At 52.1% G+C, this 107441-nt stretch overlaps 17 protein-coding genes across 17 annotated transcripts; 6 read left to right on the top strand and 11 right to left on the bottom strand.

Moving 5' to 3' along the window:
- Positions 1-6981: 6981 nt before the first annotated feature.
- On the bottom strand, positions 6982-9616 carry LOC34622471. Its single transcript, XM_026336679.1, has 5 exons — positions 8621-9616; positions 8355-8399; positions 7715-7840; positions 7434-7463; positions 6982-7104 (listed from the first exon to the last, which is right to left on the bottom strand). Exons 1-5 carry the CDS (start codon positions 9614-9616, stop codon positions 6982-6984), a joined length of 1320 nt encoding a protein of 439 aa, XP_026192464.1.
- A 3636-nt stretch (positions 9617-13252) lies between these two features.
- On the bottom strand, positions 13253-16996 carry LOC34622470 (rhomboid-like protease 4). Its single transcript, XM_026336680.1, has 9 exons — positions 16909-16996; positions 16415-16678; positions 15788-16322; positions 15139-15553; positions 14858-15008; positions 14646-14704; positions 14113-14329; positions 13774-13946; positions 13253-13459 (listed from the first exon to the last, which is right to left on the bottom strand). Exons 1-9 carry the CDS (start codon positions 16994-16996, stop codon positions 13253-13255), a joined length of 2109 nt encoding a protein of 702 aa, XP_026192465.1.
- A 5280-nt stretch (positions 16997-22276) lies between these two features.
- Positions 22277-23296, top strand: LOC34622469. The gene has a single exon (XM_026336681.1). The coding sequence runs from the start codon at positions 22277-22279 to the stop codon at positions 23294-23296; it is 1020 nt and encodes a 339-aa protein (XP_026192466.1).
- Positions 23297-25165: 1869 nt separating this feature from the next.
- LOC34622468 lies at positions 25166-29840 on the bottom strand. Its single transcript, XM_026336682.1, has 5 exons — positions 29295-29840; positions 28569-29225; positions 27663-27977; positions 25619-27575; positions 25166-25494 (listed from the first exon to the last, which is right to left on the bottom strand). The coding sequence occupies exons 1-5, from the start codon at positions 29838-29840 to the stop codon at positions 25166-25168; spliced, it is 3804 nt and encodes a 1267-aa protein (XP_026192467.1).
- Positions 29841-37317: 7477 nt separating this feature from the next.
- LOC34622466 (mucin-19) lies at positions 37318-39193 on the bottom strand. Its single transcript, XM_026336683.1, has 4 exons — positions 38458-39193; positions 38119-38217; positions 37765-37877; positions 37318-37626 (listed from the first exon to the last, which is right to left on the bottom strand). The coding sequence occupies exons 1-4, from the start codon at positions 39191-39193 to the stop codon at positions 37318-37320; spliced, it is 1257 nt and encodes a 418-aa protein (XP_026192468.1).
- Positions 39194-39277: 84 nt separating this feature from the next.
- Positions 39278-41385, bottom strand: LOC34622465. The gene is made up of 7 exons (XM_026336684.1): positions 41154-41385; positions 40965-41020; positions 40776-40824; positions 40531-40605; positions 40297-40495; positions 39956-40190; positions 39278-39553 (listed from the first exon to the last, which is right to left on the bottom strand). The coding sequence occupies exons 1-7, from the start codon at positions 41383-41385 to the stop codon at positions 39278-39280; spliced, it is 1122 nt and encodes a 373-aa protein (XP_026192469.1).
- A 1-nt stretch (position 41386) lies between these two features.
- LOC113147151 lies at positions 41387-44849 on the top strand (the record flags this gene model as incomplete). The annotated part of the gene is made up of 5 exons (XM_026336685.1): positions 41387-41471; positions 41900-43698; positions 43839-44123; positions 44247-44356; positions 44462-44849. Coding segments are annotated over 5 exons (2667 nt in total), but the record flags the coding sequence as incomplete, so codon positions are not given.
- Positions 44850-45959: 1110 nt separating this feature from the next.
- LOC34622464 (probable protein phosphatase 2C 8) lies at positions 45960-49928 on the top strand. Its single transcript, XM_026336686.1, is given in 12 exon segments — positions 45960-46133; positions 46692-46861; positions 47044-47152; positions 47155-47205; positions 47270-47317; positions 47470-47533; positions 47669-47776; positions 48338-48470; positions 48992-49145; positions 49448-49510; positions 49726-49758; positions 49863-49928. Coding segments are annotated over 12 exon segments (1173 nt in total).
- Positions 49929-50531: 603 nt separating this feature from the next.
- LOC34622463 (retinitis pigmentosa 1-like 1 protein) lies at positions 50532-52139 on the bottom strand. The gene has a single exon (XM_026336689.1). It carries the CDS (start codon positions 52137-52139, stop codon positions 50532-50534), a length of 1608 nt encoding a protein of 535 aa, XP_026192474.1.
- Positions 52140-59785: 7646 nt separating this feature from the next.
- LOC34622462 lies at positions 59786-64062 on the top strand. The gene is made up of 5 exons (XM_026336690.1): positions 59786-60600; positions 61222-61532; positions 61833-62221; positions 63084-63434; positions 63715-64062. The coding sequence occupies exons 1-5, from the start codon at positions 59786-59788 to the stop codon at positions 64060-64062; spliced, it is 2214 nt and encodes a 737-aa protein (XP_026192475.1).
- A 1131-nt stretch (positions 64063-65193) lies between these two features.
- Positions 65194-66459, bottom strand: LOC34622461 (protein FAM221A). Its single transcript, XM_026336691.1, has 2 exons — positions 66361-66459; positions 65194-65829 (listed from the first exon to the last, which is right to left on the bottom strand). The coding sequence occupies exons 1-2, from the start codon at positions 66457-66459 to the stop codon at positions 65194-65196; spliced, it is 735 nt and encodes a 244-aa protein (XP_026192476.1).
- Positions 66460-70576: 4117 nt separating this feature from the next.
- Positions 70577-75098, bottom strand: LOC113147152 (AF4/FMR2 family member 4-like). The gene is made up of 6 exons (XM_026336692.1): positions 75024-75098; positions 74268-74693; positions 73752-73808; positions 72311-73207; positions 71540-72250; positions 70577-71047 (listed from the first exon to the last, which is right to left on the bottom strand). The coding sequence occupies exons 1-6, from the start codon at positions 75096-75098 to the stop codon at positions 70577-70579; spliced, it is 2637 nt and encodes an 878-aa protein (XP_026192477.1).
- An 897-nt stretch (positions 75099-75995) lies between these two features.
- Positions 75996-78257, top strand: LOC113147153. The gene has a single exon (XM_026336693.1). It carries the CDS (start codon positions 75996-75998, stop codon positions 78255-78257), a length of 2262 nt encoding a protein of 753 aa, XP_026192478.1.
- Positions 78258-78370: 113 nt separating this feature from the next.
- On the top strand, positions 78371-88316 carry LOC34622085. Its single transcript, XM_026336694.1, has 14 exons — positions 78371-78375; positions 78706-79405; positions 79760-79999; positions 80469-80652; positions 80858-82133; positions 82263-82845; positions 82891-83493; positions 83755-84204; positions 84380-85684; positions 86154-86287; positions 86550-86720; positions 87000-87129; positions 87567-87727; positions 87998-88316. Exons 1-14 carry the CDS (start codon positions 78371-78373, stop codon positions 88314-88316), a joined length of 6261 nt encoding a protein of 2086 aa, XP_026192479.1.
- Positions 88317-88988: 672 nt separating this feature from the next.
- Positions 88989-90572, bottom strand: LOC34622084. The gene is made up of 4 exons (XM_026336695.1): positions 90455-90572; positions 89897-90210; positions 89329-89490; positions 88989-89051 (listed from the first exon to the last, which is right to left on the bottom strand). The coding sequence occupies exons 1-4, from the start codon at positions 90570-90572 to the stop codon at positions 88989-88991; spliced, it is 657 nt and encodes a 218-aa protein (XP_026192480.1).
- A 1971-nt stretch (positions 90573-92543) lies between these two features.
- Positions 92544-95515, bottom strand: LOC34622083 (eukaryotic peptide chain release factor subunit 1). Its single transcript, XM_022735263.1, has 9 exons — positions 95442-95515; positions 95092-95246; positions 94734-94894; positions 94467-94630; positions 94168-94255; positions 93768-93934; positions 93354-93521; positions 92940-93131; positions 92544-92667 (listed from the first exon to the last, which is right to left on the bottom strand). Exons 1-9 carry the CDS (start codon positions 95513-95515, stop codon positions 92544-92546), a joined length of 1293 nt encoding a protein of 430 aa, XP_022592730.1.
- Positions 95516-100833: 5318 nt separating this feature from the next.
- Positions 100834-104236, bottom strand: LOC113147154. The gene is made up of 5 exons (XM_026336696.1): positions 103366-104236; positions 103195-103248; positions 102804-103023; positions 101885-102749; positions 100834-101064 (listed from the first exon to the last, which is right to left on the bottom strand). Exons 1-5 carry the CDS (start codon positions 104234-104236, stop codon positions 100834-100836), a joined length of 2241 nt encoding a protein of 746 aa, XP_026192481.1.
- Between the last annotated feature and the right edge of the window lie 3205 nt (positions 104237-107441).

A 107441-nucleotide genomic window follows, 5' to 3' on the forward strand; every position in this document is an offset into this window, starting at 1 on the left:
GGTTTACTAAGAGACGGCAGAATGCAACGATGGGCAGGGCTATGGCATTTGAGAGGCACTCCAAAATAAGATGTGATCTTATCTGCATGGTCTGTGTTTTCTAGATCATACTCATGCACGAGGACACTATCCTAGGCATGCCGTGGGTGACCCATTGGAAGTCGCGCATTGGGCCGCAGCTGTCAGCTGTGGAAATTTGTGAGCTTAGGGGCTTTGCGGTTCGTTTTAGACCGAGGTATTTGGCTGAATATCCGGTCGAGTAAATGCAGGGATGAGCGAATACAAAGGAGGACTTCGTGGATATTCTAAATAATGACGACTTGCCAGCAGGCTGGCCATCAGCTGGTCGTCCAGTGCACTGCGTTGAGCTAATCCCTGGGTTGGCTCCAAGCCACGTTCCACAATATTGAAAGCCTCTACATCATGAGGCGGAGATTAAGATGTGAGCCAGTGCGTTGAGGGGAAGGTAAAATGCAATAATCTACCCATGCTTTTGGGCATAACCCAAATTCGTGCCGAAAAGAAGGCCGGTGACGCTTTGTGTTCCCGTTAGGCCCGAAAAAGCATTACTGGGAAGCACCACTCCTTGATGCCTCGTAATAGCGGCTCACTTGAATTAATCACAAGGATTACAGTTGTTCTCATCATGTGACTTCACAGATGCTTTCTTTACATATCCCCTTCACCTCAACGGAAGGCACAAAGCAGCGCTCCACACGCGCACTTTCAAACCCGAGTATACCTGTATGCCGTTCATACTTAACAATGCCCCAGATACACTGCGATAGCAAGTCAATTGGGCTTTGTATTGAGCCCCTTGAAAGGGATGGATGTCTATCTTCATGGACGACATCTCAGTATTCAGCCACAAATTTAAAGAGCACCTACAGCATCTACGGCGTGCGTGCCAGCTGTTGAGGGAAAGTCAGTGGTGTGTTAAGGAGTGCACATGTTGGATTTTAATAAGAATAGTTGTTTCTGGGTCTCAATGTTTTGTCTACAAAAGTTGAGCCAGATCCGGCAAACGTTTAAGCAACCAAAACCTAGCCCTCACCTTTACGCAGCCACAGGAAGATCTAGACCTTTCTTGAACTCGTTTTGCATGACCAACATTCCATTCAATCCTAGACGTGGTCGGCTTTCTGCTGCTTTGAGTAATTGATTGAGAAGCTGCTGCTGTCTTCTAGCAATAGGAGATTACTGCTGCAGCTCGGACACTTCGCGCCCTAAAACATCTCCGGTACTCGTGATGTAAAATAATGACCCATTTCTTTCCTACAACCAACGCTAGTGACGCACACGTTGGTGTTAGCCTCCCCGAATAGTGAAGGACTTTTCCATATCGCCAAATTGCTGCTTGTTATTCTCATGCCCTCAACGAAACCAATTAGCGGTACCCACTCAGGAGGAAGGACATGCATCGTGATGGTGAGTGCAAAATGCCAAAAACATGTACCTGGGCATCATTTTACTATTTATCCGGATCATGAGACTTCATTGCATGCTACCAAAAACCGCTTGAGAAGCTTCTTCCTCCTGGAGTTCCTTGCTGGCTTGGGGATCTCGTGCAGTACATTTGTACTTGGAAGTTTTATCGGGGGTACCGCCAAAAGGGTCCCGGATGAGCTCCCGCGACGCCACAACGGTTGACGTGTGTGCAGCTCGATGGCTCTTCTCTGTGATGATTCATGAATCCTATCAAAATTGAAAACCTACAGGAGTCTTATGCTTGACACCCATGTATCTTCTAGTATTCTCAAAATCCAGAATGGCAAATGGCCCTTGTGTTCAAACAAGGCAGGGACGCGGTAGCTTACATATTCTGACTTTGTTCTTGCAGTGTTACTTTGCGCAAAGCGGATATGCACGATCTTTTCTGCAGCACAGTTGCTTTAAGGTTACACTGGAAAAGCTCCTACAGTCTTTCTGGTGGGCGGGGATGATTCCCCTCGCAGAGCAGTAGGCGGTGCCAGACCCCGTTCGTCAGAAGCTGAAGCCTCCTCACTTTCTAAAACCCCTCGAAATTTGCATAATGTGCTGGTTCGTGAAAGAGTCAAACTGATCTAGCTAGTTCGTTGTTGGATTGCCAGTGGTCAAGGGTCAGAATAGCATGAACTTCGTTGTTGGCAGACTTAGCAAAAGGTACCGGTTTCATTCCGCGCCCTAGTTTTTTCGCAGACAGTAACTTGAAGGCTTGTAAGTCCTTTTTGGTGTGCGTTGCTGACCTACCTGCACGTAGACTATAACATCACCACTGCAAACAACTCTCAGGCAGAGGGGCAGACGGAGCACACCACCTGCACTCTTCTGCAATGTTTGCAAACCTGTGCTCACACAGATTCAATCGTTTAGCATGAAATTTTCCCTTGCACTGCGTGGATTATAAATATAATAGTAGGTCCGCCTCATTTGTGGCCTATACAGACTTCCTCTCCAGACGCGCCCGGATCCGGTATTCGGGACTCAGCACCCACCCTTGGCAGATCACGGGTTATGAGGAACAGCTGACTAGTGCAGGCGACTCTATTCTTGGAGCGCAAAAGCAACACCACTCAATTATGCCGAGTGGTGGCCAGGTACGAGTATCGTACATGTAGATTGGGTGCTAGTGGATCCGTGGGGTCTTCAAGTTTGACCTGAAGGTGACCTGAAGAGGAAGTTTGCCGTCAGATGGGTAGGATCATTTGCGATGCTCTCCCAAATCGATAATTTCATTGACTTGGCCGAGAGCTGGAAATTCTACATCATTGACACACATTCAAGATCCTCAAATAATTTGCACTCTTGTCCGCATTGACAGGTGAGCCATGCGGGAGTGGAAGATTTACCGGGCCCTGCAAAAGTGTTTGAGTCTACGATTATTCAGCACTAGACATGCTTTTCAAGTAAACATGGTCACGTTCGGTGGCTGATGAAGTGGCAGGTGTGGGTCTAGGTGCTTGAGGGCGAATTCGCTGCTGTGTTTGGATCCCAACGCTATTCTTGGTAGATGCTACTCCTCGCCTGGCGTGAAAGTTGTCCTTTCTCATCACATGTTCTGCCTAAACTACTCACGTTTATTGAGAACTATTGCTGGAAATCTTCCCGATTTTAGTTGTTTAGACTTTCCTAGACTCGCATTTATGCGCAGACACGCTAGACTCGTTAGTCTGCATTCTTACGAGAGTGTAGGAAATCGAATTTCTTGCGTGCACCGATCGTACTGGCACCGAAACTACTTTGCGAGGCGTGAGTTAGTCCTGTAGTAGTAAATGTTTGGTTCTCCATGAACATTTGAGTCAGTCCCATAGTAGTGAATGTCTGGTTCTCCATAAACATTTTACTTGCTTTATTGTGTTCTGTAGCAGGAGACTCAGAAATGTCAGCACTCTATAGATAGTGAGGCATTCTGCCGCCGTCTTCATATCTGCTCGGTCCCGCATTCGTTTTTTCGCTAGTTTTCAAGGTTTTCTACTCTTTCTCCCTGCGCCTTCATGACCACTGTGCCTCTCTCACTCACACTGTCTACTCAGCTGATTGGACCCTCGGAGGAACTTCCGGCGCCGGGTTTGAGGATCTCCGCTAATGTACTTGGGCCCAGGCCTCTCCCATGACACAGCAACCAAACTTGCACGAATATCAATGGTGTCATGTGTGACTTAGCTCCCTCCATTCTTTTTAGATCCTATGTCGTCTGGCGTGAAATCTTGCACAGTCTACACTATACACTGTTGAATACCTCATGAGGAAATCATTTTGCAAGAACTCATTTATGCATGCAGTTTGCCAGATATCAAGAAATTACTACTGCTATGCCTCCAACTTGGGATTCCCAGATAGTGGCAGAGTAACACTGTGTTTAGCAGCACGAGGAAGGAGATCTTATTCATATATTAAGCGGTATTTTTTCCTAGCTTAAGCAGATCCAACAAGTATAGCATTATATACAATGCGCATGCAATTCGGTACGCTTAAAAGAAAGAACTATGCTAGAACACATGCTGCATCATGTTCACGAGACCCATAAAAGCTGTTTAAGCGTCCCCAAGATCCTCCAAAGCAGCACAACTTCGAAGCACATCGTCTGGATTCTGGCGAAGTCGTACGTGAAAGGCTTTAAAACAAGTCAACAATATGCTTTTTAGGAAGAATATTGATCCCTGAACAAGTGCGTGTCCAGAAGATGTGCCCCATCCTCGAATGCCAGAAGTAAGCTTTTTGGTCTGGCCGAGGCGGTAAATGACTTGACTCTTCTGGAGGATTTAAATTACTAGAAGCGTTTGCTCTGCGATCATTTATGAACACCTGCCAAAAGGCTGTTGAAGGCATATTGCCGATGCACACTTCCGGAATTGTGTCGAATCGACTTTCAGTTGTATATGGCACGACCTTTCACATTGATCACCATTAGAATGGGGGTTACTTGACGAATCGTTTCAATAAGAGAAGCAAATCACATCAGCGCTCTTCAAAATTGCAGATTCCACATCGTGAGGCTCTAAGGACAGCAGTTTTAGATTCATATCCGCCTTTTTATGAGCTCATGCGTGCCCTTCACAAAGCGACTATGGCGTCATCAATTTACAACCCTCCTTAATACTGTTGTGACAACAGGGTTTGCGATTAGTTAATTTTACACGATAGAGCGCTGGTGTACGTTAGCGAGGAGATATGTCCAGCACTGATCCTTGCACCTTAGCACATGAAACGTGCCCCTAAAATACACAATCCACCACATGATCCTAATGCATGAAAGAGAAGCCATTCCCTTCGCCATAAGCTAATAAGGCCTCTTGCAGCCTGTCGGAGCATCCAGAGTGTGGTGGCGGTTGCTGTTAAAGGGGTTTTACCCATATATTTCGTGCAGATGCAAGAAGAGAAAAGAGATGAAGACGAATAATTCATAGCCATTGTTAACCTTATGAGTATCGCCAGAAGTGGTAGTAAACTGGGCATTTGCATGCTTGCAAGGCAGACGCCTGCACGTTGCGTCGACGTATTCTGGGACATCAAGTGTTACTGCAGCTATTGCATTATTTCCATATAGAAGTTCAAGGGTGCTCTGTGTGTAAAATGCTCTTCGAAGAGGCAGTCCAATGAGTTAATCTTTGGCACGCTCGGTATTCTTCAGGAGATCCAATGAATGCGAATCGTTCCTCCTCGTACAAAGCTGTGTACCAGGAGACCCATGGAGTTCCACTGTGAGGAAATACCTCTCGCCTAGAACACGTCTGCCCAATGCCGCGGTACGCAGCGCATCCTGTCGTTGAGGCGTACGCTGGAGAGTTACACAGACCAATAGGTAATCTCGGTTTCGCCTTAGATGTTCTGATACCCACCCGAAGCTAAGGCCCTATCTTTGGCTGTTGATTTAGGTACTCGCATGCACCCACACCTGAGTTTCGAGCATATAATGCCTATCACACATAGAATCCATGGTTTGATTATATATTCAAATACATTAGAGGCATGGGGTACTAACTCACATTCACCTCACGGTGGTAGCTAGAAGACTGACTCGTCGTGTGGGATACGTCTGTCGAAGTCTTCCTTTACGACAGCCTTGGCCGTTCTGGTGAAAGTGTCTGTGGCTTCTTATCTCACCAAGTGCACATTCTCCAGCTTATCGAAAACGAGTATTAGCGAAAGGTGTGAAGCAACCACTTTCTATTTCCCACATTCCAACTGACATGACTCCCTAGACCAGCTTTTGCCTCTTTAGTTGTCTTTCCTCCGCAAGAGAAGACCCAATCCAAGAGCACCATCAAAATGAATAGATTCTGGTTAATTTTGAATATGGAAGGTTGATTGGAAGGGTATGCTCGGCGCAATTTCTACGTGCAGGAAATGGTCCTCGAAGCCATTTTGGTGCACAAGTTGGTATCCTCGTTGGGAGGGAATTAGACAAATTTGAGCACTATGGGGCTTTTACACCAATTAGAAGGGCTAGCGCCGAATTTTGCGAGATTAAAGGGTACAGCTATTTCGGATACACTCAAGAAAGACAATATCCACGCGTACCAAAAGTAGCAGCAAAGGAGGGATTCGCCCTCTCGCTTGATCGGTCGAAGTTGGGTGAAACGGAAGTGTGTGGCAATATTTACACGAGTCGGTGATTGAATGATACTCTAATCCACACGGCTCTGGGAACTATATCCTTGACTCCCTTCGCTCCACGCTGTGTACATGCTTGCTCAGTCGCAGCATTAGCGCACCGGCTTCTGGTGCATCGGCTTTTTCGATATACTCTTCAGGACATATTTGGCCTGAGTAGCACTTTTTAGAGCCAACTTGGTGTATCGGGAAAAATGATTTGCCACGAACCTAAACCATTCATGATGATAGGTGCAGCAAACAGACCGTAGTGAGTGAAAAGAAGGTAGGGAACTTGGGGAAACACGGTGCTACTCGCCCTTAATCCGCTTTTCCTGACACTCGGCTTCTAGTATGAAGGGTAAAGGTGGACAGACGAGGGTAGTTTCAGCATGTTAACGAGATAAGACGGAGAGACACAGGACGCGCAAGAAACCCACCACTTTGCTTCTTGAGAGCGAATCAGGCATGCGTGCTCTATTGTCACATTCAATACTACGGCCAGCGAACCTTTTGGAAACTTTTCCCTTCACTGAGGAGTAGGAAATCCCAACCGTATCTTTTGTTTTTAGAAAAATATCTAGGAGAGCATCTATCTTCATCTATGAGTACTCGGAGTTTAACTCCGTGAGTAGTGTTATTGGAGTAGGCCTGAGAGACGTGTCACTTCCGTAAATAATTTAATCTCAGGTGCAGTTCCTAGCTGAAAATTCTTCTAAGCCGGGGTGCCCTGACTTCCACAGGGTGTTTAGAGCCGCAGATGGACATGAATCTTTCAGCAAAAAATACGGTTATACATTTGCGAATCAAGTGCTCTAAGAAAAGAGTGATCGTTGTGCAGTTCAGCCTCTAACGTGAGCTCTTGCAATCGTGCCTCGACAAAAGTCAGCGAATAGGTGTGGCTGGAGTTCAGGGAATACAAGTGCCATCTGGGAGGATGAGAGGCTCCCTGAAGTTTTGGGGGAGAGCAAAATGATTGTTGTATACCGTTTCCAGTTGTTCGTCGCTCAGCATCGGAAGCTGATCACCGACCTGAGAATATGTGTGCGCCAGAAAAAACGCAGCACGATATTGGGTGCAACATCCCGAAATATGAACGGCAAATACGCAGCTGGCTAGATCGAGAAGTACACAAGGAGAGAAGTTACGGGACAGCCTTATCCAACAGCAGACAACAAAAAGAAAAGATGAGGGAAAATACCGAGAACCATACAAAGAATTTAAGCACACGCAAAATTACGAGTAGAATAGAGGTGAGAAAAGGACAACGGATAGAAAGAAATGTAAAGTCGATTGGCATAAGAATGCAAAGCCGCTTCATGGATAGCAGACATGAGAAGAAATTGAGCAATTATACTTACGGTTATACCAGCCTCCGCGACGTAACCAGCCTGTGGAAAGCAGGATGGAGCAACCAGACACCGAAAGACGGATGCACATCTACAACGAGATCAAACTTGGCACGCAGCGGTCGTGTTTTTGCTTTCAGAGATCTTCTGCTTTCACTTTCCGTGGTCATATGCTGCTGATCTACGTAGTAAAACGTGCCACCAAGGACAACATACATCAAGCGGAATCAAAGCAGAGAAGCTGCCGCCCTCCATCACACCTACGGGGCTGGCACAAGACTACTGTAACTCACAGGAGCTGTCACAACAAATCTATGAGGCGTCTGCTTTTTCCCTTGTTCCGTTCGAAGCTTAAACAGTTCCCACGTAGTCGCGCCTGACTCAGGCTCATCCTCGCCACCATAGGGAGCACTATTCTCCTGAGAAACGATAGTCAAGCAAAATCCACTAAAAATAGGAGAAAAATACAAGCTTATATAAACGGCGATAACAGTAAGTAAATTTACATACTTCGGGTTGCACAATGATCACAGCAGTCATTATGATTTGGTTTTGAGCAGTGCGTTAATTTCTATCGTTCGATATTTGACTCTGTATGGTATCGCATATTGCCGGCATTTGTATGCACGTCCACTAGTTATTTTACAGGCAATAAGAAATCAAGATGCATGATACTTGAGAATGCTTCACAATTTTCACAAAGAGAGGGGCGTCAGGGAAGTGTTCTAGTGGCTGAATGAGCTTTAGCAGGAACCACACATGAAAACAGACAGGTAACCGTTGCGTGCAGAAGATATGAAGGAAAGGCGCACAGCCTAACGAAGAGGCGGTTCCCAACAGAAAACTTGGAGTTTTCGGGGCATGGAAGCTTTAAATCAGTAGCATAAAAGTCTGGTTCCTACGAGGCAAATGCTGAAATCTAACGCTTCTCACTTGCACACGAAGAACCCGTCCTCTCTCATCACAGAAAAGCGTATCCTGAGCATCCAAAACAGCCGTACTGACCAAACTGCAGCAGAATCAGTCACTCCAATAACAACAGCACCCATCACAGACACCGTAACTGCAAAGCTACCGCTAGTAGGCTGTTCCACCAAAATTCATTGTAATGCGTCATTCTGCGTCAGTGAGAGGAGACTCATGGAGTCCCTTCTCACTAGCGAAGAACCGTCAACCCGTTATCGTAGCCCTAGTCTCACGCAAATCCATTCTTCGGGCACCGTCTCTTCCTCTTTACCATCTTCTCGCACTTGCGCGTTGTATTCTTTCGCCATCTGGATAATGGCATTGGGCCAAGGGGGAGAACCAAAGTGCAGGTGGTGCTTAAAGAGGGGGGCCTCCTCACCAAATGTCTTCTTCTCTGGGTGCCTATCCCCTCTTTCACACAGGCATTCAAATGTCAGAGGCTCTCCGTACACCGATTTTAGCTGACTCTGCTCTTCACGTGGTTGGTTTTGCTGCTGCTGTTGCTGCTCTGCGTCTTGGGGCCACCTGAGTCGGGTAAGGGGTAACCCTTGTGTCACCAAGGCCCCTCGGGCGTCGAGGCGGATGGGATCCGGAGAGAATAGCCTGGGAGGTCCCCGGGGAAGCTTTGCAAGACTTAGATCAGATGATGGGGTTACAGGGATCCTCACATGCTGCCCCACGTACACCTCGTTGGGAAGACTGCTGCTGTTTCTGGCTTTGCTGTTTCCAGAAAGCAAATGAAGCAGAGCGGCAGGAAAGGGAGAAGGAGAGGGAAGCACCGAAGGCCTCTTGCCGTTGATGCGATTAGAACGGGAGCCACACAAAGATGTATTGGCGCTGCTCCTGCTGCGAGCGCACCTACCTCGCAGGTCCCACTGTTGTAGCACGGTGGGACTCAAGAAGGTAGCGCTTGCTGCTCTCCTTATAGAAACACTACGGAATACATTTGTGCCTGCGGCAGCTTCTCTGTGACGAAGGGAGGGCTGCTGCGAGGAACATGCACACGTCTGTTTGCTGGGGGGAGCCAGCATGGTGAACATTCCCACGTGAGTCCCACTGTTCACCACAGCGGCTGCTTCTGCGAGAAGTGCCAGGAGGCACAGAAAAAGTAGTACAGCTCCCAAGCGCCATTGGTTTTTAAACGGAGCCGCTTGTTGGCCTTCGAAAGGAATAGCTGAGACGGTCCCCCGTTGGGCCCCGACCCTGTCATGAACCCAGGGGGGAAACATCAGCTGCTACTTGTTTCATTGGATAAGCGGTGGAGAAAGGATGTCATCTAAAAGACGCATATGGCTATTTTGAGTGTGCATTACACAGGAGAACAATCGATGGGATCACGGGACGCTGAAAAGAAAACTGGAAGCACTCTCCTCCTATCTTATTGCGTGTTTTGATCATAATATTCAGATTGCGGTAAATTTACTAGTTTTCTTCAACAAAAAATAACACAAGAATCAACGAATAGGTTTCACTCATACTTTTCGCATTAAACCCGATGTTTCCCTACTGGGGGGCCCCCTAGTAGGGGGACCTTTAGGAGACCACGTTAAAATAGCTTGCAGTTGGCGGGGTAGGGTTGACTGTTTTGTTGTAGCCGCAAGAAATATATTGTTTTCTACTGTTTATTCAGGCGCTAAAACAACATTTTGGCCGCTTGGCTTCCTGCGTTTTCCTTCCGTTAAACGTTGGGTGGGTAGCAGGATGGATTAAAATACCAACAAATGTATCTCCTTCCTCTCTTCTTTGTTTCTGTTTATCTTGCACTCCGGAGCATTGACATTAAATCTGTGCATAGCCGGCACTCTCCCTTCTTGGCTTTTATTCTGTCCTCCTGATCGCTCTCAGCCGTGCATAACTTCGCGGTTTCCCTCCAATTGTCATTTCGCATCTTCGTGCTTTTCTGTCCAATCATCTTCAACTCACGCCATGGATCCAGGGAATGGAATTGGACAGCTGTTCATTGTATGTCCATCGTCATATACAGGGTAACTGACCTTCAAAAATTCCACTGTTTAAAAATTTCAACAAAGTTCTCTACTTTGAATAATAATATGCTTACGCTGAGAGGCAATGAGCTTCGTCCAGAGCTGAAAGGTGCAGCACGGGAAGCTTGACGGTTAATAGCTGCAGCTGCACGTCCACAGGACTTGCATTTTTTTACTGGACCTAGTCATTCTGATGAATATATGCATGCCCCAACATCCACGGGGCAACGACTCATAAGTGCTTCCTGCTTTTCGCATGGTCTTCTCACATTCTTAAGATGAAAGCAGCTGCCCGCACACTTCAAGGACTATACTTTTGGGGGAAAACCCTCTGTTCCATCTCTGGCCGCTTTGCCTTTGCGTTCGGCGCTCTTCACGTTATTGAGAATTATGTCGGATCTACAAAACAGGTAAGGCGCTGCCTAAAAGCTTCTCAAAGAATGGTGGTCGCAGTTCAGCTCCTACTTTCATTTGTTCCTGTACGAGCCATAGTGGCTGATTGAAAGCCTGGCAGTGAATAGGAGTCCTGTCGTTGTTGCTTGTTGTTCAGTCTTTAGGTGTTTTTGCTGTTATAATCACGCTGTCACTTCTTGCAGACTGCTTTTTTTTGTCGTCTCCGTGGATTACACCAATGTTGACTCTTAATCACGTCCTTGCTGTTATCTGCTTCTAGGCCCGCGGTTTATCAATGAGCCCCACAATAAGGGATTCTGGAGATGTATTATTTTATGAGCGCCTGTCTCTTTTCTTATCCTCTTTTCTTGGTATCGCTGTCATACGAAGGGGTGATATAGTGGTTGCTCATTCTCCTGAAGACGGCTGCGTTGTTTGCAAGCGGGTGGTTGGGGTAGAAGGAGATGTGTTCTTTACTCACGCTCCGGCAGGAAAAGAGCACCAGATTTTTCTTAGTAACGAGGAAGACCGAAAAGTTGTGGAGGTGCCTGAGCATTCCGTTTGGTTACAAGGTGACAACCCAAGTAAGCACCTGTTTCTTTCCCCTAGTTACTTTCTTCTGCACTCACAGCTTTGATCTGCCTGTATGTTAAGCGCTACAGTCGTATTATTTTGTTGGAGCCGTATGAATTTGTCTTTTATCTCACACTGCGGGAATTCGAAATATGACAGCATCTGTTCCCCCTGTTGTTCTGAGTAAAAGTGCATATGCAGAACGGCTTGCATCTGCGATAAAGTGAATGGCATGGGTGGGGCAGGGGTAGAACTGTGTTTTCTGATGCGTTTAATCTGTCCATTCAAATGCTTATATGTACAAGAGGTGGAAAGTTTTGTTACTTGTTAGGTTGTGTTCCCTGAATACTGTTGGCTTTGCGAATGTATTCCACACTTCTCACCACTGACTTTCGTGTTATCCATTAAATAGCCCTCTATTATATTTCCACATGATTTTTTATATCGGAAGTGGAAGCAAGAATCGCTTGGACAATAGGTTGATATATGTTCGATGTCCGTTCAGGTATGTCTCATGATAGCCGAAACTACGGCTGCATCAGCAGTTCTATGGTCTGCGGGAGAGTGGTGTGCAAGGTGTGGCCTCCATCCTTTTCCCCTTTCCTTCCTCGTCTATTACCCCAAAAGATCATTTACAACTTTATTAAGCCTTCACCCCGAGCTGTCGAGGCTGAGCTTTCGTTCCAACAAAAGTGAATTGTTGACATATTATTCATCAAAGTCAGGGGAGAGTAAGGTGGATAGGTATACTGGTAGCTAGGTAGATAAATCGTGATGGACGACTTCATTCTATTACCGCAGCACGCTGCGGAGGGGAAAGTAGCCCAAGGAAGCATGTTCTCAGGACATGGAAACAGAAAAGGGCGCAGACACATCTAAGAAGAAGCGGGCAGAATGAGTTGATTGAAGCCATATTCTACGCACACTGGACAGCAAGAGTACATGCACTACTATGCGTAAACCTAGAAGCAGAAAGTCATAAATACAGACACGCGGGGGCAAGTGCCTTTACGCTTAACTCGCCGAACTTGCCGTGCAGAGCGTTGAGACAACTCAACTGCCATAAACTAAATAATTGAGTCGAAGCCAAGGTCGCAGCAAGAGGCAGCGCCACAGTCCCTCATTAAGACAGTAAAATGAAAAGGGATTCTTGGTTTTCTTTCAATAATCCTCTTGTTTTGCACAGATTATTCCTCATTTAAAAGCCAGCCACTGATGCTGAATCCTCTTTCTCCCCTGCCGCTCCACCATCAAGGCCCTTTCATGAGGCCAATTCAAAAGGTGTCCAACACGGTCACGCTGAAAGACAGGACCTCCTGATGGGGTTCCGCTGACAATCCCTCTTTACCGTTTCATTAGATGGACGAAATAGCCATCCACAAAGATCCGCGTCCCCTGGAATGATTGCCCAAGAACTTTCCTTTAAGAGGAGTTGGTGACTTGCTCAGCCCTAACAAGCGAAGGTAGGGCCTAAACCTCTCTTCGAAGCAAGGAAATTGCTACAGGGAGAATGAGCTTCACAAGAAGCAAATTGGTGCCAAGTAGTATGTTCATTATGGTTAAACAGATCGCTTATGAATTAGCGATACGACACAAAATAGTTATGGAGTTAAGAAAATGAAAATTCATGTTATATTTTCGTTTCGTTTCTCCCTTATCCTGTCCATTTCCTGTTTCTTCCGACTCGGCAACCTTTCTGGTTTATCACGTTATCCTACCAGAGCTTCAAAACTATACCCAACCTCTTTTCCCCTCTTCTCCTTGTCTTTCTTTCGCCTCTACACTTGTGTTCTTCCATTAATCATTATTCCTCCTCTCATCCTTTCCTTCGACTTCTTTCTTTCTTCCTTCCCTGAGATGCTCTTCGCGCTGTGTTGTCGATTGTTCATCCAACATCCTCCTCTTTCCTGCTACTCACGCGTTAAGATAGAAATTAGCATCCTGGTCGTTTCCGAAACACCAAAACATGCCTTTGTTCCACGTTGTCTGCCGTGCTTCATATTTAATAATGCCACACTTGCAGTAGAGCCAGCCTTCAAACTTCAGCTGCCCAGGTGGCTCATAATCCTTGTACACTGATTCGTTCAGCAGTGCCACGAAGAGAGCAGCCCAGTATGTTATCTGCAGAGGGCAGAGAACGAAACAGTCGGGGTGTAAGCGCGGCATCTGCGTTGTGGAGAGACTTTCCGCTAGCTGTTCGACCAACAAGAATAGCAGATTAGCAAGATACAAGAGTAACTGCGGCAAGAAAAAAGGTCTGTGAACGGAGGTCGTAAAGCGATTAGAGTAACACGCAGAGGCAAACTACAAATTTCTTTTTTTTAAATACGATATAAACAAATGACTATGTGAGTAGTGAAAAAGTAGAGAACGAATAGCTTCAAATATTGGGCAAAAAACACCAGACGCTGTACGAGAAGTATTTGTGAACTTACCAAGCCAGCAACGCACGCTATCCTGACGATCCATTCTCGGAGAGCCATTTTACAAGGAGGCCTGCCTTGTTCCTCAACTTGCATCTTGACTACCCTAATTGCTTTCCCCCTTGCGCCCCCTGCCTTTTTCTTTCTCATGGCCCCCGCTCTTCGCCGGTTCATCGCTTCAGTTTCTGTAAGTCAGGAACAGCCGACAACAGACACCAGATACTGAATGAAGAAAAAAATTTTCCCAAAACTATACAAGCAGCTCGATCGAACTGAAGAGCTTCTGGGATGAATATCTTTAGGGCAAACAAGACCCTTGCACTGTAGCCCATTCCTTCGTGCTCGACATACTCCTGGCCTCCGCCATTTGCAGCAACCTTTCTTGTGTATTCTTCGGCACGCAGTAGCTGAACGGCTTCGTCGTCGCCATTCTTTCACCCAACGTGCATTTATCACACGCAGCAACAGTTGTTATCGTCGCAAAACCGAAAAGAATGCCACCAACGCAGCCCCCAATGTGCGCGTAGTTGTCTGTGAATCCGGACATGCCTGTTAGGATTCCAATTAACTGACAAAAAACAAAGGGATAGCAGGGGATGACAATATACGGTAAGCTATCAGGCTCAACCAGATGCACTATGGAGAGGAGAATCTAGAGCAGAGCTAGGTGACGGCTACTGTCAGAAGGACAAAAATAACAGTCAGCTAGAGGAACCAGCGAGGACTGAAAGAGGCAGTAAGGAGAGAAAAAGTGGAAGGCACGGGGACAGCAAGAGAGATTAGCAGAGGAGATGCATGACAGGGGGCCAAGAAGCATGATGCCCAGGTGATAACAACAAGAATACGTGAGACGACTTCAGAATACTACTGCTTTGAAAGCCCACCAGAACTATAATGAAAAAGATTAAGATACAACAGGGTCTAGGAATGGTTTTCCAGTACTCTGAGAAAAACAACACACAAACTTCCCTGATGAGTAATGCAACACACAAGCCGCAAAGCAAAGAAAGTAAAAGAAGACCTCGGTGATGTACGAGCAAGAACATGACACAAATAAGCAAGAGACATGCAGATAGTGGCGAAGAATATGGCTCACCGACACAGTAAGGAATTAGGGCCCCCATGAGAGCATACATTGCACCAGACGAGCCAACAGTGATGTTGCAGGGATCGGCAACGGCGGATAGCAAATTCCCCGACACTCCTCCAACGAAAAACAGCAATGCTGTTCGCCAAAGGCCCCAATCCTGCAAAGCAAGTATGCAAGTGAGGCACGGGCAGAGCTCCCGGTTTATGAATGACGGTGTACGGTTTCACCGTCGAGGAATGTACGAGACACAAAGCTACAGTTCGAAAATTGGGAAAGAAAACGCATACCGGTTCCAGCATCCAAAGGCTTTGGATCTGACACAGCAGGTTGATGCAGATATGCAAAAACCCCCCATGCAGGTACATTGAAGTAAACACTCTCCACGATTCGCCATAGTTCCTCATTAAGTTGGTTTCCAGACCACCAAATGCCGACAAAATTCTGCCATTTGGAGAATCCCATGAGGCCGAATGAGAACCAGAAGAGCCGTTCTTCACTAAGTCCGTGGGCCAGCCCTTATCTCCTGCTGAATTCCCTACAGCCACTCTGGGGTACGCCAAGGAGCCCAAATTGTACTGGCAGGCCCCGTAGCCATAACGAATAACCATTGGAGCCCTATCTTCAACTTTATCAATCTTGTAGTCTGGGTACTGCACCTGACTCACACAACGGCCGTTGAAGCTGGTGTAGTTGTATAGGAGTCTGATGGAGCGCACAGAGAGCACACAAATCGTGATGTGGGCACAAATGCACATAAGCCTCGGGCCCACAAATCGTCAAAATCTGCAGTTTAGCACAACGAATATTTCAGTTTTTATCTTTCATACTGGTCAAAAGCTACTGCATTCTTTTAGGTGGTACAGATGTTCTCAAATAAAACATCTTAAGCGTCCTAACCTTTCCTCTAAGCCCTAGACTCTGACCCCTCTGGCTTACTCCCACAAAAACAGCCACACAAGAAGAGCTGTCGTGCTGATGCAGACAACGAGTCTTCCTCTGAGTGGGTTGTCCAGGAGTTTCGGATCCTTAACTTTTCTCCTTCTTTTCCTGTTTTTCCCTATTCCAAATTTAGCAAGTAGAGGAGAGTGGAAGGGATTGACGGGGGCGCGTCTCTGTACCTCTCCGGATGGTAATGTATGAAGTGCCGAGTCATCAATAGTTACAACACACAGAGGTGCGCCGTCAGTAGTGGCTCCATCAGCTAAGCCTACTGTGTCAGAAGGCTTTGGAAGTGTTTCGTCTGCTGGAGCAACAAGAATAGGCGATGCTGGTGCCCCTGGAACGGCACCTTCACCAGATGTTGCTCCTGCAGCCAGAGGCGTCGGGGTGGTGGAATTCGCCTGCGCATACGAGTGTATACAAAAGGAACGCCTTCGTGCTGTGCACAATTGTCGGAATTGTCTCCTTATATGATTAATCGCCCACGCCGGGAAGGTGGCGGGTGAGACCAGCAATTGTAACCAAGCACGCCCTATGTACACAGACCACAAAAACTGACGGTTACAGGGAGCTGGTCCTTCCTCTGGGGAGAAAAGAGGGTTCCCTCCTCTGTGAGAGCATCACGCTCCGATTTAGAAACAGCCATATTCGTTGATGGAAAGCGTCCGTCAGTTTGGGAAAGAGGCGGTGGGGACGCTCCCAACAACAACAGGGTCCTGCTCACACGCGAAGTGGGTGGGGGTGCGACAACAACACGCTGGCTAGGGCTTGGAGGGATTTCCCCCTCCCCTGAAGGTGTAGGCATTGATACATCCTCCTTATCAGCAGGATATGGAGGAGGGGAATCCCCGGTGTCCCCTGGAGGACCCGCCGAAGGTTGGTTGGCTACTGCGCATTCAACAAGTAGTCACAACAAAAACGGATACGTGCAATGGGGCGATGGGATAGACAGTAGGGGTGTAGGAACAGAATCGAACAAGCCAGGCTACTAGGTTAGTGTATCCTGGACAAAGCAAAATAAGGTAGCAGCGAGGAGGGAAGGAAAGGGCATGCCACCACACACTGTGGGATGCTGGTACAGGGTTTGATGAAAAAGAAAGGTTTGGAACTGAGGCTACCTGTTGGCATTTTTTGTTGGTTGGAATGTCGTTTACTATGGGGCCCCTTCGTTCCCAGAGGAACCGTTGGTCTAGATTCGTTCATCATAGTGATGTGTTGCGGATACGCTGAGCGTCCCTGCTGCTGCAGGCAATCAAGAGTAAACCCCTTTGCTTGTCCCGAGGGGTAACAGTCGAGGAATAAGCGCTTGCGTCATCAGGTGCGTAGCTCGGGATTTGCAGGATTTTTGGCTGTCGAGTGAGTCGTTCCTGCCTGCTCCGCCCACCTTCTACGTTTTGATAGTTACACTGCACGAGAAAAACTAAGTGGCCTAACCCCCAGCTTCTCGCGGATATTGGTGAGTGCATCAGTTTGTCTGCTGATTCCGTGGCTTGGCAGCGCTCACCGACGGTAGCTGGTTGGGTTAGCGTGACTTGGGGGGCTACCTTTCTTCCCCAATTACCAGAAAAACAACAGTCGTCCTGAAGCTTCAGTCAGAAGGAGACGGGAACGGGGGCAAACAGAGTGAATCGCCCAGAAATGTGGCTAAGGGGCTAGCGCTCTCATCAGGGCTGCGCGTGCACATTGAGAACTCAATCCTGGAGGGGAGTAAGCTACAAAAATTATAGTTATTCTGTCCGTTTCTGTTTACTTTTTGGTCCAAAGAGAAATTATACAGCATCAAATGTTAACAGGGACAAATGTAGCACCAGAAGTCCGATGTTTTTATGAAGGGTACTGAAGGACACAGAAACCGACAATCGATGGTTGATTAGTAACATGACGAACAGAAGTCGCGCGACAGAGCCCACATTCGTCCGTTTAAATCCATATAGCTAGCCAAAAATTTACGGTTCAAGCTTTTGGGTGTGTGGTTGATACTGCTAGAACACTATAAATGATGAATGTTGTTCAATGCATCTCAATCCGATACACAGCGAGATTCTGTGCAGAGGGCTGGACATTCTGGCTTCAGTTCCTTTAAAGAAGTACTATAGAGCCACGAAGGCAATCTCTGTTTATCAATATTTGCTACCGACCATCTGAGTCTATTTTTGCATTTCCCATGTCGTGGCAGCACTCTCCCCTCAAACAGTGGCTCTGGCGTGCCGAGCTAGGGACTTCGATAGTGCTGTGTGTAAATGCTCCTATTGAGTTCTTTATTAAAGTTCCCTCAACTGCAGAGCACAGCACAGTGTAACATACTACTAAATGTCCTTTTAAACGAATTTTGTTCATGCGCTGGTCTTGACTCCCTCAAGTTTCAGCCTGGGATGAGCAACTAACCACTGCACGACTGGAAGGCGCTTTACGCCTCCCAGCATTTGGGGTTGAGCGTATATGGTCTCTTCATCAACAGGTAGATAGTGTACATTTTCCAAATGGAGCCAGAACTTCCCTAAAGCAAATAGAAAAAAGCGTTGCACTCATCTAGGCATTCCACAATGAGACACTCACTGCTTTAAACCCACTACAAACACAGTAAAAAATTTTCGAGTGTTCCTCCTAAAGAAGGGTCCACTTTACAAGCACTCATACCCGAAGGTTTGGGTTCGAGGGGAAAAGGACGGCTAGGTTGTGCGCAGCTGCACTTTTACGGTTAGGTTGTGCGCAGCTGCACTTTCTGAAACTCAGAAACTTTAGAGCTAGTGGCGCATGGCATCTAGAGCACAAGCACGCAGCATCGATTCTCATTATATTCAGCGAAGACTACTGTGCAATAGATAAGCTATACGGACAAAAAGACGGAGCGCTCAACATTTCGTTACTAGCACTATGAAAATACAGGTAACGGGGTACCCGCGATACCTTCTCCCCGTAAGGCGTGAATATGCTCTCTCAGCCGCACAGGTCCACCGAGACCAAGGGCATGCAGGGGAACTAAAGAGTTCCAGCCCAATCACCACTTCCCATGAGGCGAGCATGCGAAAACAGTGCGAGTAGAAAAGGAAAAGTCGAGATTAACCGGAAAAGATGAAGTACAAGGGATGGAAGAGAGGCACACTAACCAGAAAAGAAGGCAGAAAGAAGCCGAAGCGAAGAAGACGGCTGCCTCGCCATTATCCGAATTTCGGCATGTGTGATCCCCTCGAGACGAGGCAACAAGAAACAAGAAAAATGCATTAAGCGAATTAAATCACACACTACTTCAGCAGTGCCTCCACACCTCATGAAGCATTTCCCTTTTTTGCCATGACAGCTGTTGCATGCAATATAGTTGATCTCAAGGCCTTAAAGAGGCTTAAGCAAAGATGTAGAAACAACGCTCCTATAGTGCCTCGCATATTTTTTAGCATAGAGACCACCTGAACTATGATAGCTGATTTTTTCTTAACGATGTCATTAGATAAGGGTAAATATTTCAGGCCGAAAACATGCACTGGGAAGACTGGCTACCAAGAAGCATGAGGAACACCGGGTATGGCAACTAGTGCTGAAAGCTAAGCAAAGCTGCAAAAGTTTGCTGCAGGCAACAAAATCCACAGCGGCTCCCCTGGTAACCAATAATGCGCATTCTTTACTCCATTTTAATGGAAAATCTAGTTAAGTGTGTCCTAGGCGCACATCAGTCCTAGAAAGTACTACCTCTACAGCACCCTGTGGATTTATACCTTTGAGCGGCCGTCGACTTGCCTGTGCGGCAAGCTCTGCGACTAATTCGGGAAGTTTTAAAACTGTTACAGAAAGCCAATATGGATAGCATTGTGGCACCTCAAATTCTAGGGAAATCTATAAAGTAGGAGCAGTGGTCTGTGAGAGAAACGTAAATGGTTCTAACCACCTGGCTGCAAACTTTTTTGGATAGTGACCTTGTAAACTCGTGGACCGTATTATCCCATCAGAACCCAAACTGCAAGCTCGAAATACAGCTAACATCCGCGCTTCAATTTATGTGATTATCGCCTTCTAGGTTTTAGCATAGATTCGCATGCATTATCTACCTATTGTTTGAATCACTTTGTTACTAAGGGTGGCTTCTGACCCCAGACCACAAGCTCCAGGTCTGGTTCGAGGCCAAGCTCCCAAGTGAAAACTAGGGAAGCAGAGTAACATCGTGTAAACGAGTGTACTGTTGTCTTAATAACAGAGCACAAGGAAGGAAGCACATGCCGGTCAATTCAATGTGTATGGGCATAGATTTACAAACACTGCCGAAGAGGGCGGTTGATGTCTTCTGTCTGTCCATTTGTCTTGGTGTGGCTGACAGTGGTCATATTAAGGTCGACTTGTATGCTGGTCTTAAGGGTAGGCAGAACTCACCAACGAATTTTGTATACCTAGTCTTAGCATCTCCCTAGAAAATCGTTGAAACTTCCAGAGCGCGTGTAGGAATAATTGAGTGAAGCCTTGGCAACGATAGATACGGAGAGAGGGATGCAACTGGCGTATCTGCTGAGTGTGTCGACGATGACGTAGATGACTTGCTGACCCCCGGCCTTTGGCAGCCGAAGAGCAAAATCCATAATCAGATCGGTATTTTGTCTTCAGAGATCATCTGTCGTTGCAAAACGCAGCCCTTACAAGGATTTGAATCGTTCCAACTATGGACATTATTGCTCGACCGGGGGAGGTCAAGGGTCGAGTTGGTGTGTACGTCGTTTTGGAGGCACGCATCAAAATGCCCATTTTATCCCTTGGGGCAGCTACGATGCGGTTAGTTACCTTGCACAATTATTTTTAGCTCATTCACCGAGGCTCTACAGATTGTATAGAAAAATAGTTGAGGATGGGAATTCGAAGTTCGTTAGTGCTTTGCCTGCCTTTACGTGTCTACAAATTGTAATAATTTGACCACTGCCAGCCACCCTGGGGCAGATGGGAGGATGGAATGCGCAAATCAAAACCTGCCACGATTTCTTCTTTCCTTTGCTCATATACTTTGAAGTTCGAAGCATGGTTTTCTTTTTTGTTCTAGTTGGGCTCCTAAGACAACACTGCAGTAGTCAACACACAGTTCCCCCGCATCTCTGGTTTACACTGAGGATCCCTTCTCCGATCCAGAAATGGATCCCTCTTTGTGCTGAAGCAATGGAGAGCTGAATCGTACCAGGCGGTGCTACTAATTGTAACGCTTCGTTGAATGTCCTTGCTAGAAGACACTTAACTCCAGATTCAACACAAACTTACTATAAAGTTATACTTCTCAACATAGCTCCTGCATTTCTCCCAGCACTCTTGTCATCTGGATATTGGGGGAGGGGCCATCGCGGGTAAGCGTAGCTGCACACTGGGAGCACTCGGAGCCTTAAGAGCCATTCGCACACAGCATCCAGTGCAAACGAACACAGCATTGCGTCTTCTTCTACATAACCATCAGTACTTTGCAATAAATGGCATGCGCCGGTAGACGATTCAATTGAATAGTTCTTAACAAAATCCTGGTTGAATAAAACTGGTGCAGTAGAAAGTATCAAGTGTAGCTTAGCCTGCTGCTACGAGCTACGCACTCAGCATTCACCATCAAATGATTGTAGTAGTCCTAACAAAAACTAGCGAAAGATATCTATGTTTGAGGTACACTCTTAGCACTAAACGAAATAACAAGTGTATCAGACATTTGTCAGACGTCGCTTGACCGCATTCAAGCTGTGTGCATTCTCCATGCAAAGGCATCATCTATAGTGTAACGACTACACGAAGAAGGTCATGCAGCCACAGCTCTGAAACATTATAATGCTTGTGAGACGGAGCCTACGGAGGGAAAGAAAAGAAGAGCTATACCCTACTCTGTAAACAGACACGTGCTATTGGTCCTAGCGCCTTGTACAGCTGAACAGGAAGTACACTTGAGTCCTCTTGCATTCTCTTTCGGCAAAACTCCTTCGCTAATGAAATGGGCTCTGGCAAATAAGTATCATCTAATCATGCCCCCCCAAGTATAGAGCATAATTATTACAGGCACATGCAGAGCCCCTGGTTTCACTACCGGGGCTGCAGTAGCTCACTGCGTACAAGAGAGGATCCTATATTTCATAGGGCTTCGACCTCCCTTCAAGGGCTCAACGGGGTGGGGTGTACCTTTCAAAGGGTTTTATCCCTCGTTAATTCCTACATTTCAGGATTGCTGCCGGGAAAGCAAAAAGTTGAGGGATTAACAAGAAAAGGCTGTCCCCCCGGACCGCATTGTTTTGAGCGACGGGGGCAAACTCACAGATGCCGAACACTTAGCCCTATTTTCTTTTTCTTTCTTCTTTGTCCTTCAAAACTAGGCTCGGTGTTATACTACCCCGAAGTGGCCTGGCCCTGTGATTTCTTTCGAGGATTTTCTCTTCTCCGTCTAGACAGTGCCCTCTGCTCTCGAATGCCCCTCAAGGTCTCGCTTTATCAAGGAATCCAGCAACTACTCTAGAAGGCTGTATCCACCGCCTACCTGGCTTGTTCAGGTCAATGAGAGTTGGGCCCTGTGGGCCTTGGGGGCCCCTGCCGCCTCCGCGCTGCTTCTTGCTCGTTCTGGCTCTGGCTGCAGTCACTGTATACGGGAACTTTACTGTGAGGGCACCCCCTGTAGGCCCCACTGAGGAGGCGGAGCCCTTTGTTGGCGACAGCCGTTGGGGAAAGGCCGTGAGGCACAGGTGGGAAGACGCTTCATATGGTGCGTACCTGAAGGAGCAGATACAGCGTGTGAATGACTTTGGTTATTGGGTGAAAGTCATTCGCAGCGGCTTGGAGCAGCGTCCAGAGAAGGAAAAGCGGAAACAGGAACAGAGCAGCAAGAAAATCCATGAACCGGCGAGAGTTGAGAAAGACGACAAAAACAAAGGCCGCCGCTCGCGCCCCACTACCAAACTCGCTGCACATGATGAGTGGCTTGTTGCGTATCAAGAGGACCCATTCAAGGGTCTTCCGAACCTGCCCCTTCAGGGGTACACTCCTGGCTCAGGACACACTGATGTAGAAACAAGGGAGGCAGTTTTCCTGCAGCAGCTTGAGGAAGAAAACGCATTCGGATCATTTAGGCTCCGATTTCAACACCTCAGGTCTTTAGCAGTGGCAGCGCATAAGCGAGTTTTCACGGCAGAGCTCCCCGGCGCATCTCAGGGGTCCCCCCAGGCAATAGGGGCAATTTCGGGGGGGCCAAGTCCAAGCGCACAGTGGGGGCTTGCTGGCGGTCTTCTTGAGAGCCCCCAGATGCCAGAAGTGAATCCCAAGGCTATGCGCATGGCATGGATGGAGGTCGCTCAGACCGTTTATCTTCCAGTGATTGAGAAGGGGCCAAGGGGAAGTGAGACGAGCCGTTTATTCATGGAAGAGCTGCAAGAGGCGTTCGAACTTCTAGACAGAGAGCTGGTTATGCGCACTGCCTCCGAGTCAAGCCAGCGGCTGGCCATGCAACAAAGCTCTGTCGCCGCCGCTGCAGCAGCATCTGCTGCAAATTTCTCCTCAGGTGCAGCGGCAGGCGCTACTTGATCACTCAGGGAGGGCCTTGCGCGGGCAGCTACGCCGACTGCTGGTGCTAGGCTGTCGCAGTCAGACGGCAGCAGCAACATCAGTGGCGTCAGCAGGAACAAGGCTTCGCTAACACAGCATAACGATGCAGCACAGAGATGAGGTTAATCCTCTTGCAGCAAAAGCCAGCGGCAGCTAGCACCTCAAGCACAGTCTGCGGTATGCATTAGGAATCGGCAGCGCCGAATTAGGGCCTATGCTATAAAGAAAGGGCTCAAGAGCCAGCTGCAAGCAACTAAGTGAGAGGAAGTGGACCTTCATCCTGTTTACCTGTAAAAGGGTCCCCATCGCTGTCAAATAACCACATACTGCTTGCAAGTAATTTGCTGTGGCAAGCTACCACTCTGCGTATGTGATGTTGGTCATGTGGTACCAGTAGAAACAGCAAATATGATGGTTTGTGCTCAAATTTGATGGCTTTATGCGTAGTGCTTATCTACTAGGACGTAGGATGTGTTTTAGGTTGCATCGGGAAGATTAGGAGATACGAATAACTACCGTGAGACACTGTAAGACAGCTTAGCAAACAAGAAATTGGTCATAAGACGTAGGAAGAGACAGAACCATATAGGACAACGGAACAGGGAGGAGAAGAGAACAGAGTTAGTATCTAGCTCGGAGAATTCAGGGATTAGACCGAGCGAACAGGAAGGAACAAGACGAATTGCAGGATCAGGCTATAGAAGCAGCATTGGGGTGAGTATGATGCGGTAATCTGTGAAAGCTGAACGGGATGGTGGCTACTGTATGCATGAAGACATGTAGCGGCAGAGCATGTACACAGAAGCAGGAGAAACATCGAGGAGGGAGGTGCATCTGAGAATGGAAAGAGTATCACAGGGATCAAAGCAAACATTGTGCAGAGAGAGTCACGCTAGGAAAGTACGGGGTGGAGGGAGTCCAGGAAAATAATCAAGACGGGGGAAACGGTGCACAGAGGCAGACTGGAGAGGCAATTACACGGAAACCCGATAAAAGTGTGCATGAACCGAAGATAGCGGCTTGGAAGATTCAGAAAAACCAAAGATTCTCTGGAAAGCATGTGTCCTTTGGTCTTTGCGCTCATACCGGAGTTGGTATGCCGTCGCGTCGCCCAGTTCACGTGCCCGTACCTATACATGCCTTTCGTCTCAAATAACTATCATACGTGGACGTTTCAGGGGCCTCTGTGTACCTTTGTATGGTAGGGGTGTATCGGGGTACTGGAACAGAGCATTACAGATGATGAATGCAACTGTGCGTAGCTACCACAAAATAGATCTGTAGAGGTTAAATATCTTACAGCTTGGCTGCAAAATGTCTCTCCTTGATGAAGAGCCCCAATGACACCAAATAAGAGACTGCGACAGCGCCTACGAGCAGGCCGCTTGGGAAGGTTAAAGCCTGAAGTATCTTTGGAGCTTTTGAAGCTGCGTCTAGGCTCGTTACCAGAGAAACCCAGTTTGTGACACACCTCTGAAGCCCTAGCAAACTAACCGGAACTGACCTTCTGCGTTACCCCGATGCTGCCAACTGGGACTCCAATGTAGGGACCTATGTGAGGCTTCGGTCGTCAATCCATGAATATAAAAGATACATGTCATGGACTGGCAGTCCTCAAGGACTAGCCTGTAGAGACTTCTTACAGCTGAGAGTATGTCAATCTGGTGGCAGGCGTTTCAATGCGAAAATCTAGCCAGTTCGATAAATACGTACTGGTCGTGCACCATCTCCCCAAAGATGGCAATGTGCTGCCTACTGAACAAGGAAAATCAGGAGATCACGAGTGAGCGAACCATTTTGTAAATGCGCTGGACAAGCAATATGTCTCCAGCGAGCTGAAAATAGGACCTACGATATCGGCTGACCCCAGTATGTTGGCGCGCTCTCGGCTACCCAAAAACACGGGTGCAAGTTGACAATGGGCAAAAAGTTCCCATAATAGAGTAACCGGACACTTCCGCCGGTTAATACTGTCATACACAAAACGTCAACGAGGGACCCTTGTGGCCCCCTCGTATCATCCACTGGAGGCATCGCACTTTCAGGAGATGCCTCCCTGGATCGAGGGTCCCCACAAATGGCTGGAAGGAAAAACTCAACAGCAGAAGCAGACACACGTACCACAGTCTCTTTCGGCGCATTTGCGGCAACTATGCGAGCCACTTCTTCCGGAGGTGCTTTTCAAGGAGAATGTATTCCTCCTTACATTAGCAATCCGAAGTTGGGGCAAGGTGTGTGGGATGTAAGAGACCTCTGCGTTCTCGGTGGGCAGTGCAGCAGAGAACTGGTCCTGTCCTTCACCTGTTACCGCTAGTGTCTCTGGTGGTATTGAGGTATCTGCTGCCTCTGTGCTGTACCAGCCCTGTTCCCGGAAGTCGTGCTGCCCCTGCAGCTTGCCCTGCTCCATTATCAACATTTTGTGCTGTAGGGGATCTGGTAAGAACAAAATTTGCGGTTGATGCACTGCTACTGGTTGATAGGGGATTGTCCATACTGGGGCTCCCACTGTTGTTGAAGCGGCGGCGGCAGCCGTGGCTGCCGCCGCTGCCGATTCCACTGCTTTGTCAGAAATATACAGAACTTGAGTGGGGGGAACAAACAGCTGGGGGGTATGAATCCCTTGCGGTGGGGATTGATGTGATTGTTGCTGTTGAAGGTGCTCCATAACTGCCTGCCTTACGAGCTCCTGATCCTCTGGGGAAAGGGCTTCCAGAGGTACCGCTTGTGTCTCTATTACTGGCGACTGAAGTTTTCCGACCTCGTAGGATCCGACAGAGTATCCGTACTCCCCTTCTACAGGGGCCCCTACAGGCTCATGTTCAAAGCCTCTCTCCAACTGCTGCAGGTGTCCTTCGGGGTGTCCTGACTCACTGCGTTCACTTTTGACTTCATATGTTTTCAAGGGAAGAGACCTGCTTGTGCTCTTGGGCGTTTCTTCCTGTAGCGTGCTGTGTCTGGAGGACTCCTTCCTGCCGTCTTCGCCCTCCTGAGCTTGATGCTCTTCCTGTTCATGCACTTCAAAGCTCCTTATCAAAAATTGTGGAGTTAGGGAAGCGGAAGAGGTCTGACTATGTGTGGACTCCAGTAGCTTCTCTGAAGACTCTACAGCAACAGGCTCACGCTGCTCCTGGGGCTCCACCGTTTCCTCTTGGTCATTTTGGGGGATGTTAGGAATGGAGGATGGCATACAAGAACCATTTATGGAGAGCCAACACTCTGCGTACTTCGCGGTATCAAGCGCTAATGGCCTCGCTTCATTACACGTCTCTTCGGGGATACAGCTTGTCTGCGGTAAAGAGCCACAGTTGCTGCGGATGCTCCAGTGTGGGGTTTGCCTCTGCATATTGCTTGACTCTGAGTACCTGGCGCTCTCTAATTGCAGCTCTTCTCTTTGGGTGGCACTTTCTTGCTCATCTGCTGCATTTTGCTTGGGAGACATAGGCTCCGATGCCTCAAGTACCCCTAAATGGAGAGCCAGTTGGCTCTGAGAACGGCTTGCTGGGGGGATGTTTCCTCGGTCCCCCCCACTAGTTTCTCGAGACGGTAGCTCTCCTGGATGGGACCTAATTTGCTCAGTAGTGGCAATCGCTGCTGCCGCTGCTCGCCTTGCTGCTACGCGAGCAGCCGCCCTTAGTGCAACCTGGAAGGCTGCCCCAGAAACTCCCCGCGAGGCAGCGAATTCCTCTGCATCACCCATAGATCTGTGAGAAAGTTTGGGCGTCACTAGGTTGGAGGAAAGGCCCTGAGAAAGCTTTTGCTGCTGCTGTGCTGGGGATTCTGCCCTCTTCTGCAACCTCTCCAACTGCATCTTCAGTTCTTTCTCTTGATGGTCCAGTTGCACTTGCCTCTCTTTTTGCTGCTTCTGCTGTTGCGTAAAATGATGCAGCAGCATCAGATGATGATCTTGCTCACGCCGCTGTTGATCAGCCGCGAGGTGCTGGAGCTCCTCAGTCTGATGTTGCGTCACGGCTAGTCCTTTTTCCCTATTCTGCTGCTTGACCAGTGAAGCCCGGTACTCGAAGCTCATGGTAATGGCGCTTTCCATCGAGCCTTGTGATGCATCTCTGGGCATGCAAATCCTTTCAAGCGCTGCTTCGCAGTTCGCCACTTCTTCTCCATAATCGAATATTCTTGTCAAGTGCCTCTGTCTGTTTTTCTGGGTACGCTCTTGAGAGTGCACTGCAGGTCGGAACGCCACCAGCCGTCTGCTCTCCCTGTCTCCCTTACTCTGTACCTGCACCAAAGCGAATCGCACCGGCTCCTCCCCCCATACGGAGGGTCCACCATATTTCGCTACACTTTCTTCACTAGAAGACAGGCGATCTGATAGCAGGCCTGGAGATACTGTTGAAGCTACAGGCAGAGGAGTAGGAAGCCCGATAGCTGCCGAAGGAGCCGTAAGTGGAGCAGTAAGAGCGGAGGCCTGCCTAGCCGCTTTGCGAGCTCTGATAACGCGAATCTTAACAGGAACATGACCAGTTTGTCTCCCAGGTAGAGGCATCTCCATCTTTGGCCTTAGGACTTCACAAGCAGGAACGATCCGGGTCACATTTTGATCCTCTGTCCCAGGCTGTCTCTCCAGCTCCGTGGACGGATTAATTGGGATATTAACTTCCTGTGCCTTTTTCCCGTCGATTTCCTGTGTTTCTTCCGCCGCTGGCTGAGAAGGGTAGAGCCATGCAGACATCCTGCTGAAAATCCCGTTGCAGCCTTCTACAGCATGTAGCTTTTGCTGCTCTTGATCTGCGACTCCGATTTGCTCTTGGTGCTCTTGCTGCCAAGGCACCTCTGTCTGCTGCTCCTCTTCCAGGTTTAAAGACTCGGAGACGTTCCGAGACCCGCATAATGCACACGCTATGAGGGCCCCCTTTTGAGAATCATCTAGGATATTTTCGAGCAACGCATCTCTGCCCTCACGGGAAGCTCCACAGCAGAAACAAAACACACGGGCGCAAGCTTTAGTGCTTTTCTGCAAGCCGTCTTCTTCGTCTTCCTGCTGCTGCCCATACTGATCGTGCTCGGCCTGCTGCTGCTGCTGCTGCTGCTCATCCCAGCCTTGCTGCTCATATCCAGAGTACCCGTAGTGCTGCTCAGCACCCAAATGCTGCTGCCGCTGAGTACCCCACTGGTTTTGGTTCTGTTGCCATTTCTTTGGCTTTCCTAGTGCCCAAGCTTCTTGCTCCAATGGCTGCGTGTGCGCATTTTCCTGCAGCAGCACCTCTGGTTGCTGCACGCCTTCCTGTTGCTCCGCTTCTTTCTCTGCATCGGCCGACACAGCTCGGGCAGCTGCGTCGTTGCACTCGCCTGCATTGAAGGCACTTTTGAGGATTTTTATCGCTGCTGCTCCCCAGCCTTCTTCCTTCTGTGTCTTGGGGTAAGCCTCCTCATGTGGGATGATTGGGGGTTGCCCTTCCTTCCAGCTGTAAGCTATGACTCTCCTGTGCTCTCTATCATCGCCATGCTGAACTTGATATAGCTGGAAATGGACGCATCCGTCTTCTGCTTGCTTAGGAGGCTCTACAATTTGCTCCAGCAGCCTTTTGGGGGCGCTCACACTGGGGTTCCTTAGCAGCCTCACCTTAACCGGGATGGCGGGCTTTTCCTTCAGCCTAGGATATGCACTATTGGGTAGGCGCTGTGGCAGGCGCCTCACAAAGGCCCCTGTTTCTGATGTGTGGATCCCGGCAATGCCTTTAAAGGAACCTTGATGCACTTTGATCCTGCTTGGCGGCTCGCCATGCAGGACCACTGGTGCTGCTGGTTCGAAAGGCTGCATCAGTTCGTAGCGACCAGAGGGCAGAAGCCGAATGCTCCGACCTTGAGAGTCTACCATAAGGGGAGCACTTTGTGTCTGGCTCTGCTCCTGGTTCGTCTTCTGCTGCTCGTGCTGCAGCGCCTGTTGCTGGGCTTGCTGTGTCAGGCCTGCCGTCGTTGCTGCTGCTGCTTCGCCTTTTGTAGAGGCATGCGACTCTGCTACGGTCTCTGCCTTTGCGCTCTGTTTAACTGCCGAATTCTTCTTTTCTTTCTTGCGTTTAAGCCCTGTCCTTTCGGCTGCCCTCTTCTTGTTACTCGCAGCTCCCACGGTTGCAGGGGTAATAGCCTTAGGAGACCCACGTGGTGCAGCTTCGGAGCTCGCCTGGGAAGCTGCCTTTGTGGCTTTTCGGGTACTTTTCGTTTTTTTGGGGGCGACTTCTCTGGATTTGGAACCCTGAGGTTTAGAAAAGGCAGCTGTTTCTTGTTGCTCTTCCCTCCTAGTCGAGGCTTTCGGCTGGCGGGAGGCGTCTGCTACCTCCGCTGCATTCGAATGTTGCTGGAAGTCTCTGTATGAAGGCAAGCGCTGGTCTCCCTGCTGCCATTCTGGAGGCACAAGGAGGAAGGCGTTTGACGTGCTGTGGCAGCACGATTCCTCCACTGGGAGATCCTCCACATCACTCCAGCTATCCCAATACTCAGCTACGCCCGCTCTAATGGGTGCATTCCAGAGTCGGGCCCCTTGGACAAATGGCGAGGTTTTTGGTGCCATACTTTAGTACACATACGCTGCTGTTTGTAAGTTCTCGTTCTTGCTGCCACAACTGCCGCTTTTGTGGCAGTTGCTGCTTCTGTTTCCTGTCTTCTGGTTGTTATTGCAATAGTTGCTGCTGTTTGTTCCTAGAGGATGTGGTTGCGACTGTTGCAGCGACTTTGGAGGAGACAGCCTGCCAGCCTCGAGGCTGGAGTTGCGGCTAGCTACCTGCTTTGAGTGGAGGTTAAAACCGTGCCTTCAAGGCAAAGCTAAGCCCTTAAAGGAAGGTTATTTTTTAAGGTAGAAGATGTTTACACTGAAGGAAGAAATGGTCAATAGCGAGAAAAACCGGCGGGGGCCCCTGGCACTCCGCTGCCTCTGGGCACTGTCGTTTGCGGCGCGGGGGCTATTGCTATGGCCATGCATACCATGGGGAAAAACAGAAAATTTTGAGTAACTTGGCGCACTACATGGAATGAATTTAGGAAGGACCAGAATAAACCAGGCAGGATGCACAAAGGACGATAAGAAAGCAGCTGGCGACCGCAGGAGATGTTCTCTGCCGACGGCTGTACCATCTTCAAACGGCGACAGCGTGCAACCAAAAGCGTTCAGGGCTTTATCTGCTCGCTGTTCATGCTATTTTGCCTCTTTTAAGTCAAGCTTTAGCAAAAGAGTGGATATTTTTATCATCGTTAATGCAAACAACACAGCAATACGGGAGAAAACTGCCTACCAGTCTGTGCCTGTCGATTTCATTAGAATTCGGGCGGCACCTGAGCCGAATGTACGCAGAGCTACAGTTGCTGTGTAGAAAAGCTGCCATTCATTATATCAGTAGCTTACGCACTTTATCAAATTAAACGTGTTTCAGCAAAAGGTAAAAGGGCAAAGCTTCAGTCCGTTCCTCAGTAACTTCTACCCCGTCAGCCGAGGGCCATACGGCGAAGCGACAAACCCGATCCAGAACTTGCTCATCACTTGATATCATTTTTCGTAAATTGTCCACACGTAAAGCTTAAATCTACCGGCCAAATCCGGCGGAACCTCTAAAAGCTAAGTATAGTCCTGCAGCGGGGAGCTCGTCACTATAGCGGTTTGAAAACTGCGTACTCAGGCCCCATTTCCCTCAGCTTCTCTCGAGCGGGGAGCCCTGGCAGAGCCTTGGGGTCCCTGAAATCCATTTCTACATAGTAAGATGATATTACAGACTAGAACCAGGGTTTCGAAAAATTTAGACAAAGGAGTGACAACAGTGGTTTCCCTCTGGCAGATCCGTAGCAGCAACAGACGGAATAGGACAAAGGGGGGGCCTTTTAAGGCGCAATGCCCTGAGGGCGCTGCTCGGGGGCCCCTGGCCTGTCTCGATTCCCCCTGCAACTCAACGGGAGGGCTCCCTAAAACTGAGAATAGGATGAAGGAGGGGGTCTTGAAGGAACCCCCTGTGCGAAGAAGTGGGGTAGGAAATACCAAGAAGATAGGTGGCAACCACTGTTAGACAGAAAAAAACATATGAACACTTGCACGCAGAATCAGCAAACCCCGATACCCAGACCTGGAACCCTGCATGCCAAAGTGCAGATGGCGAAACGGGGGGGCAAAGAGAACAAACGTAAGGTCTCCATCCGCGGGGCCCATGTTCAAACGATGCTGCTGTGGCTGTTGCTGCAGCTACTCATCCCGCCACTTCTGCAGATACTGTGGCCCCTACTGTAGCCATGTCTGTTGTTCCACCGTACTTGATGAAGGAGAAACAACAGCTGCTTAAACACTGGGTCTTCCTGCCACTTATTCTGCTGTTAGTGCAGGTGCAGCTGCCGCTTGAGCCGAGGCTACATGTGCATATACATGCACGTCTATACATATGAATACAGAGCCTTTGAACGCCTCACGTTAGTCAGTGCTCCTTGAAACAGAGGCCTGTCCTCCTTCCGAGGTAGGTATCGCCCTTCATTGTCGCTGGGGGAACACGAAAACCGCTGAATTACAGAAACACACACAGAACAGAGCAAGACATTTAGCAAAAGCAGCAGCAGACACCGTAAAAACAGCACGAAATGCTTTTGTTGCGCTAAGGGTGGTTGCTACTGATAGGTCTTGCATGCCCGCAGGTACTGCTAGCGCTGCCGCCGCTTCAACCAAATTGCCAAGAAGCCCCCCCCCCCGGCCCTCGGCTGTCCTCCATGTGAGGCAGCATCGCCACATCTGAGATTTCTAGCCCTACAGTTGTACTTGTTGCGCATGCCACTGTCGCTCTTGCTGCTCCAGATGTATGCACGGCGGCACCCAGGGGGCCTCCAGAGGCTCCACTGAGGCCCCTGGGGTGGCGAGCTGGAGTATCCAGCACGGCAGCATAAAGCAAGAGTTCGAGCGAAGGCACCATAGTCAGAAGCAACAGAGCCATGAGGGGGAAACGTGTGATGTTTACCGGTGGCCAGAAGGCAGACGACCGCGGCGCCCATCCCGAGAAAGATCGAGAGAATTTCTTCCCACATTTGCGGCTTGGCGGTAAAATCACCAAACGAATATAATAGGGTTTATTAAGACACAGCAAGCTCTTAAAGAGATAAATAGATAAACAGAATAAGAACAGGCAAACGGCGCAACCTGCCATGAACCCCCAGCTTTCCGAGACAGCAGCCAACGGCGGCAGTGGCTGCTCCTGCAGCTACAGCGGTAGCTGCCCCAACTTGTCTGTGTGTTTGAACAATCATATCTACCGAACTCTGTTGACAGTAGAAACTAGAGCAAAAAATTAAAGGCTCTCTGCCCTCGGGCGCATTTAATATCTAGAACCCAAAACAGGACCAGCTCCAAAAGGGCGCAGCCCACCCGCCAATGTCTAGTAAAGCTTTAAGTGTACATATAAATCACAATGCTCCCATCACTCTCTAAATTTTGGGATGCAAAAAATTGTTTGTGTTTGGTGCCTCCAATACAATAACTTTTAGACGCGAGTCATAAATCGTAGACCTCAGAGGTCTTCAAATTGTAAGACCGCAAGTTCAGACGCGTCAGCGCGTCCGCTAATCTGGCACAAATTTTTTGTCCTCTATTCTTCTTGATGATGCCCTAACTGCTTAGTCTTAAGGTCTTCGCTAGGGTCTAAAAAGAAATGTGCATGGGCGACTTAGCTAAGTAATTACAACCATGCTGATCTGGCTAGTTATTCGTTACTTTCGGAGGCACATAGTAATTTCCATGCGTCAGTTACCTAGTTTGCATTATACGTCCAGACACGAATGGCGTGAATTGTTGACGTTAAGTAGCAGGCATAGGGACGCTTGTTCAAAGCTTTTAGATCTCATGCTCACCCTGTAGCGCTCCTGGATCGCTTCACCTGAAGCCTCCGTCTGTGGACACTCCACGTCATACCAAATAGAAACTCAAGAGAAGGTGAGCAAGAAGCTCATGCTTTCTCTTTTCAGCACCCCCTGCTTAATCCCACCATCTGTGGATGACGTACAGCTATGCGAAGTGGAGATGCACCCTGAAGGCTCTCCGAGCATTCATCGCTAGTTGCACAAAGCATCTAGCGCACACAGGGCATGACATCACGATCTTTTGTATCGAGTTTAGGGTGCTCTGAATAAAGAGGCTACACGAACGCACAAGTCAAAATCTCAGTACTTTATTATTTTACAGATTAATGTTACTAGTGTAGTAGATACTTGTCTAGCAGCCCGCCATAGCTTAACACCGTGCCCGTTTCAGAACACTAGCCCTCATTTCCCATACTCATTCCAGACCAAATCCTTGCAGGACAGCGGAAGAGCTGGCGAATTAGACGATTGTTGGTTCGAGTCTTGTCTTCGTCACTTTAGTTCCTGCTTCGTCATTCCGCGAGTAAATTCATGTTCCTTTTCATCAGCCCGATCATGTGAAATTGTGGTCACGTAAGAACCAGACAAAGACTAGCCGACATCGAATCAGGAACTACACAACTACGACGGGTGTCCCGACGGCTCGCTGATACAGCGGGGTAAGCTCCTCTGAACGCTTTCTACGGTAGTGCTCATGCTTAACTAGGAAATAGTAAGGAATCGACTTCATGGTTTTTCTCTTTATATATATGCTGCTTATTGTAGAATGCTTTCAAATGGATAGTAGAAGAGGCAGTGGTGTGTCCGTGTGTGCTAGATACTATGTGCTACCAGCTGTGAATGCTCGGAGTGCTCCGAGAGTGCTGCTACGTGCACCCTGGCTGCCTCTCTTTCCTACTATCGTGAACTATGAGAGGCGCCGGAAGGCAATAGCAGGAACTGGAACTTGTTCAAGTAGTCATCGCATGATGCACGGGCCCAACATAAAAGTCTCCGATCAGGCTGATAGGATCCAATTCTGGAATGTAGTAGCATTCAACTGCCGTAACATTGTCAATTCTAGCCGTGTATGATGGTTTGGACTGCAATAATCCCTCCATTTAGGCAGCTGTCTGTACATGAATACACCATTTGGAGCTCTAAGTCATCCACCAAGGATGCCGCGAGCAGCACTCGCTTTTCTTGATATGGGGGTACCTAGGGAGGTATACCGCCAGTTGGCTGATAAAATTTTGAGGTAATTGCGCAGGCTTACGGCCGTCATACTTTGCTGCTCAAAATAACCATATTGTAGCATTCATGAACACTCTCTTAGCAAACAAATCGTGCAGTGCTACTACCTGTTGAGGCAGTGTGGTAATACAAGTTTGTAGCGCAGCTGTTTCTGCCTGAACACGAGTTGTTACATCATTAAACCATACCGCCTGAGTAGCCTTCCCAGCCTTTTGCCAAGCACAACAAAGTTAGTGAATTAAGAAATACCTTGACTGGTACAGGATATCACTATCTTGCATCCCATTGACTACACAGCCAGCGGATGATCGGGGAACGGCTGAATCAAACCGTAAATTGATGCCTTGTGCAACGCTCCATCTAGCCTGTCCGTAGAAGGACACCTACTTCCAGACTCAAGTGCAAACTCGAGAAAACGTTAGTGAATGAACCTCAAGAAATGCTGCCCGGGGTTCTCAGAGTAACGACTTCAAGGCATAAGGACAGCTTGAATAGGCGTAGCTGCGCTCTCTAAGTGCTCTACCCATCAACAACTAGCTACAAGTAGTTCCTAGCGTACATGCACACAAGACTACGTCTTCTTTCCAGCTGAATCTACCCTCAACCCAACACAATGGACGAGCAGGCACAAGCCAATTAGTCAATTCTTGGTCAAATCCTAGTTAAGTATAGCCGCTGTAGTAGACAGTGCATGAATTAGGCTAACTTGCTGTGCAGCCAGTGGCAGATGGCGACTAGGCGCAGCCTTTATTTATAAAGTATTGAGCTAAGTCTACATTGTAACCAATACTATACACGAACAGCCCTTGACCAATGAACGCTAAATATAACTAGTGTAGTATAAAGCCCTAAGATGTTTCTTAACCCGCTGCATTTGTCGTATGATGCTTTTGAAAAACTTTTGCGAGTGTCTATGGATGGCTGAATTTTACTACTTGTAGTCTGCTCCGCTGCTTCACTGTCTTATTGCATTTCGTTTTGTTTCAGCGTAGCTCCTAACTCACTCTATCAAGATTATTTACGGTGAGTTGTATGGCAAGATACACCTGATAAATCAATGGTTAAAATCAACAACAAATATTTAGTCAAGTGCTGTATGTAGGGTTTGGCAGTGGTTATAATCTTGATGCTATGGTGTAGGTTTAGCTCCATGCTACAAACATTAAAACTACTCGCCTGTGCTCTACCCGACTCTGCGCAGCTTTGTGCGAAAGCTCCGAATGTTTTAATGGTTCAGCGCGTGCATTCCGGCGGCCCCCTATCCTCCCGGACAGGAGTTCTATGTGATGAGGGCAATGAGATGCTTATATGGAACCGACACTAGGTGAAACAGAAGAAAATCAATTTTAAGCTTTCGGGGTATATGCCTCCCTATCTAGATTACATAGGGCATACTTAACGTAGTTTAGGATGCAAACGTGCCTTTGTACAGCTATCCTTGTTTGCCTCCGGTCCTCTCTACGAACATACCTCCACTTAGTCAAACATCTATTCAGGTGTGATTCTGTGCGTTTGTCCCTGTCTGTATCTACTTGTGCCTCTTTAATCTTTCCTTTATTTGAGCCTTTCAGCTTCCCTTACTCTGTACGTACTAAGCCCTTCAGTACCTCTGCTCGTGCTTAAGGCCAGTGCAGCTTTCCTCATTATCTGGGGGAGACTTCGAAAGGGGCCAATGATAGGAAAACACCAAAAGTCCAAATAGATCGACACATAGAGCTGCAGAAGCCGCCAAGTAACCGGATGCACGCGCTGACACATTGACTTCTGCTGCCAGGAATTACAGCATGGAAGCGACAACTACGAGAGCAGTCAGCATCAACATCATGACACAGGTGAAAGCTATAGCAAGCGAACAGCAGCAGCGTTCCTGCTGCTTGGTGCTGCAGCGCTTCCAACAGCAGTAACAGCAACAACTCCCAAGTCGTCCGAAAGTGGCAGCAGCATCCTGCCCCAAGGTAGTGTTCACATACAACTCCGGGTGCTGCTGCTGCACAATTAGTCGAGCCACAGCCAATCGTGCTTTTTTCTCGGTTGTAGACGAACCCCAACACTCCAACAGGTGCTCTATTTCCCGCCGCTTGTGCAGCTGCTGCGCCTGCTGTTGCTGCTCGGATGTAGCACAGAGGGAACCAGACACTGTATCGCTACAAATGCATTCCTGGGCTTCGACGTCGGTGCAGCAACGACGCCATTGTCTAAAATCTCCCTGGCTCTGCTGTTGCATCTGATGCAAACTCCAGCTGCGCTCCATCTCTGACGCTGGCAAAACAACTACCTCATGAAGTCGCCTGCTCCGGCTTCGTCTGCTCTCTGGGGTACTGCTGCTGCTAACGGGGCAGTCTATGATAACTTCCTCGCAGGCTGCGTGCTTCCTGCAGACGCAACCAAACATGGGCGCAAGGAAAGATGCCGCTGCTACGCATTTGTAATCGCTGTGAATGGTGCTACTGACAGTGCTTCTGCAATGGATCGGATGCGGTGGGTGCCCTCATTGGTACTGGAGTCTGTCGTACAGGAAGTGTGGCGAGTTCTGGGCTGGAGTGCACTTAGGGAGCTCCCTTGGCGGGGATCCAAAGGCCATGTCGGAGAGGCTCGCGCAACAGCTGCTGCCTCCCCGGCTGTTGCGTGCATGACTGCTGCGACAGCTGTTGCCAGGAATGCGGCTACTGAGGCTACTGCGGCTGCTGCGGCATGAGCGGTCCTGTCCGTGATCGTAAGTAAAATCCTGCTGTTGCTGGTGCTGCTGCAAGCAGTACTGCTCCTGCTGGCGCCGCTGCTTTTGTTGCTGTTGCTGGCTTTGACGCTGCTGTTGTGCAGCCCTCAAAAAACGGCTCTGTGGATCCGAGAGAGCAACAAGGCCGTTTATCTGCTCGCCACTTGCGCCCCCCCCGCCACAGCTGTAGCTTGCAGCAGCGGGAGGCGCATCATTCGGTGTCTCCTTATTTGGCCGTCGAGGTGCCGAAGCCGATCGACGACGCTGCTCTTGGACTGCATGAGCCACACCCACTAAGTGGTGCTGTTGGCGGGGGTCTTGCCTTAGTTGCAGATGCTGGTGCCTCTGCCATTGCTGATGCATTTGAACTTGCGAAACGCCAGATTTGTGCGGTGTCTGCCGCTGCAGTACAAGCTCGTGCGGGGCCCAGGCAGTATGGTTTTGCAGGCGTTGCAACGTCTGTTGCTGTTGCCTTTCGGCCTTCAGGTGTACGCGCTTGTGCTGCTGTAGGCAGGAAACTGTCGAAGCGGCGCCACTGCCCTGTGTGCTCCTGCACTGCCACGCGGCGATATCCATGTCATGCGCTGAGGGGGCCCTCGACGACCCTGCATGCGGCATTTTGTGTGTCGGAGTCGCCCCTCTAGTGCTTTTAAAGGAGGATGAAGAAGAGAACCTGCTCATTTGCTGCTTCTGAGGCGTCGATGAGTCTTTTGGGAATACAGATGCGCCTTGCTGAGTCGCATGAGACTCCGACTGCAGCATCAAAGAGCTCCTTCGTTGCTTCGGCTTGAAAGGAGAAGAACCTGGGGAAGCACGCCGATAAAAGCACTGCAGCGGAAGCGCATGATTTGCTGCAGGCAGCACAGCCTGCACCAGCAGAAACGTATGCCTCATAAGCAGTGGGGGCACAGAGTACTAGCCGTAGTACCTATGGGTGCAGTTATACGTGCCGGCAGCGACAACTGCAATTCAAACAGTGCCCGTGCGGTATTGATCAGCACAATGCTTCACTCCACCAATTTTTTGCGGCTATTTGCCTCACTGCTTGTCTTGCCGTCGTCGTATCTGAAAGTGCTTGTGGCACTGTAGGTGCTTTTGCTACGAGATCCAGGCGTCCCTTTGTCATCTGCAAGGCCTTTGAAAGGGCTGAGGGCCCTTCGGGGTGCTCCGAAGGGGGCCCCCGCCTGCATGGCCTCCATAACAGCAGCCAAGGGGCCCCTGCCTTCGGAGGCCCCTGCAGAAAGTCCTTTGAAGGTGCTGCTCCGGACGAGAGGGTGGATGGCAGAAGTGCTGCTGGCACTAACGTAGCTGCTGCTGCTGCTGCCCCTACTGGATTTCGTGTCTAGCAGGCGGAGGCGCTGCTCACGCACCAGCGATTCCCCTGCTTCACCAGCGGTTGCTGCGACGATGGAGGCACCATTCTCAAGAGCAGAGGCAACGCGAGGTGTTGCACTTGAGGAGTGTTGCCTGAGCCTCTCCAGTGCGGCTGTGAGGCCGGAGTGGGGTGACGCTGAGGCTGACGGCACTGCTGGGGGGCCGTTCCCTGCGCAAGGTGCTCCGTTGTGTTCACTAGCCTCAGAAGCTCCTACACAAGAGACACAGCTGAAGGAGGAGGTGGAGGCATTCCTCTTGAGAACCTGACGAGCACCAAACCAAGGGCGGGAACGGGAGTCCAAAACGGACTGCAGTGGCAAGACACCCTCTTCAGGCGCTTCTCGAGGCTCTCCACTCCCTGCGGAGGAAGACGCATGGAAGAAAGAAGAAAAAGGCGGGGGTTGCCTCGATATCCATCGCTCGTTTCGAAGCCTCTGCGGAGAGCCAGCCTCCTTGCCGCTGTCACAGAGAGACGCAGCCCAAGGGGCCGCGTGCGTAAGGGCCCTTCGAGGCGCATTCCTGGCGGCAGAAGTCGAAAAGGAGGCAGTGGAGGACGAGAGGTCGGCAGTAGCCGAGACGGCTGCAGGGGCCCCTAAGGACGCTGGAGACCCCGTGGTGCCACCAGCAGCGGAGAGCGACACAGGGGCCTCCTCTGAGGATGTATTGCCCCTTAGATAGAGGCGAAAATAGGCAGAGGATGGAAGGGAAGGCTGCACATTGGGAACCATTTTCACAGCTACAATTCTACACTCTGTCCTCGTCGGCAGGCCCCCCAGGCGGCATCAGGATGACCACATCCCAGTGCTCAAGCCTTAAATCTCAGATGCCAAGTTCGCAGCTGGACTCCTAGAAGGGAACTGAGCAAATGTCGACGAGTGTTTCAGGAGGCTCCCATGGTCGGGGTCACTTTGAGGGGCGTGGTGCACGGCAGTCGTCGTGGCGTTGAAGGCGCCTTTTCCAGCCTTCTTTAGGTCTCTTGAAGAGGAACATATGCTTTTAATTCCTACACAAGCTGGGAAAAAATTCAAATGAGCGAAATTCAATCTAAGATGACCTGAGCCCCAGCCCCTACCCAGCGGTCGCTCCACCTAGGCCGGTGGACACCCCAGAGAGAAAGTAGTGGTAGGGGGTAATGGCTTTGAAACACACACTTCAGTATTGTTTTTCGCGTAATACTGCAGTAACTGAAAGTTATTTTGTGAAGGTCGGCACTAAAGCCATCTGGAATGGGTTCACGCCCCATACGCACAGGCAGCAGCCAGTGCCGCTACGAAAATCCATGCAAGATTCGTAGCCGTGAGTCCACTACCAATAAGTGCAATCGCACAAAGGGATTGCAGAAACCTGTGGTTATGTAGCCTGGTGCTCCCTGTTCGCTCATGAAACATGTGTGCGCAAGCGGTAGATCCAAACCCTAAACTCCACAGCTGCATCCATAGAGGTCACGCGTCTTCCTGTTGGCCGGTTCACTGCATTGCTCAAAAGAATACTTTCCCCTTTGCAAAGCCTTTGGCTGCATTGTAAAATACTGCTGTCGCTGCTTCAGATAAGTGTTGTTCTCGTGCTGATTCAAGTGACACAGCGCCACCTACGCATCGGGCAGTTCCTGCTCCAGAGTCTTTTCCAACGTCGTCGACCAGGGAGCAGGCGGCCCCAGGATACATGTACACAAGGTATCTACGGGAAGCGCTGGTGTCAACAGCATCTGTAGCTGCAGGCTGGTGCCTTTATTATGGCGCCTGTTTCACCTTGCCAAGATGCGTACCACGCCCCTAAACAGTTCCTTTCTTGCCTTTCTTCCTTTGACGCTGCTTCTTATGATTGCTGTTGCTTCCGTTGCTGCAAATCTCCGGCGTCCCCTGTGTGTGCTTCTTTAAAGCTCCATGCGCTTCGCGGTTCTCTCCAGACTCCGGAGTCGCTTGAGCTGGTGCAGACACATTTTGACTGACGTCGCCCCTCCCAGGTGTGCCGACGCTCCCTGAGGCGCCCTTGGGCTTTCGGCGCTTCTTGGGGGGTGCCTCTGGGGTCCTCTCGTTAAGATCTCGACTGTCTTGAATACTCTCGCGCTTAGAGTTTGCGGTGTGGAAGGCGATCATCCGTCCAGCAGCGGCGACATCTACTTGTTGTGTTCTCTTCTCGCCTGCACACAGCACGAACCTGGATCTTCGACGCTGAACGCTAGAGCGTAGGCCTCTATGTTCAGCCGTCCATTTCGAAGACATGTAGCGGGAGATGCGTGAATGGTTTACACGGACGCACGACTAAATGAGAGGGCAGAATTACGGAGTTGTGCGCCGAGAGTGAACATACCTTCTTGTATGGCCCTTGAAACCTTGTGCATGTACTGCTGTACTCGAGCCTGAACCACGCAGCACACAGTCGAAGGCCTTCCTCCCATGAAGCCTAGAGAAACGTATTTTTAGCAAGAATCTAAAGAGCCTGCAATGAGGGGGGTGTCATAAGACAGGTCGAAGGTTCGGGATTTCGAGCTCAACGGACGAGGTCCTTTGTTACTGGGTGGCATTGAGTACTTAGCCCCTGCGTCTTAAGGTAGACTGCATCAAACCAGCACACACATCGCTCCCTCCAAGGCCTAAGCAACACGTAGGAGCGACGCAAAAATGGCAAATGCCAAACAGCTGATACGCTTCAAACCGTGGCGAAGAGGCCAATCCCATCACATCTTACCGAACCAAAGGGTGCACGCCGCAAAGGCCGTGCAGACGTGCAGCTGCGCAGCTTCTAAGGGGGGCAGTTCTATCACGGCTTCTTGGGTGCTATTGGCTGCTGAAGCTTCTTGAGGAGCCGTAGGTGTGGTTTCTGAAAGGGCCTGGAGGGCCTCCCTTATTTGCTTTAGGCGTCCCTCGAAAGCCTCAAGCCTGCAAGCATACGCTGTCAGAGTCTCTTCTAAAGACTCCATTGCTGCGTTTTCCTTGCTCTTGACATCGAAGGCTGCTGCTGCTGCTGCTGCTGCTGCAGGTGGGGCTGCTGAAATCCCTGTACTTCGCCAGCTGCTTTGGCAGTAGCCTCTATGGGGTCCAGCAGAGAGCTATTTTCCGTAACTTTTGCTACTGCTGCTGCCCTTTCGTGACTGCCGTTGCTGCAGCAGCAGCAACAGCCGCAAGGTGGGCTTTGCACAGCAGGCCCCTCACGTTCCTCAGGAAGGGGACCCTAGCCAAAGGCTTTCGAAATCCCGAGCTCTCATTACATAAGCCGAAAGCCAAGCCTCCAAGAGACGAAAGTGAGAGAGAACGCCTTCTGAGTTGGGCGAAGGGGCCCCCGATGCAGCTGTGGCTGGATGCGCGGCTCGGAGGGGGGCCCCCCATGGAGGCGGCGGGCTCGTCTTTGAGGATCCTTCCCATACGACTGTTGCACCTGAACCTGTTTGCACATTTTGTTAGCCATAAAAAGACGAGTGAATCTGGAGTTTCTAGGCCTTGCAGCACAGCCTTTTTCCCCAGAGAGCGGAGGAGTAGGTCTGGAGTTCAAGATCCTAAGACGTAGGAGCCTGAATTTTTATACCCGTGTCGGCTGCCCCGCAACCATGAAACACGAGGAGCTATCTGGAAGGAGTGCAGCAGCAGGTCGTCCAGCAGCATCGCCAGCAAGCAAAACAGCTCCGAACTCAGACTGGCTGAAGCTGGAAGGGCGCTCGCAACCGCGGGGTGCTCCGCCAGGCCGGAGCGACAAACTAGCCATCCTCGCTGCGCTCAAGCACGAGCGCAGCAGCGACTGCAATGGAAGCGTCGCTGGCAGCAGAGGCAGCAGCAAAGGCGCAGCTGTCGGCAAGAAGACAGACAGAAGCCTCAAGCGAAAACGGCGTAAGCGCCGAGTCAGCGCCAAGCGGAGAGCAGCAGGGGTCGCTGCCTGCCGGCTGCCAGTCCGACTGTCAGTGTCGTTGCAGCGCCTAATGCAGCTGCCGCCTGTCAGCAACAGAGTGGAAGTTGTTAGGGCCGTCTGGGCGTATGCGAAGCAGAAGCAGCTGCAGCAGCCGGGGGATCCTCACACCGTGCAGTGCGACTGCGTGCTGAAGCGGCTGTTTGGAGGTCTGGAAAGCGTGAATCTCTTTGCGGATCTGAACCGCTTGCTGCTGCCGCATCTCATCTACACTGATGCGGAGGACGGGCCTGCTGCCTCCGCTGCTGCTAGGCAGGAGAAGAAACCACCAAAAGATCTACTGGCAAGCATTTCTCCACAGCCACATGCTTCAGTTCCGGCTGAGGCGGATGCTGCACATCTAGCAACACGGAGGCGTAAAGCCACACGGAAGACAAGCAGCAGCAGCAGCGGAAGCAGCAGCAGCAGCGGAAGCAGGAGCAGTGAGAGCGAATCCAGCGACGAGGACGGCAATAATGGAGATATCAGAAAAAAAGGCAGCCAAGAAGACAATGGCGCCTCTACTTACGGGGGTCCTGGGAAGGGCACTCGCAGCAGCAGGAGCGCAAGCGAGAGGGGTGTCTATGCATGTGTTTTTCCGAAGAAATTCAAAGCAGAAGGTGGCAGCAGCAGCAGCAGCAGCAGTAGCAGTACAAGCAGCCCTACCGGCACTCCTGTAAGAGAAGGCCGTCTGCAGACAACTACCAGCGCCACTCCAACACCATCGGGGTCCTCTTCAACAGGTGCTTCAGGAGCCTCTAGGAAGCATCTCCGACGCCTTTTGCCTTCCTCAAGTGATGAAGAGTCGGGAGGAGCCAGCGTATCTTTGTCGACGTCCATGACGTCTACGGCATCAGCAGCCAGAGCAGCACCAGCTGCAGCTGCTTCTGCAAACAGCCTGCAAGAGCTCCACTTTGCGTGTGGCCGTCGTATGCTCTCAGCTGGAGGCGAGACGAAACAAGAGCCGCATGAAGGACGGGCAGACGCCCCCAGTGGTCTGACAGCAGCAGCATCACCAGCAGCAGCAGTTACACTGTCAGCTGCTCGAGCCTCAACCGCGGAGGCTGAAGCGCCTTGGGGCCAGTGGCTGCTGGAGAGTCAAGATCCCCTCTCACAGCTCTTGGACAGAGCTGTCGAGCCTGCCAGTAAGACAGCCACAGATAGACACAGCTGGGCAGCAAGGCAGATAGCCGGGAAGCTGGTGCTTTGGAGCGTTGGCAGCGCACAAGCAACGGGTCAGACGGGCCCTTGCCGACTAGGGGAAAAAACACAGAAAAATCCGTTCGCGGAGACACAGGCACAGGAAGATAGACACAGTAGAAGGCTTACAAAGAGAAGGAACGAGACAGGTAGATACGTATCTATGTATCCATACATATTTACTTACATGTATTTGTACAGGTGTATCTCTACAGATGAACGGGTAAATGGAAAGCTCGGGTGTATCCTGAGCACGACACACACAGAGACAGACAGAACACGCTTGCAGTTTTTTAGTGGATCATTTGGTTTGCTGCTGCAGGTCAAGAGCAAAAGCCTCAGACGACCCAAGATCTGCAGCCGCAGCTACGATTGAAGCTCAGCGATATGAGGGCTCAGTCGGTGATGGTCTCTTTTACGTGCTGCATCTGTCGCCGCGTAGGGACCGCCTTCTGCGAAGGCCGCCTCACCTTTCGCATGCTTCAGGAGGCGCTTGGCGCAGAAGAAACTGCAGATGATGCCGTTGCGCAGAGTACAGCGCACGCGAAGATCGCCACGAGTATCCCATCCTCGAACGTCTATGTAAACTTCTGTACCTTGACACCCCTTCTGAACCGATGGCCGTTTCCGAAACCCGAAGCCAAGTGCCTCCTGCTCTTTGTTTTTTTCGCAATGACACGAGGCTGCGCTGACGCCTTCCTTCAGGCCTTCCCTGTACGCATGCATCGGGGTCCCCAAGATGACTTCAGGCTAGCAGGAGCTTTCTGCATCAACGACCTCAACCCCGCCACTTCCTATCGCTTCACCCTTCAGGCGCAGCTGCAGCAGCCGTCAGAGGAGGCACAGGCGCATGCGGAAGAGCAGCAGCAGCGAGTCGCCAACCCCTCGGCAGCGGGAAAGTCTGTCCTCCGCCCCTCCAGCAAGCAAGAACAGGCCGGAGGCTCGACGCCAACGGCATCAACAACGCTAGGATCGGTAGAATACGAGCAGCGGAAACGTGTAGACTTGTGGTCCCCTAGGGCCTGCCAGATCTTCGCCCAAGGCCTCGATCTGCCGCCTTTAAGCCCAGCATTTGAGGCTTGGGGAGTGCGAGGATCCGAGCTGCTTCAGATAGGAGCCTCCGAACTCTCCACATTTGGAATACCCGTGAATCCTACACCCCAGCCCTTCATGGCGAAATCCCTAACTAAATGCCTAGTCCCTGCCAAGATGTGTGTGTGTGTGTTTTTTTTTTTTTTAGAGTCCTTACGTTTGAGTGACCCCGCAGCGTCTGAGGCATACTTACATGCATGCACGTGTGAATTGTGAGCTCCGTTCGGAGCCTCGGCAGCCAGGCTCTTCAGGGCGTGTCGTGTAGGCGTGTGGCGTGGCGTGTTTCCGCAGGAGGCCGTATTCCATCGTCGCTTTTTTAAGGCCCGCGAAGCTCTTTTCTCGCGCGATTAAGCGCAGTCGCAGTGAAAGCAGCGAGGCGACTGGCAGGCTTTCGCCGCATTGCCTTTTGAAAGCTACTGAACGAGGCAAGCTTCTTCTATGGAGCTGCTGACTGGCTCGTGGGTGATACGGCCCTAGGTATCGCATCGTCCCTGTTCCTAGTAACGCTTGGCCAGAACCGTAGGCCTCGCTAATCCACCAGGCATTCACGATATGCAGCCAGGACGGCAGTGTCGATACACGCGAAAGATGCTGCACTCTCTTCTGCTACGATTTGGAGCTCTTGGAACAAGTGCTTGGTGCGGGTTTAGGGTTCAAGGGCAAAGAACTCTGCAGAGTGCAGTCCTTCCTAGATCCCTTTTTATTCTCTCAGGCCGAGTTCCTCGAGGCCAAATATCGAAAGCCCATTCTGCTTATTGACGGGGCGGTAATGCCCTTTAGAGTGTGCAAGTGGGCACGGAACGGCTACTAGGCAAGCTGGTCCGTTAGTGGAGGGGTCGCTGCAGAGTTTACGGCGAGAGGTGCAGAGCTGTCAAGTTGCAGAGGAGACCGTTAGTCATTCTGCCCCGGAATCGCACGCGGGTGAATTAAGCTCCGCACTTCAGCACTCAAGCTCACGTCCCTAAAGCTAAAGCGACGGCTGTAGCGCTCGGGATGCACAGAGGTTACTTGAGGGGGTCCAGAGTTGCTGCGCAACATAGCTCTCCGCAACCGCAAAAGACAGAGAAGCTCGTGACTTTTGACTTAGAGTGTGAAGGTCGAGATTTCTCGGGGTAGCTGCAGGGCCCCCCTTCAAAGACCTCTGCCGCAGCACGGAGGGGGCCCCCCGGAGAGGGCCCCCTCAGATGGCACAAGGAGTGGAGTTGGGGAATACGGCTTCTGAACGGGGGGTCGTTCTTGCTTGCTGTGTATTTTCTCGCGCTTTTAGTTTTATTTGTCGTCTTCGTGCTCGATGCTGTGGGCACGGCCGTCGCGAACTTCTCACTGATGCGCCCAAGGGCATACAGCCCCCCTTTTGCCGGAGTCATTCGCATCCTAACCACGACAGCAGAAGAGGCCTCTGGTTCCCCCTCCCCCTCCCCTGCAAGTATTAAGCGTAGAGCTGCAGTTGGAGCTGCGCCTTCAGGGCGCTCTGCGGCATCCGTGCGTCCAGGGGAACGCGTAGGAGCCTGAGATTTCGGGGAAGCCGCGGTGTATCTCCACCGAGCAAGGCTTTTCGCGTCTTCCGTCTGCGTTTTGGACCGCTGTGCAAGGGCTCGTGAGCGTGCCCTCTTGCCTACCAGCGGGAACTTTCGGGGTGTTACCGTTTAGGGGTCCCACGCGATGAGCATCACCAAGCGGATTGCCGCTACCTCGCCGTCTTCAGTGAGCGGTGCGTCCAGCGGCGGGGGGCACCTGCAGCGTCGCGATCGGGCCGACACTGCATGCAGTTGGTTGCTTTGAGAGGGCTAGAGGGGCACGTTTGGAGATGTAGGGGCCTTTGCTGCGTTTCGTGCAGACGCTGGAGGCAAGCGCCGCTGCATCGATGGAGGCACCACCCGCATTTCGTTCCGTAAATCCCGAGCTTCCCTCCCTTTTCGTCCTCCCTGCTGCCCTGCTCCTTTCCCACAAGCCCCTCCTCTCCATACCCCTCCTTAAACCTGTCCCCCTATCCCCCATGCGTGAACACTGCAGACACACAAGAGCCTTGCCAGTATTCCCCAGAACTGCTGATCCAAGGAACCGAACAGTCTAGGGGTCTTGTGCGGTCTGTGCGACTCAGCGGGGTTCTATGTGGATGCCGCCGTCTACGGTGACAAGGGTGTGAGGCGCCAGATGGAAGATGAGCGTCTCGTGCTGCCCTCTTTGGCCACTCTTGAGCCCTCCTTGAAGCCCCAAAGGGATTTCGCGTAAGCTCTCTGGCTTCCCCGTGGCGTCTGCCTCGCTTCTAGCTTCTTTCCCGTCATTCCCAGCAGCCGAACCGCTGCACTCGCCAGAAACACCCCTTTCCCCCGGTGCCTTTACCGCGCGCAGGCCCTCTGCCTGCCTCGTACTGCTTAGAGCGCTGTGTGTGCTGCGCCTTCTGCGCCAGCGTTTTTGCGATTCTGGATGGTCATGGCGGTCGCCAGTCGGCTTCCTTCGTGAAAGCCACGCTGCCTCTGGAGATCGCAACGCAGCTCAAGCTGTATGCGGAGCAGCAGCACCAGAAAGCGGAGCAGGAAGATCCCTCACGGCAGCAAAAGCAGCAGCAGCAGCTGCAGACGATCAAGGGCGAGGTCGATGCAGCAGTGGTCAAGGGTAGCAGCACTCGCGACAAGAGCAATGAACTTTCGACGGGAGGGGTCTCAGATCATGAGATGAAGCACGTAAGTTTTTCCTTCCTGGCGCGATGCAGGCTGCCAGCTGGTGAAGGGCTGGGAAGGCTCTTGCAGAACGGGAGCTGGCGGGGGTTGAGAACGGGCGCGCTATGCTCTGCATTGCGTCTTGCGAAATGCGGCTGCTCGTGGCGCTGCTCCAGGTGCTGTACGCCGCATTTCGCAAGATCGACTCCCGCATCGCCACAGAAATCCCTGCCTGCAGAGGTATGTACACCCCAGAGGGCTCCGCGTTTCGCTGCGGAGTCTGCGGCGTCCTCGGTATGTGCGCTGACTTCGTTCTAGAGGCTTTGGAGTTCAAACTCTACGAAGGCTCGTTTTGCGGCTTGGCCATGCATGCAGATGGCTGCACAGCGGTATTTCTGCTGATGTTGGCGCGTCAAGCCTTTATTGCGGGCCTGGGAGACAGCGCGGCTTATCTAGCCAGAAAGCACGAGACAGGCTATCATGGTGCGATTCACTGCTTAAGCCTTACGCTTGCGACTTTCAGCAAGAAAAGAGAGCTGCTTGCCAGCTCCCGACAAGGCCTCTCTCCCCATGCGACGCTTCCCAAGGGCCTACGGCCTCAAGTGTCAGGTGTCTGTGCATGCGAGTGCACACATGTAGGTGTCTCTGTGTACATGGTGTGTATTTGTGCGTGTATATGCTGTGTAGGTGTGTGTTTGTATGTGTGTGTGTGTGTGTGTGTGTGTGTGTGTGTGTGTGTGTGCGTGTGTGTGTGTGTGTGCTTGTATGTATATTTGTACATGGTGTGTGTGTGTGTGTGTGCTTGTATGTATATTTGTACATGATGTCTGTGTATGTGTGTGTGCTTGTATGTATATGTGTTCATGGTGTCTGTGTGTCTGTGTGTGTGTGCTTGTATGTATATTTGTACATGATGTCTGTGTGTCTGTGTGTGCTTGTATGTATATGTGTACATGGTGTCTGTGTGTCTGTGTGTGTATCCTTGTATGTATATGTGTACATGGTGTCTGTGTCTGTGTGTGTGTTTTTGTATGGGGCTTGCAGCGATTCCGCTGACTGAGACGCACCGACCCTATCTGCTGGCTGAAAAGGAACGCATTCTGAGGATGGGCGGCTCGATTGAGGGAGGCCGCGTCAATGGACAGTTGGAGCTCACACGATCGTTTGGAGATATACCGTGAGCTGCTTTCACATGCGAAAAGACAGGCTGTGCAGGCAGGAGGCCGTAAACTTTGCGTCTCCTGCATGCGGCTGCTGGGTCCAGGCAGGAGCCACACGAGCTGTTCTCTCTGTCAGCCTTTGTGACTGCCTCCTGCCTCAAAGAAGCTTTGCGCTGCCTTGCTGCTCACGTTTCTACTCGTTTGTTTGTTTGTTTCTCTTTTGACTCTTCGCATTCTCTTTTCGAACTTTCGAGAGGCATCCACAATTGCCAATACCCTTAGGAGGCTCACTCTTTCTCCGCAGCTTCCACGCCACGCGTCCGTCTATGTAGATGCTGCTCGCTCGCATTTTCTTGTTGCCTCCTATCGTTTCTTCTAGCGCTCAGTCCAGATACTCGCCACTGCGTGTGTGCATGGATACTGTCGCGCTCTTATATAGGGGTTTTCGCACCTCTCTTTTTGGGAAAAAATTTCTCTGAAGCTGTGATCAGATCTGCTGCTTTCGGCTTGTGTTGCTGCTGGGGCGATTATGCTTCAGGCTCAAGCGCTACGGTGTCTCTTGTGTTCCCACAATCCGCAAGACTTCTCTGTGCCCTTCGCAAGATGAGTTTCTGCTGGTCGCGTGTGACGGCTTTTGGGGGGCCTGGGGTGCATCTGAAGCCATCAATAAAACGGCAGAGTTCATTCAAAAGGCAAGTCATTCATCGCAGCTGCATTCTCTTGCGATCAGTCCTGCCCTTGCTACTGCTGCCTTTCGCGATGAAGTGATGCATTTGCGGGGGTTCAGGGTTGGTGCCGCTCATTAGGACGATGGCATTGTTGCCTGTCTGCAGCGAAAAGCGGCAAACGCGGCCTGGTTCAATGCGTCATTTTTTGTAATCCTTGGGTAGGGGAGAAAGGGAGGGCCTTGTCGGTGTCTGCTACTTCCACTTTGTCTCTTGGGAACAGCCTTTTTTGCTGATTCTGCCGCTTCTGCTGCCGGGTGCGCCTTCAGGAGAAACGGTCTGCAAAGGTGAACTCGAGGCCTTTTGACCCCTCGGCAGTTTGCCGCCAACTTGTGAGCCTTAGAGGATGCTGCTGGTTTCGTAATTACTGCTGACGCTTTTGCCCTAATGCTACTGCTTGGGCCAGACTCCCCTCAAGGAGGGGGCGTCAGCAGGTACATCTAGTGTTTTGCAGATGAAGGTGTTCATGAGACGTAGCAGCTAGAGGGGTCGTTTTTGCTCCGAAAGACTTGCCCTGCTTCCCCTTGCGGCTGTGTGTGTGGCGTAGGTGGATTACGTTTTAGTCGACCGAAAGGCACAGGTACATGTTTGCTGGCGTTGCAGCTCCTGTTGTTGCTGCCGTTGTGTCTGCGTGATGTTGCATTTGAAAATTGCCTGCCTCTAGAACGTGTGGCGTTTGCGCAGGACAATGTGAGCGTGCTGCTTATTCTAATAAATGAGGGAGAGGCTCCGGCGAAGAGTGAGGCCTGATATCACTTGAATCCGTCTGCTGCCCGTGTGCCCCGATCCTCTCATGGCGGTGCATGCGAATGCCAGAGAAGGCAGCTACCGCAGTTGCTGGTGCTGCTGCGGAGGCAGCTGTAGCTGCAGTTCACTGTGCTGGCTGGCACAAGCAAGTGCGGAAAGGTGCAGCGACTCTAGCTTGTAGGCAGTCTCTCCCTCTGCCACAGTTCCATCCATGTCGAACAGTGGCAAGGGGTAAGTTTTCTGCCTGCCATGAGGGCTAGTGTTGTTACTGCCTTGGGTATTGCTACACTGTTAGTGGCGTTGCGAGCGTGGCAACTTTCAGCCGTTGCTGCTGTCAGTTTTGCTAGCTACTTCAGTTTACACTGGCAGTTCTGCTCGGCAGCGCCATCGCAGTGGCCCCTAGTGCTGCTTTTGCCGTCGCTGCCGCTACTGCTGCACTTCTAGCGGCTGCGCAAGAGCTGCCCGAACGAGTATCACTTTTAATACCTCGAAGTTTGTCGGGGAAACGTGAACCTCTTGCTTTACCTGCTTATTGCGCAGTGCGCCCCACATATTTTAACACTCTTCCTTTTGCCTCTCATTTGCAACTACTACGGTACACAGAGCCTAGGGATAGTAGATGTATGGGTAGGTGGTGAAGGGAGGGGTGGCCGCTTGCTCCTCTGCACTTGGACTCAATACTGGCGTTACGTCCGTTGAAATGCCATAGGCTGCTGCCTTGCTGCCAATGGCTGTTATCTTGACCTGCTGGATGTTAGCCATCACTAGCCATTTCTTCAAGACTTTCTCTCGCTCAATCATCGTCCAGGTAGGCCCTTGACGCTGTGCAGCCTCTTCCACGGCTGCCAGCTCTGCTGTCACTGCTGCATTTTCTTCCGCAAACTCTTCTCCAAGCTCCTCTAGCTCTTTGAGCATAGTGGCAGCAGCCTGAGGAGCCCTAAAGGACCCTCGGGAGCCGGAAACAATTGCCGCCTTCAGAGTTTCGTACAGTGACTTGTAGGCATTCTCGATACGGTTCAGGGTGTCCAGTACGATGGTAGAAAGCTGGGAAGCGTGGTCGTCTGCAGGAGTCGCTTCTGTTGAAGCCTCAGGTTCTGCTACTACTAGAAGCGCTCCGTGTGCCTCCGGTTCGGCTTGCTGGGGGGAAGCCGCCACTGCTTGCACACCCTCCTGCACATTTTCTGTCCCGACTTCTGGTACAGCTTCCTGCACGGTTTCTTCCACAGCTTCTGGCACGGTTTCTTCCACAGCTTCTGGCACAGTTTCTGGTACAGCTTCTGGCGCAGTTTCTGGTACAGCTTCTTGCACGGTTTCTTGCCCAGCTTCTGCCTCCGATGTGATTCCAACCTCAGGCTCAGAAACCTCATCTTCCTGTCTTTCCACTGTTTCGGCCATCTCCTGCTGCACCTGTGTCGCTTCTTCTCGGGTCGGCGTTGCCGCCTCCTCCGCAATTTCCGACCGTTGCTCCTCCTGTTGTTCCTTCTGCGGAGTATCCGATGTTACTTCCTGGTCAGCCTTTGCAACCTCCGAGGATGGGCTTTCGGTAGTGACGGGGGTCAAGCCTTCCTTCTGCGGCTGTTGCTCCTCTTGGTTCAGCAGCTGTGCCTTTTCCTGCAAAACCTTAGTGTACACGGCCTCAAGGAGTGCATGCATTTCTTCCAGAATGGCGCCAATTTGGGGGATAGAGATAGGCGCTAGCTGACCTGCCTTCTGCTGGCTCTGCGTCCCCCCTGTCACAGGCAGAGGGACGGGGATTCCGGCTATGAGATTCTTCAACCAATCGAAAAATGAGGTCCAGATTTCATTAGCGTCTTTCAGGTCGGACTGAGTTGACTGTTTGGCGCGTTGGAAGCGGCGTTCCGCGGCTTCGGCTGTTGCCTTCCACAGCTCAACTAACTCTTCGTAAGACGCCTTGAGGTTGTCTTTTTGAGTCTCGTGCCAGACACGGATCTCCTCCTGGAAGGCCTGCAGTTTCTGCACAAAGTCGGTCGGCTTTTGCAAACCCAATGAACTGCCTCCAGACTCTTCCTCAGGCTTCAAGACAGCCTCAGCGGGAGGATTTTGGTCAATTAATGTCGGTTCTTCACCGAGCGCAACGCCTGCATACAACAACCAAACCCTACATTGAACACTTGATTCGCGGGCCCAACGAGAGAAAACCAAAGGCTCTTTTGAGTTAATATGTTCTGCATTCGGTACAAGGAACAGAATCATCTGCAGTTACATGTGGATTTGCTCTCGCTGCCCGGGGAAAAGTCAGCGGGCAGCAAAGCTGGTCTGGGAGTACTGAGTACCTGCAAGCAGCGCTGCCACGAAGGATGCGAGCTTCCAAGTCATTTTGCAAAGGATTCCTAGATCGTCCTTACGTAGTAGACCATAAACATAGAACCCGAGGCTCCTGAGATTAGGCTCGTTGCTAAAGAAACTGGCTGTCGAAAGAAAGTAGAAGAGAGAGGCGTTGAGTATCAAAGTCAGTGGGTTGCCTTCGCAACTGCCGAAGACCTGAGGCGCGATGAAAATTCGCAGCCTTCCATCCGAGAGAAATACCTGCTACACAATTTTGGTTATGGTGAACACCACCCCTTGGGCGTTAGAGGTAGCATCCTCCGCAGCCTGCATCTCAGCCTACGCGAAGCGTTGATCTATCCGCACGCGACACACGACGCCGGCAGGAACGCCTTGCTCGATCAAGCTTCTCTGCGCTAGCTTCATTGAAATATTTTTTACATACTTGAAAAATTAGAAATAAACGCAGGATAACGCCCCCAAATTACATGACACACGGAGTTCCATGGTTAAAATGAATCGAATTGCGCTACGCTTTCATGGGCATTGCAGGCACCTCGAGGATCGTCGGTATTAAATCTCATCTTGCCCAATCATAAGAAGACCAGTTTTTGTAGAGTCTCAAAGTACACTTTCTCAGTAGCATTTCCAGCAAAGCTCGGCAGTGTAATGTGAATTAGCCAACCTCTAGCGCACTTGACATAATCGCCATTCCTTGTTCAAGTGTGCAGCAGAGTGAATATAACCTATTAGGAAGGTGCAAGCCCCCAAAACAATGTGCACAAGTGTCTAGTTGATTGGTAACTGCCGCCAAGAGAGACGCCAATCAATAAGATAGAAGGTGTTTAGTGCACCGAGAATCTATTACATCCCTTCAGCAGTGGATCGCCATATATGGTGCGCTCAGTGATATAATGCCGGACCTGCAAAACACAGCTCGTGAGAGAAGACACTTTCTGTGGTGGTTTTTGTACGGCTGTGTGAGGCCTTCACACTTAAAAACGGCTCAGTGCGTGCAGGAAACCTCATTTACCGCTCCAACTGAGATCACTGCACAAGGACACTTACTTCCTTGAATAGACTGTTCAGAACTGTTTTCCAAAGAGCTATCGCATTCCGTGCCAATGACGGCTCCAATATGTGGGGAGAGGGGCGGCTACGACGGGCGTATCTGCACCCTTTGGGCACCCCAGGCATTTAGAACTAGTTGCACAGAGCATAAAACTCACACGCACGTACCAACGCGTCTTATTGTATTGACCTGACTTTACGTTGCACTGCAGCTTTTTCACAACAATAGTTGCATCCAGCTAGAAATTAGAATCGAATTCTCTAATCGGTATGATGTTTAGTAACCATATTTTTTGCCATGAGGGCTGCTGCAGACTGTGTATTCGAGCCCGAACCTTTGGCCGTTCGAAGTGGCCGGCTTTCCTAGCTGTTCAAGAAGGTGGGCAGACGATGCAGTGCGCGTCCAGGTGGCTAGGACCATTTGCCATCTCCTCACAAATATATGCTTGACAGTACGCTGTCGACTTCCCTAAAAGATGGAGTTGCACAGAACTATTAATGTTGGCTTCTCAGAGAAGTTTCAAAAATCCCTTAATTATTCGCAAACTTTGCTGCGCGGGCAAAAGTCCTGGGTGTAGACGGATGATCAAGAGAGCTGTAGAGGTGCTGGATGTTAGGACGCTTCAGCGCCGAGGACACACTAGACGGGAGTTCCTAGTGAGTTAAGGTGTTGAACGTCTGCCTCACTAGTTACGTGAGGAGCAGTAGCAAGCTTTGCTGCAAACGAGAAAATTCGCTGCTCCGTTTGGTTAAAAACGCTAGTTGCCATAAATACCCCGCTTGTTCCTTTAGTTGGCCTTCCCCGGGGTATGCTCTGCCCAATTGACCAAACTCCATACACGCTTATTGCTTGTAACATCCCCGGTTTGTATCTTTGTTTCCCGCTACATTCGGTTTTATGACGGGGTGCTCTCAACTATGCAGTCTCCACAGTCATCCTTTATGCCTCTTTGGGGCCTAAAATCACACGTTGCTACACGCATCGACTGTTTTCCATGCAAAGACTGTTCTGTAAGGCCCGAGAGCACTGCTGAGCCTAAGTACATTCTAATCTATATCCTTTTACACCAAGCTTTTTCGTAGCCGGAAGGTCAGAGTTCAACCGTCCGATGACACCGAGGCAAAAGAAGCATCGTGGATCTTGTTGGCTTGGTCGCTTGTTCGTTGGCCGCTAGTGTGTGTATTCTTCTCTGCGTCGACTGTATTTCAGTGGTAGGCGTACACATTTGCTGATAGGCTTTCCTGCCCGCCGGTGGAGTGGCGTCAGGAACAGCTCTTCGGACTTCCTGCAAGCAGATGGTCTCTCCATGCAAGTTCGGGACAAGGCGGGTTAATTTCGATAAATTCTATTTGGGAATGCGGGGGGAACTGTAGCGGGATCAGTTGAACTTATACGCTCTCTACTGCACTAGTCATATTTATAAAGTACTAGGAAGTCGAGAAACTCGTTTGTCATGCTTATCTTCTATAGTGCAAAGTACTGTTAGTTTGATAGAAGAAGAAGCAAAATTGTGCGTCTGCGCTATGTCATGCGTAACTCGCTGTGAATACTCGGTGTGCTTGAAAGGTGCAGTTGGGCGCCTCCTTGGTGTTGGTCTCCTTGTATGTCAAAAACTATGAAGGGCTCCTGCAGGAAAATGCAAAAGTTATTTTTGAGGAACACTCGGTAAATTTCTGTCAAGTTACTACTGAGTCTGGAGTTAAGTGTTTACCTATGGCGACCTTGGGTAGAGCGCTATTATAGTTAATGCCAAGTAAAAAATTACTAGTTTTGCATACCGTGCGAATACGTATTTCATCCCGCTACGTATTACCCCCGCTTTGTGAAAGTCAGTAAGTTGTGCTCCACACCCGGCCGACGAGGCCATCTGCATGCAAGGGAGCAGATGTGTTCCCTCGATCGCCAGTTTCGAGGCAGGTAGAAATGCGGAAAGCAGAGCAAGTAGTAGCAAGAACGTAGGCATAAGCTGACTAAGGGAAATAGAAGGAAGAAAGCCATGCAGTAAGCAACAACGCATGAATGACCAAGCCAACCGGATCTCAGCGGTCCCATTGGTCGTCATCATTAGAACGCCGATATGTTAGCGTTTCGGGTCTCTCATTTGGGTGCATGTGAACATTTAAGAAAGCGTCCATGAAATTGGACGTTGACTATACTTTTGGTCAGTATTCTTTGTGAAGTTAGTTGCTGGGTGGGGTTTTGTGCTAGCTCACATGCGCCATCTAACTTTCATTTCCTGCATACTCGCTGGATTTTGCGCAGAAGCACTTGTCGATCCATGCACTTTGACATTTTAGACAGATTATCCACCCGCCTCTAGCTTCCCTCTTCGTGCCATGGAAGGCTCCAATACTTCCGGACGTAGCTTGGGCCTGACCCGGGAAATTACTGAATACGATGCTCCAGATGATTCCCAGGTGGCCAGTTTGCTCACAGCTCGTCATTATTTAGCACCTCCGCGACGTATTACTTTATATTTGTTGATTTGTGTGATACCTCCATCAAAATTCAGATTGAATTTTCTAGTAAAGATCCAGCTGCAAGCCACTAAGACGGGAGGCCTGCTTATGATCATCTAGTCTTACTGCGCTGCAACGCCGCCCAAATGGAGAAGTTGACTAACTTTATCAAGGCACCAAGTCTACCACGCTCACCATAAACGAGTGTTATCGAGAAGACCAGGAGGTGCTTCCTCGTAGCATTTCGCGGCACACTAACCTTTACAGTGCGCAGCTGCGGCCGCACGCATTCCTTCCATTGATGGCATACCTAGTAATTAGTCATGATGCACGTGCTCAACAAACAAATTTCGAGCCATGTTAATAGAACCCAGTTCAAGTATAAAGTAGCATTTGATTGCCACGGCCTTGTCGTTCGTTGTATGCTGCCGGCCCTCAGCATACCTGATTCCTGGGGACTGCGCCAATAAGTGAAGCCGCAATTTGCAACTACGAATCATATACTCTGATAGCACATCCGTTTACAGTCTTATGTCAAGAAGCTCTGGCATTTTTTTACCTTTAGTGTGAATATGTGTAAGCGAAGGATTGAACCCTGGTGAGCCCGCAACTGAGGCTCGACCCTCTGTAGCCCCCTCTTCACTGCGATGTAGAGTGTATGAGGAGCTTTCCATTTTCTTGATGTGGTTCCGTTGCTCAACCAAGCAGCCTGCTTCTTTCGGACCCAACTTTGCTGATCAAATTCTTTTACTTATTACATGCGGTGGCAGCCCCGGATAATGTGATCGAAGTGTCAACAATTGATGCAGGTACTTTGTTGGGGAACTGCTTAGGCTTGTATTTTCCCTTTTTCTTTCTTCCTCCTTTCACCTTGGACTGTAGGCTAGGGCCCGTTAACACAGCTCCAACATCCATTGGTGCGAATCCCGATTTCGTTCTTCCCTTTTCCAAGCAGGAAGGAGCAAGAAATGCGCTCTTTTGCTCCTAAAGCCTCAAGCACTTGACTACTTGTGAAGAGGCTCCCGGCCAATTATTCAATCGCTGAGTCGCTTTTCATCTCGCGGACACCTGACATCACAGTGCGTGTAGACATGAAATTAGCTTCTAGTGAAGCAGGAGTTCATCTACTTCTTGGCTTGTGAGACCAATATTTGGCGATGTACCTACGTATTGGTAAACTAACCTGGTTAAGCTTCCCCAATTATCCCAAAGCTTGCTATTAAGCAGGACTCGACACATACCGATGCGTCAGGGGGTGTACTGAGGCTTGAACTATATCGGTGCTTGCCAACAAACAATAAGTCTACATCATGAAGCGCTTCATTTTCAGCTGACCATGGAATAAAGACCATTGGTTTATCTTCACGGGGAAAGCAGTGCAAGGTACAATTCCAACCGGGTGATAACTGGCATATTATACTCTTCCAGCTTCAGAGCTACAGCACACATTAGCTTGCGGACCGTCCTCTGCTGCCCCCACAGGCGTTGTGCTAGCGTCAACTTCTATCATAATAAATTTTTTCTCTTGGAGTGTTGCCGATGATTACAACCAGTGGATGATCAGGAAAGAACTCCATCAAAATAGGAGATGCCACTATAAAAAGAGGTCCATCAAATACCTTCGGTGGGAAACACTTGATAGAAAGTAAAAGCGTGCTTCTCAAAGGAATCCGCCCTTCACCTACCAGCTACTAAAATTCCAGACGCGAGAGGAGAGGACAATCACGGTGCGCATAGCTTCACCCACTGGCCTCCAAGCATTCGCAGCTAGCTGCACATAGCATCTGGTGCACACAGAGAACCACACGTGTTCTTCTGCTGACGCGACAGTAAGCTTCAATATAAAAGATATATGGACAGGCAAAGTAATGAGTCGATCCATTTCTAGTTCATTATTTAAATACACCCAATGTGGTAGAAGGTGTTGCAGTGCAGTATAGCCCGCCACACTCCTCGTCTATTAGCAGCGCATGCTCTCAACATCATTGATTAAGGGTTTCGCTTCCGTTGTCGTCATTCTTCTTCCTTGCAGGAAGATAAAATTACTAGCAGTTGGGCAATTTGAGCCGCTACACCGAGAGCCGTGAGTCTCGGGAAATGCGAAGCCATCAATTCTTTGGAAAGAAGAGGCTTAGTGCTTTCTACTCCTGTCAAATGCCTTGTTGCCACCCAGCTTATGAGCACCTGACTGGACAGTCGTCATGAGATGCTCAACGCGCAGGGGCCCGTCCCAGCACCTTCGCATTTGTGTATATAGAATGTATGGCACTACTGACTACTTATCCTGTACATTTCTATATATTGTTCATTGCAGACGACTGTGGAATCGATACCAAAAGGTGCAATGTTTTTATGCATGTGCGCCAGGTGTTCTGCCACTAGCTGCGAATGCTCAAAGTAATTACAAGATGCATCTAGGACACTATCCTTTACCCCTCATGTCAAGAACTCTGTTGGGTGAAGGCTGGGGAATGCAGAAGTTCTTTTGAGAAACACCAAGCAACCTTCTGCCCGGTGGTGTGTATTGAGATTAGAGTTCAAATTTCCCTATGGAGATCTCAGATGGAGGGTTGAACGCGATCTATTCTGTTTCTCACGAGTGTGAGGGCTGAGGCCTTAGGACGATGTGCAAATTGTGAATTCGATTCTCCACGACACACAGTCTATTGGTGCTCGGACCGTGATGATGCAGTCCACCAATGCGTGCAGCATCCCGCTGTGGCAAGTGCTGACTCGATACCCCGTTAATCACTGGGAGCCACAGGGTAAGCGTGGCCGTGATACTGCTCTCTAGGCCGCAGAGCCTTGTGTATGCGAGAGAAACAGGAGAAGGGGAGAGGAATAACAAATCAGGGCACCGAGAAGGGTACGGGGACATATTGGAGCATGTATGCAGCATCTATTTGCAGTGTCTGCCTGGATCGCGGCCCTAATAGAGTCGCTACATACAAATGCACACTGCAAGAAAAACGAGCGCAGAAAAAGTGCAGGGAGGGCAAAGAACGCCCACACCACCTGGGAGCGTCTACCAGCCCCCACCTAATATTACCCAAGGGGCCCCTCACAAAAGCAGATTATGAGTTGCGGTTCGCTGTTTTCTTATAAACAGACAAGTAATTATCAAATTTCAGAACTCTCTAAACTCCTTCTTTGGCGGGCAACGGTCGATCCACACGAAACTGCGTCAGCTGTACATCCAGTGCAGCCCCCACGGCTCCTGCGGCAGCGTCCACAGTGGCTGTGGCTGCGGCTTCTTCGCATCGATTGGTGGCTGCTTTTCGCGCATGAAGGTGTAGAATGGGGGAAGGGAATAGAGCAATTGATCTGTTGCGCGTTAAGCGGCATTGTGTGGCACCTCCTGCGTCCGTAGCTGCTGCTGCTGTTGCTGGTGCTCCTGCAGCCGTTGTTGCGGTTTCACTTGGACCTTGCGCTGTACCTTGCCTAACCTAAACACTTTCTGTCTTGTTAGATGCCACCTGAGGCTCAGTGCGCCTTAGGCCGCTATAAGGCCCCTTCCGGAGCCGTTGAAGACGCTCCTTGCCAGGGCCTGACTCGTGCTGCCCCACTCTACACCCTGAGAAGCGTTTGTCTTTGTTCGTAATCCAACCTGGATCCTGTGTAACCCACCCTTTTACCGAAATTGCAGCACTGCGCTGCGGCTGCGATCGCTGCCGTCCCCGCAGCAGCCGCAGCAAGCAAGGTGCCGTTCCCCAAACGAAGCTGAAGACTTGCCAAGCGCATCCCAGGGGATTTGGCCACTTGCGCTGTCTCGACAGTTGAAGCGGCCTTTAGCCCCTCAATGTCTGTGTTTCTGCGGCGACCTCTTACCCGTTGTATCACTGAGTCCTAGCGAGCCTGCCTGGCGTGTGTATCCGGTGTAACAGGACCCCTTTCCGCGTCTTGGAATCTGACTCCATCATCTTGTACCCGCGAGGCTGCTTTGGCGTGTGCTTCTCCGCATAGGGGGGATCTTCCTGCCTCCGTGACTGCCACACGACTCGTATCCAGGCCCTTTATTTTTTGTTCTCCAGCCAGCCACGTCAATGAGGGTCCGTCACTTGCACAGCTTCCTGCAGGAGCGGCAGCTGCTCAAAATTAGCAGCCTCGAGGAGCTCTCTGGTCGCCGCCTAGGCATTGATGCAGTGTATTGGCTACGAGGCCTCCCTTGCTACCCGGACGCCTTGCTGGGACCAACTGGTGAGGGGCGTGCAGCGCTCGTTGCCGCAATCCGAGAGGAGCTGCTGAAGCTGAAGGAGATCGGCATAACCCCCGTCTTCGTATTCAGAGGAATAGAGCCTCCTGGTCACCACTTGTTCAGCCAGCAGCAACCGCAAGTGGAGGCGTGGGAAGGATACTACGCCAATGGAAGGGAAGCGGCCTCCCCACAGTTTGCGGGGTGCTGCAGTCGCGTGCCTCCCGACGCGGAGAGGCTTGCCTTGCAGTTGCTGCAGCAACTCGGCTATGAGGCACTCCACGCGGCATACTTAACTCCCCCCCAGCTAGCGTATCTCCTGCAGACGGGCTTCATTCACGCTGCCTTGGCACCCCCCTCCGTCTTGCTCTTCGGCTTGTCGCGAATCATCACGCAGCTGGACGTGGAGGGCTCTTTCTTCACCTGGCTAGAAAAAAGCGAACTGCTTCAATCGCTGGGCGTGACTGAAGAACAGCTAGCGGACAGCTGTCTCCTAGCCGGCACAGACTACTGCCTAACCTTCCCTTACCTCAATCTGACACAGTTCCAGCCAGGTTCTTCCTGCTTTTCCTTTGGATCCGCCGTCGAATTCATCCGTCAGGCCCCTATCAGCAGCTACCTGCACCAGTTCCCAAGCGACCAAATGAAGTTTGAGCACGTAGACGGGTATATGGCCTCCCCACATCTCTTCCTTGCAGATAGCTTTCTCTATACACTGGCCCCGTGCTTTCTAAACCCCTGTCTCCGTGCAGATGAATATAAATATTTATATGTATGTAGGTATTGAAATATGCATTTTTTGGCATCTCGTTATGTACAGGTCAACCTAGCTGCAAATAGATACAAGCATATACATATATATACATGTATGTATCTGTATATACATAGATAGATATAGATATATATTTGTATGTGTGTATGTATGGATTGTCTCGCCTTATCTCGGAGTGTTTTTCTTGGTTGAGGACTTTGGAGTAATACATGCACCTGTAGCTGTACACGGAGCACGATATATATATATATATGTGTATATATAGCCCCCATTGTTCGTTTCTGTGAAGAGTCTTCTGTTTGTGTGTGTGTGTGGGGGGGGGGGGCCTCTTTCTTGATTTTTCTGTACTGTAAAGCATGCATGGTCTGCGTCTTGTGGGGTTGTTTTGCTTTATGAGTGTGTTTGCATGTTTCCTGTTCTGTACGTCTGAGAATTCCCTAAGCGTGCGCGGTGTGTGTGGAATGCGCCTCTTTGTTAGCCCCTCACCTCTGCGGCTTGCTGCGTTTGCGCTGCAGATACTGCGTGGGCAAGTGTCTCCTCTCGTATCCCTTGGTGCTGAAGGAAACGGGGCATGTGGAAATCTTTACGTCGGGTTCAGCGCAGCAGCCAGCACGCGCGCCTCTGCCTCCTAAGGATTTTGCGCAGATTGTCGGTCTGCGGCTGCCCCCGGCAGTGTATGTACACCTCGCGCAAGGCCGTCTCTCGCGGAACATTGCAGTGGCGCTCGCTCAGGGGGAGTGGGCAGAGCCTTGCCTTCCGACAGTGAATTCTGTTGAATACGCAGAGGCTTTCTCAGAAGCCACGCAGTACAGACTGAAGGCGCTGTGTAGGTTTCTGCTTGCGCCTTTCAGCTCGCGTGCTGTCTGTGCCGTAGTCTCCCTTCCCGGCGTCTCGTCGTCGAGTTTTTTTCTCCCTCTCTCTCCATGCAACGGGCTCCTGTGGATCTCGACTCTTTTAATTGGACGAAGCGCTGTGTGTTCAAGCAAACTAGAGTGTGGCATTTCGGTGAGAGGGGGCGATGCAGTTGGTGTCGCTAGACAGTTTGTGCTGGTGCCGATGCGCTCAGGGCTCGTGGCGATGCATCTGCATAGCAAATTCCAGAATAGGCCGGTTGTGTTTTCTCGAGTGGGGGGTGAAGGAGCTACGGAGACGGGTGCGCATGCGTTGCCTCCCGTTAGCTGCAGCAGCAGTCTGAAACGCCGCTGGCATGTCTCTGCGGCAGCGGTAGCAGCTGAACTTCACCGACAGAATAAGGACTCTGTCGACTTGGGATTCTGCTTGGAATGGTTCGCGAACGCGCCTGATCAGCAGAAGCAGCATTTGTTCTTCGGAGAGTCTGCAGGGGTGGCTGCAGCCGCAGGCCGTGCAGCAGCAGCTGCAGGGGCAGACATGGAGAGGAGAGCGCTACAAGCAGCAGTGCTGTTTCAGCTGTTGGATGCTGTCGGGCTGTTTACCGAAGGCGGCGATAGCACCGTCTTTGGAGCTGCTCTAGCCGCAGTTCCCCCCGTGCAGCAGGTATAATTATGCCCCTTCCTCCTCGGCCCCTGCTGCTGCAGCGCAGTGCATGCGAATAAATGCCGTCATTTTGTAGACATGTTGTGCGAGCCGTCCTCTTACATCGACCTGCGCGTATATATCTATATATGTATATGTATGTATATAGATACATATATGCCTAAGTGTGCATGCGTTTTGTGTGTGAATAAGCATGCACACGCGAGGCTTTCAGCGAGGTTTCGCGTCCACGCGGTTCTGCTGTGGAGATTGTGTGCTGCGGGATGGCTTTATGCGTTGTCACACCTTATGCCCCTAGACATGGAGATGCACAGACGCCTCATCAAGGCTGCCTCTTAGATAGGAGAGGGGGTTGCTAGGTCTCATTATTGCGTCTCGTGCCCGCATGCACATCCACCGCATGTATCCCAGCGCTTTGCTTCTGTGCTTCGTACCTCCGTCCTGTGTTACTGCTGCCCTCTCTGCGCTTGAAATTCCGCCGGCCTGTTCTTTGGAAGGAGCTATATGGAGCCTTGACGGTTTTCCTTTACCCTGGGCGTGTGTTTTACACGTTTTTGTAATAATAATGGACGTTTCCGTGCGTATGGACATGTGTCTCTCAAAACATGCATGCATGCATGCATGCATGTGTATTCACGCATGTAGTCGTGCATGTATGTCTCTATGTATGCATACATGTGTGCATGCGTGTATGTATATATGTATACATGCGTGCAGTCCTGCATCTATGTCTCTATGTATGCATACATGCGTGCATGCAGCTATCGGTGTGTCTGCCTTTCTCGGTGTCAGTGAGTTATTAATGGCTTTCTGCGGTCTTTCTTCAAGGCCTGAGTTTCTGCCAAGTCTCTGCTGCGTTCAGGAGGCAATATTTGTGTGTCTGGAGTTGCTCAAGATGGGGCTGTTGAGTGGTGACCCCATAGAGCCCCCCAGCGGAAAGCCGTATCCTTCGGGTGTACAGGCAGTTCTTATGCGGCCATATCCAGGTGCTTCGGAGGAAGAGACGAGTGCAGGAACAGTGCAGCGGGCGGCTTTGCTTCTCCAGCGCATTGCCTCGTTGCTGCCTCTGCGTATTAATCAGCGGAGGCCATGGGAAAGCGACATCTGCATGGATTTCATGGGATACAACTGTGTTGTCTGCCTCATTAGATCTGCCCTCAGAGAAGTCACGGAAGCCGCCCTTGTTAGCAAGCTGCTCAAGCATGCGGAGCTTGTAAGCAGCCAGCGCCGCTGGGGTGGTTGTTCGTGTGGGGCTTGTAGGAAGGGGCACCGTCATCGTGTAGGGTGTGAGGCGTAATGTTGGCGGCTGTTTGTGACGCGGTATTGATGAATTTTTTTCTGAAGTGTTGTGCTGTGTGCCTGGGAAATCGCTCGTCAGACACAGGGGGGCTGTCGGGCTGCGCATGCGCAGCCTGGAAGCCTCCGGAGGTGTCTCTTGTACTGAGTGGGTGGGGGCTTTGGTGCGTGTGCGCGTGAGTTGTGTATTTGCTCAGGTAGAGGTGCTTCCGCGGCCGGAAGCAAGCCAGGGGTTTCTGCCACTTTTCCCAAGTAGTGGCTATACACTGGGCCTAGTGACACGATGGTTCTTGCACTATGAGGGGGCTGCTGAGTTGGCTGCGTTCGAAGCCGAGATCAGGGCTGCCTATCCGGCTGCAGAGGACCCTGTCTCCGATTTGTGCGCCGGCCTTAAACTGTGGCAGGTGTTCTGTAGACTTCTGAAGAGCCTCAGTTTCTCCGTAGACGTGGCGGATCTGCTGGAGGACGTACACTGCGCGGAGGCACTGGTCGCGAGGCAGGTGGCAGCAACCGGCATCAAAAACCACCCAGCGTTCAAACTGTGATAGAACTTTCCCGACTGACAGCTAATAGCCATAGGCGCAATGGAGACGGCAGAACGCGCATTCTAGTTCATGGGGTCCGTGGGATGTGTCGTTATTCGCGGTGGTTCTGTGCAGCAGTTGCACACCATGTAGCCGCTACTGCTGCTGTGTAAACGTGGCACTCAGCCAAACACGGTTGTGTAGCCGCTTGGCCCTCTTCTGTCTGGTGCAGTAGACGCAGGGCAGTGCTGCATTTCGATTCAAGGAGCATTAGAGGGGCGCTCGAGTGCCCTTTGCGTATAGGTTTGTCGCGCCGAACTGGCGTTGCAGCAGCAGCAGCTGCAGTAACAGCGTGGGCAGCCTTCATTTCCATGATGATGCACGGGTGGGAAAGGGGTTTCGTATTTGCTTCATGTGTTTCTGCGGCGGCAACTGCCTAGCGACGGCACTCCCTAGCGGTCCGCAACTGTACGAAGCCGCTGCAGCCCCTTTGGGGGTCTTCCCAAAAGGCTGCAGGAACCCTACCGAATGCATGTGCATGGAGGGTTCCTATTAATATCTCAGTGTTGCAACACTATGACTTTACGGCGACACGTGGAGAAGATGGCCGTTACCTTTCCTAAAAATGGAATGCTTCCCTCCTTCTAACGGCTGTTGCTGCTGCTGCCTCGGCTGAACTGCTGCTTTTTTCCTCACGAACGCCTAAGAGGCGTGTAGAGTAAAGAGAGGCAGTCCACCGGCTCTTGCCGCTGTCGCCGCACACCCTGCTGCTGCTGTTTGGGGTGTATCGTGGCACTGCGAGTGTCTTCGCCTCTTGCCCTTTGCAGGAGGTCCTGTGGGCTGTCCGTGTACAGGGCTAGCCTGTCGATGCCCTCAGCGAGATCCACCAAGTCTGCAGCACGCACCGCAGGAACGCAGCAAGTTTGCCAATGCCAGCCTCTCCCCGCCTTGTGCGCAGCCGCACAGGCATCGCGTTGCACCGCGTGCGGTCTCTGCTGCGCACCGCCTGCGAGCTGCCGCGGAGCCACTGCAACGACAGCACTGATTAGAGCGGCTCCTGGTGTGTTGCACTGGCACTTGGCCTCTCTCTGTGCTCCTGCCGTTCGGAAGAAACTGCATGCAGCACTGTCTGAAGGCCGCCGTGCACGCTGTTCAGAAAAAGCGGGCGCCTGCCCCTTCGCTGCGAAGCTCATGCGTACCTGTGAGGCCCCCCATCGGCACAGCAGTTCGCTGCGTGGTGGCGGCTTTCGCAAGGGGGCCCCCCTCACTGGCGAACGAGAAGCGGGTCTCGTGAACGGCATAGGCCGATCCACAGGAGCACGTTGTCGGCGAGTCGAAGACTACGCATTTTTGAGAACGGTTCCTGGCAGTGGTTCCTGCTGAGGCTGGCGGAGCTTTTTTAGAGGGGGCTGCCCTCGCAGGGGGGTGGCACTTCAAACAGCGGCGAGTGACCGCGTGGTGGTCTCGGTACGAGTGCTTGCAGCGGCAGCGGAGGTCTCCCGAGCCTTGAATCGGGAGGAAACTGTAGTGCGGGCAGCTGCAGCCGGGGACTAGGCACTTTACGGGCTGAGGCAGTGCCTGCTGCTGTTGGCTTTGTTCCTGTCTCCCGCGGGGGGGGGCATGGGCAGGCTGTCGCTGCTGGAAAACGCGGTGCTCTCTGAAAGTATGGCTGCAGAGGCAGCGGCTAAAGGGCCCTACAGCTCTGCATCGCAGTCCTGTTGGAACGCACACCCAAAAACAGAGGAGAGCATCTGAAGAGGCGGCCGTCTCTCGGAGGGCCTCATATGCCTTCGCGCACACGAACGCACAGGCAGGCTGAAAGCCGAATGGAAACGCTGTCCACGCAAAATTAGAAAAAGCCATCTTTCACGAAGGGTGCGCGGCAGTCAAGTGACACCGAGATGCGCACCTAGATATAGCGGTATATGTATATATATATATGTAGATAGATAGATAGATATATATATATATACCGCTCTCTCTAGGTAGAGGGGCCCCTGAATGGCAGGCAGGCCCTTTCTCAACTGTTCTCCCGGGGGAAGAGGCGGGAGTGCACGACGAGGAATTACAAGGCAACGCCTCGTAACACAAAGCAGAACTGCCGTAGGGCCTATGCAAGGGGAAGCTTTTCTAAAAATGTGTCCTGTTTCTGCATACAGAGGATGCTTGCTGCCTTGCAGTATTCGGGTGCGGAGCAGCGCCTGCTGGATCATCTGTATGAGCGAGGTGCAGCAAGGAAATTTGAAGACACCAGGCCAAGAGCAGCAGGGAGACACGCAGTAAACGCCAAGCAGGAGGGGGCATACACTAAGGGCCCACCTTCGGGGTAAGAAGGACGCCTCCGTCCGTGGCTCCCACCAGAGCATCGTACTCCAAATACGCATCCACATGCCTTTGATCTTCTGCAGAGAGTCGCATTGAGCTCATCCTCAGACGCTCTGTGTTGCTGATTCGCTGCAGCTTAGTTTTGTTGCCGGCCTTGTTCTGGTCAAAGACGAAAACGGGCGCGCTGGGGGCACCTGCGCAGTCGACAGCCCACACAAACTGCGGCTTTTTAAAAGTGCGCTGCTTCAGTCGCAGTCTCCAGCGTCCGTGTGCCTCTGCTTTGTTTCTCCTTCTTTTCCCTTGAGACTTCAAGTCAAGGATGCCCTCCACGGAGGCGCACACTTTCCACGGCGCTCACCCCTTCCGTCTACAGCTAGGAAAAATGAGCGCAGTGGTCAATATGCCATAACAAGCTGCTGGAGGTGCTATTGATGCAAATTCTTGTGGCTCTGGTTTTGCAAGCAAGCACCTGAAACGTTGCTAGGGTCACCTCATGCAGCTGCAGGCCAGGCGGGGTAGCGAGCGGTCTACAGAGTTGAGTGGAGTGCGCACACATCCCGCACGAATAGTTGATAGAAACAGGATTTATTTTGTGTCTTAAGGCGAAGAGTTACTTTTGCCACGCTCCGTTGGAACGCCACAGAACAGCAATGGCTAGATGGGGAGGCCTGCAGGCCTCACTCACTGAATCCGAGTATCCATGCCGACGGCGGATTTCACGCCGCCGCATACAATATATGCCCACAATTAATTTGCATTTATGACTGCGGCTGCTTTTTGCGCTTGACTGTGCTAGAGAGAGGAGCCTCGCTTGCTGCGTATCCTCCCTTATGGCCCTAGCGGCAGGGAGGCCGCCCCCCTCGACATACCGAGGAGGGAAACACTCTGCAGGATCTTTCCCATTCCACGCGCACAAAAGTCAGCAGTTGCACCGGCCAAAGGCTACGCAAAGGAGACTGTCTTGCGCGTCGAAAACCCTTCGTCCTCATGCGTGTGGCCTTCCATGCATTTCGCCTATCATACAAGCATGCGTGAAGCTCATTAGTTCCACCACGATGCAGAGTTACAGGATTAAGACTGGCTCCACAGCTTCACTAGTAGCTGGAACTGCTAGGCTTTGGCCGCTTGTGTTTGGAAGCGTGGACTGCCGTGGAGAATCACCCGAAGGCGGCCCTCCCTTAGACAGCGAGCCAGCCGCAGTCAACCTCGTAACCGGCAAAAACTGAGGTACACTTGCGTACAGCCATTAAACACAAACGAATGATCTGATGAAGGCCCCAGTTCCTCGTTTGGAACCTGCGGAGGGCCCTGAATTGCTGCCTCCGGGATGAGGACAACTTCATAGTAGAGTCGTCTACAGGCACCTTCTCGAAAGCAAGTCTCTAGCAGACACATGGCACACTGTGGCTATGCTGGACGTAAGCGAGCTTTCTACGCAGGACCTGTTGCATCTCACCGGGGGCGTGCTCTTTGCAAAGGGCATCGCGAGAGAGGACGCAGTTACATTCTACTTAGTTGCCCCCTGCTGCAGTCAGTTGCGGTCTGAAACGGGGGATTTGGGGACTAGAACGCAAGGTGTGCAGCTTTTTGCGAGCCAGGGTGGAGTGCTACGTTGGGAAGCCCATGGCTAGGAGGCACTGGCAGCCTTCAACCCTAAAAAAAATCGTTAGAGCAATTGACGGTATTCTTAAAGGAGCTTTCTCCCCTGACTCCTTTGGCTTCCGGCAGGAGGAGACAGAGAGAAAAAAACAGCTCAAGTGTGCGTTGCCGCAGCTCCAGAGAACTCCGAGTGGTGACAGATGGACAGCTGGCTACTAAGAACCACTAGCGTCTAGGAACCCTACATTGACTTCTATCTTGATGCAGTAGCACTCCCTCTGCAATTCAAAAGGCTTGCGAGGGGCCAAGCTTGCGTAGTCACTTCTTTTCTGATTCTTTTAAAGTCTTTCCGCCCTTAATAGAAAGTGGAAATGTGTAGCACAGGCCGCTCTACGCAGTGTGAATGCCAAGAAGCACAAACTTGTCGCTCTAAAAGTTTCGATCAACTTGCACGGCGACCCTGAAATCTACTGATGACGCGTTGTTCGGGTCAGTCACCCGCACCTCTGCTTCATTGCAATTTTCTGCACTGCTCACTCTATTGAGAATATGATGATGCATGCACCGTGTATGCTTGTGCGCTCTGATGTTACCCCCTGTCCGTCGGTACATCCGCTGGTCGGAGTCATAAGAATACGTGTCATGATGACGTAATTAGATACCACCACAGAGCTGAAACCGCCGTTCCCTTGTGTCATCCACCGTGCTCTGCTCCTTCGTTCACAGAAGACGGCTGGCTAGCCCGCGTTGTAGCACCTCCCAGTACACTTGAGGCTAGTGCGAATGCTGCAGCGCTGCACAATTGCGAAAAAGCCCTCGAGATAGAGAACCTTTGCGCCGCTCCCTCATTACGCATTCGGGTAAGCACGTTAGCGCCGCTCGCTATCCCTTATTGTGGTCCTGCCTCCCTTTAAGGAGGGTGCACACTTTAGGAAAAGAGTGGCGAAGAGGCGCGAGGACGGGTGAAGGGGTTTTTATTCGTTGTGCCTCTCGGCTGCGACTCACGGTATCCATGTGGACACAGGAAAGTAGTATAAACACGCCATCTGCACGAGACGCAAACTCTAGGGGTTTGCATGCAGCCAGCGAGCGTGGAGTGCTCTCCCTAAATGTGTGAAGGCACCCTTTACTTTACGGCTGGCATTTGAGTGTGTTACGCGGCTACTTTTAATTTTGGGACCCTCTAGAGGGTGGTAGCCGTGGCAGCCTATTACCCCGTGTGAAAACGCTGGCCTCTCCATTGCTAGGGTGCAAAAACGTTTACGCGCAGCACCTGCGAAAGGCAGCGGCAGGGGGCTTTGGCAGAGCGAGACACGCCATCGAAATTTACTGGTGAGTCTCAATGCGTCTAAGGATTTCCTGGTAGAGACGCGCAGGCAGTCTGCGTTCCCGTGGCCTCTTGAGCGCTTAGCGACGTGCGGGGTGGAGGGCTACTAAACGAAAAGGTTCATGCGTATGTGTGTGAGTGTGTGTTTCGAGCAACTCGTGGTGGGAAAACCTCAAAGCCGTCTTTTAGAAACGCCGTGTTTCGCGATCAAAGCGCCGCAGCTGTCTGTACAGCTCCCGGGAGGACGCCGTACGCGTCCCGCTGCAGCGTCGGCAACACGTACACACAAACAGCGTAAGGCAACCTCTAAACGTGAGCGTTCATTCGGCAGGCGGCAAAAAAGGATCTTGTCTTGCAAGTTCAGCAGCGCTCACGCAGGGCACGAATTCCTCAAGAATCGCCTCTTCTTAAGGCTTACTTCTCTGCGCGTTTCTTGTACTGCTCCGACTTGTGCTGCTCCGGCAGCGGTGTCCTCTTCAACTGCAGTTTGGCGATGGAGGGCCTCTTGATTGATTCAACTACTTGCTCTTTCTTGCGACTGCTGCTTCTGAAGCTGGGGGTGCTTCTTGTTTCTTTGCTGCGGCACGCAGCAACTCGCAAGCAGCGACATGCGTGCGTCAAGGAAATACACCCTCCAATTTAATGCCTTCTCCGCGAGCAGCGGTGAATGCCAGGGAGTGATGGGAATACGAGGCAGCAAGTGCATGGATCTCAAGGAATAGCTGTTGCCTCGTCCCTCCCTCCCCCACTTCTCCCCATGAAGCTGCAAACCACTCCGAAGAATGCAGCAACGTGTCTGGAGGGGATCCTCCACGCGCCGTCCAGGAAGCCGTCAGGTAACACGTATATCCCCAGCGAGCTCAAGAGAGAAAGCAAGAAAGAGGGGTAAGGAACCGAGGCAGCAGTAAGAGGCGATGCGGAGCAGGGAACTACAGCGGAGATAAAAGGCCCCCTAAGACAACGCGTGTGTGAGAGAGAGAGAGAGACAAACAGACAGACAAACAGACAGACAGAGACAGAGAAGGAATGAGCATAGATCCCTCCCTCCCCCCTCTTCCCTCCCCCTCTCCCCCCTTCGAGGCAAGCAAGGAGAGAGCAAGGAAAGAGGCTGACACAAGGGGGCTGCTACCCAGTCTGCAATGTGGCCTTTGACCCCTGGCAAAAACGCCCATTATCGAGGATTATGGGAGAACAATCAGAGGAGATAGCAGCTTGATGTTTTGAAGTATCAGGCTTTTTAAAGGACGTCTAAAGACATCCTAAGAGCTTGACCGCCTGTGTCAGTCACCTCGGAGATTTGCTGGTTGCACTCTCTGTCGCTGTAAAAGTCAACTCGTCGCTGTCTTCCAGCCAAACGCTGGTGCTCGCAGGCGTCGCATTCTGCTCCGCAGCTTCCACCCAAGCAACGTAGCGACTTCCACCCGGCCCGTCCTTCAGCGCCTCGGAGAGCAGCCTCAACACGCGCGTCGATTCCTCGTGAGAGCCGCTTGGCAGCGATCTCCCAGCCGCTGATCCCTCTGTAGAAAGGCAGGAGGCCGCTTCTTGCTGTGGAGAAAAGGTGGGGTTCATGCTGTCTCGAGCCTTAGCGCAATCCGGCACGTGCTGGAGAGGACGTAGAACTCTGTGCTTCCTGCTCCTCGCGTTGCGGCTACGACTGCAAAACTCAGAAGTTGTTGCTGCTGCTGTTGCTGCATCGAGGCGAGAAAGCGTGTTTCCCAATACGGCAAGCTCTGCAGAAGCAGAAGCAGCAGCTGCTGCTGCTGTTGCTGCTTCTGCTGCAGCTGTTTGTGCTTCCTGCTGCGAACGCGCAGCTCGCAGCGCTGCAGTGACGCTCCCCGAAGCCTCTTTAGAGATTTCCACTGTCTCCCCCTTCTTCTGCGAAGACTCCTGAGCGCCTGATGGCTTGTTCTGTCTCTCCTTCCGCGCAGAAGAGAGGGTAGTCGTTGCAGCTTCTGTTGCGGCTGCTGGATGCCCTTTCGAAGCCCCTGCTGAAGCCGCTGGTGGTGGTAGTGGTGTAGATGCTGCTGCTGCTAAGCTCCGAATGGCTGCTGGAAGCTGCGATTCCAGCTGCAAACGCTTCTACAAACAAAAGTCGCAGTTTCCGAAAACAAGCAAAATCACCTCACCCGCGACAGGCCGGCCTGTTCAGCAGACGCAACAGCAGCCCTCGAGTTGGCACCCGCAGCTCCTCAGCATTCAGTGTGCTTGTTTCTTGAAGCTAGCGTGGCATCTCGCTCGTCATAAAACTCGCTGAGGGGAGTGCTGGCTAGCTGGCGCGGCTGCCTCATGGCTTCGCGAGCGACGTACTGCGATGCCAACGAGCTCTTGGGCTTCTTCGAAAGTCAGAGGCATCACGACAGACGCAGTCTCTACAGCGAACGCTGTCTCTTCGCTTGCACCGTCCTCTGCATACCGCAACTGCTGTACTGCACTGCCGCTCTCCTTGCTGCGCCGAAGCCGCTGCCGTTGCTGCAGCCGATCTGCCGTTGCCAGAAGAGAGCGCATCAGCAGATTTCCGAGAAGCATCAAGAGCTGAGGTTCCAGCAGCTCTTCGCGAAGAGTGGTCGTGTTGCTGTTGCTGCTGCTGCTGCTACGGGTAATGCCCTCTTCGCTATCCGCTGGGGGAAGCTGCTTGTTGTTGCGACTGCGACTTTTTAACAGACGATCCCCCTGCTGTCGTTGTTGCTGCTGTTGCTGCTGCTGCTGCTTGGGAAGCCTGCTCAGCAGCAACAGCAACTCGACACTGCGCAGCATTCGAAGTGCATCTCGTGGCGAGCAGCGCCAGCACTCTGTCATAGCTGCGCCTACTGCAGCAGCAGTAAACGCAGCAACATCCCCTCTACAGCCTCCCCTTGCCGCTGCCTCATTGCCTGCAAGCTCAGTTGGTACTGCTGCTGCTGTCTGCAGCATTTCTGCCCCCGCTAAAAGCAGCTGCGAGAGAGCGCGCGTAGAAAGTTTCTGCAGCCGCAGCTGCAGATGCGGCGGCATGGGCCCCTCCTGGAAGGCCTTTTTCTTCACACGCTGCTGCTGCTGCTGCTGCTGCTGCTGTTGTTGTTGTTGTTGCTGCTGTTGCTGCTGCTGCTGCTGCTGCTGCTGCTGCTGTTGATGCTGCGTGGAGATCTCCGCTGTTGCACATGCTGCTCCGGAAGTCTTCAGGAGAGAACGCAGCAGGAGAAGCTCGGTTTGAAACAAAGCTTCCGCAAACCCTTGAGATGCAGCGCAGGAAAAACGATGGGGATGGACGTCTATTACTGCTGCTGTTTTATTTGGATGCGTTGTTGCTTCCGTTTCTGTCGTAAGGCACACCAGCGCACGCCGTTTACGGCCTTTGGTGCCAACACTTGAGCCTTCCACGCTGCTGCTGTTACTGTTGCTGCTGCTGTTACTGTTGCTGCTGCTGTTACTGCTGCTGCTGTTACTGTTGCTGCTATCACTGCTGCAGTTACTGTTGCTGTTGTTACTGCTGCAGTTGCTCATACCGCCATTACTGCTGCTGCTACTGTTGCAGTTGCTGCTACTGCTGCTTTTACTGTTTACCTGGCTTTCTGCTGCAGCGGAGTGTTTCTCGCGTGAGATTGCAGCCATCCTGTTCGGTGGAAGCGTCGCTGCTGTTGCTGCTGTTGCTGCTGTTGCTGCTGTTGCTGCAGCAGGCTTCGTTGTAGCGGCAAGTATCTGCAGCCAGAGGTCCCCCTCTGTGCAGCAGCAGCCGCCTTCTGCAAGAGCGGCGCGAACTGTCGGGGGCAAGGCTGCAATGCTGCAGCAAATTTGCTTCAAAAAGCCCCATTTATCCACCTGCACGACGGCGCATGCATGCGCAGCAGGAGGCGAAGCCTTAGAAACAACAGAGACAGCTGCTGCGCGAGCCATCCATGCTGGAGGCAACAGTTTCTTAAGAGTTGTTAAACACCTATCCCCCTACAAACAAAAGCCTACAGATTCTTCAATTGGCAAGGAAAAACGTTCAACACTCTGGCAACAGAAACCTTCCCTTCCCACCTGCCCCCTCCCCTGTTCTCTTCCCCTTCCCCTATTCTCTTCTCTTCTCCTCTTCTCCCCCCTTTCCACTACCAGGGGCAGACAGCCAGGGATGCAGAATGCGCAGCAGTGACAGCGTCGCTCGCAAGCGAACCTGCGTAGCTGGTGCTTCTCGGAGTATCTGAGCAACCATCGCGTATGTCTGCTTCAGACCGAACAGCTTCGCAGTCTCGCACAGTTCTTCTGCTGTTTCGCAGGAACTGGGAGCTACATGCGCGCTGCTGCAGCTGCTGATGGCGCCTCCACGATTGCTCGTAGAGGGGGTCAAAACATCGGGTGCTAGCGCTACGTCTTGCTGCTGCAGCCTCGAAGAAACTTCCACCGACATGACTCGAAGGCACTGGTGCTGCAAAGACAGCAGTGCAACAACCGCTTCAGCAGCGTAGGCAGGGAGCAGCTCGCGCTTTAGTGTGCAATTGCTGCTGTTGGTGTTGCTGCTGCTGTTGTTGATGCTGGTGTTTTTGTTGTTGCTGTTGGTGTTGCTGCTGCTGGTGTTGTTGATGCTGGTGTTTTTGTTGTTGCTGTTGGTTTTGCTGCTGCTGGTGTTGTTGATGCTGGTGTTCTCGTTGCTGTTTCTGTTGTTCCTGTTGCTGCTGTTACTGTTGCAATTGCTGTCGTTACAATTGTTGTTGCTGTTGTTGCTTCTAGTCTGTTCTGAGAACGGTGTCGGCATGGAGAGGTGTAGAAGTCTCTGCAGGAGAGGGGGCAGTTGCTGCAACAGCTGTAGTTGCTGGAAATCCGCTGTTACAGAGGTCTCCCCCGAGAGTTTCAGCGATGCTGCGAAATTCTGCAGCACTGCAGCGGCAGCGTTGGAGAGCAGCTGCTGCAGATCTGCAGCGGTTCCCGCATCCGCGGAGAAAAGCAGCTGCTGCGTGGCATCTGAAAGGCAGCAAACGGCAGCTGCGCGCTGCTGCAGCTGCTGAAGGGTCGTCAGCCGCTGCGGCTGTCGCTCACAGAGCAGCTGTGCAGTCCGCCGCACGAGGTGTACAAGCTGCGATTCAACGCGCTGCAACTGGAGCTGCTGCTGCTGCAGCAGCTCCAGTTGCAGCCTCCGCTGTCTCCCGGGGGGATGGCTAGCTGAGGAAAGCGAAGACTGCAACGGAGAGAGCTGCTGCGGCTGCAATGCTTCTTGCAGAAGATGCTGCTGCAAAGCCTTGCGTCTGGTGACACAGAGAGCTGCCAGCAATGCAGCAGATCCTGCAAGCTGCTCTGGGCTTAGCACTGCAGAAGCTCGCTGCAGCTGTGGCAGCAGCTGCAGCAGCAGATCAACGGAAGAGAGGCGCAGCTGTACTATCCGTTGCAAGAATACGAGTAATTCGGCAGGAGAGCGATGCGCAAGTCTGGAGGCCTCTTCGTGCAGCTGCTGCTGGTGCTGCTCTGCCTGCTCAAGACTCCTCAGGCTGTCTGCGCAACAGCCGCCGTGTGTCTGCATGCTGCTGCTGCTCATGAATCTGCTGCTGCTGCTCATGAATCTGCTGCTGCTGCTGCTGCTCATGAATCTGCTGCCGCAAAGAAGCAGCCGTGTGCCTTGACGCAGGCGTCCAAAGGCCTCTTCTGGCAATCGCGGAGCTGCATGCGTAGCAGCGACAGGCAGCGGCATCTGCGCTGCTGCTGTCGCTGCGGCTACAGCTGCTGCATGCCGTCTCTGCCGCAGAATGGCGCAGCCTCTGCATGCAGCAACTGGAGATGCAGCTGCGGCTGCTGCCGCTGTTTTGCACGGGGGAATGCGAGCTGCTGCCGCGGCTGCGTAGACCACTGCAAATTTAGTCATGATGTGTGTCTGCAAGCCTCGGCTTGTTCAAGAACAAAAGGAGCTGCAGATCTGACATCTTGCCTCCACCTTCCTCCACGCTGCCCCCGTTTTTCTTGAGCAGCTTGCGCTGGTACCCCTAACTGTTTTCTACGCTTCTCGAGCTGTAGCCGCTGTAGCTGCTGTAGCCGCTGTAGCTTTTGTTGCAAAGCGTGAATAACCTAGCCAGGCTGCTTCCAAAGGCCCCTTTCCCCGCGTGTCACGCCACCTGTCTATAAATGCACTCATATACACAGAGGAGTCGATAGACTATCCTTTGTAGCATGCGCTATTCCGACCATCGATGCTGCTGCCCATGCCACTGCCGCCGCATGCAGCAGCAGCAGCAGCAGCAGCCGCCGCCAAGGCTGCTGCTGTGGGGCGCTCAGGGGCTTCTGTAACAACAAAAACAATGTTTGGGATACCAAATTGTGACATTACTTCCTTTTCTGAATTCTTTAAAGTGGCAAGGAAGATCGTGCAGCAGCTGTGGCTTGCAGCGGTTTGCAGCAGCATGCCGCGGCAACAGCAGCAGCAGCAGCAGCCCTTGCCACTGCTTTTCTCCCGATATCCTTTGTCTTCCTGGCGACTTCTACGATCCTTCTAACTCCGTTCCCTTAGAGAGCGCGCCTCAAACGACCTTTCCAGCAACCGCAGCAGCAGCAGCAGCAACAGCAGGTGCTACAGCTACAGCAGCTGCAGCAGGAGCTGCAGTAGCAGCAGTAACAGCAGTAACAACAGTAACAGCAGGAGCTACAGCTACAGCAGCTACAGCAGGAGCTACAGCAGTAACAGCAGCAACAGCAGCAACAGCAGCAACAGCAGCAACAGCAGCAACAGCAGCAACAGCAGCAACAATCCTGGAAAGGGCTTTGCATCATGGATGCAGCCTACCAGCAGGGGGATTTTCCGCGTGCTGCCCCCTTCCGAAAGCAACAGCAGCAGCAGCAGCAGCAGCAGCAGCAGAAACGTAGAGATCGCAGCGGTCAGAAGCCACCTGAAGATGGCGCTTCAGCGAGCTACCTCGGCGGCAGCAGGAGCAGCAAGGATTCAGAGGGGGGTCGCTCGCAGCTCTCCTTTCCGTTCCTGAATCCAGCAGCGCAGCCTCAGCAGTCTGTGCCTCAAGAGGACGATGCCTCGTCTTTGGACGTCTTGGGAGCCGACGAGGCTGCTGCAGCCTCAGCAGCGGCTCTCAAAGGCACTCTGAAAGAGGGAACGCTGATGTTGGGAATAGTAGCGGAGATTCATACCTCGGAGCTGTTGCTGCAGCTTCCGTATGGACGCATGGGATGCGTGCCTCGCAGTCATACTCTGGAACCGCAGCAGCAACAGCCCTACGCGCAAGATCAGCGTCAGCAGAAGCAGCATCAGCAGAAGCAGCATCAGCAGAAGCAGCATCAGCAGAAGCAGCATCAGCAGAAGCAGCATCAGCAGAAGCAGCAGCCGGAGACAGCCTATGAGCAGCAGCTGTTGCAGCGCTTTTTTGTGTCTCAAATGCTGCCGTGTGTCATTACGGGGGTTCCAAGCAGCAGCAGCGGCAGCAGTTGCGGCGCCTACGAGTTATCCTTGCGACCGTCTCTCTGCAACGCTGGACTGTCTCTGGATGTCTTGCAGCGCGGCATGATTTTAGCAGCAACTGTTGCGTCTGTGGAAGAGCACGGGGTGTTGCTGTGTCTGGGAGTGAGGTGTAAGGGCGGCAGCGGCAGCCCGCCTGCTGCCGCTGTTCGTGCGTTTTTGCCACGAGAGCAGCACTTGCTGCTGCAGCAGCGCGACAATGCAGTCCTCCTGCCGGGATCGCTCGTGGCGGTGGCGCTGCAGGAAGTGAATGTTGCAGCGAAGACGGTGATATGCGCTGCTCCCCTCGCTCTGTCGTCTTTGTCAGCCTCCTTGTCGGCTGCAGAGGAAAGGGGGGGAGGCGAAGGAACGGGAGGCGCGGCAGTGGCAGCCTCGCCGCTGTTCGCTCCAGTGGATCTTCAGCAGCCGCTCGCGTGGGAGAGCGCCTCGCCAGGCTTGCTGGCAGAATGTCGCGTCACGCGCGTTCTGATGCCCTCTTCCGCTGCGAAGCGAAAGAAAGCTTCCGGAGAAGGCTCGGCGCTCAAGTGCATGACGCTCGCTGCGGAGGATCTGCCTCTCGTAGAAGGTTTCGAACTGCGGTGCTTCGCAAGCATGCGCGCAGTTGTGCTGCACCCCCACATTGCGCATGCGGGGATGCTGCGGGAGCAGCAGCGGCAGCAGGAGCTGCTGCAGCTGCGCAGCAGTCTTGGCAGCACGAAGAGGAAGAGCAAGGCTACGAGCGGGCGAGAAGAGAGGCTCCGGGGGGGCAGTGGCGACGAGGGAAGCAGCGGCAGTCTGCCTCCTGGAGACGACAGTAACACAGACAACGATAGTGAACAGCAGAAGCAGCAGCAGCTGGACGAGTGGCTGCTGCGCCTCTGCAACAAGCAGCAGCCGCGTGTGTATGGCCGCATTGTAGCCGTCCTCCCGCAGCAGCGCACTGTGTTTGTTTCCTTGCTGCCTCACATTGTTGGGTGGGAGCAGCAGCAGCTGCTGCGGCTGCTTCCAGTCCACTTGGTTCTGCCAGGCACGAGAGTCAAAGCCTCCCTCCCTCTCCTGAGGAGCTGCAGCGGCAGCGGCAGCTGCAGCGGCGGCAGCAGCAGCGGCTGCCGTGCGCTGCTGCCTTTGCACAAGCTGCAGCAGCAGCTGCTGCTGCGGAAGGACGGTCTGACTGGCAGCGGAGAGCAGGAGGAGGCGACTGCAGCGGCAGCCTGGGGAGCAGACAGCGGCAGGGAGAGCTCTGCTCGCTTCGCAGTCGTACGAATTCCCCCTTCTCTCGACGCTGCGGCAGGGGGGGGGAGTCGAAGCAAGCGAAAGCGCGAGCAGCAGCAGGGGCAGCAGCAGCTCATCCGTAGATGCAGAGTGTTGTTTGTGCACTGGCTGGATTTCGAGATTATTGCAGCTGCTGCAGAGCCTCTCCTGTCTGAGTCTTTGCTCTCGCCCTTAGACGCACACCCCGGAGAGGTCCTCGTGGGAACGGTGCTCAAGGCAGTGAAGGCGCTGCACGAGCAGACGAACGGCAAACACAAGCAGCAGCTGCAGCTGCAGCGAGTCGAGCAGCAGAAAAGTGGGCTTCTAATTCGGTGAGGCAGTGAGGCTTAAAGCCTTCGATCGATCGGGCTGCTTTGATGAACGTTAGCGCGTGCGGCTTCAGACAGCGCAAACAGGGGAACCCATTCCGGCTGTATATATATATCTATATGGTGTGTGTGTGTATGGACATGTGTGTATTCGCATACATGCATGTATGTATATCTATAAATGTATATGTATATATATGTGTGCATATGTGTGTATATATATACTTATATATGCATATATATATAGTAGATATATATATATATTTACTGTATATATATACTTATATATATATATTAGTATATATATAAAAGTATATCTGTGTGTATCTACATATGATGAAGTATGTGTGTATATATATGTACATGTATATATCTATATATATTTATGTCGGAATGTATATGCATGCATGTATGTGTACGTATGGTTGCATCTGTTTTTGTCATGGCTGCTGCAGTGTCTCGTCCTCCGTGAAGGGATGGGTACCTCTCTCCTGTTTAAGTGACGTACCGCTTCAGGATTTGCCGGAGGATATTGCTGCGGGGGCAACTCTGAGCCTCCGTGTCTTGCGTCGCTTTTGCTGTAGCAGTTGCGATTTTTTGGAGTCGTCCTCTGCAGCTGCCTCAGCCGCATTAGTAGGACGCTGCTGCAACGGGGGGGGGGAAGCCTCCTTCGGCGTGTCGACGCGTTTGCAGCTGTTATTGCCACATGAGCGACTTCTTCCCTTCAGCAGCAACAGCGGCAGTGTCTTTTCTGCCTTTGAGCAGGGCATGCTGGCTACGGCTCTGATGGCAATAGGGGGAGGGGGGGGGGGTCGTTTGCTGCTGACTCGCCGTAAGGCGCTGCTGAAGCTGCAGACGCCTTTGCTGCCACGTCCTCTGCAGCCTGCTGCTGCAGCAGCCTTTGCTGCTGCAATCTTGCGGGAGAAGTCTGCGCAGCTACGCGTCCAGCAGCAGCAGCAGCAACCTCTTGTTGAGAGAGGGCGCGTTCTTCTCGGATACGTCAGTGAGATTCGGTGGCTGCCTCATGCAGAGCAGCAGCAGGAGCAGCACGTGACATTGCGTTTCTTTGGTCCCTTCAAGGCGATATTGTCGCAAAGCGATCTCCGTGCTGCCCAAGCGACGGGGGTGGAGTTCAAGCTTGGAACCCTCGTCAAAGTAAGGCTCAGATGCGCGTCTGCCCTCGAGATATATATATATATAAACTACAGCAGGAGGAAAGCGGAGGGGGTGGGGGAGGGAGGAAGAAAAGGCCTTAGGTGCAGCGCAATGCAGCGCAATGCAGTGCAGTGCAGTGCAGTGTAGAGTGGGGAGGAAAGGGGGAAAAGGAAGAAAAGAAAGGAAGAAGTGGAAGGGGAGAAAAGAAAGGAGACATACATGGTTGTGGCTACTGCATATCCAATGCGTGCTGCAACTCGATTTTTCCCTGCTTCGCCAGTGTGTGTTTTGACATGGCGGTTGGATTGCAGATGTTGTCGTGTCTCGGCATGGGAGATGTCTGTGTGCATGCAGGTAGCTGTAACATCCGTGAGTCTCCATCGCGGTACATTAGAGGTTACTACTGACATCAGTGGGGCAGCAGCCGCTGCAGCACGTGGCGAGGAGGAGAGCAGCAGCAGCAGCAGCAGCAAGACACTCTCCGTGGGAACACTTCTTCCCGGTAGCTCTGTGCGTGTTGTATCGGTGCATGAGAACGGAGTCTTTCTTCTGCTGCTTCGCCATCGCGAGAGCTTTCCAAAGCAGCAAGAAGAGGTCGCGGGCAGCTGTCTTGCCTTCGTTCCTACGCTGCACTTGGCAGATGAAGTAGCTGTGGCAATCCAGTTGCAAAAGCACCTTGAGGTTAGTGAAGGAGGCGTGTGCGTTGCTCGCTGGAGATGCATGCGCGCCGGTTGCCTTTGCTAGCCATTCGTGTTGTTATTATTGCTGCGTTGCTGCCGTCGCTCTTGTTGTTGTTGTTGTAATTGCTGCTGATTTTCTTATTGTTGTTGTTGAAGGGGAATAGTGAGGCTGGGAGGCCATGCGCGCGCTTCTTGGTGGCAGTCTCTGGAGGCTGCTCTTCTCTCTCTCTCTCTGCGTCGTCGTGTGGAGGGGTGTTGTCTGTCTGTCTGTTTTTCTGTCGGTGCAGGTGGGGGAGGCTTTGCCGTTTGAGTCCGTTTGCATTGCTGGAGCATATGCAGTTTCTCCGGGGAAGGTTCTTCGTTGGGCAGGTGATTCGGGCGAGAAGCGCAGGAAGAAGAAGCGTGGCAGTAGTAGTAGTAGCAGCAGCAGCAGCGAAGACATTGACGACGCAGTTGCATCGGCAGCCATGCGGCTGCAGGAGCACCTGCAGCAGCAGCAGCAAAAACAGCAGGGTGTTCATCAAATTCGAGATCTGTGTCTTCTCAGCTGCAAGCCGTCGCTCTGCAGTACGTGACTGATGACTGTTGCAGTTTAGAGGGAGAAGGAGATAGGAAGGGGATGCGGAGCTGCTGAGCGTCGTGTGCCTTGGTAGAGCCTAAGAGACGTATGCTTTTTGGCTTCACTGCGGCAGCTCTTAGTCTGAAGTGCTTAGGTGTGAGCGCGTTGCAGCAACTGCGTCTTTTTGCGGGGTGTGGCGAGTGCGGCTTGCAGCATCTTCTCGCGCGTCTGGCGGGAGTGGAGGAGACGGCGAGGGGAGTCAGGGGGGGAGATATTTTGCTCGCAGCAGTGCAGAATTGCAGCGTTTGCATGCAGCAGCGGGGTCTGCGCCTCTGCTGCTGTGGGGATACGTGAAGGAGGCTGCGGCTTTCGGCGTGTACGTCGCTTTAGGAGCTTTGCATGCGCAGGCAGTGTGCCCCTATCGCCATCTGGCGACGGAGTTCATTGCTTCTCAGGAGCATCTCAAGCAGCGACTGCCCTCCGGTTTGACGGTGAAGGCGGCTCTGCTGCCGCAGCAGCAGCAGCAGCAGCAGAGGGGGGGGCACATCGTGGAGTTGCGTCATCAGAAGATCAACAAGCTCCTCAGGGAGCAGACGGAGACTTCGGCGTTGGCTGCGCTGGCGCTGACTACGCTTCATGGAATTCTCCAGCAGCGGGCAGCGGCAGAAGCTGCCGCAGAGGCTGCAGCTCGACAAGCTCCTTGTGGGTGTTGCGCAGCCTTGCAGTCGGGCGCCTTGCTGCGATGCACATTGGAGTCGTTGGAGGCTCACGGGGGAAGTCTGCGCGTTGTCGGGTGCTCCCGCAGCTCTGCCTGCATGTCTGTGCTTGTGCCTTCTGCTTTCTTGCCGCTCGAAGTGCAGCAAGGGCAGCAGCAGGAGCAGAGCGGCGAGGAGGAGCAGAGCGGCGAGGAAGAGCAGACACAGTCCTTCGAGTGCCTGATTGTGGCTGTTGACAACTGCAGCAGGCAAGCCTTTGGGTGCTGCTGCGTGGATGTGCTGCAGCCCTTCCTTGAGTTGCGCAAGGAGGTGCAGCGGCAGCAGCAGCGGCAGCAGGGAGGCAGCACGAACGTCCGCTGCTGTCTAGACACTAGCGCTGCGGGAGACAAGGCCGTGTCTGCACAAAAGCGGCAAGCGGCAGCAGAAGTTGTGGAAGTGCGTCTGCTGTCGGAGAAGAAAGTGCCACGAGGGGCGTCTCAAGGAGACGACACCGTGTGGGATTGGCAGAAAGACGCTTTGCCAGCGGCGCTGGTTCGCCGCTTGCAACAAAGGCTGATGGCAAGACAGAACCAGCAGCGGGAGCATCCAAGCGTTCCAAGTAAAGGGTACCTTGCAGCAGATATGGGTTTGCTTGCGATTGCTGCAGTCACGGCAGAACGGATCTCGATCTCGATTGGCGACGCTCCTGCGCTGAGCCTCCAACTTCCACTCTTCCTCTTGACGTTCTCCCCAATTCGCAACAACGAGCAGCAGACAGCCTCTGGCCGCTCTGCGCAGCTCCTCGTTGGCTGCACCCTCGATTTCTGCGGTTCCATAAGTCTGTCACCCTGCAGCAGCAGCAGCAGCAGCAGCAGCAGCAGCAGGAAGGCTCTGCCGTCGCTGATACTGCCCCTCTGCTGCAGGTCTCGTGAGGACGTGCAGCATGCGGATACACCTGGTAGTCGCCTTGCTGCTGCAGCCTTAGGAGGATCGCCTTTCCTGAAGCAATTTGCAAGGCAGCAGCAGCTGCTGCAGCCTCTCGCGGAAGCTCCCACTACAGCGGCAGATCTGCGTGTTGGCGCCGTTGTGCGTTGTCTGCTCACGAGAGTAACGCCATCAGCAGCAGTTGCCACACTTGTGGGCTCGCGCGTCGCTGCTCGGGTGTACATACACCCGAGCGATGCACTGCCCCCTCTGGCAGACGCCGCTCACCAGCATCAGGAGATCGCATGGCTTCCACCGCCACTAGCAGACAAGGAGGCGCTCCCCCCTTCTCCGCTGAACCTGCTGAAGCCGCAGCAGGAAGTCTGCGTCCTCATCCTTGCCGTGCATCGATTCAAGTGCAACAGCAGCGAGAGCGAGAGCGAAAGCGAAGATGAGGAGCACGAGAATGGCGACATTCTCGCGTCTCTCCGCAAGCCTGCAAAGGAAGTTGTCGTCATTAGCGCCGGACTCTTCAAACCGCAGACACCCCCAGCAGCTCTCAGGAAAGGAGAATCTGAGACAGTCAAGATGCCAAATCCGAGGAAGAGGCGCGGTGCACTTGAGAAGGAGCAACAAGAAGAAGAGCAGAAGCGACAGGAGGCGCAGCCTTGCGAAGCCGAATGGGGTATTATTGAAAAGACTTTGGCAGGCCATATATTCGTGAGTTGTGGTTGGAGCAGCTGGAAAGGGCAGGAGGAGCTGCGCAAGCTCCAGCAGCAGCATCCCCCCCAGGATCTGCAGCAGCGCCACCAGCAGCATCCGAGACGGAGAGGCTGCGTGTGTCTCTTGGACGCGTCTTCGGATCGGCAAGCACTTCGAAATTTTCGAGCGACTTTCACCGAAGGCTCTATGATTCTCTTGCGTGCCTTACCCACCTTGCGGTGCAAAGATACTGCTCTAGCCGATGCTGCCGCAGACACTGCTCCCCTACCTGACACGGGAGATGCTCGCCGCTTTCTCGTGGTAGGACCTCTTCCCTCTGAGCGCTTTCCTCCTCCCCCGCGGCAGCAGCATCGAACGGCTGAGCAGCAGCAGTCGCAGCAGTCGCAGCAGTCGCAGCAGTCGCAGCAACGTCCACCGTCTCTGGTTCAGCAGAATCTCTTGTTGGCACCTCGTGTGTGTTCTGCTGCCTCTGCACTTCTTCCCAAGGAGATCGAGGTAGGAGGAGGGGCGCACATATTGCACGACGTTTTTTGCCGAAGACATGCTTTGCCACGCATGAACCCTGCGAATTCGTCAGCACGAAGCAGGGGGAAGTCGTGCGGTCGTATGATCGCAAGTTGCGTCGAAAAGGGAGGGAAGGAGGAAGGGAGGACTGGGGGGAGGCTTGCGCTCATGAACAGCGCGCTAGACGAGGTGCAGCGTCTTGGACGTTCTTCTCGCATCTTTCTGTGGCTGTGTGTGGATTGGTGTGGGTATGCGTCACAGCAGCCATTCGACTCGGTTAAGGAGGCGCTGCTAGGTGTGCAGCGATGGCGATTTCCTGAAGGGATCTGTTGCGTGGGCCGCATACAGCAGCTGCTGCGGCCGCCTTTTGGGGTGTCTGTACAGCTGACGCAGCTCTTGCTGGCATCAGAGAACGGCGAGCGGGCGTTGCGGATCCCTTTGCTGGCCTCTGTACACCTCACGGAGCTGACGGACGAGTGGATATCGCAGCCTCTGCAGCGTCTGCAGCTGGCAGTGGGGCAGTTCGTTAAGGTGAAGGTGCTTCCGCCGTTGCCTAAACGGGAGCAACAGCAGCAAGTGCAACACATGACGCTGCAAGCCTCCCTGAGGCAGCAGATCATTGAGGGCACCTCCTCAGACATGCAGGAGAGGACGTCTGCACCACAGCATTCGAAGAAGTCAGCCTGCAGACCTGAAGCGATTGAAGCGATCCAGGTGAGCCTTGGTGCTGCATTGTTAGACAGACGTTGTACAGCTTACCGTGCGGCGCGAGTTGTCGTTGCTTGACTTTTTCGCATGCATGCATGCATGTCTGTCTGTCTGTCTAAGTTTCGGATGGGGATATGTGTCGTGTGAGCAAGCGCGTGCGTGGCTGCTGCTGCGACTGCAGAAGGGCGATAGCTTGCCGGGTTTGGTGGTCTCGAGCGGCAGCTCAGGCATCTTCGCTGCGCTGAGTCGGAGTCTCACCGTTCGCATCCGTCTGCAGCACGCCAGTGCGCCTGCGGAGGAAGAGGCGTCGCGAGACGAAAGCAGCGGCCTGCTGAGCCTCGACGAGTTGAAGGAACGTTTCCCACCTGGCACCTTGCTGCCAAGAATTCACATTCTTTCCGTGGATTACGTAGCGCAGCGGATCGAGGGTTCGCTCCGGCCCGCTGGCGCTGCCTCCGCGGCACGCAGCTGTACAGACACCGCAGCAGCGCTGAAGGGGCGTCGGACGGCGGGACGGAAGACTCTGCTGCTGCATCGGTACCAAGGCGGCTCGACGGCGGGATCCGCAGACGGCGTCAGCGAGCTGGAGAAACTGCGCCTCCGACTTCTGCAGTGTATCTGCAAGGGGCAGATCGTGGAGGGCACTGTGCGGCGGGTTGAGAGCTATGGGATCTTTGTGCGGGTGTCTCTGTTCGACCACGAGGCGGGAGACAGCGAGGGGCCAGTTGTTGCCTTTCTGAAGGAGCAGCAGCAGCGGAAGCAGGGAAAGAAAAACGACGCCGCCGCCGTTCTGGAGCAAGTCAAAGCGCTCCAGTGTGTGGCTATTGATGCCCTCTGTCCTTCCTCGCGTCTGGGAGCTCTTAACCCTCAGGAAAGAGCTCGACGACTCGCCTTTTTGAAGGAGGGCGACCTCGTGCAGGCACGCGTCTTGTCAGTGCAGCCCATCAAAGTGTCGCATCGCGATTCAGCAGATCTGGAAGCTGCAGAGCAGGCGGCAGCCGATGCCAAGAGCCTCCAGACTTGGCCCTCTATCCGCGTGGAGCTGTCGCTAGATCCTGCTGACTTGCCGCCATTGCCGCTGGAGGACGGGCAAGAAGACGCAAAACATCCTGCATCTCTAGCAGCCATGGACGTAGAAGATGCTGACTGCGCGGTGGGTGCTGCTTCGGTAGTGTCTGCTGGGGGTTCTTTGGCGCAAACGTCAAGGCAGCGAGACGCTGGTGAGTCAGCAGAAGCAGAGGCTGCGGCAGGTGCTGATGCCCTTAGCGATAGCGATGTCGAGGATGACGCGCTTGCACCAGAGCAGCAGCAGCTGCTGCAGCTGCAGCAGCACAAGCAGCAACAGGTGTGGGGTTGGGAAGAGGCGGTCACGGCAGACAGCGACGACGGCTCTTCAGACGATTCAGATGAAGAAATAGATGCAGACAAAGACGCAAACGCTGCAAAGAAAGGGAAACTCAGCAAGCGTGACAAACAGCGGAAACGCGTAAGCAGTCTGTTTAGGACGCAGTTCATAGAATAACTTGCGTATTCCGTGGCTGTGTAGCTTGTGGGCTGCTTGCGCTGCCTCCCTCGCCGGCCTGTTGCATGTAGCCGCAGAGCACTGCTGCATGTAGGTGCAGAGCACTGCTGCATGTAGCTGCAGAGCACTGCTGCATGTGGCTGCAGAGCATTGCTGCATGTAGCTGCAGAGCATTGCTGCATGTAGTTGCAGAGCACTGCTGCATGTAGCTGCAGAGCACTGCTGCATGTAGCTGCAGAGCACTGCTGCATGTAGCTGTAGAGCACTGCTGCATGTAGGTGCAGAGCACTGCTGCATGTAGCCGCAGAGCACTGCTGCATGTAGCTGCAGAGCACTGCTGCATGTAGCCGCAGAGCACTGCTGCATGTAGCTGCAGAGCACTGCTGCATGTAGCTGCTGCTCGTATGATGCTTGATGTGCCGTGTTGCTGCAGCGGGAGCTGCAGGAGAGCGTTGAGGCTCTCGAGGCTCAGCAGCAGGAGCAGCAGTGGACAGAAAATCCACAAAGCGAAGTTGATTTCGAGAGGCTCTTGTTGATTCATGGAAACGCTGCGGCTGTTTGGATCAGGTGCGTCTTGCGAAGGGACGGCCTTGCACGTGTGTCTCTCTCTTCGCCTTGTGCCTCGTCGCTCTTTTGTCTCTGCAAGAAGGGCCAGTAGCTCCGGATAGAGAACGTTATTTTGATGTTGTGCTCTTGCTATGCTGCTGGATATCCGACAGCTTCCTCTGAAAATCGCCATTTTTTCTTCCCGCGGGAAGGCAGCATGCGCACTCTGTCCCCTGTGGCTTCTATTTGTCGGTGTCTGCCAACCCCCTCTCCGCCTGTGCAGCTATATGGCATGGTATCTGAAGCTGGGTGAGGTTGCCAAGGCGCGAGCCGTTGCGGAGAGGGGCATCAAGCAAGCCTCCTTCGCGTCTGAGAGCGAGCGCTTCGCCGTGTGGATGGGCTACCTCAACTTGGAATGTTTGTTCGGCAGCAAATTCAATGAGGCTTTCAAGAGGTTAGCCGAAGACTCCGAGACGTTTCTTCCCTCGAGCACATCAAGGCTCCGGCTGAAAAGGGGGAGCTCATGTCGCTGCCTTCTTCGTCAGCCTTGTCCTACTTGCCACAGCGGCACTCCCTGCTGCCAGCAAGTGGCCATAGCCTGCTGCTGAATGCTGTTGATAAATACTATATGTATATATATGTGTATGTGTATAGCGGCTGGCTCCCGTGTTTTGCTTGCCGGGCTGCCTGGAGCATGGGCGTCTTGTTTCTGCTTGTTTTGCGACTGCCACAGAGCTCTCCAGTACTTGGACCCCAAGCAGGTGTACTACCAGGGAAGCTTTGTACTGGAGAAAGCCAACAAAATTACTGAGGCCATTCAGACTGTCATAGAGGGCTGCAGCAAGTTCCCCGAGTCGTACAAGGTGCGTTTCTCTTTGCATGCGCTGTATACAGATGAATAATGTATATATATATATATCGTTGAACTGCCTGTTTTTATGATATATATATATTCATACATCGTTGAGCTGCCTGTTTTTATGATATATTTATTCATACATCGTTGGGCTGCCTGTTTTTATGAGTCTGTGCGCTGCCACTTACGAAGGCTTTTGTATTGGTAGAGCTCTGTAGGTAGTAGCGTAGTTAGAGGAGCGTGGCAGAGGAAGGGGCCTCCGCGCGCCGAGAAGCTTTTTGTACGGAAGCTTTTTCTACAGAAGCATTGTAAAAACATGCATGCAGGTTCAGAGCGACAGCAACCGAGCGAGAGCTAGATCTAGAGAACTTTTTGATCTTTTCAGGCGATATGTGCGCGCGGGCACCATGTGTCAGTGCTTGGTTTTGATGTGTTTTTCCTCAGATGTGGCTCCGTGCTGTGAGTCTTCAATTTATCGCCGGCAAGGACCCTGCGGGAGGTCGAGGCACTATGCTGAAAGCCCTCCACCGTCTCCCCCGCCGCAAGCACATCAAATTTGTCTGCTCTTGCGCGAGACTTGAGTACCACTACGGAACTCCGGAGCGGTGCGTCTGCCTGCCCTTTCTCTGCTCTGTCTCAGAGTGGTCTTTCGATAGCTGGCTACAGTTCGATAGCTGGCTGGGCAGGCCGCTTGCCTGTATACAAGGCGTGTCTCTAGCGTGCCTCTAGTTGCATGTATGCGTGGAAACGTCGCGCCTCTCCGAGTTTCCCCGGACTTGAGAAAAGGCGCAGCGCTCCTACTCGTGACTGTGCACACCCCGGCAGGGTGCGTCATGGTTGGCTGGCTATCCCCCTGTCAGTGTTGCTTTTTGCAGGGGTCAAACGTATTACGAGAAGCTTCTCGCGGAGCATCCCAAGAGGACTGACGTGTGGTGTCTGTACCTCGATCAGCACATTTCCCTCTGCACGCCCCCCCGCCGCGAACCCTCTACGCCGGAGCCTGTCCGCCTCATATTCCAGCGAGCCATTTCGCTGCCTCTGAAACCACACAAAATGAAGTCGCTCTTTGCCAGGTGGCTTGCCTTCGAGCGAAAATACGGAACCCCGCAGACGCAGCAGAAAGTGCAGCACGAAGCCAGGGAATACGTCCTCCGCGTGGAAGCTCAGCTTCTAACACAAGGAGACAACAGGTAGCCCGTCATGCTTGATCGACAGGTGCAGCAGATATCCACGGGTGTTGGCAAACCCACGCACGCCCCTCAGCTACGCCCTAGCTAGCGGCATATCTGGCTTGCCGTGCAGGTGCAGCAGCACGCTTCTCTACGATAACACGCTTAACGGGATGGCTGGTCGGTCTGAAAACTCTCTGGTTTCATAGCCTCTTCCCAGACTGCGCCACCAGTGGGCAGAAATAAAAGGCTTCGTGTGCTGCACAACTTCGCCGATATCGGACGCGTAGCGGAAGAACGTTGCGGTCGGGAGCAGTGTAAGGAGGCAAGGGACAGCGGTAGCTCAAGAATGCGGTATTGATACAGCAGCACGGGGGATGGCAGAGATTGGCGCTTTCAACAAGCCGAATGCATTCAGGGTGCGGGAGCGAGACAAGAGAGAAGCCCAGCAGCAGGACAGCAAGAAGCATTGTATGACGGGAGCTTCATGGACTTAGAGCCTCGATTCGCCTCCCGTTTGTTTCTAAAGTTCATAAAACTACCTGTTCAGCTTCGGGTGGCTCAGTACTCAAATACGCGCCTTCCTGTAGAAGGTCGGTCGTTTGCTCTTTTAAGTGCAAGCAAGGGACGTCAGCAACGAAAAAGAGGCACATAGAAATAGGGGATCTTCGGATGATATACACTTTCGTTGCTGATGTCAAAGCTTTTTCAGCCAACGCATGCATTTGATGGGCTCCTTGCCCGTGGGCTGAAAAGTCCACTGCAGAAAGCCACACAACCGAGCGAAGCACCAGCGCACACTTTGGGTACTCTCGTAAAAATTGATGCACACGAAACATTGTACCTGCCTCCGGGCTAATTCGATCAATTTCTTAGGTATTGCTCTGCTTCGTTCTCGATCCTGCTGTCTGTCTAAAACGCAACACCGCTCTATCCAACTCGTTCTGTAGACTGTTGCTCTGCTTTCTCCGGAGGGCTTTCGCTGACTTTCTGAATGATCGCACAAAGGGTGGCGCTTTTTACATTTTCTGACCGACCTGGAAGAGCATTATGAGCCCTTCTAAGGGGTTTGCTTCGAAGGGATCGGTAGAGAAAACACAGCGCGTATCCCACATCACCCCCTTAGGACCCCAACGCTTCTGAATGGCTCGGCCGTTTAGCCAGACGCAGCGCGTCTCCCATGCGCCGGTGTCGGCGTCCTACAGAACGCAAAGTGAAGCGCAAGAAAAAGCTTGTACTCCCTTATCGGGAGTTGACGGGATGAGAACAGCGCATTCCTTGCGCCCTCTGTCCATTCAAGTTGTGTTCACATGTGCGTATCAAAGGAGCGAAGACGTGCAAGGACGACCAGCATGGCATTAGAAACATAGATACAAGCCACGTAAAAGAGAAACCTCATAGGCGCTGAAGCCACTGCATCGTCAGTCAGGAAGCCCAAATGACCCTTTGCTCTGTTGTGCTGAGACGAGGATACACCCGACTCAATGCAGCAACAAAGGCTGCCAGGTTTCTCCGGTGGTCTGAAAGTTTCGCATGCCATCCGGAAAATTTTATTTCCTCAGATGCTGTAAAGGTGTTCGTACTTGCACGTCAGGGCGCGCTCACCTGCAATTCGCTGCAGCTGCCATCGAAACAGAATATCCCCTGCTTGGTGTTTTTGAGGGGCAGGTGTGTGGTGAGTTGAAACGTGGGATATGACGAACTGGCATCCCCAGACGACGTCTTTGAACCTTCGATGGGCTGAACGTCAGTTACACTGGCGTAGGAGGCCATGACCTTTCTCTTGAGGACTCCAATACCTAGCGCGGCGAGAAGCTCCTCCACGCTGTCGCTCCTCCCCCCAAGAAGAAGCTGCCAGCTCCCCCGGAAAGCTGAAGGGGTCGTGCAACAAATGCTTCTATAGCTTTCGGCCAAGTCACCTAAGTACACATGCAGGCAATACCTAGCATGTAGATGCAAAATGCATTAGAGGGCTTGACACAGGCACAAGGTACAAGTTGTGCGCATGGCCGCATGTCGCCAGCCCTCAGCTTCCCGAAATTCCTCATACCATCACCTTTTAAGCCTGATATCCAGCTGAAGGCCCCCAGGGTACCCCTCCCATACATTCATGTAGAGCGACTGCTTCAATCGTGGCGTCTTCTTGTCAGGGTGCTCCCTCACCTTCTGCAAAATTTTCCAGGTAATCTTCGGGCGAAAGAGGATCGATATAGAGCAGACAAACACCAGGAGATGGCGGGAGCATGGTTACAGGTGTTTCTACATCTTCTTTTTTGAGCATTTCAGTGGCCTGCGCACCCAGAAATCCGTGTTGTGTGTATTGAACGCCTCGCCAGCACGCAATTGCGCCTAAAATAGGTCTTCAACAAGGCATCGAATTAGTGATTCTTGGTAGATAATACTGCAATGTTTCTGGTTTTAAAGGAGTAACAAGCAATAACGAAGATTTCAATAGGAGAATGGTTCCGCCCACCTCCTCGGCGTGTGTAGCTTGCCCCATGCTGACTGAAAAAAGAAACAAAGCGAAGGAAGCGACGAAGCACAACAAATGTTCCCGATGTCAGCGTTGAATTGTGTAGTAAAAAACATAGAAGCAAGGAGTTTCAAGAATATTTTGCTGCACTATGCAACAAATGAATTCGGGGTGCACTGGACAAGACAGGCGAGCACACGAGACACGTCTCGGAACCAACACCATATCGCTTTTAAATCAACTCAAAGATAAATGAAGCGCTCTAGAGATGGGAACACCGCTAGCCTATTTCATTTCCGCGTTGATAATTCTTGTATGGCTCCGAATTAGACACTACAGAAGGATACGACCGGTGAATCCCCCTGCAGAAGCTTCCAAAGCCATGATCGCTGAAACCGCCTCTACCACCCTCTTCTTTCTTAGACCTGCCTGTGAGTCCACTAATGTTGTTTTTTGCTCTCCGTCACGTACACCAGACTTGGCGATGCCAGGTTCTATTTCCCGTAGCGACTGATTCTTCTTAATCAGAATCCTCTGAGCAACAGAAACGACGAACAGGTAGGGTACACTCCCCCGGAGGTAGCTGCTGTCGGAGTCAACTAGGCTTCGGTAGCCGAAAGCACTCCTGGGTTTTGCTCCAGAACACAAGCTGATGGCTGAACTATGGTTATTCCAATATATTATCTCAACTTCCCTAGCGTTGGCATGTACAAACGCAGGCCCCTGCTCGCTGTTCGACTGCTTCCAAGTGACGATCTTGGCAGTGGGACGTTAATGGAAGCCCGGAAAAAGCTTTTTTTATTCTAGTACATAAGCAGCTACGAATGAGGGGATGCTAGGTGCTGGCGCCTTTGAGACGGGCCAAGCTCCATTCCAACAGGTTTTCGCTATGGCGGTTGTAGTAATCAAGAATTGGAAAGAATGGACAAAGTGGTTTGGTATTAGTATATCTCACTTATTGCAGAATGCTGCCAGTGGCTCAACTGGGAAGGACAGTACGTGCGTGTGCCCGAGCTGCATATTGCAACTAGCTGTGAATGCTCAGAGTGCTAAGAAGGTAGCGCTGCTAGCAACTCAGCTGTCTCATTTCATATCGGAGACTAAGGGGGGCTCAGGCACGAGAGGCAGAGAGTTCCGTTAAGCGAACTCCATTTTTTACCAAATTTGTACTGCGTCAGAGGTTACGTTTTTGCCTACGGAGACTGATAGGAGCGTTACGGCATACGCTTTGGGGACCAACCAATGGCGCGACCTCAAAGGGTAATCTGTAATGTAATAAAACCAAACAGTTGCAGCAAGCACGCAATTCTCTAATTCGTACTGAGGCACTACCGAAAATCCGTCTCCGCAGCTGCGCTGGAACGGATAGGTTTCTCCCCTGTTGTCGCTGGAGGGGTCTCCTCCTCCCTTCCCCAGAGGCCCTTCCAATTCAGTATTCTCTTGTTATCAGTACTGCTGCTGCCGTTGTTGTTGGTTTTGGGCTCGTGTTGTCCATATTGAATGGCCCATCTTCCCGTCAAACTATACGGTAGTAGGGAGAGAGGCGGCATGCACTATATGTCGAGTACCTGTCTCTATCGTAGGGTTGAAGAGGCGTCTCACGTATAGGCATTTGGGATCTGTTGCTACGCTGGAATGCATTTTTCTATGCCGCGACTTCTGTGTATTGTCGCGGCTGCTCAACGCAAAAGCTGCAGCAACCGAGGCCACAAGTCCAGCTGGAGCACGAAAACCTGCTCAAGTCTACTAGAATACAAATTACAGGGGTGTGGCGGCCATTTAGATGAATTCCTCATCCCCATCGAGGTGCGCTGGCTCCTCCTCGTCGCAAAACTCCACTTTGTATCTCAGAATGCCTCCGAGGCCACCGAAGCCCTTTTCAAACTGAGAGCCCTCTTGAGACCTGAAACACAAAATGTCAGCACTGCGTATGGCACTCGCGAAAAGCAGGGAAACAACACTCGCAGTTCACGCAGTCCGGTCAATGCTGCCTTCCCGATACATTTACAGCCACTAGCGCAACGCCAGACTCTCATGTGGGTCCTCTAGTCATCTTTCAGGCTGCGTCAACTATAGGCACACAGTGAGAGCTACAGCGGGGTCAGTTGTTCGTAATTCATTGGATGAAGCAGCGGCTCCCACGGGTCGGCGAACGAGACGCTTGGTGCGGCCTACTTGTTCGTTACAAACTCGAGATTCGCCCCAAAGTTTTTGTAGTTGTTAACGATCCATTCCGTCAAGGGCTGCTGTTCAACATTCTCGAGCTCGTCACCCTCATCTGTCTTGAAGAACGAGTCCTTGCGGGCTTCCTCAGGGCTCGCATGCACAACTTTCTCCTCCCCGCTTGTCTGATTCTTCAACGTGATCCTGAAAACTCGTGTGTAACAACAGTAAATTGCCAGGTGTGCAGGCACAGCTTTCGAATACACAAGCAAATTTCTCATGGCAGCGAACACCAAGCCCACGCCGTGGCCATCTCATCTGCGAACAAAGTATCCCTTTTCCCAGAGAGCCCAACATCCAGTCCGCAGACGCGACAGCCTACATTATCAGCACGAGAGGAGCGAGAGGAATGTTGCTTCTTCTCACCTTAGGGTGTCCAACGCCTCATACACTATGAGGATATCGACTGCGCCCATTTCTAGGGCTTGCAGTGTCTCAGAAATACCAAACACATACTTTCCAGTGTCCTGAGCAACCTCTTCGAAGAAGCGGCCGATCAGACGCTTCTCCTGAATGAACTTTACATTCTGCAACCTGAAAAGGAGCAAGACAGCAGTCCCACAACATTTCATTTCTAAGGAATAAATGAATAAAACAATACGAGAGGGGTAGAGTACTTGAATTCAACAGGCGCTGGCACGCATTTCGCTCTGAGAACAACTTTCTTCTGTTCAAATACGCTACTTGAGTAAAAAGGTACAACCGCGCAAGCAACAAAACCGCCACCTGGCCAAGCACGATCAACGGGGAAAGTCCCACCAGGCTCCTCCCGCAACTTACGTTTCTGATGCAAGTTCAATGGCTTGATTGAAGCCGTTGTCTCCACCATACGACACGTCAACGATCTTCAAAACCTTCACTTGTAACCGCTGGTCAAACATGTCGCTCAGCGCCAGGTCATTCTTGAAGTCCGCGGAACCCGCCAGAACCAGTCCAGCAACATTGACCTACAAGCCAACGCCGCAGATGCGTGTCCAACAGTACATGAATAGTGGATTTCCTGCCATCTTCAGCGCATTTGCGTCTCCCTACGTCACCATGCCTCACCCTAAGAGTGCATCACCACCAGCGTTATTGCCATTACTACGAGCATGGGCGAGGACGGCGCCACGATGAGTGAGTGTCGCCATGAGATAATAGCGAACGTTGACCGGTAAGTTTGCTGGATCCGCATACATACCTTATCTTGGGTAATGAACATCTGAACTGCCGTTTCTGCAACCTTCCTGACGTAGTTGTGCCTCTTCTCCATGCGCAGGCGCGCGAAACTGAAGGCGGATGCAACATGAGAAGATGACGGAGGGAGCTGCGTGGGGAACTCGTGAACATGCGAATCCACCAAAAATTTATCGCGGAAATTCAAGCGTGCCACATTTGTCCTGCGTTGCCCACGCTTATCGAATCACTAGAAAAAAACAGCAACACGGAGTTTCATCATCCGGGTAGGGTGAACCACGTTCCAGGATGGCTAACTCTCACCGGAGGGCAGATTGACCACCACGGCCATGCTTCTTTGGAAGGTCTACCGTGAACCGATGCAGCACCTCGCGCGTATTCCCCTGGACAGTTCCGAAAAGGGCACCGTTACCATCCACTACGATGAAGCCAAACTTTGCGTCCGACTCCAACAGTTCAGAAAGGGCCTGCACTCGCCGAAGCACAAAAAATTGTTTTGCGCAGCTTAGTATTCAGGCATTTCACAAACACATGCTGTTCAGCTTGGCAAAGAAGGCGCAGCCTGCTGACCTCGACATGGAACTTGTTGTCGCACAGGTACAGGGACGTGTTGATGGGCTTGAAAGGCTCGAAATCAATGTTGACTTTCTTCTCCTTGCCGTCATCTGTCATAACTGTCCCGCAGTAAATTACCAGACCATTGGGAGGTGTCCGATTATACAGCTTTAGCCCTGAATGAACAAGTGTTGCACGACCACCACGAAACACGTTTCAAGTCGCCGATGCGCAGCCTCCAGGGGAACAGCGGAGGCATATATGCATGAATGGCCGTGCCCCAAACAGCGGCAATCGCATGCTAAGATTCACTATTTCACAATTCGCTTAGAAGCATCTGGCGATACGGGGGAATAGAGAGGTGGCTTCGTACTCTGCTGTGTGGATGTAATCGCAGAGAGGACGGAGAGGCGGTTGACTCTGCTCTTGATGTTGGAGGCTGTCCCAAACTCATCAGCAAGCATTTTACTGATGCGTGTTACTTCGTCTTTTGGCTTAATTACGAGGCTGATCATGGAGGTCCCATTGCTGAGAAAAGCAGCCCGTATCGTATACAAAAAAAAGCACTGCTGGTTCCACAACCGATCATGTGGGCATGCAGAAGGCATATATAATGCATACAGGCTACGCGGAGTTTTCAAAAGGATGACATAACGCATGCGCATTAAGAGTGAAGGCTCGCCCTAAGGAATAGGCAGGCAGGATATCAAGGCTGGAACGCACCCTCTCGCCGCCTGGAGTGTCTTGATGAGCTGCTTGATCTTCCATTGCTCGATTGACTGATCTAGGTCCGTCATCTTCACAGCAACTCTGAAACGCCGCTACCAAACTACTCGTGTGTGCACCTGCTGACCACGTTGTTCCGGCCTTGAACGCAGCACGGACCCGGAAAGAGCAGCGAAGCGGCGGCCCTAACACAGGTTAGCGAAGAAAGACGGATGTATTGTTGTACGGTACAACCGCCGTATGATCAAGAGGATGTCAAGATCGGCGTCGTGCTGGTTTCACAGGATTGTCTGGCCCTGTGGCTCCTACAGAGGCGGCGGGATGCCAGCCTCCCCGAGTCTGGCAAAAAGTCCGGAAACGCAATGGCCTGGCCCTAGAGTAAAGCGTCCATCAGCAAGGGCATTAAATAAGATTTCAGAACTTGCTCCGCGGGTGAGCAAAGATCACACTTGGAATGAAATGCTGCATGAATCCAGAGCCCTGAGAAAACAGGACTGCAGCACCAAGCGTCCTGCTGATTAGAGACCGTGCAACCTACCGGAGAAAAAGCAAGACGAGGAGCTTTGAAGGAGCCGTAACCCTAAACCCTACAACGCCGAAGTCAAAAACTCCTGAACCCTTTCTCGCTTTGCATGCACTACAGTAGCCGCGGCGACGCTCAGGGTCGCCCCACGAACGATAGTAGCCACCAAGGTAAGCCGCCCCGCAAAACAGCACGCCAACCCTGCGCGTTTTATTACTCTGAGTATCCAGGAGAACATGTAATGGACCTTCTCGTTTTTGTATCTCGCCTTTCTTTGCCCCGTGTTACTGCCTCCTGATGCTGGAGTGCCATGAGTCACCGCGTAGTCCAATGATGCAGTATCGTCTCTAAAGTGTTCCATTGCAATTAGGCAACCTTTCAGGTGACTAAATGACTGAGTACTGTTCCACGAGAGATTTGTGCTCTATGGTTAGATGAGAGCATGAGCTCGGAACCGGCTAAATGTGGGCATTGAGGGTTTAGTCACATCTGGGCATTTTCTACAACGGACTAAATTTTATTCAAGTTGAGCAGAGAACGGACAGATTGGTTAAGCTGTTTGTTTCCCTTTTTATTGCAGAGCAATGTCAACTCAACTGTGTTTGGAAGTAGGTGTGAAGGCTCGCTGCATTTAGTGGGGGCAGCAACGTCCACCCTAGCTTTACTTCTTTCCTCATGTAGAGAACCCTGGGGGCAAAGCCAGGGAAGAAGAAAGCTCTTTCAAACAACTGCTCGATAGTTTTCTATTCAGTTTGTAGTAAGCCAAAAGCTACGTGTCTCCCTGAAGAGACCACAAGTGAAGGGCTACCAATATATGTATTCTTAGTGAAAAAAAATACGGAGTCATTGCATTTTTTAGATGCCAAATAATGGCCAGCCCAGTTTATGCATTAGCCTCTGGTCGTGCTCATTGGTTTCGTGGGCTGGTATACGCAGCAGCTTGGCTTAGGTCGCAGTGCAAGTTGAGCAGTCGAATCAACTTGAAAAACCTGAACCAACTAGGATCAATGGCCAAAACTTGATGTACTTTGTCTGTGGGATTATAATGTACTAAGCGCAGCTTGTGTGGAGTTCGGGCAGTACATATTGCATGGTATCCGTGGACAACATTCCACTAATGTTCCTGCTTTGTTCTCCCTAGGGAGACACTTTGCTTTAGCCTCAGCATCAACTTGATGGTAGGCTATTGAGTGCTATTCCTCATAAACTTTCTCTCTTTCCTGGCTTCTTCCCTCAGGATTTGAAAAAGATGGGAGAAGGATAGCTATGGTGTGCGTACCTGCACCCCTGAAGCACTGCGAACATCCACGACTAACATGTGTATATATGTACATGCGTACAACATCCATTCTCACTGCGTTGAGCTAACGCTACCCTAAAAACAAACTGTTTATGAAAAAAATAGATCGTCACTTTACTAAATATGACTAGTATATAAAAATGTGCCTAGTTTTGACTTCCCAGGTGCACCGACGGTTTGCGCCTGCAGGGGATGCCGGCTCTGCTGATGCGTTCAAATAATCTGCTTAAATAACGAGTCACCACGACGTACTCGTGTCTTGAGCGGCTTGATTCACCGGTTTAGAACCTCAAAAGTTCCCAACTGTCGTGTGCCATGTGAACAATGTGAGCTCGAACACAAAAGTGCTAGATGCTGGCAAGAATACATAAGCTGGCTTTTACTCTCGGGCCAGTGCTGCAAAGTGAAATGCTTATTATACTAAAGGAGCACTTTCTACACCCATCTCCGTCAAACGCTTGTCTTTATGCCTGCTCGTTTGTACATTTAGAGTAAGGCAATATATTGCATGCGGCACTTTCCACTTCGTATACACCTGGTTATCTGGGCTGTGAAGCTACATAGGTATTGAACAGAGGACTCCTCTTCGCAATCATGGGTAATGTATCTTAGGGTGATACGCAGCTAATAATACTGCCTAGTAGGGGCAAGAGAGTGTGAGTGATACCGCTGAAGAAACAGCGAAATATCTACCCACAAATACATGTGTGTATACATATATGTATGTAGACGGCTGAATGTGCCATTCAGGGAGAAGCCCGCATGAGGCGACAATTGCAGTGCACTTTGTTGCACACACAGCTATGTAAAACAAAAACATTTTATCACAAAAGGAGGACGCAACTCCTTCTCGTTCGTAGTCTCCGGTCACCCCCAAAACCCCCTACAGGAAATAGAGGCTTTGCATTGAACTTAGTCTATTTGTGGTTGTGCCCTAGAAGGTCGTCTCGCCCTGTAGTTTTAGGCTTGCACCTTCAATGAAAGGCGTGTAAAGTGAGCCTCGAAGTGGGCAGTACCTAGGACCTCGTGATGCGTCATATCATTCCTTGGCAACTGCATCTAGTGGTGCGGCAGTATCCAAGGTAAGACGGAGCCCCTACCTTCTGCACGACACCTACGACCAAGGCGTTCGCGCTCTTAAAAACATTCCTGTACAGATATAAGCTCTTGAAGAGAGCTGCCTCGAAGACATATCTCGCAATATTTTTTTCTGTATGCCCCGGCCGTGTATATTCCTCTGACCTCCCGTCCTGGAAGGGCTTCATAGCAAAGGGCCTGGCTCTGGAGCTCTTCATCTTTACAAGGAGACATGTAATAAGCCACTGGGAATCGTTTTCATGATTCTCTTCAATTTTGCACCGTTCGTGCTGGATGGATCCAAGCGGTACGACGACATCTTTAAGTGCACCTATGCAGTTTGTGCAATGATACTGCTCAACTACTGGGAGGTGCTAATTCTACTCTTCACTTTGGTTAGAATATTCCGCAGGCCAGATGCTCATTATCCCCTATTTGAAGTGTTCTTCCAATCCAGACCTAACCATATCATGCGGTAGAGACAGAGGTTCTTCTTCCAGGAGGTGAAGAATGGAAAATCTTCGAAAGGCAACTACTATAGTGGGCTTGTAGCCAATTATCGCGTACGAAGCATGAATTGCGCCATGAAGTTTTAGTCAATTCGCATGTAAAAGGATCACGGTAAGATTCGTTTCCATATATGTACAGACTTACACATACATCAATGAAATGTTTATTGTACTTCGGCCTCCGGTCAAGCTAACTTTTTGGTTTAGCACAAATCTAAGTGTCAATCCCCCAGCATATTGACCCTTTTACCCTTGGCCTACATGGCTTTTCGGTAGTCTAGATAAGTCGTGCCACGCGATTCCAGAGTGCTGAAAAACAGAATCACAGCCTGCAGCCACGATAAAAATGGCTTGATGTCAGACTTCCCCTACACTGGAGTCGGAAGTACCCTCGTTTCCTTAGCACATTCTGTCATAGGCGTCTTCTCTATTCGCACAGCATTGGGCTGACGAAAGCGAAGCGAGCGGCCCAAGGATTTTTCCTTGCTTCGGCCTCCTGATGAAGAACGGCGTGATTTTAGAGCGATGGGTTGTAACAAAAAATAACGGAACATTTTTCACTAGGAAATCAGACAGCTGGATAGATGCCGCCCTCTGGTTGTTATTGCAGCAGCAGACCAACTCCCATGGGGAGGGTCTACGGCATCGCTACACGCCCCTGCAAGCCTCGCAAATCGTCTGTAGGCACTTGGGTGCAGGCAGACACAAAATCTATCAACAAGACTCAGACGCGCTCGTAATCCATGTTTCCAAGCTGTCCCGAAACGATTCCAAGCACATATGTATTGCACTTGTTCTTTAGAGGCACGACTGACCTGCGTGTGGAAACAAAAAAGCAAAATTAAGCGCCAAGTGAACTTTATCCGCCCCAGTTCCGGAAGTCGCTGCACCGACCTCAGCGTGCAGCATGTTCAATCAATCCAGCTTCAAAAACGATCTTCTAAGCTTACTAGGAGGGCTTGAGAAAACTTTGTTCATTGGGTTGCACGCTTACGAGATAACGTCTGGCACTAGTCTCCGTCGTCTGCCCAGGGACCTCGCGTAGTTTTCGTTTCATTGCCCAACATCACAATCAAGTGAATTGTAGGAGGGCTTTTTTCAAGTGTGCTTAGTCCGCAAAAGTACTACGACCCAGGCGTTGCCTGTGCATCGCAAAAAGTTCCTCCATATGCTTAGCCCATCTGCGAAACACAGTGCGCAGAGGAAGGACGGAAAGAGTCAACGAACGAAGACAAAACAACGAAGCCTTGCTGCGCTGCTCTGCGAAATATCTAACAAAACTGCAGCACAAAAAGGGCTACCAGTTCGCTGTTGCAGTACGCCACCCATCCAGAGAGAAGCAGCTGCCAGAAAAGGTAATATGAAAAGACGCACAGTGGAATCTTAGCCAAAGGCTTGAAATCAAAATCGACAAGACGCAGCCTCTGCAGCACAAAAAGAGGAGCTCCACATGCCGCGGAGGCACCAGGGAGTGCACGAAAGCCGTGTTCCTCCAGCAAAGTCAGCGGAAGCTCCTGCGATCTGCCTGCGTATACGCACAGTGCAAGTGGAACAGGGGATAGTTTAGTGAAGACTGGAGACCATTAAAGCACAAAAATGCAGCAACAGAAGTGTACAGACAGCAGAACAAGCTGATCGCTGAGAGCGATGACCTGTGAAGCAGGAGGGAGAGCGTGCGCAAGGCACACACAGACACACAGACAGGGATTGGCAAACTGCTGGAAAAGAGGCGACACAGCGATCGAAGAGCGAATACGCTGCTCAAGGAAATGGCAACAGGTAGCACACGGCCCAGCACTCAGCAGAAAAGGCAGTGTCTGATGATGTGCATTCAAGGAGTCAAGACAGATGGCACCCGAATCGGAAGAGAACTCCTGGTAGCCCTACTAGCGCAGTTCAGTGCACCAAGACCTATTTCAGTTCTAAGAGTGAAAGTGAGAACGCGATGTCATTCACTGAGCATCGAAGAGCAGCATGGCCTCATGGATAAAGTAGAGCACCACCCGATGCGTGCTTAGCCTGCTGCAAGATGCACGAGCACGCAGGCCGGTGCAAACCAACAGAACTGTGCTCACAGGAAGGGAAGATTGCGAAGTTGATGAGGATGCTAACATCCATTGCGCTCCGGCCCAGAAGGAAGCGGCAGAGCCACCGCTGCACAGCCCTCTTCAACAATATTCGATGGACGCTTCTGCGTAGCCTCCTAAATCCCTGGAGATGACCACCGTAAACAACGTCTCGGTGGAAAAACCGCAGAAGGCTCCGTCCCGCTGCGGTGCGAAAACGCATACATGCAGCAGATTCCGTTGGTAGACGGCATGCATTGAGCTGCGCGCACTGCTTCACAAGCTGCTGTCCCCTAAAGCGCCTCTACCGAGCATCCGTGTGCCGCGAGTAAAGCCTCCGAGGCAGCCACGTGCGTCGACGAGCTCTACTGCTTCTGATTTCGAGTGCGAGACAAACGATGAATCATGCCGTCTTCTTGCGCAAACCATAGAAGCAAAGCGGGGAGCGCTCAGGCGCGAAAAAAACGCAGGGTGCTCAGATCACAGGAGGGACCTGTGAACTTGCAGCAACGCCTGTACGCACAGATGCTGCTGACCTCGCTTAGGAGGGAACATGAAGATGACTAGATGCACACACGAGCGAGACACAGGGTGCATGCAAGGTGCATCGACGCCAAGCGCAGCGAACAAGAAGGCGGTGCCTTGGCGGGCTCAACCACGAAAGCGCTTTCTCGAAAATCGCGCGCGCCTTGCACCGAAGCTGCAGAAGCCCAGCCTCTAGGTCGTAGAAGGGTGGAGAACATCAGGCAGCGTCTAATGTGGTGAAGCATGGGCGGTTACCTGCGCAGTGCTGCCGTTGCACCTCTTTCACCAAGCGTCTGGAGGAGCGATATGACTGCAAGAATTCTGGGGACGGCAGCAGTAGCTCTTCAAAAGCCTGAACGTCACTCACTCGCACAGCAGCACACGGCGCGGGGAGTGCTTCAAGAGACGCTAGAAATGCGCATGCAAGTCGGGAGCACTACGTGACCTCTACGATGGTCTGACGTAGGCTTCAGCAGGGTGCCATCAGAAAAAGGCTGAGAAGCAGCAGACAGCTGCCTAGACGTAGAAGTTCGCGAATCGCATTGCGGGCATGCAAGAGACTCTTCGTAGACTTTTACTTCGAGATAATTTTGCAGCACTAGCCAGGAGGCGCGGCAGATCTCTTGCTCTTCGTATGTCTTGCTTGAGCTGCCCTCCAGCTCGCCATCGTTGTATGGAGCGAACGATCTTCCATGAAACCGTGTGAGCGCTCCTCTGCCCTCTGTCAAGGCCCCTTCGAGACGCTTCCTCGCAGCCTGCGCTCCGCCGTCTGCTAGGGAAGCCGCTTCCCTTGGTGCTGCTGCCGCTACAGCTGCTACAGCTGCCGTTCTTGAGCCGCGTCTGCACGGGGAAGCTCGGCTTAAGGAGCTAGGTGCTTGCTTGCGCCGTGGCGTGACGTGCTGCTGCGCTCCCAGTGTGAGCAGATGGCTGAGCAGCTGCTGTGCGACGTGATGCTGGCCGGCAGCAAACGCTTGCAGCCTCAACAGACCAGCGAAAAGCTTCCAGTGCTGCGCAAGCGTCTCCACCAGCAGTCGCTCCAAGTCTACGCCGCTGCCGCCGCCTGCGAGCTCAGCGCAGCTTTCTCCATGCTGGCAGCTGCAGGGGAAGCGGGAAAGCGGAAAGCTGAGCCCTTTTGAAGCAACATTTGTGGGCTCCCCGTCGACAAAGACGCGCAAGTTGTTTTGCGGAGCGTCCTGTAGGCGCTGCAACTGTCTGTACAGCCCACGTCCAGCACTGCCGATGCCTGCAAAGAACTTTTGTGGCGCGAACGCAGAGCGGCGGGATGCGCATGCAAGCGGCGACTCTCTCTCGCGCTGCTGCTGCCGCTGCTGCTGCTGCTGCTGCTGCTGCTGCTGCTGCTGCTGCTGCTGCTGCTGCTGCTGCTTGTACTCTTGATGCATCGCGAACCTGCTCGGAAAGCCCTTAGGAACTTCGGGGAGGCCGCATTTCGGCTTGAGCTCGATACACACATAGCGCAGAGGCGTGCTTAGGGGTGAGCCATCCGACGGCTGAGCTGCTGCTGTGGCTGCTGCTGCTGCCGATGTAGGCGAATAACCCTTTCGCGAACACACTGCAGCATCTCGGAGAGACGCCAGCTCGCCAGGAAGCTCTGTGGAGCCCTCCCGCGGAGAAAGCGGCCTCAGCAAGGCTGGAGGGATGCCGATAAGGTCTGTTTCGACGGCGCAACAGACACACCGCCTGCAGCAGCACGCCGCAAGCACCATTTGAGATGCATGCATGCTGCAGCTACAGAACTGCGGTCCGGCATGGGCGGCTACGGGGGAGGCTTCCTCCTGCGCTCTTGCTGAAGGGGCTGGGGGTGAGCGCGCGAGGAGAAGACCGCAGAAAAGACAAGTGCGTGGCAGTCCAGTGCACGACGTGCGATGCAGGCTGTGCCAGAGGGCCTCTCCGCAGCAGGCGCAGACAGCATGAAGCTTCTCTGAATCCAGAGAAGGCGCATACTGCGTGGCTCCGCCGCGATTCGCGCGAGCAGAGCTAGCCGTGCCAGCGCCATCCGATCCAGCGTCGGGAGGGGAAGGGGATGCGTCTGCCGCGGCTGCCTTCAAGTTTCGCGCGCACTGCAAGGAGACTGCACATGCTGCCTGGGGGGTCGTGCACGTGTCTTGTGAAGCTCTGCCCGTGAGTATTCCAGCGACGCTCCCTGCAAGCGAAGAAAACTGCTGCAGCACCTCTACAGGAGCAGATCCCACTCTCTGTAGCTCGACGTTTTCCAGCGGTAGACCGAAGAAGGTGGGTGTCTGTCGCACGTCTCCTGCAAGAGATCTGGCGCCTCCTGACGGCACGCTTCGAACTGCTGCTAGACGGGTAGATTTTGCGGGATTGATGCCGAGGCGCGCAAGGGTGGGAGGGGGAAAGGCGAGCTTCGTCTGTGCCTGTGGTGCAAAGGATTCTCGGGAAGCACAGACCTCCGCCTTGACTCCAGATCTACGTATCCAGCGGCCTGTGGAGTTGTTGCCATCAAGGTGTCTCGACACCTCAAGACGAATGAGACGCGTCGGAGAGCGTCTCTTCGTGCTTTCGAGACTTCTGAGCTTGGCGAAAAGGGTTGGCTGCCTCCACAGGGTGTCTCTCTGAATTTGCATCAGGGGCCCTACAGCACCCCGATCCGCAGCAAAGCCGCTTGAAAACGTTTTTCGCCTGTTTCGCAGGCGATCAGTTGTTTTGAAAAAACCGACTGTGCTGCCCTGGATGCCCTTGGCGCGATGAATGCTTCCGTGGAGGACGCCCTTGCTGCCTTTCTTGCCGTAAATGGCGGCCGTTTCATGCGGCATGCTGCAAGGAGAATGGGAAAGAGGCGTTATGCAGCCTTTTACAGGCAAATGCGCGCGCATTTCTGAACCGGCTGCCCTGTGGCTGCTGGTCTGCTGCAACCAGCGCTGCTGGAGCCGCTGCAGGTGTACATACACCTGGGCAGTGAGCAGCCAGCGGCACGAGCAGTTGACTTTCCGAAACTTTACGACAACCCCTGGACAGCTGCTGTTTGCGAAAACAAAGTGCTGACCGCCTTCTCCCACAAGGCGCCACCCCATTTGGGGCACCATATTACGCTCCAGCAGCGGCCCCTGCTCTGAAACCATATTCTGTACATGTCAGCCTGTGCTTTTTCTGTAGAAGAAGACGCGGCTTAACAGGGCGAGTGCTGATCGGATGCGCGGGGAGGCGCCTGGTTGCGTAAACCAGCCCCCGTCGATACTGCGGCCAGAAGCGTTTCTGCACCCTCACTCGCACTCGGACAGACTTCCGCCGTAGAGTTAACACCGCTCTTCGAAAATGGGCATAACTCAGAGAAGCAACCGGAGAGTGCGTCCAGACGAAGGACGAGGGGCCTCTTTGTAGTAGGGGGGCCCTTGGCTGCCGGGCATGATGTAACTCCGAAGAGGGTTGCTCGTTCGACGGAGGCCTCTGACGAAAGTGTGGAAGGGTGAGCAGAAATAACACATAAATACGCGCACCAAATTGCGCAAAACCTATTTCTGGGTGGCCGAAATACTCATTTCTTCCCAACAAACAACCTGGAGCTTGGTGGAGCTGAACTCGCTGGGCATCATCTCGGCTCGAAGGGCCTCCTCGGCCTCCAGTTTCTCTAGAGCGAGCGACTGACGCCCAATTCAAGGATTCCTGGCTCGTGCAATATCTGCCAGCAGGTGTATACGCTTCGTCTGCAGAAAAACCGGTGCAAGACACGCGCGCTCCCGACACCCGAGCGCCTCCTAGAGCGATCCCAGTGCATTCTTCTTACGCAGGAGGGCTAAAACACGCAGAGCAGAGCCCCTTGCCACCGCATAAATACATCTTATCTGCTACAAGTCATCGCTAGCAGTCGCACGAAACCAGTGCCACCCAGCTGCCTGTGCGTAGAGGGGGCGGGGAGTTTGGCCTGGGCCCTGTTTAGCGGACTGCACCACCTACACCCAAGCACTGTGTACTGCACTGGCTTTATGCTTACTCCCACAATACTTCTTGAAACGACCAAATGGTGGAAGGGTTTCTTGTATATCAAAGTTGCTGCAAAGTGCTCTTGGCGCAATACCAGAAGACGCATGTGTTTTGTGGGTGTGCGGCAGCCGCCCCATGCAGCAAGCTGCGAAGGCTCACAGTGTCTATATGATGGAGCAACGCGTTTTCCCCTCTCTGTCCTTCTCTGCTCATATGGGATCGCGGAGGAGCACGGGCAGAGGAAGCAGGGGTCCCTTTCAATGAATACGCAATTTATAGCTCTAGCCAGTTTGTACGAAGTCAAGTTTTGAGCGCCTTTCTGCGGAGGCCTTTTATGTGGAGTGTTACGTTCTAGCAGCGCCGTCGAGTGCTGCTCTAGCTGCACTACAATCGCCTGCCCGCATACTCGGGGCGACGCGCTGTGCGGTACGTGCTCAGGCAGCCAGTGAACCGACACCAGCTCAATTTGAGGAGTGAAGGCTGCTTGCGCGTGCCTTCATAGGAATTCTTAGGCATGCCAAACTTAAGGCTGAGGTCTACTTCCAATGCGAAGCGCCGCTCTATTTTCGGAGCTGTGCGCTACACCATATGCTCTACAAAAAGCCCTCTACCGCAAAACAGTAAGCTGATTTCTGCTTCCCATTTTCCCCGGAGCACCACAACACAGTCGCATCGCAGGCTGCAGAGGCGACTCCACCCCCCTAACACAAATTCGACCTCCTGCGTGCAGAAGGGGGCTGCTTTGGAAGCCGTTATCTCGGTGCATTTCTCTTACTTGCATCACAACTTGCACAGGGACTAAACCGGCTTCGAGCGCACTTTGCTCCGTTAGCTACTCCCGTTCGCCGTCCTTCCTCCACACCTGAAGGCTTTGCCTTCAAGCTGCTGCGCACTTACAAGAGGCCTACAGGCGTCCAAGGCAAGGCAGCTATGAACAAGGCTAGTAAGACCGAGAAGGAGGATTCGCGGTGACACCTGAGGAGGAGGGAGGGCGACATCCCCTTCAGTCAATGTAGCGCTGAAGGAATTTCTTATGGAATTCACTGCGCACGGGGTCGTTGATGAAGCTGCAGTCAATAACGATACACAAGAATCCACACATTCACACATTACATATACATACATGGGTGCATTGAAAGCAAGCAACGAGCTATAACAGCTCCGCTCCCCAAAGGACCCCCGCCAGCTGCCAAGCCAAACGCACACCCCTGGTGCCTACAAAGATGCTTTCCCGTATGCTGAAAAGCACATTCTACACCGCTTTTCGCGGAGAGCTGCCTTTGGACTGCCACACACAAATTAGCAAGGCGCCTTCCTTAATGGCCGCGTTGCAGGAAAGCGAGCTGCTCGCCGGCAAGCCCCCTTGAGCCACCCGTGCGCCGCGTGCACCGACAAAAAGCCTCTCACTGTTTCTTTGGCGCTGGCAGATTCTTGGCTTGGTTCTTGAAGACGACCTCGTCATCCCACCGCCGTTTCAGCGGACCAGTGTCTCCTCCTTCTTGCCCCGAACCTCCCTGATTAAGCAGCAGAGGGTTAGCCCTTAGCATACGTTCCTGTTGTTCTGCCTTCCTCTGCTCCTCCAACTCCCTCGCCTGCATGCACGCCATCCACAAAGCATGTGCACGCCGATGAAAGCAGTGACACCCCCCCCCGGCTCCGCCCCCTAAGCCGCAATACAAGAGGGCAGCAACCACCGGAATGTGGAGAAGGGCCCTTTCTCGATGCGCGCATCCCTTGACTACCAACAAATCAGCAACACAGCAACAACAGCGGCAGCACCGGGAAAAACACCACTGTCAATCTGAGGTTGTTGCAGAAACCCAACGCGTGAGCGGCACGCCCGCGTTCCATCCCCCCCCCCCCCTACTTTCTGCACCCGTGTTTCTCTGTCAACGACCACTGCCCCCTTTACATCCCTACCCACACCTAGCGACGCTCCACGCTGAACCCCGTCACCACCGTAATGCAAAGCACGTCCCACTACACCCGCAACGACACTACACATGTCGTATCCACCCGTGGCTATAGCTCATTCCTCCT

The sequence above is a fragment of the Cyclospora cayetanensis genome, unplaced genomic scaffold (genome assembly GCF_002999335.1).
Source record: "Cyclospora cayetanensis isolate NF1_C8 unplaced genomic scaffold, CcayRef3 CcayRef3_contig_141, whole genome shotgun sequence".
In the NCBI taxonomy this organism is placed as follows: domain Eukaryota; phylum Apicomplexa; class Conoidasida; order Eucoccidiorida; family Eimeriidae; genus Cyclospora; species Cyclospora cayetanensis.

Bases quoted from the DNA above. Each gene is read 5' to 3' on its own strand.
- LOC34622471 (XM_026336679.1), bottom strand. From the start codon at position 9,616: ATGTTTCCCCCCTGGGTTCATGACAGGGTCGGGGCCCAACGGGGGACC. The intron at 7,841-8,354 runs GTGAGAAGCGTT...ATCGTTTCTCAG, and splicing joins GACGGGTTCTTCGTGTGCAA to GAGAATAGTGCTCCCTATGG. The intron at 7,105-7,433 runs GTAAGTATAATT...ACATATTCTCAG, and splicing joins TCGCGGAGGCTGGTATAACC to GTCGGTGATCAGCTTCCGAT.
- LOC34622470 (XM_026336680.1), bottom strand. From the start codon at position 16,996: ATGATGAACGAATCTAGACCAACGGTTCCTCTGGGAACGAAGGGGCCC. The intron at 15,009-15,138 runs GTATGCGTTTTC...CTTGCTTTGCAG, and splicing joins GCCTTTGGATGCTGGAACCG to GATTGGGGCCTTTGGCGAAC. The intron at 13,947-14,112 runs GTATGTCGAGCA...CCTGACTTACAG, and splicing joins GCAAATGGCGGAGGCCAGGA to AAACTGAAGCGATGAACCGG.
- LOC34622469 (XM_026336681.1), top strand. From the start codon at position 22,277: ATGAGAGTTGGGCCCTGTGGGCCTTGGGGGCCCCTGCCGCCTCCGCGC.
- LOC34622468 (XM_026336682.1), bottom strand. From the start codon at position 29,840: ATGGCACCAAAAACCTCGCCATTTGTCCAAGGGGCCCGACTCTGGAAT. The intron at 29,226-29,294 runs GTAGCAGAGTCG...CTGACACAGCAA, and splicing joins AGAGCGCAAAGGCAGAGACC to GCCCAGCAACAGGCGCTGCA. The intron at 27,978-28,568 runs GCGGAGCAACAG...TACCCTTCTCAG, and splicing joins CGGCCGATGCAGAGAAAGAA to CCAGCGGCGGAAGAAACACA.
- LOC34622466 (XM_026336683.1), bottom strand. From the start codon at position 39,193: ATGGTTCCCAATGTGCAGCCTTCCCTTCCATCCTCTGCCTATTTTCGC. The intron at 37,878-38,118 runs GCAAAAAATTGG...TCTCCTTTCAAG, and splicing joins AAGCAGTGAGGCAAATAGCC to CCGAAGCAACGAAGGAGCTC. The intron at 37,627-37,764 runs GTTCTCTTCTTC...CACACAGGGCAG, and splicing joins CAGAAGCAGCAAATGAGCAG to TGGCGCCGCTTCGACAGTTT.
- LOC34622465 (XM_026336684.1), bottom strand. From the start codon at position 41,385: ATGGAGTCTTTAGAAGAGACTCTGACAGCGTATGCTTGCAGGCTTGAG. The intron at 41,021-41,153 runs GTAAGATGTGAT...GGTTTGATGCAG, and splicing joins GGCGTGCACCCTTTGGTTCG to TCTACCTTAAGACGCAGGGG. The intron at 40,496-40,530 runs GCGAGAGTATTC...GATCTTAACGAG, and splicing joins CCACACCGCAAACTCTAAGC to AGGACCCCAGAGGCACCCCC.
- LOC34622463 (XM_026336689.1), bottom strand. From the start codon at position 52,139: ATGATTCTGTTCCTTGTACCGAATGCAGAACATATTAACTCAAAAGAG.
- LOC34622462 (XM_026336690.1), top strand. From the start codon at position 59,786: ATGAGGGTCCGTCACTTGCACAGCTTCCTGCAGGAGCGGCAGCTGCTC. The intron at 60,601-61,221 runs GTATATGGCCTC...TTTGCGCTGCAG, and splicing joins AAGTTTGAGCACGTAGACGG to ATACTGCGTGGGCAAGTGTC. The intron at 62,222-63,083 runs GTATAATTATGC...TGCTGCGTTCAG, and splicing joins CAGTTCCCCCCGTGCAGCAG to GAGGCAATATTTGTGTGTCT.
- LOC34622461 (XM_026336691.1), bottom strand. From the start codon at position 66,459: ATGCGACTCTCTGCAGAAGATCAAAGGCATGTGGATGCGTATTTGGAG. The intron at 65,830-66,360 runs GTGGGCCCTTAG...GTGTGCGCGAAG, and splicing joins GCGTCCTTCTTACCCCGAAG to GCATATGAGGCCCTCCGAGA.
- LOC113147152 (XM_026336692.1), bottom strand. From the start codon at position 75,098: ATGACTAAATTTGCAGTGGTCTACGCAGCCGCGGCAGCAGCTCGCATT. The intron at 74,694-75,023 runs GCAGCTGCATCT...GAGCAGCACCAG, and splicing joins GCAAAACAGCGGCAGCAGCC to CAGCAGCTGCACGAAGAGGC. The intron at 71,048-71,539 runs GTTTTATGACGA...GCAACAGCAGCA, and splicing joins GCCAGCACTCCCCTCAGCGA to GCAGCTGCTGCTTCTGCTTC.
- LOC113147153 (XM_026336693.1), top strand. From the start codon at position 75,996: ATGGATGCAGCCTACCAGCAGGGGGATTTTCCGCGTGCTGCCCCCTTC.
- LOC34622085 (XM_026336694.1), top strand. The intron at 82,134-82,262 runs GCAGCTCCTCGT...CCTCTGCTGCAG, and splicing joins ACAGCCTCTGGCCGCTCTGC to GTCTCGTGAGGACGTGCAGC. The intron at 86,721-86,999 runs GTTAGCCGAAGA...CGACTGCCACAG, and splicing joins TTCAATGAGGCTTTCAAGAG to AGCTCTCCAGTACTTGGACC.
- LOC34622084 (XM_026336695.1), bottom strand. From the start codon at position 90,572: ATGCTCAAAAAAGAAGATGTAGAAACACCTGTAACCATGCTCCCGCCA. The intron at 90,211-90,454 runs GTGAGGGAGCAC...ATGTGTACTTAG, and splicing joins CCTGGAAAATTTTGCAGAAG to GTGACTTGGCCGAAAGCTAT. The intron at 89,491-89,896 runs GTGAGCGCGCCC...TGCGTTCTGTAG, and splicing joins GCAGCTGCAGCGAATTGCAG to GACGCCGACACCGGCGCATG.
- LOC34622083 (XM_022735263.1), bottom strand. From the start codon at position 95,515: ATGACGGACCTAGATCAGTCAATCGAGCAATGGAAGATCAAGCAGCTC. The intron at 94,256-94,466 runs GTGAGAGTTAGC...ATCCGCCTTCAG, and splicing joins GGTGGTCAATCTGCCCTCCG to TTTCGCGCGCCTGCGCATGG. The intron at 93,935-94,167 runs GTATGTATGCGG...GTTGGCTTGTAG, and splicing joins TGTTCATTACCCAAGATAAG to GTCAATGTTGCTGGACTGGT.
- LOC113147154 (XM_026336696.1), bottom strand. From the start codon at position 104,236: ATGCCGCATGAAACGGCCGCCATTTACGGCAAGAAAGGCAGCAAGGGC. The intron at 103,024-103,194 runs GTAGCTGCAGCA...CGTCTCTCCGAG, and splicing joins CCATGCCGGACCGCAGTTCT to ATGCTGCAGTGTGTTCGCGA. The intron at 101,065-101,884 runs GTAGTGCTCCCG...GGTCATCTCCAG, and splicing joins CAGACCATCGTAGAGGTCAC to GGATTTAGGAGGCTACGCAG.